Source organism: Hakea prostrata, chromosome 9 (genome assembly GCF_041222555.1).
Source record: "Hakea prostrata isolate BN-2017 chromosome 9, UWA_Hpros_2, whole genome shotgun sequence".
Lineage (NCBI taxonomy): Eukaryota > Viridiplantae > Streptophyta > Magnoliopsida > Proteales > Proteaceae > Hakea > Hakea prostrata.
Window position 1 is genome coordinate 9,841,930 of NC_142608.1, and position 144,179 is coordinate 9,986,108.

General features: G+C 36.5%; 6 protein-coding genes and 1 long non-coding RNA gene across 7 annotated transcripts in view; 2 read left to right on the forward strand and 5 right to left on the reverse strand.

Annotated features, from left to right (window-relative positions):
* Positions 1-5,151: 5,151 nt before the first annotated feature.
* Positions 5,152-7,930, reverse strand: LOC149004570 (uncharacterized). Its single transcript, XR_016175521.1, has 4 exons — positions 6,826-7,930; positions 6,070-6,163; positions 5,832-5,939; positions 5,152-5,421 (listed from the first exon to the last, which is right to left on the reverse strand). It is a non-coding gene; the product is annotated as an uncharacterized LOC149004570 (long non-coding RNA).
* Positions 7,931-23,077: 15,147 nt separating this feature from the next.
* Positions 23,078-29,275, reverse strand: BRD4 (bromodomain 4). Its single transcript, XM_089169477.1, has 5 exons — positions 28,434-29,275; positions 27,345-27,394; positions 27,074-27,151; positions 24,072-24,756; positions 23,078-23,965 (listed from the first exon to the last, which is right to left on the reverse strand). The coding sequence occupies exons 1-5, from the start codon at positions 28,596-28,598 to the stop codon at positions 23,366-23,368; spliced, it is 1,578 nt and encodes a 525-aa protein (XP_089025603.1). The 5' UTR covers positions 28,599-29,275; the 3' UTR covers positions 23,078-23,365.
* Positions 29,276-46,436: 17,161 nt separating this feature from the next.
* LOC149004572 (katanin p80 WD40 repeat-containing subunit B1 homolog KTN80.1-like) lies at positions 46,437-81,546 on the reverse strand. The gene is made up of 18 exons (XM_089169597.1): positions 81,129-81,546; positions 80,670-80,800; positions 79,882-79,999; positions 79,305-79,531; positions 79,092-79,194; positions 61,759-61,829; positions 60,559-60,633; positions 60,328-60,471; positions 60,019-60,193; positions 58,831-59,361; positions 56,827-56,871; positions 56,586-56,719; positions 55,281-55,406; positions 54,830-54,904; positions 54,593-54,705; positions 48,678-48,794; positions 48,525-48,593; positions 46,437-47,394 (listed from the first exon to the last, which is right to left on the reverse strand). The coding sequence occupies exons 1-18, from the start codon at positions 81,151-81,153 to the stop codon at positions 47,334-47,336; spliced, it is 2,340 nt and encodes a 779-aa protein (XP_089025723.1). The 5' UTR covers positions 81,154-81,546; the 3' UTR covers positions 46,437-47,333.
* An 8,849-nt stretch (positions 81,547-90,395) lies between these two features.
* On the reverse strand, positions 90,396-101,467 carry LOC149004573 (protein STRUBBELIG-RECEPTOR FAMILY 3-like). The gene is made up of 19 exons (XM_089168126.1): positions 101,311-101,467; positions 100,912-101,184; positions 100,562-100,744; positions 100,176-100,305; positions 100,002-100,073; positions 99,475-99,540; positions 99,243-99,314; positions 99,047-99,118; positions 98,888-98,959; positions 98,742-98,807; positions 98,521-98,586; positions 96,985-97,382; positions 96,480-96,874; positions 94,889-95,151; positions 94,531-94,669; positions 93,246-93,382; positions 93,004-93,160; positions 91,765-92,038; positions 90,396-91,649 (listed from the first exon to the last, which is right to left on the reverse strand). Exons 3-18 carry the CDS (start codon positions 100,659-100,661, stop codon positions 91,931-91,933), a joined length of 2,313 nt encoding a protein of 770 aa, XP_089024252.1. The 5' UTR covers positions 100,662-100,744; positions 100,912-101,184; positions 101,311-101,467; the 3' UTR covers positions 90,396-91,649; positions 91,765-91,930.
* A 19,059-nt stretch (positions 101,468-120,526) lies between these two features.
* Positions 120,527-122,985, forward strand: LOC149004574 (S-adenosyl-L-methionine-dependent methyltransferases superfamily protein). Its single transcript, XM_089135603.1, has 2 exons — positions 120,527-120,928; positions 121,018-122,985. The coding sequence occupies exon 2, from the start codon at positions 121,045-121,047 to the stop codon at positions 121,924-121,926; it is 882 nt and encodes a 293-aa protein (XP_088991729.1). The 5' UTR covers positions 120,527-120,928; positions 121,018-121,044; the 3' UTR covers positions 121,927-122,985.
* A 12,756-nt stretch (positions 122,986-135,741) lies between these two features.
* Positions 135,742-137,700, forward strand: LOC149004575 (uncharacterized). Its single transcript, XM_089168962.1, has one exon. It carries the CDS (start codon positions 136,027-136,029, stop codon positions 136,900-136,902), a length of 876 nt encoding a protein of 291 aa, XP_089025088.1. The 5' UTR covers positions 135,742-136,026; the 3' UTR covers positions 136,903-137,700.
* A 1,666-nt stretch (positions 137,701-139,366) lies between these two features.
* The window catches only part of LOC149004576 (CTTNBP 2 amino-terminal-like protein), a 4,835-nt gene continuing 22 nt past the window's right edge, over positions 139,367-144,179 (reverse strand). The window contains exons 1-2 of the mRNA XM_089169370.1: positions 143,510-144,179; positions 139,367-140,253 (exon numbers count right to left, since the gene is read on the reverse strand). The exon at positions 143,510-144,179 is cut by the window's right edge and continues 22 nt beyond it. Of these exons, the coding sequence (XP_089025496.1) occupies positions 140,083-140,253; positions 143,510-143,782 (444 nt within the window). The 5' untranslated portion in view covers positions 143,783-144,179 and the 3' untranslated portion in view covers positions 139,367-140,082. The remainder of the gene's footprint in view (positions 140,254-143,509) is intronic.

Below are 144,179 nucleotides of genomic sequence, written 5' to 3' on the forward strand. Positions count from 1 at the left end.
TTTATAATGTAAAAAACAAGTCTTTGGAAAGTTTCCTAAACTGAGTTACAACAAAAAGAAAATTACATAATGCATAGAATCTCCCAAATCTACTAAAAAGGAAACCGGGGAGATTACTTGTCAACCAAGCAATAAGAAATTAGAGAGTAACAAAAATAGAAAGTAACTAAAATGGAAAATGACCAAAATAGAAACCCTGATTTTTCAAAACTTGTGCACCAAGACTGCTTCTCCAAAATAGAAACTTGTGCAACTTGTGTGCCAAGGCTGCTGCAATTATCAACACTACATAATGTTATTTATCCGCAAGTGTAGGTACAAAGTATTGTAAATAATAGATGCTGAATGGGCAGAGGCTTAGGTGTTGATTGAAAACTCCAAAGACCATCGATGAGAATCATGATCAAGGGTGTGAAGCCAAGAGAAGATTCATTAAGGGCCTATTTGGTTACATGAATCTAGAGATTTCAAATCTCTGGATTCATGAATCTGAGAATTATACCTGTTTGGTTGTAAAAATCTCTAGATTCATGAAATCTAGAGATTCACCTTTTTACACTAAAAACGTGAACCTGTAGATTTATGGGTAAGGGGTGAAATCTAGAGATTTCAAAAAAGCTATACATTTACACATTCACAAAAATCACGTCGATCAAATAGTTTTTTAGGATGAATCCACATATTTCATTCCACAACCAAACATTTAATTTTATAAATTATGACTCCACAGATTTGAAATCTCTAGATATTTGAAATCTACAGACTCATGTAACCAAACAGGCTGTAAAGGGATCAAGGGTTGAAGGATAAATCTATATCAAATTAGAAGATACCCAAAATTCAAGGCTTTCAAACATGGTGTGGTCAAGTAATGTGTGGAAAGAGTACAAGCAAAGAAAGAGAAATCCGTTCTCTCTCACCCCTTTCCAATTCCTATCCCATCAATTCTCACTTTCTTATCTTTCCAATCCCTTTCCCACTCCTCCTTTATCTTGCCTTCTCTCTCTCCAACCTCTTTGCCAATCTCACAAAATTTAACACTCTCTCATACTAGGTTTTAGGAAATAAGATGGGGACTAGGGGATCCCCATAGTAGAAAAATTCTCATCAAAGGTGATTTGGGAAATGGCTGGATTGGTTGCTCAGAGACACTCAATGTCATGAAGAATGGAAAAGACATCTCCATCAACAGAATGATCAGCTAAGTTTATTTTTATTTCTAGGTTTTAGATGAAACTTTTATTAAGCTTGTAGTTAATTGATTGGATGCACTCTTGATTGTATGAATGTTAGACTTATTTAAATTACTCATTCATTACTTTAGTGTACTATCTAGAAGGATTGATAGTTTTTGTAATTCTAACATCCCTTTTTAGTAATGATTCTTATTGTATTAAGGGATACTCCAAATGAAGGTCTTTAACCAATTGATCTGAAAATCAACAGGATAAACCATAGCGTAGGATAGTCCCTGAATTTATCTAATCTATGGTGTCACAAAGTTTATAGCTAAAGTGAGCAGTAGGAGTATTGGAATAATTTAATTGCAAGTTTGGAGGAAGGGGACCCAGAATCTATAAAGAAACTTTCTGAGTTTCTGTACAAATTAATTTTCACTTTTTTATCTTGCAGTATTTTTGTTGTCTGATAATCCCTCATCCAAATAGTTGTGGTTGAATTTTATAATTCCTGCCTCCCCGTGGTTCAACTCCTTACTGCCACTATGTTAGGTAGTTTTAGGAATAGATTGGTCAGAGCAAAATGACCAATCATATGATTAGGGTTTTGTTAGGACTTAGGATTTCAATTTCAAACAGGTATGATTGGAATTGGGTTCAATTTTTTTTTTTTTTATTATTATTATCTTTTAATCTGTGAGTGGCAATTATTTGAAAGATTGTTATGATTGGTGATTTGGTGTCAGTTGGGGCGAGGACCTATTGCTTGACTAGTTAGATGGTTAGGGCATCGAGATAGGGTATCTACTTTAGGGTTCAGTTGTTCAGCTGGAGTCGAGATTAGGATTGGAAATATGAGAAGGGGTAACAATGAACTGGTCCAAGTTTGGAACTGCAAGTCAGATTGAAGGCCAGGTTCACGGAGCTGATGAACTGGTCCAAAATTGGACATCTCTGATGGCTGGATTGGGTTGGCAGAATCTACTCTAATGGACCTTGCTTGTGTTTGCTTGAAGATTAGGGGAGAAAGAGTTGCAGAAAATAAAATTTAACTCACTGTAGCTGCAGGTCTTAAATGTTAGCAAGTTGTTTTGAGTCTAAAATTGATGTAGAACCTTGATGGATGAAGTAATCTTTAACCCAGTTGAACAGAAAGCTTTGTAGAACCTCCACGCTGCTCATGTCAAGGACTCGACTTGTCCAACCAATCCACCAGCTTAGATATGACCAAATAACCAGAAAATCCTCACTCAATGGAGAAGATGGTACCAACAACTTGAAGCTTGGAAGACAATAAAAATCAATAATCTAAACATGCTTTCTATTGTCTGTGAGGGGTTTTAATTATTTTTCCTTTTCCTTTTCCTTTTTCTCTTTTTGTTCTTTTTGCTTTGGGTGGTGGAGGGGGAAAGCTTAGGCCAATTACATAATCCTAATTGACATAGGAAAAAGAATTAAAAAGAAGATGCAACAGAGGTCCTCTGAGAGAGTGTGGGAGCTGTGGCAATTCCTACTCACCCAAAAAAATTAATAATTACCATAATTTAAATTGAACCAACAACTGGACCAAAATGAACAATAGCTCAATCGAGTTAACAAAAAAATAAAAAGAGCAAAAATCCTCTAAAAACCTAATATAAAAATACTATTATACTGCCACTAGTACCACTGTTTGTAGTACTTACTTGGGCAGTTTTCTCTTGAACTTCTTGTGGACATAGGTCTTCAGATCTGCATCTGGATTAGGTCTCTATGAATCTAACCTTGTTTCAATTTGGGTGTTTTTTTTTTTTTTTTTTTTTTTTTCAGGATGAATCTCTACTCTCTATAGCAGTAGACTAGCTTCAAGGTAAGCAATAGACTGGAAGAGTTTTAGGCATAGTTGGATTCCTGTTTTGAGTTTTCTAATTAAGCACGTGTTTGGGATACACCATGTGATGGAAACCTGATTTTGGCTCCTAGGATGTTTTCCCTAAACTTGAGGGTTTGCCCAAAATCTTCCAGCAACTAAATTTAAAATTGGATGGTATGTCTTTGGGCTTCTAAGAAAGTTGTCCAAATCTCTTAGGAGTGACATGGGTTGATAGGAAAAACTAAGGTTGTTACCAAATTCCCATGGGATGATAAGAAATTATCCTAAGAATAAGGGGATTGATATGGGAAGGTCTAGAGAAGATTGTGGAGATGATTCCTGGATGAAACAAAAGATTAAAGAATATTCTAGGGTTTTGGGAATAGATCTTGGGCAATTCTTTCTTTTCTTTCTTCTTTAAAGAAAGACTCCTAAGGACTCAAGAACTCAACTCACAAGTCAAAACAAGGCTTCTAAACAAAACAAGACTCTGAACGTTAAAAATCAAATTCTAAAATTTAATTCCAACAGATATTTAGGGCTGAAATTGACCAAAATACCCCTCTTGAAGGGTTCAGCCAGCCCCAGGTGCACCACTTTGGAGTGGCCTTGGGGCCCACTCCAGGGTTTTGGCCAAAAAGGTGACCCTCATTCACATCACCTTGGACACGAATTTGAATGATCAAAGAATGGCTTCTTTTGAATGTGCAATGGTGTAAAAAGATCAATGCTTTTGGTGATTTAATAAGCTCCATTGTGGTGAAACAAGAACCCTTAGTGGTGATTTGAACATTGGGATACTGGTGGTGATCGCAGCCATGCAGATCAGGTGAGAAGTTCTGATTACATCCTTCCCCTTTTTCTTTCTATTCAGTTTCATTTTTAAACCCATCCCATCATATCCCACCCCACCCCCACCCCCACCCCCAAAAAAAAATGAGCCTTCTACTTCCAACTTGAATTTTCTAATTCTCCATATTACATCGAAACTTCGTGATGTCTCAAAATCTAAACTTCCACCATTAATATCAGACATCTTATTGCAACTAGGATTGGTTAAATCTTAGATTTATGAATTTATTTTGGTTTTTTTCTTTCTACTTTTTATTCAGCTGTGGAGCCTGAATTTATCACTGGTCTGAACTCCTATCTATAGACTCTGCAGTTCTTGAACTATCCCTCCACAAATAGACTACTCCAGACCTGAGAATCTAAACCTCATATTCCAGTGACACTTTACCTTCGACCAGAATCTGGACATAATCATACAAGTCTGTTGAGTTATCTAAATATGTTTTGATCTGCAATGTCATTTCTCTATTAATTGTGTCACAAGCTCAACTCCTACTGGCCTTCACTGGTTCAGGTTTACACTGCATCACTATCTCTATCCAACAAAAAGTAAAACTGAAACCTGGCCAGCGATCACTTCTCTCCATGAATTGTTGAGCTTCAGTTGAGTCAAGTCGGACAAAACCCTATTCCAATTTTTGAGGAATCACCTTTATCCCTTCATGTTCGTGACTATCAACCCCACTGGTCCATCTCAATTGAGCTTATATGCAAAAGTACTCTATTCGACACCACACAATGATAATGTTTCTTCTCATTCCCACCACAGAAAGCCTTTTTTTGAATTATTTGACAGCAAGACTACTGAAGCCATAAAAGAGTGTATGAATTACAAATGAAATATAATACTAAGCAGCATTCTACCAAAAAGGACCTAACTTCAACTTAGGATAAGCATCCTCATTCAAATAAAAGCCTAAGGAAATTATATCGAGTCTTGACAAGGCACAAGAATGTGATACTACACATACACGCTAATAAATTTCAATCTCTGTATTCCTTTATTTAGTGGTTTGTGTCCAAAGATCAATATCCAAAAACATTCCAATCTACTATTTCAACAAAATCAAAGCCATGTACTCAGATCCTATGATTCCAGGTCCAGCCACTAAAGAACTTGCAGTTTATTAGGATCAGAGTTTACCTTTAACTTCGGACGACTTTTTGACCACAAAGGCTTCAACTCCAGATCGGTTTCTGGATTAATGATGCCATGAGGTAAAGAGCCCAAATTGACAGAAGCCAGTTCAGAATCCTAGATTACCACAAAATAGACTTAGAAATCATGAAGTTGAAATGCAAATTACAGAGTTATTCAACCATGCAAACTGAAAGTAATTGCTCCGAGTTTTTGAGTAAATGTGAAGATCAAGAATCAGTTGTTAACAGCTAAGAACCACTAAGGTCCCATTAATATTCAGAAGAAATTAAATCAAGCAAAGAGTACCTCAGAGAAAAAATGAAAACAGATTTCAAAATAAAGGTACAAGCTTAAGATTTTACCTTGTCTTTGCCAAAGGGATGAAATCTTCTTTCCATCTGATAGTTTCATAGAACATCAGCATCATGCCACCAACAATGACATCCATGAGTGTAAGTAAAAGAGAGCTCTAAAACACCACCAAAAGAAAGAACCTAGAGAAATTTAAGCTATCTGTGGGGGAAAGATATAATCCTCATGGAGGTCCGACCCATTCAATGACTTCCACATAGGAGATTTGTCATTCTTTTTTCCTTCTTTTTTTTTTTTTTTTTTTTTTTTTTTGGGGGGGGGGGGGGTGTGGTGAGAGAAGATGGGGAGGTGAGATGGTGGAGAATGGCTTGCAACCAAGCTGGTTTGAGAATCACACCTTCATTGGCATGTTTTCCCAAGGATTCGACATAAAAACTTAACATTTTCCTTGCCATAGAAGGATACAATAATCACAGGATTGATAGCATTCACATACCTCAGTATGTTGATACTGGTAATTAGTGGCTCTCCACACAATGACCAGCATAATTGTGCACACAATTACCATAAAAGGCAGCGGCTTCATCTTAAAGCCAGGCGATCCCTGCAACCAGACCCATTATACACAGATAATCTTAGAAACTAAGTCAGACCCATCAAATATGACATAAGTAAAACTCATATGTTCCTCCCAGCAACAAGAATAAGGTGAATATTCAAACGAAGTATTTTACCCCATCAATAGAGACGTTTTTGCTTCTTCGTAGCCACTTCCAAGGTATTATCGCCCTCATAGACAACCTGAGTTTCTACTTTTGCTCAAGCATTCTGTTGTAAAGAATACAAACCAATTACAAAATTAGCACTGCTGCAAAAGTGCCCATAGGCACATCCAGCAACTTTTTGGCTTTAGAAACCAAACACGATAGGAAAGGGGGGGGGGGAATTCTAAGAATCCCTACACCATTTCCACGAAGGAACTATCAGCTGGTACAGAGTTCCAGCTCAAAATATGCCACGGATCACTAAGTTAAATTAGGAAAAAGCAAAAGCTCTTTCAAGGGATTTATTCTTTAAAAGGGAAGGCACTACTCAGATAACAAAGCGAAATGAGAACAAACTGATGGATTAATGAGGGGAAAATCTAGGCGAGGGATGAAAGAAGCCTGCCTGGTCACACGGTAGATTAACACAAGTAAGTAACGCAACATACAGTAAGCTGAAACTTTTCTTTACAAAAGAGGGGGAGGGGGAATCAAATGAAAAACAGTAAATACACAGAAGCACAACGAAAAAGTACCTAGTGGCCGAGGAACTCCAGTGTCAATGTCACACTTTCCTTTTCTCTCGGTAAACAAAAACAGAAAGACTCAAGTACGGATGGATTGAACCGAGATAGTAGGAAATCTTTCCCCAAACCAAAATAGTAAGATGGAGGAGAAACAAATCTGAAATCCGGTAATCGAAAATCAAGAGACTATTGGTTTTACCTTTTATATTTTCAACTCGGGACAGAAAACTTCCAGGTGTACGTTCAGAAATGCCCAACAAAAAGTAAAAGCAACTGTCGGACTCTGTAATCAAAATATTGCCCCTCTTCTTTTCCAGGTGGATCAAACGTACTCTTGAGTAATTCTCCCTAACCAGAAAGCCTTGCAGGAATGAAATTTGTTCTTTGTTTCGGTTGATTAACAGAAGAACGGACACGATATTTTCGACAATAACGAAACAAAGCTTAAGCAACGAACTACGACCATGTATCACCCTTTCCTGATCCGTTAACGGATATCTTCTCTTCAATCGCAAATGGAAGAAATTGGATACAAATAAATAAGCTCCACCAGAAGGTTTTCCGTGTAGCTCACTCGTTACTACAACGCGTTAAGTACTTCCAAACCAAACAACTGGATCTTTGGCTTTTTGTAGAAGACTAAAAACAAGCTCCAGATTGGAAACAGTGTCAGTTACCTCTCCATATCTGTACGAAATGAAATCGATGTACCAACAACAAATAAATCACCAGCTTTATTCCTTCTTTCGTTCGTTCCTTCTTCGCAAGTAAAGAAAGGAACGCAATCACTCGGAGCTATTCTGCAAGATTCTATCCACACCTACGAAGAGGAGAAGAAGTGGTGGGAGGGGAGGCGAGCTGAGGGGACGAGACGAAGAGACACAGAAGAGACAGATGGCAGCGAGATCTTTCTCTTTTCTTCTCCGCTTTTAATTTAAGTGAGAGCGTACTAGTTGACACACGTAAGGTGAGATGCGCCAAGTTTCACAAGGAAGCTGCATGAGCTCTTCTGCGACTCACTAACGCCAACTGAAGAAGTCGCAGACTCGCAACAGTTTGGTGCTGGAGTTCTCTTCGCCCACTCGTTTCCATCGGAAGTAACTTCCCCCTCCAGTGGCTCTCCACGTATGAATAAGATTGACCTTTATGATGATGCACGAGAGTGTCGGGACTCGGGAGCAGATTTAATCTTCCATTTTCCTGAGTTCGTTGTCGTCCGTACACGTGTTAGCCATTGATTGTCTATGTGCCACGCGTTCTTATCGACAGATCACCTAAAACCTTAAAAGAGTTGAACTGCTCCTCGTCTCTTTGTGACCGATTCTACAGTTTTAGGTATGGGAGGGTTGAAACCTCTGCAACTACGAGGATCTGTGTCGGTCGACCGAAACACACGACACACCGGTAAAGCTTGATTTTACTGATTTACCCTTTCTGTCGTTTATGTGTATTAATCGACCAATTGAATTGAATATGAGTTGCGTCTTCAGACCGCTATGATGGAACAACGGTCAATATCTGTCGGCGGTGGGACCACATGATATTCTGACACGCGAAACAAAGTTAATATTATACTCAGATTGCGTGGACGAAGCACGACGATGGTCCGATATGGTTGGATTGCCTGCGATTCGCGGGTGTTTTAACTTTTAATGATGGAAATTAAGGTTGTCCAGAGTCCGGATCATCTATCCGTCGGGAGGACTCTTGTTCCCCCAACAGCATTACAACCAAGGTTTAAAGTATCGGTATCAAGTATCGGTCAGATGATTTTAAGAGACGTATCGTTCTGTATCGAGTCTTTTATCGCTTTAGTTAATATATTTTAGTGTAATTCAATAGAGAGACATATCAAGATGTATCGTATCGGTTGAAACAAATATGGGTACGTATCGGCTAGTATCGTATGGTATCGCAGGATACTTTAAACCTTGATTACAACTACAAAAAATAGGGTCTCATAATCTAATCATGTGGGTTCCTCTGTATTTTGTGATTGTAAAGCCGTCAGGGTTCCATGGTCCTTTAATGGGGAGATGATCCGAACTCATCTTGGCCACGGAGAACTTTCTATAACATTATGTAGATTATTTATTTATTTTTAATTATTATTTTTCAGGTTAATTAATAAGATAAATATATTATGGAGGTTACTAGGGGAAGTTCCTTTTATTTTTTTTTTTTTTTGTTTTCCTTTTTTGGATGAACTGGGAAAGGTTCGTGTGGCGATTCCATTAACGGAAGAAGTTTACTTGATTTTCAGAACGTTGATGAGAAGTAGTTTTTCTTTTTATTGGTAATAATAACATTGGTTGGAGTAGTTTAGTTGATTTAATAAGAACATCTAGAAGACTACCATCAAATAAGTACACAGCCAGCGATAATAACAATGGTTGAAGTAGTTTAGTTCTTTACCAAAAAGAAAGAAAGAAAAAAAGTAGTTTAGTGTTATTTTTTTTGGTAAGGTAGTTTAGTTGATTTAATAAGAACATCTAGAAGACTAGATCAAATAAGTATAAAGCCACCGAACATGGAGCCATTCATTTCTAGAAATCCATTTTAGGCTTCCAAAATCCAAAGTGGGTTGGTTTAATGGAAGTCGTTTGTTCTTGTGGTTATGGTGAACCTAAACCCTTGCTTTTCATTTGAATATTTCAGTAATTGGATTGGATTGTTATTTAAAAGGGGTGGTGTTTGATGACATGGCATACTGAAGACGGAAGACCAGGGTTTTGTTTTGCACGTGGAGGTCGATGGAGCCATGGAGGCCTGGATCTTTTATCTGGGAGTGCGGATCAGCTTCTTGTGCTCCCCTTATGTTAGGGGTGGGCCTAAATAGAATTAACTGAGATTTTTATTTTTAATTTTTTTAATAATAAATGGGCTGAGAAGTGTCTAAGAATACATTGTTCTTCCCTTGATGCGGAGCTAATTCATAATCTTATTTCAAGAATTCTCCCAATGAATGGTATATGAAGGAACGACATGGTATACTCTAATCCTAAGGTATGAACAAATTCAGTGATATCCTCAAATTAGAATATTACATGTGAGTGAATCTTAACACTCTCTAGGCACTCACTAAGTGATCTTCTCTAAGAAAGAGTCAAATACGGCCAATAAGGGTTGTACTTGTATCCTTCTAGTTATGGTTTACTTTCCTCGACAGTTGCATTTTATTTTAAAGTAAAATTGCTTTGACACCTCCAAAAATAAAGGTCTTTCAACATTATTATTCTATTTTATCTTAAAAAAGTAAAGACATCTCAAAGTTGGACATTCATTGAACACATTAGTAATATCGCTAAAACATTGTTAATTTTTTTTTAAATCTCAAAGCTACCCTTTAATTATATGAGAATTGAGATTACCTAGATACCTTTATGAAAAGTGAAAGTAAAGAAAGAGACTGGGATGACAAGGAAATTATGAGGAGTTGTTGGACAAAAAGTCAAATAGAGAAATGTAAATGAGATCTTTCCACCCCCATTGTCAGTATAAGTATAATGGTCTTTACAATTGTACAACTAACAATTTTGTAAAAACAAAAATAAAGCAGGGTGTTAGTATTGGAAAGCTCAAACGCCTGCAACCACCAAAGTAAACTTGAAACTATGATAGATGGGGTGTTCCATGGAGTTTCTAAGGCAGAGCAACACCAACTACCTATCTAGGCGGTGTGGTCCAAATCTAACTACTCGAAGACGCATGATCTACCGCCTTCACCGGAGGCACTCCAATGGCCTTTCTAATTAGCACCGGTTTTGTTTTGAGTTATCACAAAAACTTGGTCATGTATCATTTTGTATCTTATGTTCCTTGGCCTGCTTTGTTTGAGTGTCCTTTAAGTGTTGTATTCTCTAGGAAGTACAAACAGTTTCTTTAGGATGTTTTTTTTTTTTTTTTCGATTCACCAAACAAAAATATACATATATATACACACTACATTGCACTGTTCATTGCATAATTAATGACTGAATATATCCAGAACTAGTATCCCAAAGAAGGAACTATGTTTATTAGAACTTTACTAACAAACCCAAAAAGAGCAGGGAGGAAATCATATGGCTAAGGTTTGACTGGACAAGCTATGGTCTCACATAAAGTAGTACAGCTTGTGGTGATCTTAATTAATGGGAATTTTTCAAAAACACCGAGTCTGTTTGCAATGATAAGAGCATCCATGACCAAAGGAGGGAGTAATCCAATTGACATGGTTGAGTAGAGGACAAAGGGGCAGAAAAGTCTATTGGTAGGGTACAACTAAGAACAGAAGAATGCCTGAATTACGAAAAAAAAGACAGGTCCTAGCTAAATGCGAGATCCAGATTTTTTTGAAGACTTTAGGTTAAAAACGACAGGTCCTAGGGAAATACTTTGATTTGACTTTAGGATCTTGTTTTTATTTTTTTTTGATCAAAGAAAAGGAAAAGATATTACTGATTTAAAAGCAAATAACATAGTTTGTCGGCCTGATTTGGCCTTGGGTTACAACTAGAATTTGAAGGGTTGGTAGTAATACTGCTATTCGCCAATCTGTTTAGATAGTTTAGGAGTCTTGGGGATTTAAAATTCCAGAACCTTGTATTGCCTAATTTCGATTTGATTTCTACCAGATCAGGTATGAGGTGGATGGGGCAAATAACTTTAGGATCTTGTTGTCCTCTAAGAGTTATGTTAATATTGTTTGTGTTCGTAACTCTTATCTTGTGGTAATTACACTGTTTTCTTATCCCATTAAAAATTATAAAACTTACAGCTTTATATTTCTTTGCTCAATCATGTAATATTTAGCCTGAATCATTTTAGTCATGATCCCTGTTCACTTATCTTCATTGCCCCTGCAATGAATTATTTGTTCTAACTCTGATTTTATAGTCATTATTTCATTTCATTAATCTATAACTGGTTCTTACCCCCAAGAAAAGAAAAAAAGTTAATAAAAGAAAAAAATTAATTAAAGTGCAAGTATTCAATGATATTCACTTTTTGACTGTTCCGAATATTCTCAATAACACTGCATAACTAGGATCTGACGAAAAATGAAACCCAACAATTCTCAACAACTTCAAGAAACTGACCGTGCCTTCTTCCTTAGCCCATCATTTCCGTTGGGCTTTTCTTACCTTAAGTTTACTGGGCTCTCTCATTTCTTTCCTCTCTCTTTCTCTTTCTTCCTTCTTCGTAGCTTCCTTTTCCCTGGGTAGTGGCATAAGGGGTTACAGCTAGGGTTGCGTTGGGACTCATGACCGTTTGAATGTGGTGACCTTGGTGCATTTAGATTTGGTTTTTTGGGCTGGCTGGCCTCTTATCTTCTATTCGCTTCACATGTGTAGTTGGCAATTTCATCAGGGGCAAAACCAGGATTTAATATTGTGGCGGTCAAAAAATGAAAGTTGAGATAACCTTCTCCAACCACGGTTGATTGACGATGATCGTACCCCTTGCCCGGGGTACCAATAGAGGTAGTTAGTCCTTGAGGGATCAAAGTGACGAGACCTACCCAGAGGAGGGCTGGTGTTATATCTTAAAGCATGTCTGTCATATTAAAGACTTGTGTAGTTAGCTACTAGATGCATCCATACTTATGCATATTTATAATGTTGATATGTATATGAGATTTGTTGCCTTACTAAGTTCGTCGGAACTCATTCTTTTGTGGAATATTTATATTTTATTCAGATGACTATACTAACGCAGGAGAAATTTCGTATGTCTTAGAGAATCCCATGAAGAGAATTTTGAGACGTTAATGGGAATGGTGATGCACAACACGAAACCTCCTGCGGGTGCAAGGAGTGCGCTTATAATACCTATTGACAGAAGAGGATTCAAGTGGTTCGCCATCTAGATAAATCGATGAGGGAGTGTTTCATGACTCCTTTTATCAAGAAATTAGAAAAGAAAAGTGACAGTCTCAAAAAAGACCAAAACGATAATTAGACTTTGATATTTTCTCTGCTTCTTTTGAAATACCCTTTTGGACATATTTTTTAAATTCTTTCTCCGGGTTATAATTATTACCTTTACCTGAATTTTGGACACTTGTATTCATTCATATTAATTATTGAACTGTTCTTTGCTCTTGTTTGGTATTGTGTGCATTTATTATTACTGATAGTTAAACCGTAGATCTTGTGACTGTAGATCGCACCCACGGGTTGTTTGGCAGAACCAATACCGGCGGGTGGTGTGTGACATGCCGACTTAGTCTGTACCTCTTTATTTGCATCATGGAAGTCTTATCTCAAACTTTAGCCTCTTTTAGAAGTTTCAACTGATTTAAAGGTATTAAGATTGGCAAATTTTCCCAGAGATACTCATCTTTTCTTTACGGATTTCTTGTTTTGTAGAGCTAAAACTAACAACCTAAATTCCATGAAGGAAGCCCTTGATCTTTTTTCAAATTTATTAGACCAAAGAATTAACTTTTCTAAGAGTGGTTTGCTTTTTATTACTAAATTTTTTGCCTCAATGCGTGTTTCCTTGTCTCAGATTATTGGAATCCCTGAAATGGAGATCTCATCAAGATATCTTGAAGCTTACTTGTTCAACACTCGCTCTCACACGAAGGACTTGCAATTTCTTATTGATAAGATGACCAATCGACTTAGTAGCTGGAAGTCTGATATCCTATTTTATGCAAGTAGGCAAATTTTAATTAAATTTGTCATTTTCTTTTCTTGACCAAATAACCACGGGTGCTAATCGGAAGAAGAAGAAGCAGTAGTAGATGAGGTGTCGATGGCATGGAGAGACAGTAGATGGTTCTTCTTGACAAGGCTGATGAGGAGGAGGAGGACGCAACTGGTGTTGACTTTGGACCTAGACAGAATCATAATTCAACCACTACTTTCTTAGAATTGATCCTTGGATTGTGTATCACATACCTGGGTATGCCAGGTAGGGTACCGAATGAGTGGATATAACATTATCAGTTACAATAGCATTAGAATCACTTCTAAGCTTAAAATGAGCACCAAGTGGAGTACCAACAGTTCTAATGTTATCATTTCCAAACTTACTTACTAGTTTATGAACATAACCAACTTGAGACAAAGTCAAAACACCATTAGACATATCCCTATAAATATCAATGCCAAAATCCTTTTATCAGCCCCTAATCTTTCATTTCAAACTCAGATGTTAACATTGACTTAAGTTTACAAATCTTAAATTTATCGTTAGATGCAATAAGCATGTCATCAACATAAAACAAAAGATAAATGAAAGAATTAGGAATAAAATCACAATAATATACATAATTATCATAATAACTTCTCTTATATTTATTCTTGAGTATAAATTCATCAAATCTTTTATACCATTGCCTAGGTGATTGCTTCAAGCTATACAAAGACCTTAACAATAAGCAAACTTTAGTCTCATTCCCTTTAATAGCAAACCTTTCGGGCTAAATCATATAAATTTGCTCATCCAACTTATCATTCAAGAATGCAGTCTTAACATCTAATTGTTCCAGTTCAAGATCAAAGATAGTAGCAAGGACAAGAAGCACTCTAATAGAATTGTGTCTCACAACAGGTGAAAACACTTCATTATAATATATTCTCTCAACCTGAGAATAACCCTTAGCCACTAATCTAGCCTTATATATCTTGGTTGTTCTACACCTGAAATTCCAGCATTATACTTGTAAACCCATTTACATCCAATTAGCTTCTTTCCTTTGGGTCTCTCTACAAGAGTCCAAGTTTGATTTTTAATTAAAAATTCAATTTCATCCTTCATGGGAACAAGCTAATACTTGCTGTCCACACAATCAAGAGACTCTTTATAGGATCTAGGCTTACATCCTTCAAGCTGGTCAGCGACATTAAGAGCATAAAAAATCAGATTTGAACCAGAATTATACACTTCATACATTAGCATATCTAACAGGTCTTTTAATCTCTCTTTTAGACCTATCCCTAGCCAATAAATAATTATCTAAAGAATCCTCATCTACAAGCTCTTCTTTAACTTCTAAAGAACCACTACTAGCCCTTAGATCACCATCTTCTACCATAGGATCAGATGTATTTATATCAGTTTCAGACTTATCTAACTCCACCTCAAATATAGTCTTATCTAGGTCATGAGAGTTAGAGATAACACTAGAGGAATCAATTTTCAAGAACTCAAGTTCATTAAACTTCACATCCCTACTAATTATAATCTTTTTTTTTTCTCTCTAAACACCAAAGCCTATATCCCTTAACACCTAAAGGATATCCTAGGAAAACACACTTCCTACCTCTAGGCTCAAGCTTACCCTTACTTTGGTGAATAAAACACACACAATCAAAGGGTTTTAAAACATTATAATCAGCATTAACTTTACTCCACTTGAAATCAGGTGTTTCAAAGTTAATAGAGGAACATGGAGACTTATTAATAATAAAACACGCTGTCCTTGCAGCTTCAGCCTAGAATTTCTTACTTATGCCAGATTCAATCAACATGCATCTAACTCTATCTAAGATAGTCATATTCATCCTTTCAGCCACTCCATTCTGCTGAGGAGTATAAGTGCATGTCCTATGTCTAGTTATTCCATGTTCCTTGCAAAAAATCAGAAACTTTTCATTCACAAATTCAAGACCATTATCAATCCTAAGTTTCTTAATCTTTCTCTCGGTTTGGTTTTCAACTAAGACTTTCCACTCTAAAAACTTATCAAAGACACCAGATTTATCTCTAAGGAAATATAGTCAAGTCTTTCTAAAGAATCATCTATAATAGACAAAAAAAAAAAATTGAGCACCCGAAAGAGATAAAGACACATTTGGACTTCTCCATAAATCAGAATGTATATATTCAAGGATTTGAGAGGTCTTATATGAAGAATGAGGGAATTTAATCTTATAGAGCTTACCCATAGCACACACATCACAAAAAGTCAGAGGACTGAACTTCTTAAGGCTTATTTGGCCACTTTTGTACAAGTGTCCAAGACCCTTACTACTAATGTGGCCCAATCTTCTATACCAAAGCTCAATCTCACTTATAACACTACTAGAGACTGATGCAGCCCCTAAAACTACACTTCCATTCAAGAAATATAAATCATTCTTCAAATCAGTAGTTAGAATTACACTACTACCCCTCATAACCTTAAGAAAACCATCCCTAGAGGTGTAATGAGAAACCCTAGCATCTAACTGATTTAAAGACAGCAGGTTCCTCCTAAGTCCAGGCACATGTCTTACCTTTTCAATATCTCTAATAGTCTCATCATTTATTCTAAGTCTAATAGATCCAATCCCCACAACATCACAAGCATAATCATTTTCCATCAACACATTACCATCTCTAATGGACTCAAAAGTTATAAACCACTCCCTTCTAGAAGTCATATGGAAGGGATATTAAGATCACTACTAGGGGATACTACAAGTGCATCAATTGTAACGTCAGCTACATGTGTAGCCTCCATTCTCTCATTTCCATTTCCATTTTTTTTTATGTAATCTTTCTCTACAATACTTCCTTATATGTCATTCCTTTTTATAATAATAACAGATTCTCTTATTATTATTAACTTTTCATTATAATTCTGATTATTACTTGCATTACTATCCTTTCCAATAAACTTCTTCTTTTTCTTATTATTATTGAACTTTCTTTTAGTTTCATAAGCACTTCTATTTTCAGAATTAACAAACAAACTCTTACTCACATGGTTTCTCTTCTTCTTAGTTTTAAGTTCTATATTCCTAATTTTCAATGCTTCCATAACATCATCTAGGGTTATAGACTTCCTACCATATTTAATAGCATTCCTAACACCAACATGAGAATCAGGCAAAGAATTCAATAATAGAACAGCAAAAATATTATCAGTTAATTCATCATCTAAATTAGCCAAGTCACATGACAATTTATAGAATTCTTCTACATTATCAGTATGAGACTTAAAAGCATCCATTTTGAAACTAAACAGTTGTTATTTTAACAAAGAAATATTAGGAACAAATGCAATTATATAAAGTTGTTCAAGTTTAAGCCAAACTTGAGCTGCAGTTTTACAATCCCTTACCCTTCTCATAACTGTGTTACTTAAGTGCAAGATGATAGTACTATAACAAAGATCTTGCATATCTTCCATTTCTTCTTCAGTCATAGATGAAAAGACCTCTTTGTCCCCTTTAGAGACTTTAGAGACTTCCTTATCTTTCTTTAAGACTTTATGACATTTGTTTTGAACAAGAATGACATGCATTCTGTTCTTCTAAACTATAAAGTCACCCCTACCATCGAATTTCTCCAATTCATATCGAGTTGGAGCCATGACAGAAGAATAAAGAATACTCAGTCAGAAAATGTCTAACTTATAAACCAGCAACACACAAAGAATTATTTTACTAAACAATTTCAGAATTAAACTAACTTCTGAAATAAACAGTATAATAATTTCAACTTTAAATCAAGAAGACAAGAAACATATTTCTAATGAACAACAGACTACAAGAGATCAATAATAACAAACAAGATAGTTAACAGTAAGCAAGAATCAAGTTACAAGTTACAATCAATATGTAATTTTGTAAACAATAATCAAAACATAATCAATTTCAGATTATAATTATAAATCAAATATCAATTTCATATATCTAACATGTATAAGACAAAATCCCCAAATCAATTTCAAGAAATCCTAACAGTCGGACCACCTATTGACTTAGACTGAGAAATTAGGTCTCAATTTCAAGCAATAAACTGGGGATTTCATTTGCAATATGTATATATATATATATATATATATATATATATATATATATATATACAAAAGCCCTAAGCTAATTTGGTCCCTAAGTTAGGGTTCGGTCAAAATTAGGGTTTATGGTTTAACAGAAACCAAAACACAAGATGTTCATAAACAACAACAAGAACAACATGTATCAACCAAAAATCAATACAACAACCTTCGACTAAAGTAAACAAGAACATACAAGAAAGAATCAGTCAAGGAATGAACCGTATAACAAGTTCTGATGCCAAAACTGTTAAGAAATCTATACCTAACGCAGCGGAACAGCAGTAGAAAATACATAAAAGAACAATACACCAAAGATTTACTTGGTTCGGTCACAAGGACCTACATTCAAGGATGAGTTAGTGAACTCTCATCAAGTCATGCACTAATCAAATAACAGAGATGAGGTTATAGCCCTAATGCTTCACAAGATATGAACTCTATACATGGACCAAGAGAAACAACAAGCATAGAACAACTACACCAGTAACAAAGAATCAAGTAAGTTCCTCTCTTCATGCACAGACCAAGAATACCAACAGCAGTTGTCTGCGCCTTCAACGCATTACCAGCCTAAGCTACTAAACCTCCATGAAAGAACAATCCAAGAAAAAGAAGCAGTCAACAGGCAGAACCAGAATTAGTGCAGTAAAGCACACTCACATCCAGGAGAGAAAACGAGAATGAGAGAGGATGAGAGTGAGAATCATGTGTATGTCCTAACCCTAAACCCCCAAACTTAAAGAATATATACAAAGTAATGAAAGGACTAAAAATAACCCTCCTAACATATCAATAAGATATCCCTTTCCTAATATAATAGAAAAGACACATATGCCCTGTACATATTTACAACAGAGGTCTACACTTTCTTTTCCAAAATAATATTGGGAATCGAGAACTCCTCAAATACTTTATTTCTGATCACCCATTTGGATTCGACTTCGAGTTTTTCTGGCATAAGCTGACAAATTAAGAAAATGGGTTAAGAGCTATGTGATTCTCATTTTTTAATTGGCATTCACAAGCTTTAGGAAAATTTTCAGTCCCACCTCTTGAGTTACCAAATATTAATGTTATCATTTGAGTTACTCAATTTATTAGTTAGACCCCACCTCTTGAGTTACCAAATATTAATGTCATCATTTGAGTTACTCAATTTATTAGTTAGACCCTTATTATAAACACTGTTACCATTAGTCTCAATTTTTATTAATCTTTTTTTAATAGTATCTTTACCTAAGTTTAAAACACTACTCATTAACTAAAGCTCCCAAACTTTGTGAGAATTTATAATTAGAGAGGAAGAAATTGTAGAAAATTAAGAAAGAAGAAAAAATGAGTCAAAGTGTGAGATTTTTCTTTCAAAGTTATTCTTTTTCTTTTTTTTCTTTCAAAAATTTAACTTATACAAAACAAAGAATATTAGCATTTAACTATGAATTTTTAACTTTTATCCAAATTTTTTTTGATTTTCTTACAAAATTGCATTGTTATATTTTCACCTTTTAGTTTTAATTGATAAATTAGATAACTCAAGATGTGTCATTAATTTTAAAGGATAAATACAAAATTGGAAACTCATTGGAGTGAAGGAAAAACATATGGGCGAATTTAAATTCGCTGAGTTTGACAAGGACCAAAACCGAAAACAGGGAGAAATAGATATAGACCAAATCTTCGCAAAAATTGGTGAATTTTTCGGCAAATAGTGAAATAATGGCAAAAATCGTTGAAACTTCGCAGAATCTCACTGGTATCTCTCTCTCTTTCATATATCCTCGTATCAACACTTCAATGCTTCATTACCCTCATCATACCAAGCAGATACCCCAACTTTCAACTCTTGTTCACCCTGCAACATTGAACCAACTCGCAAATCTTAAAGACTCTTAACTCAACCTGGCTTTTGAAGTCTGAACAACTCACAGGGCTCTCCTAGACATCGGACTTGCCAAATTTGAAAGAGAACAAAGAAGAGGTAGTACCCTCATACTCTTGCACATCAACAATCTCCTGATTGTGCTTTGGCAGTTCATTTGTACATGAAAGAAATGTACTTGTCAATGGCTTAGGGGTTCATTTCTTCTCCTTCGACAATTTGATTGGCTATTGCAGGCAGAGAATCGAAATCCGTCGTGATTCCAGAGAAGAAGCTAGGCTTGGAAGGCTGCCCGTCAGCCGTAGTATTGAACCTCTAGAGGTGAAGAATCGATTGTGGTTGCAGCGATCTAAACGGCTAAACCTCTCTAGCTCTCTCTGAATGAAATCATCCCTTAAATATCAACGAAATTCTCGGCAAAATTCATTGGCTCGCAGGGTTTGCTAGCGAACTTCACCGGAATATCGCACTTTGATCGGAGTAAGGTTTGTTTAAGAATAAGACTTCTTTTTAAAATTTTTTACCTTTGTTATTCTTGGCTTCCAAACTCCGCCAATGTTTTGCTGCTGGTCCCAAGCCCGGGTAAAGGAGGAGGGTTGGTGCGTCAGGTCGGCAGCCGGCACCGGAAAAAATCTAGCCAAACCTTTTTTCATGGATTCGACTCTATATGATAAAAGCTATGCTAGGGCGTTCCCCGACAAAAGAAGCGACGCGCTACACTATGGCCCGGGTGTAGTGATAAGTGGGCAAGGGTTAGCTAGGGCGTCCCCTCTATGCGACGCGTCGCATCGGCGCCCGGATGCGGTGATAAGTAGGCAAGGGTTCCCGCGCCGTAGACGAGTGCGGGTAAAGAAGCTAGTCCATAAGCGTAGGATTAGATTGGCATCTTGGAACATAGGATCTTTAACTGGTAAGAGCTTAGAATTGATTGATGTTATGAGGAGAAGAAGGATTAATGTAGCTTGCATCCAAGAGACTAGATGGAGGGGTAAAAAAGCCAAAGAGTTGGATGACTTTAAACTTTGGTATACTGGGGATAAAACAAATAAAAATGGAGTGGGTATAATAGTGGATAAAGATTTAAAAAATGATGTGGTGGATGTTAAAAGAGTGGGTGATAGGATTATTGCTATCAAGCTGGTAATGGAAAAAGAATGCATAAATATAATTTGTGCATATGCACCTCAAGTAGGATTAGATGAAAGTCTAAAGCTAGAATTTTGGGAAAGTATGGATGGATTAATGCAAGGAATTCGTCAAGGAGAAAAGATTATCATAGGAGGTGATTTAAATGGACATATTGGAAAAGATCAAAGAGGATATGAGAGTGTTCATGGAGGATATGGTTTTGGAGAAAGGAATGAGGAGGGGATTTCAATTTTGGATTTTGCTACTGCTTTTGATCTATCTATATTAAATACTTACTTCAAAAAGAGAGATGAACATTTAATTACTTTCAAAAGTGGACAGCATAGAAGCCAAATAGATTTCTTCCTAACTAGAAGGACTGATAGATTGTTGTGCAAGGATTGCAAGGTGATACTGGGGGAAAGCTTAACTGCACAACATAGACTTGTGGTCTTGGATATGTGCTTAGTCCCAAGAACACATAAAAGGTCCAAGGTAAACTATCCCAGAATAAGATGGTGGAATTTGAAAGGAGAGTACTCTAAATCCTTCATTAATGAAGTAGTCAAACAAGGAAAATGAGATTTTAAAGGGGATACCAATGCAATGTGGAATGAGATGGCTATGTGTATTAAGAAGGTGGCTAAAGATGTTCTAGGTGAATCAAAAGGAAAGACTCATTCTTATAGAGAGACGTGGTGGTGGGATAGTGAGGTTCAAGTTGCCATTAGGAATAAAAAAAGCTAGTTTTAAGGCATGGCAAAGAACTAAAGATGTTGAGGATCTTCATAGGTATAGGTTGGATAGAAATGAAGCTAAGAAAATTGCAGGAAAAGCAAGGGAAAGGAAATATGAAGAGTTGTATAAAAAATTGGGCACAAAGGAAGGGGAAAAATCTATTTATAAGATAGCTAAGATGAGGGATAGGAAGAGTAGAGATCTTGACCATGTTAGATGTATTAAAAATGGAGATGGTAAAGTATTAGTTTGTGAGGAGGATATTAAGAAAAGATGGGAAACCTATTTCTCTAGTTTACTAAATGAGCATTCTTCAAGCACTTATGTTCCGGACGATTACACTTTTCACCAAGGCACCAAGGTCCGAACTTATATACGTAGAATTTCGATGTCCGAAGTAAAAGAAGCTTTAAGGAGGATGAAACTCGGCAAGACACAAGGTCCTGATGAAATCCCAATTGAAGTATGGAAGAGCTTAGGAACCCATGGACTAGTTTGGTTGACTAAGTTGTTTAATAAGATTATGAGCACAGGGAAAATGCCAGATGAATGGAGGAGAAGTGTTGTGGTTCCAATTTACAAAAATAAAGGAGATATTCAAAGTTGTAATAACTATAGGGGCATTAAATTGATGAGCCATACGATGAAATTATGGGAGAGAATAATTGAAACCCGTTTGAGACACTTAACTACAGTTACGGAGAACCAATTTGGGTTTATGCCAGGAAGATCTACAACGGAGGCTATTTACTTAATTAGGAGACTTATGGAAAGGTATAGAGAATGTAGGAAAGATCTTCATATGGTATTTATTGACCTAGAAAAAGCTTATGATAGAGTCCCTAAAGCGTTAATTTGGCAAGTACTAGAGAAAAGAAGTGTTGCAAGTAAATATATAGATATAGTCAAGGATATGTATGATGGTTCGGTGACTAGTGTTAGAACAGTGGGGGGACAAAGTAATGAATTCCCGATAACAGTTGGGATACATCAAGGGTCAACTTTGAGCCCATATCTATTTGCACTAGTAATGGATGAATTAACCAAAGACATTCAAGATGAGGTCCCCTGGTGTATGCTTTTTGCGGATGATATTGTGTTGATTGATGAGACCCAAGTGGGGATTAATACCAAATTAGAATCATGGAGATTAGCTTTGGAATCAAAATGCTTTAAACTTAGTAGATCGAAGACAGAATATTTAGTTTGTAACTTTAGTCATGATCGGCCAGATGATGAGGTGGTATTACTTGACGATAAAGAGATTTCTCATAGTGATTGTTTTAGGTACCTAGGTTCAATCATAAGTAAAAGAGGTGATTTGGAAGATGAGGTTTCCCAAAGAATTAAAATAGGGTGGATGAAGGAGAGGTGCGTCCGGGGTCTTATGTGATCGGCGTATTCCATTAAAGCTTAAAGGAAAATTTTATAGGACCGTTGTTCGACCAGCTATGATGTACGGTGCAGAGTGTTGGGCTGTTAAAAAGAATCATATAGATAAACTCAGTGTAGCAGAAATGAGGATGCTAAGATGAATGAGTGGCAAAACTAGGATGGATAAGATAAGAAACGATCATATTAAAGTTGGGCTGGGAGTTGCTTCCATAAGTGATAAGCTTAGAGAAAATCGTTTGAGGTGGCACGGCCACGTTCAACGGAGACCTATAAATGCTCCTGTACGGAGAAGTGATATAATTCATATTGAAGGAACTAGAAGAGCTAGGGGTAGACCTAAGATAACCTTAGGAAAAGTGGTGAGAAAATATATGTATAGCTTAGACCTTGTATCTAGCATGGCCTCGAATAGAACTGATTGGAGGGCAAAAATCCATGTAGCCGACCCCATTTAGTTGGGACAAACCTTATTGTTGTTGTTGTTGTTGTTGTTGTTATTCTTGGCTTCCACTTTCGAGGTTCAATTTAAATTTAGAAAATAAAATAAAACAAAATTCTAAAACATAAAAATAACTCTTGATGATAATACACTTCCGAGGTTCACTTTACATTACAACGAAAACTTTGATGATGAAAATCTTTAACTCATTCCTATTTTCTATTTTCTACATCTAACCAGCCGCTGCTTCTTCTATACAAGTTTGTTTTCCTACCTGATACTATTCCTTTTCTTTTCCTTTCTAAACTTATCATTTTCTTTCTTTTTGTTTACAGATATGATCACAATCAATCTAGTGCTTCACATTTAACACAGCTTCCTAGTTGCTGCTCAGCATTTTAGCTTCTTCGAGCTCTCTTCCTTGCCTTAACCTGAACTTCGGCTCGCTTCCGAGCACCACCGCGTCCAGCCTTTGCCGGTCGACCTACGCCTTTCTTTACAGGTGGTGTGGAAACCGCCGGAGGCGGAGAAGCGGCATCTCGTGCCTTTTTATCCTCTCCCGGCTGAGAACCTGTAATGCCTTTCCCGCCATCAACCACTTTGCGATTGTAGGGGCGCGCACTTCGAGGCTTCACCGTGGGATTTCGTTTAGGAGGTTCGGTGACGACGGGAGGGGGAGGAGGAGCTGCCGCTGCTTCTGCGCTGGCGGTTGTCGTTGCGGTCGCGGTTGCGTCCACCGTAGGTTCGGCATCAGCGGCAAATTCTTGGGTTTTCTCCTTCGGAATTTGCCGGAAAAACTTTCCGGCGAGATCTCTAAGAGAGATAGCTGACTTGTATTGACGTGTGCTCTTGGGGTAGAAGACCACAGCATTGTTCGCCAGCAAAAGCACGTCGCGATATAGCTCCGCCGTTGACGTGATCGAACGGTCCACGATCCTCGATCTTATCGTCTCCATGTCTAGATGCCTTCTCACACTTCTCTTGTACCTGGCTCGTCTCTGTTAATCGTAAATACAAAAAACATCAGGGGTAGTTCAGGCATAAAATTCTGTTATTTGTTGGGCTTGGGCTTTGGTGCAGAACAGAAGAAAGAAAGATTTTTACCTGACTGTCAAGCCGGCGACGGAACGTCGAAGCACAATCGTTTTCCATGAGCGAGTCCAAAATTCTCATCAGCTCTGATTCTTGGTCGAGCTCTGGAAGGTCTTCTTGACCTTCATGATTAATCTGGTTTTCCATTGCGTCGTCTTCTTTCTCTGGGACGGTGATGGCAACGGCAACATTGCCTGAGGTGGATACGTCATTTTCTCCAACACTCCCTTCCTTGACGTCTCTACTAACAGGCGTAGTAGTAGTAGTAGTAGTAGTGGTGGTCGTTGTAGTTGTACAGTCCTTCCGCTTTCTCTTCCCTCTTCTTTTCCTCACACATCCCACTTGCGGTTGTGACTTCTTCTCGTCGACGTGCGCTGTTAACTTCTCTGGTTCTGTATCCAGACATAGTTCTGGTTCTCGTTCTTGTTCTTCTTGTTCTTTCTTCTCGATATTGTTTTCTTGAGGTGACGATGGCACTGCAGGGACCTGGCTCTTGGGAGACCACAAGATGGGATTTTCTTCTGTGAAACTACCAGCAGAAAGACCATCCTTCGATGATGCCTCCTTGCCGGAGGATTCTCCGGCTTCCGACGAGTTTCCAATAGTTAATGGCGATTGCGTCCTACTGGAATCATAATCCACGGCTCGACTTCCTTCTTTTTCGGCCTTGAGATTCTCAAGCTTTGACTCCAGAGAGCTGCAGGATCATCAACAATATAAGCTAACAGAATTTCACCCAATTTAACAGCTCTATAATCGACGGTATAATGAAGCATTTGAATTCATCAAACATGACTCACTCTTACAGAAAGCTCCTTTCAATGGAACGAATGATTGGAACTGGGCCAACAGGTTTGAGCCCATTATAACAAGAATTGGACTCAAATGATACATCCATCAAAACGAGACATTATGACAAAATTTAAATATAATTTTAGGTCTAAGGAACCTCCGCTATAGAAATATTTTCCTGTTTGTTGCTCCTCTCAAAGATCAATTTGCTCCGTATCAAAATGGCAAATATTATAGAAAGCGTGGTAGTCGGAATTGTGATTACTCTAAGGAAGAATGTAATTTCAATAGAAACTCAAAACTTCTAAAGGTTTTAGATGGTAATTTGAAGGTAGAGCTCTCAAGCGTTCAAGATAGGCCATGGTTGTGATACACGGACATATTATTCATAAGTTTCAGAGGCTTGCAGGGCCTGTAAAGCAGAAGAAGCTTCTGTTCGAACTCAGGCAAGAGGTATCTGTGGAAAGACTCTGCAAGTTTAGACATTGCACAAAGGCAAAGGAAGGAAGGAAAAATATGACTTTTGCTTTGGATTCGGCAAGTAGGGGTGATCCCTCTGAGTAAGTTGCAGCAATAAAAGAGGTGGTGATTAAGACCTTTAAAAGTGAAATAAAACATAAAATAAAGACTATTCAAGCTTTAGCAACGCTTACTATTCAAATCTCTGGATTCATGAATACGAAATTTATACCCGTTTGGTTGTGAAAATCCCTGGATTCATGAAATCTAGAGATTTATCTTTTTACACTAAAACATGAATTTGTAGATTGGGTATGGGGTGAAATCCAAAGATCTCACCCTTACTATAAAAGTGCTAAAAATTTGTGCATTCACAAAAATCACATCAACCAAACAGATTTCATTCCTCAAATTCATGTTAATCAAACTGTTAATTTTATGAATTATGACTTCATAGATTTAAAATCTCTAGATATTTGAAATCTCCCTACTCATGTAACCAAATAGGCCCTAAAGCAACGAATTAGACTATGGGCAGCAAACTTTTAAGCCCATAGAAAAGGCCCATTATCATGTAATCCAATCAAATGATGACCCGAAACCTGTACTTGTCAAGCCTAAGTTGATTTCAATGAAAAATAAGCCAATTCAGTGTTGAATCTGCATCATGGTGCAATCACATCACCTTGTATGGTAGCGATGAGCTATACATGACACCCAAGTGGGGGGATGACGTCCCATCTGATTTAGTCAATGGTGGTCAAATTGAAGAATGCTTGAAGTGGGTATGGGCCATACAACAAGGGGTGGTGGGTAAAGCAAAGGCAATCGCAAATTAAACATCAACACCAGTCCCCTTCAAAGTGACTTAGACGGGGAGATTGTTGGATTGGGTATATCCTGTGTTCTACAGGTCCATAGACTCCATACACTATAACAAGCAAAGGGTGGATCCAGCCAATAAGCTCAAAGCTAGACCAACACACACTATCCTTGCATCCCACCATAGTCGAATGTCACCTCGAATCTCTAAGCTCTCCTTCCGCTCCTATCACTAATGACATGACAACATAATAGCTCTCTCTCTTCATGCAACCGTTTTCATCCGCCTCTGCAAAATCCCCTACAACTCGTGACCGTCGTCAACTCTTCACCGTTCTCCAATTTTCTCAAGTCCTATAAACCAACAAGCACAACTCTCTCCTTCTAGTGAATGTAACAGCAGCCTTACTATTGTTGTGTCACCATAATGGTTTATTTAAAACTAGCTTCTCATAATTCATTTTTTTAATGTAGAAAGAAAGAGATAAAAAAGAATCTTTAGACAAAAAGGAATCTTTTCTCTTGATTTATCCTACAATTTGTACCGCTGCTTTTCTACCATTCATCTTTTCCATGGAAGTAAACATAGATTTGACATGTGTTCATAAAGTATATAAAACACTGAGAATCCTCTTAAAGATGTTTCATCCTCTGAAAATACCTACCTAAAGTGTGAAGGTATGTGCACTGGGGCATGGGGCATGCTCTCCTAAATGGAGAATGCATCTTCTTATTTAGAAACTCTGGTGTAAACTTGACAGGGGAACAAAACGATGGACAATGACAATGACAATAACAATTAAAAAAGGGAATAAAATAAAAAGAAGAAAAGAAACTCTAAAAAAAATCCCATATAATTGCTCCTGACAAATGTATGTGATTGAAATATAATAATAATTAAATAAATAACGAAAAGGGAAGCAAAAAGATGGAATACTAACCCTATAGAGTCCTCAGACATCTCCAACTCCCGCTTCAACTCGGCAACGCGTTGCTGGCGAAGCTTCTCGAACCAAGCTCTGATTTGGATAAGGATAAAATCGTCATTTCACGCAGACAGCACAATCATTTTAAATAAAATAACTTAGTCCGTGTAGCAAAGCTTAATTAATAATTAATATTAATATTTTTCAAAAAACCACTAAATTTAAATTCTGAAAAGTAGTAATGTTTGTTCTCTCCAAAGATAAACGCAAAAAGTTTTGTGCTCACGTGCTGCCACGAAAACGCTCTTGCAAGTCATCGTATTTGGCTTTGCACACCTGCATCCCGAAATTTAATTTTGTTAGTTGAAAAATTAACCCCAAAAAAAATATATATATATAAAAGAAAATTAATTTGTAGCTTATTAATTATTTTAATACACAGATACGTGAGGCTCAAGAATGCAACACTTACCCAGAAAAGAAAAAAACGAAAACAAAAAAATGCAACTTGTATTACGCGCGAGTGGAACCACTACGTTGGGCCCACCACTACCCCAGCTTCAACCAGAGGACATCGTACAGTAAGTGGGCCCTACCTTGAGAGAGGTGGAATTTGACTTAGGCGCGTGAGATTGGTGTTGTTGTTTCTCTGAATAAAGGCCTCTGAACCTAATAGCGTGGAAATCACGCCCCGTACCACCACGACACACGCCTCCAACCCTATTCCCTAGAATTGGATCTATTCGTACCCAAAAAAACAAAAAAAAAAGAATTGGATCCATGAGTGTCACGATTCACTCCACTTATGACCAAATATATTGGGAGGGGTACTATTGTCATTGGAATCTCTAGAATTTTCTATAGGTTTTGTAGACGGGACCGCTCAGAAGATATACATACAGGCAGCGCCCGTCTATTTATTTATTTATTTGCCAAGTGCGGTAATATATTTATATTTATTACAATAAAATTAGATAAAAATAGCTTACAGACCATAAATACGAAGAAACAACCCGATTTAAGTATGAAATCTAACTGCCACATCACCAATCTACATGGCATGACAGACCGTTCAGTAAACTTTTTAGCTTTCCATTAGTATGTTTTAATTAAAAATTAATTAATTACGATTTTATTAATCAAAAAATTGAAAAGTCTCCTCGCTCATCGCCTAGGGTTACCGAGAAACCGGCGTTTGTTGTCCTGCTTGAAAAAATCAAACGGAAAATATGAAAAAATTTATTGTCGCTGCGAGCTAAGGAAATTAATTAAAGGAGAAGAGAAAAATTTAATAAAACCAAAACGAGATTCTGTAATTTTGAATAGAAAAAAAAATAAAATGGAGAAATGAGATTAAGAGAGAAGGAAAAGTAACCTCGGCGGTGAAAGAGCAGGGATGTAGGGACCTGGCTTGAAGCTCTGCGGCGATTTCGTCCCAGGCTCCGGCTCCGGTGCCGTACCTAAGTACGGCGCCACCGAGGAGAAGCTCCTCCCACGTTCCCCACGGCATCAACGGCATCTCGTTCTCCATCTCTGTCATATTCAAACTCTCAATCAATCAAGGACGGAGAGGCTCACCACGTTTCAAAACCCACGATCGCCTTTATTTTTCCTACTTCTCGGCTTTTCCTCCTCCACTATCGGTGTCTCACGTTAACCAATAACAGATATTCACTTTTTCCCTCTCCGCCCTAATCAGACGATTTCGTACCATTCAAGAAAAGCCGAAGGAATAAGGAACGCCGGAAAACCACCAAAGAAGAACGCAGGGCGTCGAAGAACAGAACAGAACGACTGAGAGATGGATGATGGAAGAGAAAGAAGAAGAAAGAAAAAAACCGGTGGTTTAGGGGAGGATGTTAGGTATAAAGATGCGTAGAGAGGACACTAAGGTGGTTTTCTGGGAGATGAAGGCGGTTTTCAGACGAGTGGTTTTCTGTTTTTGTTATTTCGAACCACCCTTTCCTTTGGTTTCTACGTACATGAGACGATGGGGGAGATGTTCAACGTGTTTCCGGTGGGGATGAGATCAAAAGATAAATAAAAGTAGAGAATGAGAGAGAAAAAAAAATTTGGTGAAGAGAATGAGAGATGGAAGGTATCGCTGTGCGCAAGACTTGTTTCCCTTCTCGACGGAGGAAAACTTTTCTCGTTTTTCTCGCCTCTCTATATTTGTCACCATGTCTCCTATTTATAGTCCTCATGGTTATCCCTCATCTTTTTCAAAATGACATGCATGTCCTGAAATTCCTTCAAAGATTTGGGTTGTTGACTGTTGGGCACTGTGGGTTGATGTAGTCATCTTCCTCACCTGTGTATTCCTAATAGGAGTAGAATACCTTTTTCCCAAAAAAAAAAAAAAAAAAAAAAAAAAAAAATTTGATAGAGTGCCTATCGGTTTGGATTTGGATATTTGATTCGGTCTTAAACAATAATTGTATAATTTAAATCCCATATAAGAATTGAGTCGATTCTAGAATTAGATCCAATTCTGAACCAGTTCGATTTCGATTTGATAATAATTTCAATTCGATTCCAAACCATTCTTAAATATGGTTCTAATTCGCCTTGTAGAATTTAGTTACTACATATAAATATACGGTGTGATAAATCGATTCCTACTTATTTTTGAATCTCAACATATGATTTTATCAACTAAGGGAAATAAGTTGAGCAATAATCTCATTAAAATATATCTCTGATCCATTTTTAAGTAGGAACATTGTTAAAAATTACATACCATTTAATAAGAAGCATCTTGAAGTAATCTTTTTAAGAATAGAAGACGAAGATATGAATGAAAGTGATGGAACTCGAAAAGAATCTAAAATATTAATTAATTCAGTTAGAAACAAGTGGTTCAGCCGCTAACCAAATTCTAATTCGATACAGTCATATTTCAATTAGTTGATTCAAATATATTATTGTTAAATATGGTTCGATTTGATTCAATAAATTCGGCTTAGATTTGGAGTTGGTATTCAATTTCGATCACAAACTGATACCCTCAGAGTAGGATTCAATTGCGCATCCTTAAAAGGAGGAGAGAATTCTATTACACTCGAAATCTAACTGTCCAGTTGAAATACAGAAGTAGAGTAGTAATAAGAACTAGGGGCGTAATTCCTTTCAAGCTATGGTGAAGAAAGAATCTCTTTATCTGAAAATTCATTGATTGGGCTAGGGAATGTATAAGAAACTTTAGAGGACTTGGTTACCCTTAACAAGGGCGAATGGAGAAGGGCATTGGAGACATTTATGGATAAAAATTAATGATGACATTAGTCAAATAGGTAAAAGGCGTTTCATACATTAGTGGATAAGATCTAAAGAAGGAATTTATCTTCTTGAAGTCAAATCGCAAATTAATTTAATTAAAAAACAATGTTTTAATAAAAATAAAAATAAAAAGAAAGAAAGAGAATTGGGTTAGATTACACAAAATCATAGCCATCCAATGAAAGAATCCCTCAGTAGTAAAAATTGCTCAGCCGTCCGATATCTCTGGATGAATTATTACTCGTATTTTGCTTGGATGAATATGATTCTGATCTGTATCCAACGATGCTCGAGGACAACGATGGGTTTTCAATAACATTTAAGTACTTATCTGTCATTCTATATTTGACGAGAACAGATTATCGATTTGTAATCAAGGATGTCATTGTCTTTTTCTTTTTTTTTTGGTGGGGTAAGCAGTTAAGGATATGATTGTCATTGTATGGAAAGAAGTAGGTTTCGCTATCCCTTCGACTCTAGTCTTCGAGCCTTTGTGTTGTGGGCTGTGGCCCTTGTGGGTCGAGGTTGCTTTCGATTTGTTTGTTGTTGGACAGATATACCCTTGCTTTGATAATTTATTACTATATTAGGATGCCTATGGTGATATTTCCGCGTTCCCTTTTCCAAGATTCCAAACTTCCAAACAGTAGTTTTCCGCAACAGGTTTTCATTAAGGTAGACCCAAAAAAAGTCCAAGTGGAAGGAAATGCTGAGAAAGTGCTCTTTACCTTCGTCGCCCACTTCCTAAATCCTGATCTCTACCACTTCATAAACCCTCAATGAATGTTGGATCTTGGATCGTCTATTGTTACCGGATCAAAAGTTGAACCGTTGATCCCTTTTAACTTAGTGATGAAAAGGAGCAAAATAGATCAGTCATTGGCATCAATGGAAGGCTCTTGCTCGGCAGTTAACATTCTGATAGTAATTTGCGTATTATTTAGGTAGTAATTTTCTCACATTGCGTCGTAACTGTAAAGTCCTTAGATGGTCCGGTCCATTCTCCAGACTAGTCAAGTTAAGGTTTAACCCGGAAATTCTAAGGCTATCTGCTAATTTAGTTTATGTAGTTTTTCGCTTTATTCACATATCTTGTAACTCTGTTAATGACTAAAATAGTCATTCTACCCTGACCGGTCCGACCAACGGGTTCAATACAGTTGTCTCGACCATAGTGTTAATGGACGGTCTAACCATCGTGTCAAGAGTACCCGATCAGGATAAACTTCTATCATCTGCCAACTTCCTAGAAAGGATAAGTCAGGTAAAAGTCTCTTTCTAGAGTTACTTTCTTAAGACAACTCTTCTTAGAGTTATATTCGGAGTCTAACTCTAATATCAAAAACTATATAAGCACCTCAGGCAGGCTTTATGTAGTAAGTATTCATACTCTGTGTGATCAATTACTTGAATTCTCTATTGAGTAGTTGAAATCATATTATTGGTACTGACTTGCTCGTCGAAGACGTACCTCGACCACACAAGATCGAGCACGTATTTTGCAGGTTCGTGACAGGGAAGGACGAATGGGATTTCGTATCAACAAACTCTATTGCTGATTTCTTAGCCTGCAGCTCAATCGTGTTTGATGGCAATTTCCGCTAGCTTGTTTTGTAAATACTAATCTCCTTTCTTCTAGTATTAGTATAGAGAGTTTAATATAAGTTCTTGTTTGTCTCTCGTCCCTAAAAAAAACCATTATCTTAATAGCTCTTTTTTGAAATTCAAACATCTGACTTGTGTCAAATTTGATACTAAAGTTTAGGTTCTTAATTAGTAGTTGAAAAATTATGAAACTGAAACAAAACAAATTCAACCTATTTCTTTAAGATATCCCATATAATTTGGCCTAATCTACAATAGAATAAACCCACTAGGCATGTAAAATTAACCCTCTATCATATTAAATTTACATTTCTCTTATAGGAATTTCTCCACATTATTTGATTTACCCCAAAAAGCAAATGTATCAATTTATTTATAGTGTTAATTCAAGCTAGTCAACTCTTGACAGATAGAATACATTATAGAAGTGTAATGATGCTCATCTATGAAAAGACTAAGGTTTAAGGAAAATCTGATCTCCTTCAAGATTTTTCTTTGGTAAGACTTTCTTCAAGATGATCTTAAGGTGAAAACGACCCAAACCATTCATGACTAATTGACTATTACTGCCAGGTCAATGGAGAGATTTCTGTTTTGAATGAGCTACTTAATTATCACGGAACAGGAAATTACTTGAATAGAGGTGTCAACGGTGCGGTTTGGGGCAGTTTCGGACTGGGCCTAACGGTTTCAGGATGAAAAATACCTAGCCCAAACACGGCCCATTAGCAAAATAATGGTTTCGGGCCGGTTTCGGTTTGGTGCAGTTTGGTGCAGTTTGGTGCGGTTTTGGTTTTGGTAACTAACAGTTTAGATTCAGGTTGACTAACCCACCCATTCTATAGAAATTAAGAACTTAGATATTAAGTAGTAAAATGACTATTTGATCTTTGAATTCATGTTAATTTTTTTAATTGTCTATACTAACTACCTAATGGTAATATAATGATTCAAATACTATTTAATATAAAATTACAAAAGGGGTTGTAAAACGGGTTGCAGTTCGGTTTTGGGTTGGTGCGAGCTCCACAACCCTCAGCCCAATTACGGCCCATTAAAGTTCGGTTTGGACCGATTTGGGCTATAACGGGCCGGTGCGTTTCGATTTTAAAAGTTTGGGCTATAAATTGACACCCCTTTTCTTAAAGCTATTACAAACATTAAATGGTGTTTGAATGTTGATTCCAACGAAGTTCATTTTAGGAAAGGAGGTTAAATGTTCTACTTAAGTTTTTCAATTTTTTTTTTGAAAAACTAATATCAAATTATACTATAATAATTTCATGGAAGTTGCACACACAATGGAACAAGTAAATAACTTATTCGATCTATTATGTTCCTTTTCTCTTTGTTTACTGGTGCAAGTTAAGCCCTGTGTTTTCCTTCAGTTTAGCAAGTGCATTTTGAGATTTTCTTATTAATACTAGTCAAGATATGCTGATTTCTACTCTTAATTACTATTGCAAGTTTGGACATGATGGCCTTGGTCTTCCTTAAGTGCAAACAAAACTAAGTTCAAAATTCTAACCCTAAGATTGAGATAGGATCAAAACATTCTAGCTCTAAGTCAATGTCAAGTTTGGGTCCAAGTTAACTATTTGTCTTGTCCTCACCTTATTCTTTCCTAGTCAATATATTTTTAATTAGAACAAATTTTGAGTTAATTACTTGTACAGGAGAAGAATTGTAATTAAATCAAAATTAGGGTTTTGAGTTTCTTTATAAATAGTCTATGTGGAGTAACCTAGGTATGAACGTAGTGAGATGTGAGAGTAGTGAGGTCTTCAAGGTTTTTTGCTTGGGTCATGCGCATGGACGTCAAACAAGATTTTAGACCGTCAAATCCAAAATCTTGATCAAAATTTAATTTTGACCGTTGAATTTGAACGGCCGAGATTAAAGTTTCAATCTAACTACCCAAAATACTTTGTTTAATTGTCTTGCACATTTAATGCGCATGACTAAAGAAAAGTCCATAGAAATTCTTTGTCTTTGTAAGTATATTTTGTTTGTTTTATTCTTTGTGATTATGCATCCGTTCTCAACATAAGCATATAATTTTGTCAACCATGTAATTTTTTTGTCAAAGTCAAACTCAAGGCCTGACACATCAAGTTTCAGGGCAAGATCAAGGTTTGTAGACCATCAAGTTTAAGATCCGGGTTTGTATTCTTCTAAATATAGTTAGGGTTTTGAAAAACCTTATTGTTATTGCAGTCCTGCCCTTATCTTTAAGGACTTTGTGAGTCAGATTATACTAAACAATTTAGCTCCATTATAAGAGGTCTCAATGAGAAAATCTTTTGTAAAAAAAAATATATATATAGATGATGTTATACATTTAGGTTAATAATATTGAAAAACTGATCTATGATATTAGGATCATCAAATGTTTTCAGTGACCAATTATTATCTAAATATCAAATAGTATATGTATTAGTATTCAATTAAACAAAAACAAAATACAATTGGGATATGAATTTTCAAGTATTGGCTTGCGTCTTTCTTCACCCCAAACGTTGTGATCTTAATCAAGTTTTTATTATGAGCTTCCTTATAGGTTCTTTGAATTGTTGTTGTCGTTTCTTCCTTCTTATCAATAAAACTAGAATTTAATGTCATTTAGTTTTCTTCTTTTATGATATAAAGGTTGTTAGGGAATCCATTTTTCTTGCACTTGAAGAAAGATTCTGTCAAGGAACATGCGTAACTTACCAACTAAGAGTAAGACTGGTCAAGCTTGAACTTTTCTTTTTATTTCTTTCTTTTCAGTAAATTTTTTTTTTTGGGGAGGGGGGAAGTCAGGGGATATGTATTTTATATAAACGGGCCTTTGCTCTTGTATGAACGATATTCGAAGTTGTTAATGACTAAAATGGTCACCTTACACAACCCGGTCTAATTATGAGCCTTGTTCGGTTCTAACACACTTCATAAGATCGGTTTGACTAGATTCAAAGAAGTTTGATCAAAGTAAACTTCTACAGAAAGACAATCACCTAGAAGGAGAATATATTTTTTTTTTTCTCTTTTTTTTTTTTCTTTTCCTATCTTTCCCCTTTTATTTTATATATACTCCCCCCCCCCTAACAAAATTAAATTTTATTTTTTTTATTTTTTCTTTTTTTTTTTTTTTTTTTTATTTTTTTTTTTTTCTTCTCCCGCCCCCTCCCCCCCCCCCCCCCCCCACCCCCCCCCCCCCCCCCCCCGCGCACGAGTTGGGTTGGAGCAGGCCCGGCAGGGGGGGCAGGAACGGTTTCAAACCAAAAAAAAATAAAATAAAAAAAAAAAAAAAAAAAATATAATCTCCCTCATCTTTAATTATTTTTTTTTTGGGGGTACCCCCCCCCTTATCCAAAGTTTTTATTGGGTTTCTTTCCTCCCCTCCCAATGCCCCTATCTATTGCATGTACAATAATTTCACTACAACAAAAAGGGCATATAACCGCGGAATTTTCCGTAGTAAAATGTACCGAAATCCGTAGTAATAGCTTATAGCTACGGATTACATGCGGTTTATTATCCGCCCAATAGCTCCGTCGCAAACGCAGTAGCTACACATAAAATACTGCATGTACAAGGTTGTCCATAGCTATGGTTTTTTAGTTACATGTATTTCTGTAGCTATATATATAGCTACGGATTGTTAGTTACAGATGTTTCCACATCCAACTTCTAGCTACACATATTGAAGCGATGGATATTTTTGTGGTTATATATCATCTAGCTGCGGAAAAAATAACTGCGGATGTTTCCGCGACTACCCTATAGCTACGAAAAAATATAACCACGGATATTTTTGCATCTAACTTCTAGCTACACATATTGTAACGACAGATAATTCCATGGTTATAAATCCTCTATCTGCGGAAAGTATAACTACATATGTTACCACGGCTACCCTATAGCTACGAAAACTATAACTGTGGATATTCTGCAGCTAACTTCTAACTACACATATTGTAGCGCCAGATGTTTCCATGGCTATATATCTTTTAGCTGCGGATGTTTTTGCATCTCACTTTTTGGTATACACATAGTAGCGACTGATATTTCCGTGGCTAATCTATAGCTACGATATATTAACTACGAATGTTTCTGCTATAATGCTTTAGGTGTGGAAAATTATTTGTAGGTATTTCATCCACAATGAAGATGTGGCTACAGATTTTATTCTACAAATGTATTCACAGGTCATCTATTGAATATACATTTCTTCGCAACAAATATATAGAAACAAAATATATATTTACTGAATTCAGTATTATCTGAAATACATACACATCAATTAAAAATAAAAAGAAAGTTACTTGTCATCCAACTGACTAAAACTAGAATAATTGCAAATTAAAACTTAATTTTAGATAACGGTCTGTGCTAAAGTTCCAAGTGTACTTGAAAAAAAAAACACTAGAATCAACTAGTCGATCCAAGCCTCTGTGCTTTATGTTATGTGGAACTCTGCAGTGCTTGAATCAGCTTCTTAATAAATTATCCTGCAATCAATATAAAATTAAATAAATAAATAACAATTAACAATATTATAACAAAATTTCATAAGAAGCCCATAGCTTAGAGTATCACATTACCTTCATGAGAACAAGATGCATCATTGCTCCTAGAAAAGTGATTTCCTTCATGACTATTAAATTGATTAAGCTCCTATCACAGGGATACAGTATTTGCAAAATTAATAACAAGAAGAATCATAAAATTTAGGAATAGAATAAGCTTTAGAGATTGATAAAATTTTAGTAACATTACCTATTCCTCAGTTGAAAAATCTTCTATCTGACAATCTGGATTTGATTGCTTAACAATCGAGAAAATCTTGGTGACTTGAGCTTCTAACATATTAACTTTATTTTTCAGGAAAGCAACTTGTTCAGGATCATCTTCTCTTCTGTTTTCCATAGAGGCAAGCCTAGCTCCCAATCCTAGCCCTTGAATGCGTCTACGTTTATCTTTCTTTAACACCTGAGAAAAGATGTCGGTGTCCCAATTATTACTCTCACCATTACCTTGAGAGGCATCAATTTCTGCTTTCTTTTCCTTAACTTTTTCCCTGCAATTAACATATAAAATATACATATCATACATATTTATTATGCTTAATTTTATTTGGAAACAAAAAAGTAGCTGACTGGTATTTTGATTAAAAAATAAATAAAAAATAAAGGAAAACATACAATTGTTTTTTGTGCAATCTCATCAATTGGACGTCCATCTGCATGTTCATGAGTGATTACAAACCAGCACGGTCTAGTTGTACTCCAGTTTCTTTCAACTGTTTTAACATTATAAATATCATAGTTAAATATTTGATACTATAATATTTATAAATATATAAAATGTAAGAGTTCTATAGTTAGCGTTTTCAAATATTACCTTTTCATGGCGAATTCGTGCAAAACTCTTCTGACCTGCAGTATGTGGTGCAATCAGACACATACAAAAACAAGCACGGTACTACTTACCATGACAAATGAAATAAATGAAAATGAAAAGTGGGTGCAATCAGACACATATACCAATGATTAGAAACAGAAAACATTGAGGATATGTATGGTTGAAACTCCATGAAATGAAACACAAACAAAAAGCAAAACAAAAAAGTGACCATTTTACCTTAAATATCACCGTATTTAAGAAAGTGTGTAAATGCAAATAAATGGTCTTGGAAAGTGAGCAATGTAGTGAATTTTGTCGAGATTCAATGGGATTAAGAACATATTATACATACATCTCCATGTTCTCTTAGAAAAGAATATAATAAAGGCAAAGTAAAGACAGGAAAACAATATTATATTTATACATATTAAAAAAAACCTATTCCTTTTGTGGGTTTTACCCAAACCTCAGATTAAACCCCCTTTTTGGAACAAGCATGAAGATAGGATTTAAGTAGAGATACAGACAGAGACAAAGAGAGAGAGAAGGGACTGGAGAGGCGGTGTGCATTGTGAGACAGGGGGGGTTTTCTCTTTCTCTTCTTCGTCTCACTCTCTCACCTTTGGAAGTCACAATCACACCTCCCCCATTTCCAACCTTTCTTGGTAGCAAGAATAATCAGAAAAAAATCTAGAACACATTGTTTCGTTTTAATACATGTAGAGGGGATCATTTACCGAAAAACAATGCAAAAGGGATCAAAAGCACCTCAGACTGATCTTCTGCTCTGTCCACATCAAACCTATGTTTCCGAACTATTGTTTACTTGTCTCATTCGCCATTCTATTCACAAAGAGGAGAGAGATGCGAATATTAGGAGGGTGGGTTTCTGGAAATTTTTTTTTTGTGGAGGGAAACTTTTTTGGGTGTAAAATGTTGATCTTTTTCAAAAAACGATTTCTCCCCAAAAAATCTTAGAAACTAATCCATATAACTTCTTCATTTTTATTGGGTAGAAGAATCCAAATATACCACTTTAAATCCAAAATATTACATAAAATCCAAGTTTTTCTTCTTTCCTTAATGTTTCAATAATTTTTCCTTATAAATACATTTTGTTTCTTTATTATAATTTCTTTCGTACTAGCAGTTTAAGTTTAATATTTTGGGGTTTTTTTAAATAATTTAAATCATCAATATTTTCATTTTGGGAAAGAAAATTATTGTTTATTTTTTTTTTTAATTCGTTTGATGTTTCATGTTTTCCTCCTTTCATTTGTCATTATAAAAATTTTAATTTAATACAATTCCATAATTCAAAAAATAATTGATGTGAAAGAGAGACTCAATACTTATACACTCTATTTTCAATTTGATTATCATCCATTTTCGAGAAAAAATGTTGTATACTTTACTCTATCCGGATATTATCCAATCCATAAGCATTATTTGAATCCTCCTTCTTCCACACCGTTTTTTCGGATCATCCCTTAACATTGATCTTTGGTGGATTTCGGCTATCCATTTCTCTGGAGAGAATTTCTATATCTCCATGGGTGGCTCTTGGGCAAAAGGACCATCCCCACCTTATTTCTCCTTCTTATTTTTTTTCCTTTTGACCCTCTTTCATGTTGGGTTTGCCCCTCTCCCCTACCCCTTCGCTTTTATGATCTTAGATTGGATCTTATCCATCCTCTCCTTCATCCTACCCTTTGAGCATCTTCATCTACTTATCGTTTCATTACCTCCTAAACCCTTTTTTTATTCTTCTTTTTTATTTTTTTTTACAATTTCGTTATCGATTACCAGTAATCATTATCAACCCTTTTTAGAGAAAATTGCTTACTTTACTCATAGGATAATTTCTTCGATTATCATTACTAATTATTGTTTCACCATTATCATCCATTTTTCGAAAAAATGTTGAATACTTTATTCTATTTCTTATCCGGATATTATCCAATCCATAGCATTATTTGAATCAATCTGTTTTCCGTATTGATATTTTCCTATTTTCAAATACCACCCTTCGTATATTTTCTTTTACTTCCATTTCTCTATTACAAAATACTTCCTTTCTCTTTTCACCTCGTTTCTTTATTTTGTATAAAATTAAAAACTCATATTGCTACATTTTTATTACCACCATATTTCTCTTTGCTATTCCTAATTTTAGTGTTGTTTCTATAGTTATTATTATTTTTTTATTTAATTGTTGTGGTTTAAATACTATAATCTAAAATATCTTAAATTACAACAATACATAACTTTATAATATTTCTAGTTAAATATTTTCTACATTTTTAACCCATTTTTCCTTTTTACTATATTTTTAAATAATACAACTATTATATAAATTGTATTACTACAATTCAACTTCTCTTTTTAGTAGCCAAAGTTACATTGTTCACTTTTATTCTTTTTCCATATTTTACTACACTTTTTATTTTTTCTATAGTTTTTTTATTACTTGGTTTTGAATATTGTAGTTAAAAATATTTTAAATTACTACAATACATAATTGTAGTTGTATTTTAGTAGCCAAAAAAGTTGACATTGTTACACTTTTAATTCCATAGTAATAAGTTTCATATATTACTACACTCTTTAGTTTTAGTTTTGTTTCCGTAGTTACAGTGTCTTTTTATTACTATGGTTTTGAATATCGTAGTTAAAAATATTTTAAATTACTATAGTAGATAACTATAGTTATATTTTTGCAATTAAAGGTAATATATTAATGCGGTTTTGAATACTGTAGTAAAAGGTTGTTCATATTACTACACTTTTTAGTTATAATTTTACAAGCACATCTATAAATATATTTGTTAGTGCAGGTGCTACATGTTGCAGCAATAATTATTTAATATTACTACACATGGAAAAACTGTAGTTAAAAGAGGCTAGTAGCTTCGGTTAAAAAAAGCGTAGTTAATTATCTGTAGCTAGAAGGGGTTTTTGTTGTAGTGTTGAAATAAATTTTTTTTTTTTTTTTTTTTTTTTTTTTTTTTTTTTTCCCCCTTTTTTTTTTTTTTTTTTTTTTTTTTTTTTTTTTTTTTTGTTCTTTTTTTGTTCTATGAGTGAAGTCTCTAACTTCTTACTCAAAAAAAAAAGAACAAATTGCACTAGCTCCCCAAAATGGAGGCTTTAAAGTACCGACACATAGGGGATATTCTGTTAGAATGGTTAGTCATATTATCGCAAAGAATATTTTATACACTTCCAATAAATTTTATTCTCATTGACCAAAAAAAAAAAAGACATTCTTCCACTTACGAAAGTTATGTGATGAAGACATTGTTGTTGAATTTTTTTTTTCTCCTCAGATTTTGGTAAGAGTATTTTTAGAATTAAAAAAAAAGTAAACAGTCGGTTAATTGTTTCACTAACAAAATGAACTAATGTGTTTAACAAATTAGAGTGTCTGTGTTATTCAAACAAAAAGTGGGCTTTCAGTGCTTTGAAGTCTTAAATTTAGAATGCTAGTGCAATTTGGTTAAAAAAAACCCTTATACCATGAACCCTTTGGTTGACTTGAAGCCTTATGACCGAGTCAATGTCATCATATATGTAAATAATTATTCATGAAAATGTAATACAGTAGATAACCTATGTGCATGCTAGTAAGCAAGGTTTAAAGCATCCCACGATACCATGCGATACTAGCCGATACGTATCCATATTTGACCCAACTGATACGATACATCTCGATACAACATCTCTCCATCAAATTACACTAAAATATATTAGCCAGAGCAATACAATATTCGATACAGGACAATACGTCTCTTAAAATCACCTAACCGATACAATACTCGTTACCGATACTTTAAACATTGCTAGTAAGTCATGAATTTTTCTTATTTCATAAAAAGAAAAAACATTTAAAGACGATTTTTGTTTGATAAGCTAGTCATGCCACACGTTGTAAAAAATGATTATGTCCCTTGACATGTAATGGGGATAAAATGACCATCCTAACCTACTATTGGGTACTTGTTGAATTACATATATTATAATCTGTTCCATTTTTACTTCTTTAGAAAATAATTGGTATAGCAGTTAATCAAATAAAAACTATGTGAAACCGGAGAGAAGTGAAAATAATTTTCTCATTTCATAAAAATAATTGCCTTCGTAGCCTCTGGGACGTTTATTTGAGATGAGAAACAGGGGATAAGGTTTTTTTCTGTTTTAGCATTCTATGTATTTTCTTCCTTTTCTATTAATATAATATAGAAATAATTACTATTGCCCCCGTACCTTGATTTTAGTACTGTTGTATACTCTGTACTTTTCAAAATTATTAATCCAACCTTTTAACTTTGTCTACAATTACTAATGCCCCCTACCGTTAAGTTCCGTTAATTTACTGATGATATGACACCTTTATATTTTTTTCAAAAATCCCCCAAAATACCCTTATACTTATCTCTTTATTTATTTACCTTTTTGTCAAGTTACAGTAGTACCCTTAATTAATTGTGGAGAAAAAAATAACCATAATCCGTTTTATTCTCAAAAAAAAAAAAAAGACCACCAAATAAATAAAGAATGATTGAATAAAACTCAAATAGAAACCGAAGAAGAAGGAAAATCAAATTCAACTCATATTGGAAACTAAATATCACTTAAAATATTTTCAAAATAAATGAAGTTTAGTGAAGGTGGAAAATCAAATTGGATTTGGATTTTGCTCATTTCTTTAATTCAATGAAGTTTAGCAAACCGAATTTGGATTTTGCCCATTTCTTTAATTCAAAATAAATGAAGTTTAGTGAAGGCGTGAAACCAAATCGATTTGGATTATGACCATTTATTTGATTCAAAATAAATGAAGTTTATTGAAGGTGGGAAACCAAATCGAATTTGAATTTTACCCATTTTTTAATTCAAAATAAATGAAAATTAAGTTAAAAATTTAATCTGTTTTTTATAAATGAGGTAGCATCGTCTTTTGATTTCTTAATTTTAATGAAGGATAAATTAGACATTACATATTCAAACTTAATGGCTACTTAACACAGTTATAAAGAAGGGGGCTACAGTAGTTTCGTAAAGAATAAGATTTTATTAGTAACAAAATCAAATTACATGAGAGCAACAGTAATTATCCCTATAATATATTATATTCACCTTGGTCCAGAAAAAAAATATAAACGCCACAGAATTTCTATATGTTTTGGCCACAACCGTGTGATTACACAGATAAGCACGATCATGGGGAGATTACCCATTTTTAGAAGGATAAATATGATTTGCGAATTCCTATTCTTGTGCGCAAGAACCACACAAACTGACGATCAAGTATATTTTTATTTGTTCAACAAAATGGATCTATTTTAGTTATGGAATACAAAGTACGCGTTTTGGAATCCGGATCTTCTCCCCATCGAGGGAACACAGAGTGCTTCTCCATGGCTTCCTGACCACAAAAATCAATGGGTCCAACTAGTGAAAAAATTTTTTTCCTCAAAAAGTATTTTTCACCGTGGGCCCCACTAATGTTTGTGGTCAGGAAGTGTCGGGGGAGCACTGTGTGCTCCACGTCGGGATCGCTGATCCGGACTCCGCGTTTCGTACTAGTCTTTCTTGAGAACGACTTTGTTTCCCAGAATTGTTTCTGGCATTTTCATCCAGGAATGGTTACAATTTTAAATTTTTAAAAACAATATTTATAATAAAATATGTCATTAGTACATGTATAAAATAAGCCCAAATTTTGTTTGAAGTCTAAAATACTAAAGCCCAGAAAATAAAAATAAAAATAATTATTGTTGCCCCTTGTGTTGTAGGTTAATTACTAATATAACTCGCCTCTTTATAAAATTATTACTGCCTCATCATTTCTAATTGTATTAAGAAGCTATTAAGGTTGAACGTGTAATGTTTATTTTGCCTTTTATTATTAGAATTAAAATATTAAAAGATAAAATTACACTCATTTAGAAAACCACATGAAATATTGGTTTTGCCCTTATATTCTTCTCATATATATATATCCAAAGCTAAAAACTGCATCATGAACTTGAACACAAAATTCTATTCAAACCAAAGGAATGGAAATAGAAAGTGCATGAAAACACAAGGTCATACATGCAATAGACAAAGTCATCATAGCTAATGAATGGGTCGAGCCCAAGCCCTTAGAATAATGGTTGTAATAACCATAACAACAATTAAGCACAGGGAATACGACATACATATCTTCCATAAAAAACGCCCAAAGAGGCAACATGCTACAAAGGCGGACATAGACACGCCACAAGGGCGGAAATACACGCCACAAAGGCGGAGAGATAACACGCCACAAGGGCGGAGAAATAACACACCACAAGGGCGGAAAGAACAGCCACGACGGAAACACACCGACGGCGACCAGTAACACGAGACTCTTGCAGCAACAAAACTTCCAGATCCACGGGAGATAGTTTCAACTCGGGCATAAAACCTTCAGACTTGCGGAATGCGCTACCAAATCTCGCATCAACCTGAATTTTTTTTCTTCTTTTCTCAAATAACTTGAAGACTTTTCACCAATTGGGAAAAAGAGGAAAAAGAGAATGAGAAACTGAGCTTTTTTTTTTTTTTTTTTTTTTCTCTAAACAGGAACACGGGAGAGAGACAGATGGAGGAAGAGAGTCAGAGAAGACTAGAGAGGCGGGAAACTTGGAGAAGACCAGAGAGGCGGAGAGAGGGGTGGAGGTGGAGACGACACGAGAGGGGAGAGAAGAGGGGTGGAGGTGGAGACAACACAGAGAGGGAGAGAAGAGGGGTGGAGGTGGAGAAGATGCATAGAGAGGCGGAGAGAGGAGGTGAGGGAGCAAAACCTAAAACTAGAGCAAACGAAACAGAGAGGCGGAGAGAGGGAGAGGTAAGGGAGCAGGTCTAAAGGTGTATGGGTGGAGTCTCTCCACCTCAAAGAGTGACGGCAAGGTTCGGTTTCTTCAAAGCAACGGCGTTAGGGTTTTCGTGCCTGTTGATTGGCGTTCACGATATCATTGCAAACTATTCTGGTTTGGGAATTCCTAAGGATTATTTTGAAATTTTTGAAAAATGTAAAGACACCTGGCAAAGTTGTGTTTAAAAAACCTTTTCAAGCATAAAAATTGAACTGAAACGATATAATGACTCAATTTGCCAAATGCATTTTTGTCATTTTTTTTCTGTTTTGAGAGCAATAGAATGCTGAAAACAATTCTCTAGTTGTTACCAACGCACCCTAAATATGTGTTTGGTAGTGGTTTTTCCTGAAAATGCATTTTTTTTGTTAGAATCATTTTCTAGCATTAAAGAACGCTGGTTTAAATATAATTTAAAGTCTTTTTAAAATCTAATACAACAAATCATATTGCATTATTAAAAATACAAGAATCTAGAGTTTGTCAAGTAACATTTAGTCAGTGTAAAGTAACTCGTACATTTTTATATTTTTTTTGTTCAAATCCTTTAACCTTCTTTCTCTTTCTTTAACCGGAAGATAAGAAGTATTGGGAGAGGCTGTAGAGAGAGAAAGAAAAGATTGCAAAAAGGGCGCGGGGAGGGGAGAGAGAGAGAGAGTTGAGCCGTGCTTTGGCAGGAAATGCTATGTTTTTTTTTTTTTTTTTACTTTCTGATTTTAAGACTTTCTTTTTTTGTTTTTTGAGTGATAAAATGTGTCAAAATTATATTGCAAAATGCCTTCTTGAGCAAAAAGCTGTGATCCTGCGCAATAAATGTGCAGGATCATCAAGCCGAAATTTCGACCTTAGGATCCAAAATTTCAGCTAAAATTCTGATCCCAACGCCAAAAGTGTATGGCTTGATGGTCCTGCGCATTTATTGTGCAGGACCCAAGCAAGGTCGTCGAGTACAATAATTAAAAAGACTTGTTTCCCAAGAATGACAAAACAATCTTTTAAAAAAAAAAAAAAGAAGACAAAAAATTTGTTTTAAACACACATTGGTCGTTTTTTTCCTTCCCGTAATGAGAATAGAATCACTTTTGAATAAAACGGATTATAAATTCTGTTGCCATAGTTAATAAGGCTCATTACTAAACGTAAAAGCTCCGTACAAGGGATAGGGTTTTGAAAACAAACAGGGGCAATAAAAACAAAAGTCAAAGTTGGACTAGTAATTCTAAAATTGGGACGTGATAATATCTTCTATTTTTCTAGAAAGTATTTAATCTTTCATTTTCAATAGGAGCTATCGCTAAGAATTTTATAGACATTGAATCTTCTATTTCTAGTATAAGCTATTATAAAAGTATTTTGACATGATCTAATCGTGTATTTCTAGCAAGGGGATGTAAATCAGCATCCTAATCAAAATTTCCATTCCTAGAAGGAGATATTGAAAAGATATTTCAATATTGTGCCTTCTATTTTTCAGCCATCTCAAGTATAGTTACTTCATTGTATCATTCCTCTATTTAAGAATAAGAGTTCTCTCGCTAAAAGAATATGTGAATTGGGAGATTTATCCAAGTACATAGGCTTCCTAAGAAGTTTGAACCACGTAAATGGTTGTCTCTCTTTTGTGTGTTTTTATTTGTTATCATCAATTTCTCCTCTCCTTGCACTCGAGGCTTCGTGAATGATCGTTTCTTCTTGTTGTGCTCTATTTCTTGGCTTGCTGAACAATCCAAATTAAGGCTTCCACAACTTAGGTTTACCAAAAGGATAAAAAGAAGGCTTCAACATCTAAGCATGTTGTAGGTATTTTCTTTTATTTTTCTGTGATGTTTTGTTGTGTGGACAAATTCTATCAAGGAGAACCATTTTTTTTAATCACCTATGCCTAGAAATTTAGATTATATAGATTATCTCGGATTTAGTGCAGGTAACTATCCGTAGAATTTGCAGATCTTGTATCTTTGACCATTCAGGTACAAGATGCTTTTTATATATGTGATAGGGATATTACATCTACCATCAGCGAGGTAGAAATCACAACCTCTTCACCAAAAGGTGTTGCTCTTTTCTCTCTTTTTTTTTTTATTTATTAATGTAACTCTTTGTTATTTTCTAATTTTTCTTTTTTCAAAAAGAACATATAAGAATAGCAAAAATACATAATCATCTTTGACTACAATTTGGATACTGGTATAATGCCAAGAAGGCTAGCGTTTTACATGGCACATTTAATTTTCCCCCATTTTCAAAATTCTTCTGATCCGAATGATTTAAAAGAAATAACTTAATACGTCTAGGCTAACAGTTTTATATACTCGGGTGTATGGTGCACATCCGTAAAGGCGTACGATTATGTGAGAAGACATTTCCCAGTTCCATTTTTGTAATTTACAAGGGAAGAATGGGTATCAATGGAAAAAAAAATGTGGTTTTCTCTGGAATTTATGCTCTCCGCACACACAAGCAAATAATTCATTCTCAGGAGTTGGTAGCTTTAGATTTCGCATCTAGTGTTACTGTTTCATTGTTTCTTCTTTTTCTCTAGTCGCTCCAAACCCATATGTCTAGAAGTTCTTCAACTCCTGTAATACCTTGCAGTGATTATTTGAAAAGAAAGACTGCTGCCACAACCTAAGCCCATAAGAGACAGTTTCAAAGAATTTATAAATTTAATTGATGGCCATGACAACGCTAAAGATACAAAATTTTATACATGGTAGGTACAACTTAGGCCCAAGGTTCATGCAGCTTGATCCAGATCAAAACAAACGGCCACTGCAAGAATCCAAGATGATGGCATTAAGGAACATCTTATAACATTTCATTGCTCGCTCACATGAGTTGCTGCAGCAGTCTGAACAACCCTTTAGCTTTGACTGCCAACATCAGAAGTCAGAAGCCAGTACTGGAAAGGATGGAAGAGTCAAAAACTTGGCCATGAGAGAAAACCACGGTCAGAGTGAAAAACTGATATAGACTTGCAGATTACTACTTCAGTGAGAAGTTTATCTTAATAATTATCCTGTTGAAAGGGTAACATGGAACTGCCATGACCGGAAGCCACAGGTGTAGGAATAAATCAATGGGGATTGCATATCAGGTTATGATTCCTGAAGAAGAATATTCAATTCCTGGGCACACCTGGTGATCAATCCATTCCGCCTGCACCAAAAGCAAAAAATGACCATGTTAGGTAAATCAAAACTTACAAGGTTAACCACCGTTACCATTTTCCTCAGGTAATCAAACGAACCAATTATGTATAAGATGAAATCCATACGATGCCCTTTTTATTATTAAAAGAAAATTACTGAAGGATGCATACAAAAAGGCTGGGAAAAGAATTGGAAGTCCAATTCACATGTAGTCCGAACCATCTTCATGAAATTAAAATTCAAATGCTCAAAATATTTGTTAGACCCGTCCACTTCAATCATATTTAATGGTAGATACTATTTAATGGTTATAATTAAATAATAGTTGTGCCAGTTTCAAACAACTACAAAGAGAGGGGAAAAAAAAAAAACAAATCATTGCCCAATATTCCATGGCTTAAGGGTGAACCCGGTTTTTTTTGAGGGGGGGGGGTGGACAGTTTTCCTACACGGCCTTAACTCAATTTTTTTGTTGAGATGCTGTTGCGATATAGTTAAGCTCCACACATAGACATGAAATTATCCAACTTACTTTGGCCACTTAAATTGGATCTACAATCCACATAGAGTGGCAATGCTACAATGGATCTCAAAAATAATGAATCCAATGTTCATAAGTCATCAAATCTCAATAACCCAATTCTTTATCTTTTACAATTCAGAATAATAATTCGTTTTTCTTTTTGAATGATTCAAAGACATTGAAAATAATTGAATTGACTTATGGGTCACACAAATTAATGTTTTGCAGATGCCAGCATAGATGGATGTTGCTGCTGTAGTATGGTTAAGAACCACAAGTAGCAAGCCCAAAAACTTCATCCACAGATATGGACAACAATAAGAATAAAATTTAGAAAACACGGATCTTGGGAACTTAGGAAACTCAGCAACTCCATATATAAAATATTAAAACCGCTTGCACTATATTTCAGAATGAAAACCATATATTTTGTAATGCAATAGAATACTTCAAGCATGTAAACAGGATGAAGCACATTCCCTGAAATTAGAGAGCAGGAGACCCAGCTAACAAGTTGATTCACTAATTCAGATATTAATGCTTACAAAAGAAGAAACCTAACGTCTATAATATTCTATCAAGTTGACAAAACAATTCAAAGAAAGCTTTCATACCTTGCAAGCGAAGGAAGAACCTGCTTGATCTTTTGCAGCTGATTAAAGCACTGGTTGCAGCAATCACGCCTGTGCTCATTTTACTCATATGTCATTAACCATATGAAATCAAATAGAAAACTAGAAGAAATAAGTCTTAAAAGAACCGGGTACCTATGCTCTGCATGAAGATCAACCCCAACAGATGGAGATGCAGACATGGTTGAACGGATTACAGGCCAAAAGACTGTCACAAGCTTCAGTATCATTTCCAATGACACACTTACATGCCTAAAACATTTACAAAATAAAATGGTTATCTTCAACTGCTCATTTTTTAACCTTGTCAAAACTAGCCATACAAGAACATCCACGTCAGTGTTATAATCTTATTAAATCACTGAGTAAAATATTAAATTTGTGAAAAAAAGATGTATAATGTCAAAATGATTTCTTATTGGCATTCTTAAATGTGCTTTACATTCAGTCTTGAACCTATGATAAAGAGTTCAATTCATGAAATGGAGGCTCTTTTTATTTTATTTTTCTTAAGAGTTTCGGTTGTTTTAGCAAGGACTAGTAGTGAAGTTCAGCTGCCAAAAACAAACAGAGGTATAGGGGTTCCCCTTATGCCAGTACCATTTAGGTATGTGATAGGAGTGGCGAGCATCCCTACACCACAAAAATCATGGGCCTAGTATAAAATTTTAATTAGACAGTTAGTTGTTTTAAGTCAATGTATGAAGTCATAATTCCAATAGGAATTCAAAAGTTACTACTGATGTGGACAGCAACCATGAATGGTAATCCTAGTTCTAATTTGAGTCCTAGCTCCAGTTTAAGTTTTTGTCAGCCACAAGTGGCAATAAATAAATATGTAATTTGAGCCCATCATTTGATGAACACGAGTTTATAGTTTAAGAGTTGCTTAGCCTTCTAAGAGTTATTTTCAGTTTCCCAATCCCCTCTATTAAATTCTTCAATCTCATTAAGCTTCCAAGGTTTGATCACCACCAAGACCCTTCATAGTTGCTGGAATTTCCTGCAAATTCAAGGATCTTCAAGTATTCACGTTGCTCATTTTCTCATATCACCTCCAAAAACCCTCTACAGCCTCATTTCAAAACTAAAAGCCATCCGAATTCAGCTCACTCGCCTCATTTCAACCCCTATTCCCAATCCACCTTGCTGAGGCTGCCCATTCCCTTCATTGAAACCTTATATTTCATCAACCCTAACTTCAAGGAAAACCCAAATTTTCTGTCCAACCGCAGCCAGCAACCCAAAGTCTCTAAAATTTGGATGATATGAAGCCTATAGGCCCCTCACCACTCAACCAAAGCTCCATCCCCAAATTCAATCCACAAATCCTAATTTCACCCAAAGATTCCATTTTTCAAACATGAAACCTCAGCATTGACTAGATGAAAACTTAAAATTCAACATTTGGAACACTTCCATGAAACCCAAGCCTTCACTGACAGTTTCCAAGTCATCCAATTGACTAAATCTAACCATAAAACCACGAACTAGCTCTCAAGTGGAACCCCCGTCCTGTTTTGATCTACTCAAGTTTGGCTGATCCATGGTAGACCCTGAATATCAGCTCCTAGTTGGTCTCCTACCAATCTAGGACTACATCAGTTGTAGTGGTGGGGAACTGATTGCTCTAACGAAGATTCACCTTCTTTGACCTTTAATTTATGAATAGGAGACATCAGATACATCAAAGAAACTTTTTCTGATTATACAAATTCATCATAGAATGGTGTGATACGGAGATACCCATGGTAAAAGGTTTAAGTAGTCCCTTTTATTTATTTATATGTGGATTAATGATCCTAGCTCCTCGCGACTATGCCGATTTCTCTGATCTATCTGCACCCAACCAACCTATGAAAATTCCATCACCCCCAAAAAAGAATAAACCGATCTCACAAAGATTGTCAAGTGTGACACATCACCTTCTAAGAAAAGTTAGTTATTGCATTGATTAGCTAAATATTTTTCACTGACCTTCCAAAACTATCCTTCATAGATTTAATACCAATATATCAAATTCTACTTCATCTCTTGTTCCTTCAATGCAATAAACATGCTAGGGAGCACTCATTTTAGAGAAATGTTGTGGTACCGAAAGTAGTCAACATGGACAAGATAGGTGATAACTGAATTATTCCTTTCTTGATACTCCTCCATGTCAAAGACTTTTGTTGCATTGTTTTTCTTTGTCCTAATATGTACATTCACTATAATATTAGTGCCTGAACCAAGTACACATTATTGTTCAACCATAATAACTGCCACATGGTAGCTTTTGGTGTCCAAATTTAATAAACATGTTGACCCCATCATTATGCATGGCTACATTTTCAAACCAACCTAACATCCCTAAATGCCATTCCATACAAGATATCAAGGCGCTGTTTCGCGGTTCAGGCAATTGTTGCCTAGGTGACAAAACTGGTTGGACCCTTATTTATGCCAAATATCAAAGTAAATGCATTTATACTTTCTATTTAATTTACCATTAAGACATTATTCACAAATAAGAAGATAAACCTATTCCAACCCAATTAAAATAATAAAATTTTAAGGAGACAGAGTCAAAACCCATGACTGCCCGCCTGCTACACCCCAGGGAAAGGGGGAAAAATCATGAACAAAAACTAGCCTTTTGACAATCGATAATATTTTCAACCATCAAATGTTTGAGGTTTTCATGTCTCAACATGGTAAAAACTGCTAAAAATTAGATGAGCAGCAAGACATTCATTTTTTTTTTTAATATTTGAATAATATATTTATTTAGATTTATTTAGAATGATTTTAACAATATTTGCACACACCAAACAAGGTTTGAGTAGAACATAACTCCTTCAATACAAACAGACTAAAGTAATCATGGATTTATTGGAAAGTCAGTTGGTGGTGTACCTAATAGAAAGAATCCCTCACAATTCAATCATCCAAAAAAGTAAATCTCATTTAAAAATAAAATAACTTGACCAATTTGACTTCCTAAAGAACAAGAATATTTCTCTAATTGAGAAAACATTAATTGCTTATACATAACATCGCATATTTTAAGAACAATATGAACCAAATGTAAAACTAACCATGCTAGAACAGTGACCAAATCAAAGAAAGTAAAAATCAAATAAATGTCTTGCTCATTTCAAACTTTCATTAGTTCACTTCTACTGCCATCTAGTTCTAAGTTGATTTTTTCATGAGTTGATGTGGCCTAATAGATAAGATAAATTTATCAGGAACAGTATAAACCAAACGTAAGACTACACATTAGGACAAGAACCAATTCCAAAAACAGTAAAATGAGTTGACCGTTTTAAACAACTAATACCTTGCTTCTTCAGCTCTTCGGTCTCCTAGTTCTATATTGATATTTGATGACTTAAATGTGACCTAATGTTGATTTTTGATGACTTGATTTGGCCTGGCATTGATTCTTAATGATACAAGACAGATTATAGAATACACATAATGTAAGACAATAAGGGCAATAGAAGGCAACACTTGGGTGTCTTATTGCCTGTCGGAGGGCATTTAGGCTCAAGATTTAGTGCCAGATCTGGAGTTTTTTGAGTCCATATTGCACTCTTCTTTCCTTATTTGAGTTCGATTGTAAGTGTTGTATCATTATAAAGATTGAAGTGATTTCGTTGGAGTTCCTCAATCAATTGAGGCTCCTCTCAGTCTCATCTTCTTCTTTCCTCTGGTTTCTGCAACTCTTCTCCTTCGTTGTCTTTATCTCATGCAAAATTTTCTCTCATTCATATATCATAAATGGATCAGCAGGGATGGGGGGGTATCTTGCTCACCCTTTTCATTGCAGTATTTTCAGTTCCACAACCACAGCAATTCGAAATAGAAAATCTATACGAAAGAAAGACCTAATTGTTCCTTCTCTGATGTTATACCATAATTTACATGGTTTCAGAGCAGGTTGCGTCCTAGGATTCCTGCGATCCATCTCTTCTCATCTCCCATCATCTTTGACGTCTTTCCACAACAAATAGAAGCATCGAAGATCTGGTAGAGTCTATACAAGGCTGCGATTCAGAAGGAGCAGCAGCTTACGCTGTATTTTGGTGGTTTATTGATGAATTAAGAAAAGTTTTCTGCAGCTTCTGATTTTTGAGGTAAGTATTTTGGACTTGGCAAAGGAGTCAGTCAGTTTCTTTTGGCCTGCGTTTCACCATTTTTTGAGGAAGTTTTCTGCGATTGGAATATTTTTTTGTTTGGAAGTTTTCTGCAATTGAAATAAATTCTTTGAATCAGAAGCTGCTCTTTTCTTTGGGGGGTCATCTATATTCTTTGAAGATTTTTGAGGATTTTTTGCCCTAGTTTTGGTGGTACCGTATCCGGAAATTAATTCTGCTCTAAAGTTGTGATTATCTCTGTTTGACTGATTGCTTCAATATCATTTTGAAGTTTTTTCTTTGAGAAGAAATTTTGGCATGCTACCTTTTTTTTTCTGAAGAGTTTCTGGTTTGATGAAGTTTGATTGAGCAATTTTGAATGTTGCAGTTGCTACCTGCTTGTTACAATTAAGGTGTCTCCCATCTGGATAGAAGAAAGACTGGATCATGTCTAAACCAAAGAGCTCTATTACTGAAATCATGACATCCACATCCCATTATATTTCTGAACAAAAATTTAAAGGGGCTATCAATTTCTATCCGTGAAAAAAAGATAGTCCAGGTCATGTTGACTGGTCGTGGACAGCAAGATCGGCTTACTAAGTCCATTGGGAATGATACATGGAAGATTGCAGATGCCCAAATCTTAGGACAGATGTTGAAACCCACAGAGAGGTATATTGTTGACTGAGTTACACATTGACACAATGAAGGATTTAAAAGGATTACCTAAAGATCTTGCATTCCAGATAGAATAATCTTTCCCATATCTATGAGGTTTCACCAGAATTCTGTAAGGGTGATAGGAAGGGCAAACCTTTGACCCAATATTTGCAGACCATAAGAAAATGTATGAAAAGTTGAATTCTATCATACCCATTTCATCGGATGTTGTTAGATGCAAAAATCAACGAGAACAAGTTGCAGTTATGGGTTTTTTGGGAGGACTTGGGAAAGAAAATTTACTTGGTTAGAGCACAGATTTTAGGATAAGATAAGGTACCCTTACTGTGTGAAACATTTTCCTATGTACTTTGTGCATCCAAAGAAAACACACGAATCTAGTTCATCCAACAATTCTGCATTGGCATCTTTTACTACAAACCGTGGCTCTAGTGGTGGGTCAAGCTTTGGAGGTACTCGTGCGCATGCTAATGAAGGATCGGGTAGAAACCCCCATACAGGGATCCACTAAAACTACAAGGAATGTCAGGACTTGTCATCATCGTGGATGATCAAGACAAATACATAAATTTTGTAGGAAGCTTCATGGTAAGCCACCTCAGGTTTCTACCATTGCATCATCAGAGTCATCCACTACTGCCACTCCACAATCAAAAGGGAAGACTGTGAAAATGATGGAAGAAGAATATGCTCACTTCAACCAGTTCTAGGCACTTCAATCTCCACCTCCGACTGCCACCTTTGTTCATACAGGTAAAGCTACAGCTTGTGTTTCTACATCCGATCTCCGGATCACTGATTCAAGGGCATCTGATCATATAACTAGTGTCTCAAGTAACTTTTTATCCTTTTGCCCATCCTCTTCCATTGTGACCCTTGCTGATGGCTCCCATGCCAATGTTAAAGGGGTAGGAACTGTCAATCTCACCCCCACCTTATCCATGTCTTCCACTTTGTATCTATTTGAGTTTTCTTTTAACTTATTGTCTGCTCATAAACTAACTACCACCCTCAATCTATTGAGGCTCTTCTCAATCTTCTTCTTCTTGCCTCTGTTTTCTGCAGCTCTTCTCCTTTGTCTTCTTCATCTCAATCTGTCCTCTGATTTTATCCATAATTTACATTGCCTAAAAAAAATAAGCCCTAGAAATTTACACCGCACAGAGATCACAATGAATCTCATGTTAAATAAAATGCCAAAATTCAGCATGATGCACTTCAACACAAATCATCCATTTTTACCTTTCGATTTTGCTATCCAATAAGCCTGTGAGCACAGGCAGCAAGGAAGAGAAGAGATCCAAGGAAAAAATACTAATTCTTTCCATGAGAACACTAATCACATCAGCTTGCACCTACACGAAGAACAGGATACTGATGAATACTTAACAGGAGAACTAACATATCAATAAAGCCTCAGTAACCACATGCCAAAACCAAATATCAGAACCATGTTGCATTTGTAAATAGAGTACGTACAGAATGATCAGGCAACTTCCCCAGAGCATTAATAGCATTCTTAGCATCATTCCTTTCCCAACAATGTCGCACCATCTGAAAATATAGGTTAGAACGAACATTCTCCACAATTTCAACAATGACAATGACAGAGCATGCAAGAAAATAATTACAGAAGCATGAAAACCGGAAAGAAAAATCTAAAACAAAATCACCAGAATGGATCAATTACTTAGCTGGGCATAATGTAGGAATGGGTCTTCTATGTCATTATATAACACAAGGTCATCTAACATTATCATTTAAAACATCATAATAAAAACCCTGTCTTATATGCCCATCCACATCCGCATTAGATAGCTTCTATACTCCTAGTAATCTGAGATAGCAAGTCTAGGACATTAACTCATACTATGCATTCCATTTCTCAATAAAAGCCCATTGCCATGCAAAAAAAGGCACTTAAAATTACCTGTAATCTAGTCAAGCGAGATCGCATTGTACTTAGGAATACATCGTGATTCTGTAAAAGACCCTCAATTAGATCCTCATCATTTGCAGATGTTGATTCTCTTCCAGAAGTTTGAGGTTGTCCACTCTGACATCAAAAAACACATTAACGACACTGAGTGTCTTCAATTGACCAAATATTTAAACTATCACGCATGCTTCTGAAGAAATATCATTGTATGTGGTAGTTATAGCAAGATTCTGATATGGCTCCTGCTTTGGTTTCTGAATCCAACCAGGATAAACCATCAAATAATCGACACTACCATTTAGGAAGAGAATGGACTGAACGTGCTTTGAGAAAAATGGAGCGAAAATCAGAACGTACAAACTTGTAAACAAGTAAGAAAAGCAGAGGGGCAAGGACACCTTACATGTAGAAAAAGATAAACATCTAAAATAGGTCTGCCAAAGCAGACAAGAAAAAACCCCAAGAATATTAAAAAATAATAATAATAATAATAAATTAAAAAAAAAACACCTTTAACTAAAAAATAATTCCATTTGGTAAAAATTTACGCCTCCAATACCTACAAAATCTTTCAGAAGGAGAGGCCCGAAAGAGTACAGCATTGCTAGTCACCCCTGTAATTCTTATCAATTGCAAGAGAGGACGACACCGTACAATAGGCTCAGACTCGTTATTATTTGCAGAGAAGTATGATCCAAATCAATCTGCAAGATAGACCTACTGGACTACGAAAGATGCCACCTGGTATTTGCAATACACTCAAGGCACAAATGTAAAATGAGTGAAGCTATTATATCCACAACACACAACTGGAAGATCTAGAACACAATCTCAATGAGAGAACCTAAGCATTGAACAATGAATCTTCAAATAACTTTACTTCCAACAGTCGATATGAATGGCTTATGGAGACAACACATCAACTGATTGAACATTCAGATCAAGACTAGATGAACTAATGTGCATATAGTGCAGTTCTTTCCCTCCACCTCCAACTTCTTCCTGGATTTTGTCTCTGATTAGGTCATAGGTGACTACGAATACAGCTTAAATGTCACTGTATGACCAGTAAAAGGTACTATAGCACTTAGTAGAACCTCCTTTTAAGAAGCACCAACCGGTCAAAACTATTTCACGAATTGCTTGAAGGAATTAACAATAATGCAATATGCATAGCATCATTTCAATATCAAACAACATACTCATCATAGAATAATGAGATTCACCTTAAAACATCTGGAATTATTATTTCATGAAAAAGGTATTTATAATAGTAGATTTAAAAGATAATATTACCTGTACAGAAGGTGGTGTACAAACTTCAGATACTACAATAGATGGATTAGATAACAAATCTTCACTGCTAGAACATATTTCCCTCCTTTCCCACCTCTCAACTAGAGATCGAGTTCTTCCCGGAACAACTGTCACTGCCAAATCAGGCAAGATAAAATAATCAGTCTCTATCCAAATTGCAGACTTTTGGATCCAGAGCAACTAAAGAGTTAAATTCCTGAATTCCAGGGTATACGTATACCTCCATTAACAATCTTGACCGAGTTGTTATTCAATGGTTCACTGCCTGGAAAAAAAAATTTGGATTTTAGATACAAAGATTTCCCACACTTGGCCTCAAAATAAGTTTAGGAAACAGATATAAAAACAAAAACTTAGCCTAAAAATAAATGTTATATAATATATTCAGTGTGCTAAGATGTCTAAGGAGTCGAGTATTTCTGTTGTGGACTAGTTAAATCTCAGTTTACTCTCGTTTATACTAGTTTCCTTTTTAGTTTGTAATTAGCTGTTGTATTCCCAGTAAGAATAAAATTGTAGCTGGACAGTCTTACGTAAATAAAAGCAAGCCATGATGCAAACTTCTACCTAAATCCATATTGGGATTAAATGACTCTTTCACATTGTACTCATTGTAAAAGGGTGAACCTGGTGCCAAAGGCTTCTTTGCAAGCATGAATCCGGGAGGGCAATTTTCAACAGTCTTACCCCAGCAATTTCCGCTGAGAGGCTGTTTCAATGCCTCGACCTCAGGCTGCAACTGTGGTCCACTGACCATTGCACCAAGGCTCAATATTCACTTTCTCTTCTTCGTTTATGGAATCTGGTTTGGCTTCTACTTAGCTTTTGTTACATCTTATCAGAAAAATGAAGAAGAAAACACAATCAGAAACCTTAGTATGTAGTTATCTTTTGTTATTCAACAAAAATATATATACATTCTAGTACCTGCTATGGTTCATCAACCAATGAACTTTGTTGCCGTTCCTAACTAGAATCAAGGGTTGTATGATTTACTCATTTCTGCTAAATCGAAGAATTTTTTGGTTGGAAATCACTGCTCCTGCTAATATGCCTAATTGATGCCATCTTCAGTTCACCTAGTGCCAAAAAGGACTGTTACTATGGCTGGCTTTATTATCTCTCTTTAATTTCCAATTCTGCCCCTCTGTGGCTAATGCTTTCTTGCAAAATTATTGCCATTGATTAACCTACCTTCTTCCTAGTTTGTCTCCATATGCATATACTAATCCTCTGGCCCATTTTTGTTACCGTTCAAGATTTAGCCCTTTGGTTTGGATTGTGGTCATAACTGGATATCAAAGAAATTACAGTTAAACCCCTTTTAAACATGGAGATCTTTAAAGGTATGATATTCCTTCCATTTTGTTTACTCAAGAGTCTTTCGAGCATTATGGTTAATTAGCAGACTGACAATCCATTGTAATTGCATTCAACCTCTCTCGTACTACTTGTTCTTTTCAAGGGGATTGGCTTAAGAAGTAGTGGCTGGATGCTCCACTTTTGACTCCTATGAAGATTATTAACGTAATTTCAATCTTGCAGTGGCTGCTATGAGGTTGTGAATTGCAGTTAGAGTTTACTACGGCCTTATTTTGCTCATTGCTGATTGGATTTATTCAATATAATTGTTAATCTTCTATCTTCTTGATGATTGATGTGCTTGGGCTGATATTGTTCTGGATCTGTGATGATTGTAAGTCCTCTGATTCTCTCTATGCTCAGAAGCACCTATAACTGTCATTCAAGTTTCAAGATTAGTGTTAAAACTAATTTCTATCCTTGTAGCTCCAAGCTGGAGCTTTCTTTTGATATATGCAGACTCCAACACAGGGGAGTATTATGATGCGTCAGGAGTGAGTATCCCTCTCATTGACTCAGTTGAATTAATTAGGTGTTCACAATTTTTGTTGAAAAGATCCATATAAATGAAAGCCACGTCACAGTAGAAACATAAACACTGAATCCTACTGCAGGTTTAATAGCATTTTCCCACTGTTCTCGTCGTCTTCTTAGTTCTCTTTTTTTCCTATATAGATTCTGGTTTGGTTTCTACTTGGGATTTGTTACAGCACTGGCTTTGGCAGGAATTTATTATCAGACTTTAGAGATAACCGGTAATTAATGAATATTATCTGTTTGCAAGATCATGCTTTTATGGGGCAAACAATCATCTAATGGCATAGAAGAAAAACAGAGTTAAGGAGCTTATGAAACAACATACATTTATCTTGATCCGAGATGGGGGGCGGCTCAGGTGACAGAATCTCTTCAAACTTCTCTGCGACATGCTCTATGGTTGAATTGCTTCTCTCAATGGTTTTTGTTACATCATCTTTTCCAAAAAAGCTGAAATGGAACTTTGGTGACCCCATCACATTATCCGAACCACCTTTTTTCCTTGTTGGAGATTCATCTTGAACTGCTATTGGCAAATGCCCCATGTCACTTTTGCTACTTCCTGACCTCCGATGGGTTGGCTTGATTAACCTATCAGGGCTGGGTTTTCCACTGGGTACAGATTCTCTTCTAGAATTAGATGCATTTTCTCCTGCTGGACTGTTTCTTGGTACAACAATAGGTGCAGTAAAAGGCCTTCTATTTACTTCACTCCTGCTTTTTCTTCGCACCACCATTGCAGCACGTGCCTTTGGAGCCGGAGTATGAATGGTTTCCTCAGAAACTCGAGGTGCAACCATCTTCGGAGACTTAGTTGATCTAGTCCTTTGCAGAGTACTAGGTATACCATTTGTAGCTTTTACATGAAATAACATGACAAATGAAATAAGAAAACAATCAAGTATGGAGAATTCAGAATCAGAGAACTACAGATTACTTCTATCCTAATATTATGTTCTTTCTCTCTACAAGAGCTGAATCCAAAACATGGGTGAAAGTTCGTGAATGAGGGCTATAAATCCCATTGCTTCAATGAGAAACTCTAAAATCAGCACAAATTGAATCATCTATTTTTAGTTTGAAAATATGAAATGAATTGAATTATCTATTTTTAGTTCGAAAATATGACTCTTCTCCTGCATAAGTGGGTTCAGTTCTACACACACAAGGACTAAAAAAAACTATGAACCCATTAACTGCGAAAGATGGAATAAATATCTAGCTAAAGTTTCTTCTGATGCACCATTTATTGGATGAAACCACAACAATCAGTGCTTGAATTATATAAAAGAATACATTCCCCATGTATCAGTTGCAAGCATGAGACTGAAAAGCTCCAAACAGTGTGAATAGTAATACAGGCACACAAGCAATCACACCCCCTTTCCTCGAAGAAGAAGAAAGAAACACACCCGATACACAGACATGTGATGCACCAAGGCAGAGATTAGCAGAAAAAAGGAATTAGACACTATCTCTAACTACCATCACTTGGAAAACAGAAAAAACTTACAATCCACATAAATGTTCTTTATTTCTACTGCATCATCATCCTCTCGAACGGTCAACATGCCAGTATTAGACTTCAAACTACCACCTACTTTCTGCACAACGCTTTCCTGCACATCACATTTCTTCCCTATCTGGCAATTTGATCTGGATGCGTCAGTTCCATATGGTCCGAGGAGCTGAGACAAAGATAGGAAAAATGACAAATATATTCACCAATTGGAATATGGTGTGAACAACAAAATGAAGTTTGTATTCAAACAGAACAATGTAGTTAGAATCAAATGCGACAAAAAGGGCCAAAAGAACATACTGAAATATCAGCAACCCACACTCCGACAGAGTTCCGATGGTAAGAACAACCCAAAAGTTTTCCTTCATGAACACAGAGGTCACCCAATGTAGACCATCCGATATCAACAGCATCATGACAAATTACAGGCTCCCATGAGAAAACCTAGATTTTGATCAAGCATACATAATGTTAAACACCGTTTATGGGCAGTAAAATAACCACAAATCATATTATGGAAGAAGTCTGTGCCTTTAATCTATCATCCAGTCCACAAAACAAGGTCCTTCCATCAGGGTTAAAGGTTATAGAGCGTACACCTGTTTCCTGAGAATGAAGCAAAGAAAGAAGAAAAAATTAAGAGTCAAATAGAAAACATGCCAATCTTTACCTGATTGATCAAATCTGACTCACAGAATAAAGTACAGAAAATAATGACAGATCACCAGTTAAAGTAGAAGCTATAAAAACAGACAAATAATTAGAAAAAGCAAATTAAAAGAGAAGGTCAACATGGATGCAATCTCCACGGGAAATTTCCACTTCTTAACAAGTAACAATTAGAAATACTTCGAGGCCAAAAACAATTGACACTGATGTAGCAGCACCACAGAAGACCTTATATTAGAAAATAACCAAGGTTTGGTAGGTCTATGGGTTGGTTTGCCTTGTAATTGGCCAACTTCAAAGACCTAAAACATGGGTTCATGAGTTGAGTACAAAAACTCCAAACTAAGTTTATTTTATCAGTTTTAAGCCAGACAATTAGACTAAGTACAATGTTGGTTCAATTAGTTCCAAGTATTGGGTCAATCTTTTCTTAAAATTAGTAATACCCTTTTTTTTTTTTTTTGGGGTGTTGGGTTGGGGGGTGGGGATTTTAGTTATTTTACATTTCTTTTGAAAAGGTTAGGTTGGGGGTTATTTAGTAGCTTTAGAAATTCTTGAAATGGTAGGCTGGAAACTGGCAATAGGTAGGAATTTTTTCTTTTTGGTAAGACTCTATGTAGCCCATGCAAGGTCTTCTGTTTCTGTTTTTTCCCAGCCCAATTAGGGGACAATTATATGCTGTTTAGTCGTTTAAACATTGTTGGGAGAATAAGTCAAGTTTGTTTTTGAGAAAATATTGAATGTATGACAATGTCATAAAGGATGAATACAGTTTCCTCATTGGGAGAGTGATCAGTGCTGGAGTTGCACTCCATTATCCAAAGATCTGGGACCTTTGAAACTGTTTGGCAACAACCTCTTGTGTTGACCAAGCAAGTACCACAAAGGGGAGTTCTCTTGCAGGCAACATTCAGGTTAATAAATACATCTAGTCAAAAAAATGAAACATTAACTAGTGCCCCAGAAAAATAGAAAAATAATCTCAATCAATTCTTGTCAGAGAGTTAAGCTATGAATATAAGAACAGATCAAAAAAAGGAATAGAAAAAATGACCGATATACCTCAGGTCCAGCAGATCCAATCAGTTCAAAGGTTTCTAGATCCCAGAACTTCACAGTCCTGTCTGCAGAACCTGGAAAGTAATTATGTGTTACTCCCCACCATTTCAGAAAGAATAAATTTATGCCAGTTGCATACATACACAAGAGGCACGCACTATAAATAAGAGGATATTACAAGGCAGATACCCCAAACTTATATCCAACAAAGAATAGGACCATAAGCTTGCACAGAATGAGAGGCCAAATAAACCAGAAAAAGGGTGCAATCAAAGGATAATTAAATTGACATTATTGGATCATTAAAAATGATAGATGATCACTCCATCTAAATGATGTTTTACCTGAAGTGTTATATATCCCCCAAATTGTGTTCATGAAAAGCCATCCATTGAAATTAAGTGTTAAATTGAGGATGAATGCATGAACACCAGCAAAAAACAAAGATTGATATATAAACATGAGGAATACAACAAGGTTCAGCACACAAGCCTACACCCCACCCAACAGAACCAAAGAATTTTTCACTACTCAGAGAATAGATGATAAATCCATACTAGTCTCCGGCTCTACCACTCTCCGGCTCACTATGTAATCTCATTTGCTTGTATCTAGGGTTTACCTTGCAAAGACTATATATTAACACCCAAGAAACACTAATCCCTTTACAATTACAACTTTAAGCTTTGTACATATAATGGACCCAAACTCGAATCAACCATACAGAAACTCAACAATAACACTGTGGGACACTTCAACATACATTATGTAGAAGCTAACAAATCTCTACCATGGCTTGGATGCTACAACCTATGTTAATGAAGAATGCTGCTGTTGATTCTGCAAACTTCATAACATCTCCACCTGTATGAGACATCCAAATTAACATAGCCTACACCCAAACTCGAGTGTCCTGGACAACTCATTGCAGTACGATGTGATTTGAGTTCACCTCTCCTATGATAACACAATCAGAGATCACTTCCACACACAGATCCAAAGCATCTGTTCACATCTTTACATGTCTCCAGCCTTCAACATCCACATGTATCTTTTGCCTAAGTTTCAACAGTTGTTACACTTGTTTCAATACTCCCTACAAGTCCGTATAAATTTTAATAATTTGTACACAACCAAGTCCATCCTGAAACCCTGAGAAGTCCAACTTCAGATTAGTACATGAAACCTCTCATATCCAGAGTTCCTAATGAAATCAGATTTTTTTCATTATGATGAGCACATTTATGTGTGAAATCTTAGGGCATAAAGCATGCATTTTACACACTTATAGTGGAGCTACCTTGGGTTTTATGTTGTTTTTGCAAATTTTAGGATTTTTCAAGATTTAAGCAAATATTTGGAGTTTTGAGTATGAAACATGCAATTTTACACGTCAAGACGTCCATTCAAATTCTCAAGTGCAAAAATGGGCCTGATCTAGAGCATGATGGGCTAGAGATGTGATTATGGGCCAACTCCAAAATATTTTAGAAAGAAAGAAGCAAATTTTGATCTGCAGCTCAGATTATAAATTATCAATCAAATCTACAGAGGTATTATTGCAAAATTCTGTAAAGAGAGTCCTAATGGAACTAAAAAAATGGCGTACCCAGTGCCAAAGCTCCCACACTGTGGGGTCTGGGAAGGGACTTTCTAGGCAGCCTTACCCCTGCTTTTTGCAGAGAGGCTGATTTGAACCCGCGACCTCCAGCGCACAATGGAGAGACTCCACCATTGCGCCAGGCCCGCCCTTCTTCCTAATGGAACTAAGCTAGATTGAATTCCACTCCAGAAAGGAAAGTCTTGTTCATCAAGTTATAGTGCACTCTAAAAGCTTCCTCAAGTCAAAAACATGGAGAGAAGGAATCCTTGCATGCTTCAATATTTTATTTCCTATTTGGGACTTGATCAAAGAAGGAAAAGGAGGAAAAAGAATCCTATTCAAAGAAGGAAGAGAGAAAAATCCCGTTTTTAAGTGTCTCCGTCCAATTTCAATCAAGCTCTTCATCGAATGGTCATCTATGTCCCATCAAGCTGATTTTTGGAGGAGAGCTTCACGACTTCTTGATCCTCAAATCCAACGGTGGAATTGTGCATTTTATCTCTCTAAGTCTAGTAGTACGCCAAAACCCTCCTTGGTTGAGTCAGATAGGAACTCTGAATTTGATTCAAACTATGTCAAGAATCATATCCCATGTAATGTAGGAAATTACTCTATAAAAGGAGAGCATACTCCAGCAAGGGAGAACATTTTTTGGAGCTTTGGAGGTGCACACTTTCTTTTCTCTTTAGTTTATTTAGGCTTTCTCTAGTTTTCTTTGATTGCTTTGTGGGATTCTAGTTTCTAGATTGAATGTTTTTAGGTTCAATTTTTCTATATAATGCAACTTCAATTTCAAGTTCAAGTTTCAAGTTTGAGGATTCGTTTTTCTCTAGGTCTAGCGATTGTTAATCTAGATCATTATAGATCTGGTTGTTAGGGTTGGTTGAGATTTGAATCGTTCGTTCAAGTTTTTTTTATTATTCGAGATTCAAATATGCAAATAACCTTTGCCAATAATCTTCTTTCCCCCCTCCATTCCCGCTTCTATCTACTCCTCCATATTCTTAACTTAGGATTTATTTTTCAGCATTTATTTATTGTTCTCCTTTCACCCTGGGTCCTTGATCAAATATGCCTACAGTCATGCCTCTCTTTGGTTAAGGTTTTCTCTTTTCCTTTTATTGCTTTGTTATTTACTTTCTGCATTTTTTTATTCCTGCCTTTTATTTATGTGTATTTATTTATTTATTTAGTAGATGATGAATGGTTAGGTTATGTTTGTGTTATTTTTAGTTTCAATTCGATCGCATTAGATGTATGTGTTAGGACCGCTCATTTAGTTAAATTAGTTAGTTAAAATTTTGAATCATTGCACTATCGCGTTATCATTAAGAGGTTAAATTCTAAAGTGGCATATCTCCTTGAGATCGACCCGTCAGCTACACGATACCGTGCGCTTGCGGTTATTTTTATTTTGCAAACACATTACATCTGACACATGTATAACTACAGTCCAATTTCACATGATTCCATCAAAAATGACAATATGTACAGTTCTTTCAGCAGTTTTTGTCATTTTTAATGTATCATTATCCCATGCATCACTAGTACCAAACTATTCCTAAACTGCACACAAATGAAATAAACAATCAGAATATAAAATCAAATCTTAAATTTCTGAACCTTAAGAAGTAAGAATGGCATCTGAATCAATCCAAGAGCCTTCAACAATAGTAGCATTAGATGAATTACCACCATTATCCTTTTTCTCATTCTCCTGTTTACCCCTAATGCTGGACAATTCCTCCGTAAATAACCCTCCTAATTGAGATAACAATAGGTTATTTAGTGACAAATAATAACAGGTTATCTAGTGACCTTTCAATTTAGGGCAACCCTTATTCTTGTCAGACGCTTCATCTCCCTCATATGATTTGCTTCTGCCTTGACCACCAACTGTTATTACCCTCTCTTGACATCCCTTCACCCCCATTTCAATTGAATCTCACTGATGCAGATATGCAACCTTGGACCAACCCAAATCCAGTTAGGTATTTAGATGGCCATGAACTGGGTTCAGATTGAGTGAATATTAGGAATTAATGTTATGTGAGGAAATAATATGTTTTAGTGTAATTAAGAAGTTAGCTGTGCAAGATTTTTAGTTTCCCAATTGTTCCTGGTTTCCCTACCTGAATCGATTCCCAGTCAGAGACTGAGTCTTATTTTTGGGGGTCTTTCGATTTTCTTTAGAGCAAATTGCTCAGGCACCTCAAAACAGAGGCCTTTAAACATTGGCATCCCACTTTAAAAGCACACAGCTCCAAATCCATTAGAATGGTTACCGCTATAGTTGTAAAGACCATCATACCCTCATGTATAATGGGGTAAAAAGACCTCATCTACCCTTCTCCATTAGACTTATTCTCCAACAACTCTTCACAATTTCCCTCTCATCCAAAACACTTTTTTCCCTCTATTTTTCATAAAGGTTTTTAGGTAAACTCATATAATTCAAAGGGTAGTTTTGGGATTTTTAAAAAATGACTATTTAGCAGCATTCAGCAATAGATTGGACTATTGTGTCCAATGAAAGACCAACTTTGGTGTGTCTTTGCTTTTTAAAGATAAAATGGGGTGTCAGTGTTTAAAGGCCCCTGTTTTGGGGCGTAGAACAATTTGCTATTTTCTTTATATACGATATAACGCCCCAACTCATTAGGGACAGATTCGAAATGATGAATAAATAATGGTCCGAGAGCACTATTTCCCACCTCTTTTCTTAAGTGTTCTTCTCCTCATAGCAACTCTGGCTTCTTCCAGATCTCCACCCTCATTAACCAACAAAGCAGTATTAACCTTGGCATGTTAGAGAGTTTCTTACAAACCAACACTATGGACAACGCCCCCCGCCCCCCGCCCTCCCCCCCCCCCCCCCCCCCCCCCCCCCCGCCGCTCCCCCCCCCCCCCGGCCCCCCCCCCCCGCGCCCCGGGGGGGCTCTCGCGAGATATCTCGCCTTTTTAGACGGTCTCCGGATCAGATCTTGCCAGATTCCCATCTCGCGAGATCTCGCCATATCTCGCGATCTCGCTGGTGGATTTTTCTTCTTTTGAGGCTTTTAGGCCTTGTCTCGCTCGAGAGGGCTATCTCGCCTCTCTCGGCCTCTCTCTCTCCTCTTCTCTTGGATCACCAAAATTGGCCGGAAACTTCATTTTTGGCCGGATTTGGCCGAATTTGTTGGGGATTCAACATAGCAACATCATCAACTCATCTACAACAACAAATTGAAGCATATTTGTAGTGATTCAAGCATATTTCAAGGGATCTTCAAGAAATGTAAGATTTTCCCCCAAATTTGATTTTTTCAAATACAAGGTTCTACAATGATTGTATGAGGTGTATAAATATATGTTGATGTTCAAGCTTAGATCTACACTTTCATGGAAAAAATTTTAATTTTCTGTTATTAATTTTTTTTGAATTTTCGTATTTAAAAAATATATTATCTAAAAAATTAAAATTAAAGATTATAAATAAATACTTATGATATGAATGTGATTATTATTTATGTTAAACTACATTTAGAGGGCTACAATCTCATGAATTAATATTTTGATTATCATGCTTGCTGTATTTTTTTTATTTAAATAATTAAATAAAATAATTACGAAAAATAATATTTTATTAAAAAATTATCTGTTTTTTTTTTAAATGATGCTTATATTATGTAGTTTATTTTAAAAATACAAACATGTCTTATTGAGCATTGTATATATGTTATCTTAGAACAAAGTGTGTGTTTTGTTGTTTTATAAATTATTTTTACATAAAATAATTATAAAAAATAATATGTTATTAAAAATTTATCTTTTTTTTTTTTTTAAATGATGCTCATATTATGTAGTTTATTTTAAAAATACTAACATGTTTGTTTGAGCAGTGTATATATGTTATCTTAGAACAAAGTGTGTGTTTTGTTGTTTTATAAATTGTTTTTACATGTTTTTATGTATCTAAAAATTATTCTAATGATTATTTGGGAATATTCATGATTCATGTATGTATTTCAGACTTTCGGTGCTGTACATTTGAATCTTAAATGGCAACTAGTGGGAGTGGCCCTGGTGTGGGACTCGGGACATTGCTTGGCAACATGGGGATCCATTGACTGCTGACAAGAAGAAATCCCGATGCAAGTATTGCCTCAAGACTTTGAATTCTGGTGGTTCAACCAGATTAAAGCAACATTTGGCTGGTGGTTATAAAGATGTTGCCAAGTGTCCCGGGTTCCTTATGAAGTCCAAAAAACAATTGCAGCAACTTTAAGAGGAGGAAACAAAAAAGGAAGAGATGGCACAAAAGCAAAGGGAATTTGAGGATATAGTCTATCTAGACCTACTCTTGATGTTGATGAGGAATCAGCGTGATGAAGAGGAGGGGGTTTGGGTGTTGAGTCACGAGCCGAATGGAGACATGAAGGCTGCAATGGAAGCTAGCGACAGTCCTTACATGCGATAGTGTAGGCAATATGAACAAACAGGGCGTGGTTCTCCATCCATCCACCTGACATAGTTTCGGGCGGCGGGGACCAAGGAGGAGGGAGACTACACTTATGATTCCACATTTGACCAAGACCCCTCCCTCTTCAACCAACAAGACATCTATCAAAGAAGCATTCCCTATATGTTTCTTGGAGGTAGAAACATAGGGAGGAAGCTGTTAACAATCAGCAAATTCATGCTCTATAACAACATTGCACCCAATGTGCCAAAACACCATACTATCGGGGGATGATCATGCGTTGCTAGGCGTGTGGTTAAGCCCAACCTTGGAAGTAATGAATAAATATTTACCCAAGGTAAGCAGGTGGATGAATACATTGAATCATTAAAAGAACAATGGAGTACATTTTTCTTTGTGTGTGGATGGCTGGTCCTACTAGACGTCCATCATTAATTTCTGTGGCTCATGAAAGACATCCTTCCTCAGTCGTGGATGCCTCGATGATCAGATCACTACCTTTACAAGCTTCTTGGGAGGTGGTACTCGGGTGCCAAGATGTGGTCCAAATTGTCCGGATAATGGTCAAACTTCAAAAAGCTGGTGAAATGTTGATGAGGAAGAAGACCGATCCACCTCTTTTGGACACCTGTCTCTCTTCGATTGATCTTATGTTGAAGGACTTGGGGAAAAGAAAGTCAATCGATCTTGTGGTTGGGGGCTAGGGGTAAGTAATTTTATTTATAACCATGGTTATGTCTGAAGATGATGAGGAACCACTGTGGGTGATCTAGTCACTGATTGACTGTTCCCACCAACTTTGCTCGAAGCTTCGTGTTCTTCCCTGTTTCGTGGTGGTTTGGTTCTGGATCTAGCCATCCCGATCGTACTAGCCCAACAAACCATTCTGATGATTCCTTTTGGAGGCCTGAATAGGACCTGGCATTATGAGCCTTTGTGTTTGTTTTAGGATGGTGGATTCGGAGAAGCCCACAATCCCCACATTTGCTGCCCTCCAGCAAATGAAAGAGTTGTTCTCTGCCCCTAGCACCTTCAAATCCTCGAGAGGATCTCGATAATGATGGATGCACTTATGCATCCTTTGCCTTCTTGTCACTTTTAAGTCTTTAAGTTTTTGTTGTATACTTTAATTTAAATTCTTTATTTGTTATAACTTATAACTTATAATTTATAAACAAGTAAGTTAGTAAACAACCAAATCACTAAGTCATTAACCAAATTTTTTATTTCCACAATGAAGCTTACTACCTCAACCCTCCATCAAGAATTCGCTTTTTATCCTCTTACTTTTCTCCCATCTCGACTTTGAGGTGGACTTATTCATTTTTCTTCAACTTCTTCATTATCATTCCATTAACATATACTGATAATAGTATATACATAATTAAGATTTATTTTCTCGGTTCTGCCTCTGGTTTTAGCCTTCTCTTCACCAAAAACTTCCTGTAAATGTTTACTACTCTATAGTCATTAAGTCTATAATCTTGACTATAAGTCTATAACTTTATAAATGATAAGCGATAAGTTATATAAATATAAAGATTTCTTCCTAATGCTTCTTATTTTTGTTTCTTTGGTTTCTTTGATTAGTCCCAAATCTCACTCATTAAAGTACTCTCACACTTCTCATCCTCCTCAAGCTCACCTTCTCCTCATCCATTTCCTTTGCTCACTTTTTTCTTCCTGTTGTGCCTCATAATATAATCCTCTGCCGTTGTTGTTTTTCCCCCCCGGTGGTGTTCTTTCTTTGATCTCCCTCTGTCCCTATCCTCCATTCTCTCTTCCCTCTTCCCTATCTTCTAGGTCCTCCCTCTCCCCTTTTGCCACGTCACTTCCCGGTGACAACTAGTTGGTTCATATATCCTATACCACTCTCCCCCGTCCCATCCTCTTCTCTCTCTTCTTTCTTCCTCCAATCACACTCACCTCCACCAGTCCGAGTCATCCGACACATGTAGCCACTTCCCTATCTCTGACTTTGTGTCCTCCCCCTTTCACTCTTCTTTTCTCCCTGATCGTGTTCCCCGCCTTCTCTCCTTATCCCCTCTTCTTTTCTTCTATAGTCTACTATTCCTCAGACCCTTCCGGTTCTTTGTGGTTTTAATTGGTTTAATCCTCCCAAATACTCAACAACTATATGAACAACAACAACAACATGGCTCTTTCACCCACCCATGATTCGTTATCCCGATCGCTATTCCTCCTTTCACATCAACATATATATCTATAAACCTATTCATCTTTTCATTCTTGTCATATGTGGCCACCGTTCGGAATCAATTGATGCGGAATGTTGGTGATACTCTTAGTCTTGTAAGTTGTAAGTTGTAAGTTGTAAGTTGTAATCTTCTTAATTCTTATGGAGTTATGGTTGTAAAATTTTGAAGACATTTAACTATTTAAGTGTTTAACAATTTATTACTTTGAATCTTTGATAGTTTGAAGTTTGAACTTTGATCACTTGTTGACTTGATTCTTGAATACTTGATGTGTAATGTTAATATGTTATTATATATTTGTATTTGATACTTGATGGTTGATAAATGATAACTCATTAACTTGAAGTCTTGAATTACTTGATATCTTTACATAATTACATTACATGTTGTCTATTCTCTAAGACTATAACTTTGCATTACACGAATTTCGGTTTTACACATAGGGTCAACGTAGGAGACATAGTTAGGGTTATTTTCTCACAAATCTAAGGCCACCAATGTGTTCAAAAGGCCTTAAATAGGCTAAGTACCAAGTTTCAGCCCAACCGAGCCCTAAAACTCACCGAGATGGGCTACCGAGACTATCGCCAATTTTACGGCATATCTCGACCGAGATCTCGCCATCTCGGTCGAGATCTCGGTATTCGGGTGGCGAGATCTCGCCCCCCCCCCCAGAACGAAAAAAAGGGGAAAAAAAAAGAGAGCAGCCGCCCGCCCCCCGGGCCCCCCCCCGCCCCCCCCCCCCCCCCCCCCCCCCCCCCCCCCCCCCCCCCCCCCCCCCCCCCCCCCCCCCCCCCCCCCCCCCCCCCCCCCCCCCCCCCCCCCCCCGCGCCCCCCCCCCCCCCCCCCCCCGCCCCCTTTCCCCCCCCCCCCCCCCCCCCCCCCCCCCCCCCCCCCCCCCCCCCACCCCCCCCCCCCCCCCCCCCCCCCCACTCTTCTGCCAGATGGAATGTCTGCTCTGCAGCTCTTGGCCACAGCAGACTCGTGGTTGCTGTCCAATAGGGAATTGCCACCTGTCTCATCCCCTGCCTTAGATGCAATTGGTGCTATGTTCTCTCTTGTCCCTGCTGTAAGTGATACTGCTTTCCCCTGTTTAACCTTGCATTTGTATCCCTGAATAACAAGGGGCTTATCAATATCTTTTTCCAGTTTGCTACCCTTTTGGGCATATATATATATATATGGTACGATGTAAGTATGCAGGAGCCCTGTAGGCCTTGTGTCCTGCATCTGTTTGTCTCAGATATACTGGTCAAAATACTCTGAGAGTATAGGTCATATTTGCATATAGCTTTGCATAGTTCGACCCAGCGAACTTAAAACTTTCTGGAATACCTCCTACCCCCTTAAAACTTCAGTATTGTCATTCAATCTTTTGTAGTTTATCACCATTCTACTTTTACCTCTTTTCTTTTATGATTCTTTCATTACAATGAAAGCAGCTGACCTATGGGGGCTATTTGAATCTTGTACTAATCTAAGTTCTTTGAGCTCTTTAAGGTGCATATCGAACTCTTCATCATCTTTGGGATTATACTTAGGGTTTCCTGTAATAATCCTCATATCCTGATTTTTTATCTTTAGCTCAATCATTGGCTTATCTATATGCCAGAATTCTAAGGGATTTTTATCCTGTATAATCTTTGATGTTTCTAGTTTTTCTAGAACCTTTTGAATTGTCAGTTCATGACAATAGGGGGTAGGAGGTATTCCAGAAAGTTTTAGGCGGGCCCGCAAGCACCAACCCGGAGCCCCCCCGCCGCCCGGCCGCCCGCCCCCGCCCCGGCCCGGGGTCCGGGCCGGCTCCCGCCCTCTGGCGCGGCGGTTAATTTTCAAGGAGTAACCCAACCAAATTAATGGTACTTGTCTCCTTAGGTCAAGAGAGGCTTCCATAAACAGACTCATCTGGCACCTCTACAACCTCGCCGGCATAACGGGACTTACACTTACTGCCCTTCACGGCTCTGCTGAGGCCTTTACCCAGTCCTTGACTGTTATAGCCTTTACCTCTTGACTTTATCAGATAGGGTCCTTTAACTTTACTCATTCTTTAAGACTTAGACAGACTTTCAGACCGTCAGGCACCTCACCGACTATTTCACGGGGCTATAAACAGTCGTCTGAACTTCTGAATAATTCTTAGGATTATTTAACTTCAGCTTTCGTAACAGTGTTTCACCAATTCTAGGTAGCACTTTGGAGTTGGGTCTCTTTCAACTTTGTACTCAATCAAGCATACATCTAGTTTCGGTTATCACTGAAACTACTCATCTGGGATTATTAATGAGATATGCAACCACATGTATGCAGTGGTGGTCGTCACCAAGAACAGAGGCACTACTGTAGGCATGTTCCACGGTTGTCCACCTCGAAAATGCATGCAGATGACATGAAATACATAATTACTACACTACTACAAGCCCATATCTTAAAGAAATTAAAAAAAGAAACTTACGGAAGAAGACGCGGTCTTTCTTCGCTTTGATCTTCTCAAGACAAGTTCAATATTTGAAAGTAGTACTTCATAAACATCTATTACAAACCTTACAACGATTCTTATTACAAAGCTTCACTCCTCTCTCAAGCTCTCTCCATCTCTATTCTATTTAAAACAAGAAGTCCTATTTATAGACTTTGGACTTCAAAGTTTATACAACATAATTTAATAAAAGATAAAGTGGAATCCAAAAACTATAAAAGGTAGTTTAATAAAAGATAAAAGGACTCTTATTTAGTGGTTACATGACATCGGCATGACGTCAAGCGGCATCTTTGTTGTGAGTGGAATCTTTTAGGCAATTCTTGTTCCTACTTCAAAATCTTCAGTGCGAGGCTAATGATTTCTGCAATAGTCTCGTTGTATCTCTAAGGGCTGATCATCCATCATTTCCATGATTTGGGATCTGCTCCTTCTATTGGCTTTCTTGGTCACCTTTTCATCATGCTTCTTTTCATATCTTTTCAGAAAACAGGTAGCTTTCTTATTTTTCTTGAACCTTCGTCCAAGTATCTGGCCATATCTGTTTACCCATCTTAGAATAGAAATGTCTCCAAGTTGGGCAATGACTATTCTTCTGGATCTTCTATTATACTCATCTCTTCTGGAGGGCCTTCTACGAGCCATCTGATCCTGTAGAACTGGATGAACTGGGTCCACCATCTTCCGCCGATAGTAGCTTCTTGACTTGTACCAAAGCATTTCATCAATTGATTTTACATATTCTGGATAGGAGGTTCTAAAGCTTCTACAATCTTTTTATCTGTAGAGGGTTGATCTTTGGAATCTTCATTTGATCTTTTCTTATGCTTTCTGACAAATGATGTCATAATCTCTGACTCATTCATGCCTAAGAGATCTTTGGCACGAAGTAGATGTCTTGTCAACTCTACTTTCTCGCTTTCAAGCTTACGGTTCGCAAGCCTTAAGTCATGTTTACTTCTTCAACAAGGCGCAGTCTGAGACACCCTGTTTATTTCACATTGCTAAGTGAGATCTTTTATCTCCATCTTTGTGACAGAACACTCATCGCACGCCATAAGTGCTCCTTTGAAATCTTTTTGATCAACTTTTTCAATCTTCGGATCTTTGTAGAAGTTAATACCAAGAGTCTTCCTGGCATCCCTCAATGCTTCAGATAAATCAACATAGCCTTTGTAAAGAGGCTTGTCAAAATTTATGATGCAAACAGAGACATCTGACCATTGTGTATAAATTCCAGGCAGCTTTCCTTTAAACACAACGTAGTATCTATAACTGGATTTTGACTTGGAATAAGCCATGTTCATCTGATAATTTAAGCAATTCATGACTGAGCTAAAATAGTCACGCTTGCTTTTATCTGCTGGATCTTGGATACTCTGGTGATGAAAAATCCAAAGATTATCTAAAATTGTTTTATCTTGTTCTTCAACTTTAAGGAGATAAACAGATTGTAGAAGCTTTAGAACCTCTTATCCAGCAATATGTAAAATCAATTGATGAAATGCTGGTACAAGTCAAGAAGCTACTATCAGCGGAAGATGGTGGACCCAGTTCATCCAGTTCTACAGGATCAGATGGCTCGTAGAAGGCCCTCCAGAAGAGATGAGTATAATAGAAGATCCAGAAGAATAGTCATTGCCCAACTTGGAGACATTTCTATTCTAAGATGGGTAAACAGATATGGCTAGATACTTGGACGAAGGTTCAAGAAAAATAAGAAAGCTACCTGTTTTCTGAAAAGATATGAAAAGAAGTATGATGAAAAGGTGACCAAGAAAGCCAATAGAAGGAGCAGATCCCAAATCATGGAAATGATGGATGATCAGCCCTTAAGATACAACGAGACTATTGCAGAAATCATTAGCCTCGCAGCTGAAGATTTTGAAGTAGGAACAGTAATTGCCTAAAAGATTCCACTCACAACAAAGATGCCGCTAACGTCATGCTGATGTCATGTAACCACTAAATAAGAGTCCTTTTATCTTTTATTAAACTACCTTTTATAGTTTTTGGATTCCACTTTATCTTTTATTAAATTATGTTGTATAAACTTTGAAGTCCAAAGTCTATAAATAGGACTTTTTGTTTTAAATAGAATAGAGATGGAGAGAGCTTGAGAGAGGAGTGAAGCTCTGTAATAGTAACTGTTGTAAGGTTTGTAATAGATGTTTATGAAGTACTACTTTCAAATATTGCACTTGTCTTGAGAAGATCAAAGCGAAGAAAGACTGCGTCTTCTTCCGTAAGTTTCTTTTTTTAATTTCTTTAAGATATGGGCTTGTAGTAGTGTAGTAATTATGTATTTCATGTCATCTGCATGCATTTTCGAGGTGGATAACCGTGGAACATGCCTACAGTAGTGCCTCTGTTCTTGGTGACGACCACCACTGCATACATGTAGTTGCATATCTCATTAATAATCCCAGATGAGTAGTTTCAGTGATAACCGAAACTAGATGTATGCGCAGTTGAGTACAGGTTGAAAGAGACCCAACTCCAGTGCTACCTAGAATTGGTGAAACACTGTTACGAAAGCTGAAGTTAAATAATCCTAAGAATTATTCAGAAGTTCAGACGACTGTTTATAGCCCCGTGAAATAGTCGGTGAGGTGCCTGACGGTCTGAAAGTCTGTCTAAGTCTTAAAGAATGAGTAAAGTTAAAGGACCCTATCTGATAAAGTCAAGAGGTAAAGGCTATAACAGTCAAGGACTGGGTAAAGGCCTCAGCAGAGCCGTGAAGGGCAGTAAGTGTAAGTCCCGTTATGCTGGCGAGGTTGTAGAGGTGCCACATGAGTCTGTTTATGGAAGCCTCTCTTGACCTAAGGAGACAAGTACCATTAATTTGGTTGGGTTACTCCTTGGTTTATGATCTTGATTTCTTTCACCAAATGCTTGTGTGGTGAAAATATCTTTACAAAATCCAAAATCTGTACTTTGAAACTGTCTTTGTATCTGTATAAAAGTACATTCTTCAACTAATTTTGTAATTATATGTGTGATTCGTATACACACATTATCTTTTGCAGGGTCACCTTCTACTGGGATCCAGCTATCTTTAATTTTTGTTCCAAGGGGTCCTGGTAACTTCTTAAATAACTTGTCCATTATCTCCTTAGTAAAAATATTACCACTTATACTAGTATAATAGTAATACAACTTAAGGAATGGATATACCCCCTCCCCCAAAAAAAATGGAGGTCGATAAGAGATATACATTAACCTTCTCAATCTTTAATGACCACCAGAAGCCATGTAGTTTGTTTGTTCAAAAGTAACCAGATTTTGAGTGACTAGGAGTTGCACTTACTTTCTAGCTTTGCCCAAACTCCTCTGGATCTACCATCCCACTTGACTTCAGAAATAGTGTTGTCAGTAAGATACAACAGGATCATGTTGGTCGCTCATCAATCATCACTTGTCAGATTTATTCCCTAGAACTTTGACCAATTACTTCAGTATCCCTCACTCTAGCCACTCATCATTAATCACTTGTCTGGTTTCAACCATGAACCTTGACCAACTCCTTCTGTGTAAGAATAATCATTATTTGTTGTTGAAGTTCCATAGAGAAGCTTGCCAAATATTTTTCCACCCTTTCTTAAATGCTTCTTCGTCTTAGACTTTGTTAAACTTCATTTTCCCTCTTTTTGTTTTCCTTTCCTTCCAAATGCAGCCTCACTTTCCCCTCTTCCAGTTTCCTCTCCTTTAGATGCATAAAGCAACAACCACTCTTTCTTTGCTCTGTGGGCTTCCTTTTTTGCGTCCCCCCCCCCCAAAAGAAAAAAAAAGAAAAAAAAAAAAAAAAAAAACTCCCCACTGATTTCACTATGGACACAGTCTAGGTACAGTGAGTGCATTAAGAGGAGCCAGTACCCTTTTCTTTATACAAGCAAGAAAGTGAACCCCTTTTCTCATGATGAACAGAAGCATGTCAGGACGAACCAGAATCCTATTTTTCCTGAAGTCATGGTCTCAGGATCATTTTATTTCACTTTCCCATTCCCTTGCTTACACCATGCACAACTTTTTACTCTCTAACACAGAAAAAGGAAACAAATCCAAACTCCTATGAAGGAAAAGAAAACAGATTTTTGTACCTCCAACCATTTTTGCTCGCTATTCGTTCCCCAAATACCAATGCCCCAGTAGCAACTATCTACTAACGCATTGATATCACTTCTTGGGACGAATGCTCAAACACAAGGGAAAAATCCAAGAAAACAATAACAAGCAGAACAAGGAGTTTAACGTGGTTCAACATGAATGCCCGCATTCACAAGAGAGAAACCACCAGTTTCCTCCCTTTCTTCTTAAATACTTCTTCATCTTAGACTTTGTTCAAGTTCATTTTCCCTCTTTTGTTTTCCTTTCCTTCCAAATGCAACCTCACTTTCATCTCTTCCAGTTTCCCCTCATTTAGATGCATAAAGCAACAACCCCCTCTCAACTCTGTGGGTTTCCTTTTTTGTGTTCCACCCCCAAACTCCCCACTGATTTCACTATGGACACTCTAGGTACAGTGAGTGCATTAAGAGGAGCCAGTACCCTTTTCTTTATACAAAGAAGAAAGTGAACCCCTTTTGTCATGATGAACAGAAGCGTGTCAGGACGAACCACAATCCTATTTTTCCTTTAGTTATGGTCTCAAGATCATTATATCTCACTATCTTCCCATTCCCTTACTTACACCATGCAAAACTTCTTACTATCTTATACAGAAAAAGGAAACAAAACAAGACTCCTATGAAGGAAAAGAATACAGATTTGTGTCCGTCCAACAATTTTTTCTCAGTATTCGTTCCCCAAATACCAATGCGCCAGTAGCGACTATCTACTAACGCATTGATATCACTTCTTGGGACGAACGCTCAAATTCTAAGGAAAAAAAAGATCCAAGAAAACAATAAGCAGAACAAGGAGTTTAATGTGGTTCAACATGAATGCCTGCATCCACCAGAGAGAAACCACTAGAACCACCCCCCCCCCCCAGGGAAAGAAAAAAAGTTCTACACCACTCTCCACCTCACTATGCAATCCCTTTGCTTTAGTCAAGGGATTACCCACTAAGACATTACGTAGGCACTTTGGATACACGTTCCACCTCACAAAGTAATCTCACTTTTACTTTTACTTGCATTGGAAAAATTCCAGCCCAAAGATAACTGTCTGGGACAGGATAGAATATTAGACAACACACTCAACAAAATTGAGCTGCATTTCTCTTTTAAGTCATCCGAAGTTAAAGAAACATGGGAAATTCATGAGTTCCAAGGAGCCAAGGAATATCTTTGGACACTAGTCAACAGATCACTTGGGAATCCAATGGCAGTCCAAACAATGAGTAAACTAGGCTTCAGATGAGGCTATATAGTTGGTTTATCTGATTTTAATTAGCTCAGTGTGCAACACATGCCATGAAATCAGTTTTTTATCGTAGATAATTTGGACTTTTGCTTAGGTGGCCAACTAATCTAGGAGAGTTAAATAATCAATAAGAATTTGCCTTCAATACGATGTAAACAATCCAAAAGCCTATAATCAATAGTGTGTAGAGAGAAGAGGAAAGAGAGGTTGAGGGAGACGAAGAGCAAGCAATTGGTAGACAGGGCTAGGCAATTGAATGTATGTTCTGCCATACCAGCCAACACATATATTTATAATAACCGAAAGAGAATTACGAAAGGAATATAACTTCAATAAAACATCCTACCTAATTAAGCCTAGAGCCTAATAGGAAATTATAGTAGACTAGGATACTAATAACTAAATGTCCAACTCAATAAGAAAACCAAAATACTCCCCCCCAATCGTGTTACTTCATGTTATCTCTCACTATGTCTTACATGATTGATCATAGATATCTAAGCTAACCACTTTGTGGGGTCTCCTCCTTCAATATTAACCACTTCATTCTCCAGCCCAAAGTTGATAAAGTTACACACCATGTATCTGATCTTGGTTCTACTTAACTTCAGACCTTCCGCTTCCACAGTTGATTTCTATAGTTCTACTTTGGAGTTAATTTCTTCTCTTGTATCATCAACATAAACAATATCATTTGCAAAGATCATAAACAAATGAACCTCCCCTAGTATTCTTCTGATAATATCATCCATGATAAGTGGAAAAGGGCTCATGGCTGATCCTTGAAGTGCATTTAAGATTGTGAATTGACTACCTTGGTCACCCACTCTTGTCACCATATCAGCATACTATCTTTAATTATGTCTGTGTATTTATAGGAAGAAACCCTTCTCTTCTCTAACTATTCCAAATTAGCTCTCTAGGGACAGTGTCGTAGGCAGTAGGCCAGGTCAACCAACAAAGAGAGAAGGTTTTCCCAGTTTCATATTTAGGTGTTTGTATGACCAAAGTCTCTAAATTAAAGGGGGAAAGAAACTGCATAGTATGAGGTGTTCACAGATACTCATCAAGTACCAGTATATCATATAGAGCATTCGAAGAAGTAAACATGATCCATGGAAGAAACAAGTCCACAGCAGTTGAAATTTGTGGAAAATGGAAATATAGTTGAGCAGCGAAATCCCCTAAAAGAATCAAGTCATTTACCTGTAGCCAACAGAAACTCAAGGGGATGAAAATCTATGCAACGAATTTGTCCTTCATGGAATTTAAAATCATGCAAGAGCTTCCCAGCAGTAAGATCCCACACCTGTCGACATCATTTCACAAAGAATTAGTGGCATATTTCTACTGGTTAATGGGAGAAAAAACAGAATTTGTGTTACTGTTCAAACTCCTATAACTGAGTTTCAGTGTCACCTTGACAACATTATCCAATCCTCCGGAAACAACCCATCTACCATCAGGGCTGAATTTAATGGTACTGACTCCTTGACTATGGCCTTTGTAAGTGTGAATGCATCCTTTCTTTTTGATATCCCATATCTTTACATCCGTATCCAGAGATCCAGACACAAAAAACTCGCCAAATGGATGAAATTCAACAGCAGTACAGTTGGATCTGTGTCCAGTAAGTGTGCGTACAACTACACTTCAACAACAATAGCAACCAAATTAGGAGTTCCAATGCAACTCAAAAAATTAATACCTTAGACCCAACAAAGATGTGAATCCCAAATTATGCCATAGGCACTAAGTCTATGTGTGATCCAGATGATCCCCAGACTCAGACACATTAAACCACAATGCATTTCCATGAGCTCTACCTTTTCAGAGAACTCTTTTCAGTATCTTGCTAACTCACCTAACCACTAAACAAAGCTGGAGGCTATGTGGACTAGGGAGGAGGATCACTCAAATTATCCTTTCAAAAGGAAATTTCAACTTTGATTTCTAATTTTGGATTACCAAATAAGAGGAAATAATAAAACTTTACCTTTTGCCTCTTCCAAATCCCAGAGCTTTATTGTGCCAGAAGAAGCTCCGCCAAGCACCAAAACCTCTGCTGAATCAAAAGTTACAGATTCAACTGGACTGGTGTGACCAGACAGGCTCTGCATATTTACACAGAAAATGAAAAAAGACAACTTGTCACAGCAAGTAATATTTCACCTATGCCTCCGTCCTCCTTGATTACATTACAAGAGTTTTTCAGCCATAGAGTGTATTTTGGCAAAGGTTTCAACATGCAAGAAATTAGACAAGGTGGTATAGAATTTGCTGGTGAAGCTCAGTAAAAATATTAAAAATGGCATACGTAGTGCACAATGCTCACTCCATTTTGAGATCTAGGGATGATCACAATGTACATAACCTTAACCCTGCTTTTGTAAAGAGGGTATTTTCACACACAAACCCATAGCCACTTGGTCATAATGGAGCAGCCTCAATGATGCACGAGGCTTTCTCTCAAGTCCATCTAAAATATGCTCCTGGATTTTGATGTTTTTCCTAATAGAGAAAAGTTAATGTCTTGAGTTCATGAAATAAAAAGTCTACATTATTGGGGTAATGCTTAGCTGTTGATGTTACTCATAGCCTTATAGTGGCATAGAACTCACTGCCACAAGCAGCGAATCAGGGGCACTACCAAAGTTAACAGCCTCTACAGTACTACAAATTCCAATAAGTGTCATGAGCAATCAAATAGGAGATTGAAATGTGAACTACAAATTCCAATGAGTGTCATGAGCAATCAAATAGGAGATTGAAATGTGAACTGACCAATAAAGAACCTTGTTTCCCAATCGCCCACAGCTTCACCTTGTGATCTCCTCCACCAGTGATAAGAAGCCTTCCCGACTTTTTCCCAATATTCAGGCAGTTGACGTCGGCCGAGTGTGCCACGAATTCCTCTAAATCCAGTTTAGTCAAGGAAAAAAGTCTCTAAAATCAAGATAAATGCATCCACTAGCTAGACGAACTTCACGGTACAGATAATAAACAATCATACAGACATTCTCAAAATTCAGGACAAGAACAACATTCAGCACAATTCAGACTGTAAATACTTTTAGAGAAGAAAAAAAAGGGGGGGAGGAAGGGGAAGCTTCTCTCCTGAAATTCAGTGTCATCTTTCGTAAACTTAAAAACATTACAGGAGCCACTAAAGAATGCCCTAGATCAAGATTTCTCAAGTTAACACAAGCTAAGCATCTCCGCGAGATCAAATCAACAGGATACGCAATTTATACCCACACTTTTCCATTTTCCAGATGAAAGATAGAAGCTCCTGAGAAATCTTAACCTCTAATCCACCAAAAAGCGAGATCGGAGAGCCAGATTCGATGTACGGCTCGAAACAGATTCTCACTGTATAAGAACTAAGAGAGAAACTCGTAGAAAGGACCACTTGATGAACGGTTTCAGAGCTTCAAAGCCATCGTCCAACGGAAGAAATAGAATCCGATGCAACGACGGCACACAGGTTGAGCTATGGCAGAGATTTGCGAGTTCGTCCTTCATCCACTGACAAAATTCAGAGAAAGAAAGAGGAATTTCTCTTTTCAATATTTTGCTTTCGACCTTTTTCTTTTAGGCGCGCAGAAGGAAATAGAAAATTTAGGGAGAGAAAGGGTAAAAGAGAAAGCTTATTCAGACATTCTACACTTAAGAGCATCAGCATGATTCATGATTCAGACAGTTCTCTAATTCTCTTCTTAAATTCCGATTTTACCAAAGTGCCCCTCATTTGATTTTTTTTGAAATAACAAATCACTTTTACCCTTATACCCTCCATCATTTAAAAGCATAATTCCATATCCAAGCCTCGAACGAGCATCTCTATTTATTTTAACCAAAAATAAACAAGTGGCAGGAACCATGTGATACACGTGCAGATTGATCTGGACCTTTGATTAGTAGATTCTATTTAAAGAGCCATGATCACAACCATATACGTGCCACGTGCCTCCCACAACTTCAGGAACCCAGCAAATGCATTATAGATTTGGTTTTTTATTCGGCAATGCGATACGCCGGGGTATTTGGATTTTGGAGTCCCGATCTCTCTCCGGTTCTTCAGTCTTGACCACGGATTACAGGGTCCGCAGGATTAGGATAATATAAATTTTTTTTAAAAATATTTTATTATTTTTTACGTTTTAGACTCCACATAATTTGTACTTTGTCATTTTCAGATATTTTCATGTGTACATATAAAGCACCACATAGAGCATAGGATCACATATCAATGGAAACAATTTCTTTGGCCATGAAATTTTGTTTTGATACTTACGAGAAGAAAAAAAAAATGATTCCATGAATTTGCAAACGTGTCATAATTTAGGACATGTAATTTTAAATTCAAACAAATGTTGATGTGACGTGTAGGTTATTGCTACTTTTGTGGTGCTGAGTTGTTACCACATCAGATGGCATGCGAATTTAGAGAGATAACACTAAATTTAACGATCATGGTGTATGCGGTCTCAAAGAAGCTCATCCCATTCCATCCAATAAAATCATGGATGACAAAACAAACTTGAAGACTCAAAACATTAGCCATCTGTAATCCTTGATGTGAAGTATGTTATAGTTAGCACTTCTAGCTGCCCCGCCTAAGGTTCAAAATGTCAATTGTATTAGAATTGGTCATGAAATTTAAAGAAATATATTGTCTTGTATCAAGTATTGTTTTGTATTGGATCCATTTTGGTTCAATCCAACACAAATCCGGAGGCATTTTATATGTATTGTATTGACTAGTATGGTGTTACATTGTGGGATACTTTAGTACAACCTATCTGCATAGAAATACAAACACATAAGAGTAATTCATCACTGGTTGTTGCCTTTAGTGTTGCAAGTCTTGCAACAAAAAGAGCATTAATTATGAGGGAAATAATCCTATTTTGGAGAGTGAGTTAAGCTATATTGAAATTTTATAAAATTCTCTTGTTGGACATTCAAACACTCTATCAAGTAAAACACCCATCATATACATGTAGTGCCCAACTCTCCTCCTGCCCGTGCCTTTTTCCATCCTCGGAAGTTGAAGGTCCCATTCAAGCTTAATGTGCCAATGCCTCTGAAATGGTGTCATCCCATGGTGGGATGGTGTGTGCTAAATTGTGGTGGCCTTGTCAGAGCGGAGCTTGGTGGGTATGGAATTCTGGCAAGGGATGCGGATGGAGATTTGCTTTGTGGGATCGCGGGGGCTGTCCAGGAGAAGAACATCTTGTTGATGGAATTGTTTGCCACCAAGAGGTTAGAGGTGGCAATTTGATCTTTTGATAAGGTGCATGTGAGAATAGAGTTGTCTACCTCCTACCATAATTTGGGGAAGGTTTCATGCAGCATGGTTTGCTGCTGAGTTGTTGGCTGACTGTTAGGGGTAATCTGGGTATTTCCTTTATTAAGTTGGTTTGTTATTGAACCAGTTGGTTCATTTGTTGTATATCATATCATTGGCCGATTCACTCTCATTCGTATGCAAAGCAAAACGAATTGGGGTTTTTCGGCTCTGAGGTTTCTGAGCTCTGGCGATTCTGGCTATAGCATCGTTCTACCTTGTTCTTCATCTTTGATCCTTGTTCTTGTATGATCCTTGTATCATCTGAAAGGAAGATGCTCAGTAGAAGGAAAGGAACACTCGATGGCTTTCTTGTGGCATTTCGGTGAAGGCTGGCTATGTTTCTGGCTGTGTGAATCGTCTTCTGTAGTATGTTCTTTGGAGTTATTCTAGAGGGCTTTTGTTCCTCAGATAAGGAGGGATACTCGATGATGACTTGAGTCAATTTGGTTGCCATATACAGTGACGTCTGTACCTTACCTATTTCCCTGTTTTTCTGTAATTTTGATTGATTATAGTGGGTCGGACTCCAGTCTTGAGTCCCGGAGATGTAGGCATCTAATGCCGAACTCCGTCATCAAACCTCTCTCTCTCGTTTGTGAATTTCTTGTTTGATTCGGTTACATATTGGCTAGGACATGGTTATGCGATCACAGATTGGTATCAGAGCCCAGGTTAGGTGATTCGGTGGAACCAGATTAGGTTCCTATGTGGTTCATAGATGCTACTACTGGTTATATATAATCTGATTTTTGTTTGTATAATTTCTGCCATTGTTAGCATGTTAGCCTGTTAGCCTTGTTAGGCTTGATAGAAGGTGCTTCTATGTTTCAAATTAGGTCTTGTATATTATGTACATGCTAATTTGATTGTTAATCTCATTTGGTTGTAGATTATTTCAATTTGATAATCTGATTTCTTGTTACATGCTTTCGCTGCCTCCTGTATATGTTCATCTGATTCGGTTCTCATGTTATGCCCTCATATATTTTCTGTTATCATGTTATGATATGATTATATGCTCATATGAATTTGGTTCCTATGCTATGACCTGATTATATGCACATATACTCTCGGCTCTCTTTGTATAATCTGATTTCAATTGATGGAATAATAATCTATGTATGAGTAGAATAATTCTGAGATGGTTAATGATTGATTAATCACAGTTAGAGTTTGCTATTAATTTATACCAACTGCTATCCTATGTTTTTGCTGTTAACATTTGACACAATACTTGGTCTGTATTGGTCTGTTGTGTTAGCAATTTTGTGAATTAAGGCCTCTGGGATTGTATATAAATTTAGTCTATAAATTTGTGATTAATTAATACCTGATTATTTAATTCTTGATTATTATAATCCTTTTTTTTTTTTTCTTTCAGAATTGTATATTAGTATTGTGATTTAATTCTTGTATATACTGATTGGTGTATGATACCGGCTCCAAAGTGGAGTTAAGCAAGAGATATAGTCTACCAGGGGAGGGTTCACCTTCTAGTGTGGTTACCACAGGCTCAAGCAGAGATGTAGGTCTAGGGGAGAATCCTAGGTACCTAAATTTGGATACTCCTATGGGGGGTTCCAGGGTAGACATTGAGAAGTTTGATGGGACAGGTGACTTTGGGATATGGAAAAGAAAGGTCAGAGCTTTAATGGCACAATAGAAACTTCTTAGATCAATAGATGACCCAGACACTTTCTTGGATAGCATTGATCCTGTGTTAAGGACTGAAGTGATGGAGAATGCAATAGGTTGCATGATCTGGAATGTCACTGATGGTATAATCAGATGTTATTTTCTATAATAAAGTGGGTCATATTAAGAAATATTGTTTTGCATACAAGAGGAAAATGCAAAAAGGTGAGACATCTAACAATAATATGCGTAATTCTGGTGATGGTGAAATAAACATGTGTGAGGTCCTTTGATGACCTAGGTGCTTTCCGTGGTAGCATAGACCTTGTTTGAAGACCTAGTTGTTTGGGTTTCCATTGGGTGCACACTTTGGTTTATCCTATTTTGTTCATTTGTTAAAGGGAGGTGGTCTATTTATCTTTAAGGTGATATGCTTGTGTAAGGAAGCTGTTTATTTAATAAATCTGAGACAACATGTTTTATGTCTGGTTTTCTATTAATATTGATTAAGATAAGCCTTATTGTGTGAGAATTCTTGACCAATTATGATAGTGTTGGCATGTTAAGTATTTGTTGTTGTTTTGTACTCTCATGGATGTTTTTATTTGCATTGGTATACATGTCTGACTGGGTTTTAAAATGCTAGAGTGGTAATAGGTGGTGTTGAGACTGTTTAGTACAGTTGGTTACACACATGAGGATTCCTATTTCACTTGGTATAGCATTAGGTGTATCCCCGATGTTTGGAGAGGTATAGTCTCCATGTTCAGCCCAGTTAGTGCTGGTTTTGGCACAGGTGTTGTCAAGTGTTTGGAGAGGTATAGTCTCCATGTTCAGCATGAGTGCTGGTTTTGACACAGGAGTTGTCAAGTGTTTGGAGAGTTTGGTCTCCGGGGGAGGAGGTTTGTTCTCCAGTTCAGCATTAGTGCTGGTCTTGGCATAGGAGTTGTCAAGAGGGTGTGTCCTCACATGTTGTTGGGGTTCACATGAGATTCAGGGGATATGGTCTGTCAGCTTGTATGGTTTTGAGTGGGAGTAGTTATTGTCAGATTTATGGAGTTGTCTGGTAAGATGACTTGCACCAGTTTTGTTAGTTAGGTTATGTCTTGTTTGCAGTTAGATTTTTTTGTGTTCCTTGAATCTGGTCTTGTATGGTCAGAGTTGTTAAGTCTTATGGAGTTTCTTCTTTTATCTCTGTTTGGTTTCTACTCTAGGTGACCTGGATTTGTCTAGTTGTTGACATGTGCCCGTCCTTGTAGTGAGTGGGTGAAGAGGTTTTGATTTGAGTAGTGGTAGTAAGCCAGTGATAGATTTAGGAGTGTTATTGCCTATTGGGTTTGTCTGGATTATTTTCATCTTGTTGGTTAAATGTAAGACTATAAGAGTGTTTGCGATCCTGAGTTACTCTCTTCATTATTTTAATGAGTAATTGGATACTTGTTGTCTTTCTTTACTTTAATATAGAAGAAAGAATGATTTGCAACTTCTTTAGGCATTTTAACAACTGAATTTGAAAATACGACTTGTTAATGAATTATGTTGTGGTTTCATTTGATTATCTTTGACATTGATATATAAGACTTGATGTTTGAGTTTTTTGCATTGTATTTGCATTTTAGGTTGACAGTTGCCTCTAGTTTCTTATTTCGTTTTCTGAGTCTTATATCTGCCTTTATGTGGTTTACATATTGATTGCATAATTGTATTCCTCGGGGAAGGTTTTAAAATCAGAATTTGAAATGGATGTATTTGGATCTGTTAGGAATTTCCCAAGTTTTGGGATCTACTGGTTGAGGGGGAGAGATTTATGCTTATTTGTCATGTTTTATATATTTGAATTGTTCAAATCTCTCTTCTCTAGTTGTTAAGTTCTCTTATGTATCATGTGATATGTTTTAGACTTGACTTGACTTATATTGTAAGCATTTGTGTAGATTCATGAGCTGTGTTGGCATTGTCAATTATGTCAGGATCCATGTTGTTCATCTGTTGATGTTTGTGAGGTTTTGGGTATCACCATGGATTTCTTGAAGTTTATACTAGTCACTTGTTTAAAGTCTTACTTGTTTAAATTATATATTTATTATGCTTTGGTTGTCATGTGTAAGTCTATGTGGTGGGTTATTGCCGCTTGTGGAGATTGTATACTTTGTTTTTCATTTATTTATGGTGTGGTGATGTCCAAGTATGTCTTGTGTTTGTTTATCAGGTTTGCATATGTTGCAGTTTTAGGGGAGATGCTGCCCAAATTTGTATGACTCTTGTTCTGTTTGTCTCTGTTATGAGATATATGCCTGGTGTGTGCATATGTTGTAGTTTTAGGGGAGATGCTGCCCAAATTTGTATGACTCTTGTTCTGTTTGTCTCTGTTATGAGATATATGCCTAGTGTGTGCATATGTACTCTCCATGTTGATTTAATTGAGTTGTGAACTATGAGTTGTTGTTGTTTATGGGTTTCTCTACCTGTTGCATTTGTTACATGGTGTGCCTGCTATGAGTCCTTTAGTGTTGCATGGTTAGTGCATGTCTAGGTACTTTGCATATTTTGTTTGCTTTGTATTGTGGTCTCTTTTATTTTGTTTGTGCAGGTACACTTGGACGATGACGGTTGAAGCCCGGTCTACTATAGTTTAGAAATTACAGATTAAGGGGGAGATTTGTTAGGGGTAATCTGGGTATTTCCTTTATTAAGTTGGTTTGTTATTGAACCAGTTGGTTCATTTGTGGTATATCATATCATTGGCCGGTTCACTCTCATTCGTATGCAAAGCAAAACGAATTGGAGTTTTCTGGCTCTAGGGTTTCTGAACTCTGGCGATTCTGGCTATGGCATCATTCTACCTTGTTCTTCATCTTTGATCCTTGTTCTTGTATGATCCTTGTATCATCTGAAGGGAAGATGCTCAGTAGAAGGAAAGGAACACTCGATGGCTTTCTTGTGGCATTTCGGTGAAGGCTGGCTATGTTTCTGGCTGTGTGAATCGTCTTCTGTGGTATGTTCAATGGAGTTATTCTAGAGGGCTTTTGTTCCTCAGATAAGGAGGGATACTCAATGATGACTTGAGCCAATTTGGTTGCCATATACGGTGACGTCTGTACCTTACCTATTTCCCTGTTTTTCTGTAATTTTGATTGATTATAGTGGGTCGGACTCCAGTCTTGAGTCCCGGAGATGTAGGCATCTAATGCCGAACTCCGTCATCAAACCTCTCTCTCTCTCTCCGTGTGTGAATTTCTTGTTTGATTCGGTTACATATTGGCTAGGGCATGGTTATGCGATCACACAAACATCAAGGATATGGTGAAATGGTTCTCCCAATGTGTGTTTCACCACAATGTTGGCTGATTTATTGGCTATGTTTTTGTGTGATGTAGGAGAAACTCTTTTTGATCATTGTGTTCTTATTATGTTGGATCTCCACTAGATTTTTGTTTATACCTGTCTAATACAAGTGACTTTTTCCACGCAAAACAGCGGAGGAAAAAAAAAACCTATCTGGTTGTGCTGTCCAAAAGTAGATGTATTTAAGAACCCTAGAAACTTAAATTTTGGAGTGTCATCTTGTTGAGTTTGCCAAACAATATAGGGAAGCAATAATTATGGCATTAACAACCCAAGTAAGAATAGAAAGATCCCATTTATTAAAAGCACAAATCTGAATACATGTTTCAGTCAAGGGATTAGTTAAGAAACAGCCCATGTGTAAATGCAAATTAGTCACTGCCACCTGCAAATGGTTTATCAATTAACACTCATAGAAAAGATGATGAACAATTTCCTCATGCTGCAAAAGTTGCAATGAAGGCCATCATTTTTTTTAGAGAAGGCCATCATTCAGGAGCCTTGAGAAAGAATCTGTGTACTTAAAGTAAGGCTTTTATTTTTCATAAAACACTGTACCTCACCATTTGCAGGTGAATGTTGGCTCCTCTAAGTGAGACGAAATAGAAAGAAAGGCCATTTTTTTGAAAAAGTCTGTTCCTTAAAGGTTGAAAACACTGAAAATCAACCATCATTTGTAAAAACATATTAAAAAACACTTGAGCAAATGAGTTGGAAAAACTTGAAGATGGGCATTTTTATCACATTGTTTATTTACAATCAAATCTGAAACTAGAAGGGAACAGTTACATGTAACAAGTTTAAAGGTAAATTATTTTGTACCTGAAATTTCCATAACCCAAGGCTCCATCTACAAAAAAGACTCTTGTAGTTCCAATTTGTCTCCACACTTTCACTTTCAGAAGATTAGAAATAGAAATGATACTATTCCATATAAGAGATCTCCTATTCTTTTGAACTATAGGGTCAAGAAAAAAAGAATTTCAAGAAAATTTTACTTATGCTAACTAGAACCCAAACAGATATAACAACATTATTATCTAAAGGGCATATTACATATAGACCTTGAATTTGTAAAATCAATTATATCTACTTAAAAATACTCATGTACTTGTCTTGGCATCTTTGTAATTGATTTCTTTCAAAGAATAATAGATATAATTGATTGTAAATCCAGAGAATCTCTATGTAATTTGCCCTTATCTAAAACGTTATTTAAAAAAGATAATAAAATTTATTATTATTAAAAAAACTATAAGTAGAATTTTTTTTTGGAGGGGGATTAAACTATGTTTTTCATTTTTATTTTTCTTCTTTTACAATTTTTTTTTCAGGTATAGTTCTTATAAATTAGTTGATATATCAACCAGGTGTCATATAATTAATAATCCCACTGGTCATTTTATTATTCATATAAAAACGTAGTTCCTGTCACTTTGTTTTGAGAAAAAATCTGGGTTATCTCTAAAATTTCTTAGTTGGTGGTTTATTTGAATTGAACATAAATAAAATCCAATCAAATGAGAATACACTATTTATTCTAAATGAAAATTGTAGTGGGCGTCAACTAGGAATTTTAGTATTACCTCTTTTCCTCTTTTTATTATTAATGGGAACAAATTAAGACAGAGTCAAGGGCTCAAGGAGGAAATGAACCCAGTGCAAGCTGATGATCCGCCTAAGGAATCTCCTACAAATCAGGGGAACATTTTCATGAACACAACTGAGAATGGTGTGGCTCGACAGGAGGCCCTCAACCTCTGCTGACTCAGTTCACAACATCGAAGGGTGTGTACTTCATTTTTTTTCAGATGGTTCGTTTGATTCAAGTACGAAAGATGGTTTGGGTTATTACCCTAACAGGGTCAAGTAAGGTCTGGGTTTGGCCCTCAAGCTAACAACTCAAGCAATTAAGTTAGTTAGCAAAGATCAATACTTCTTCAACGAGATTTAAAGAGTTCAAAGTCTTCTTATCAAGGTAAATCAATGCGAATCAGGCTTAAAAGAACCTTCGTAGAACAATGTTTGGGCTTAGAACTTCTAAACCCATGGCAGAGTTGGCTAAGATTTTGGGTTTAGATAGGACTAAGACTTAGCTGACCTGACCCAACCCGACCCATTCACAACCCCCTAATAAAATCCGTATGAAATAGATCTAGCTTCATATCATGTCTTCTGTTGCTAAGCATAGCTCAGAGGAATGAAACATTTGATGAACTTGATTCGTTGTTACTAGTGAAGCTTTGACATGTTGATGGGTCCATACAGGTTATGTCGGTCGATCCAATCCAATGATAAGCAGGTAACCTCAAATTTGGACGCAAAAGTTGAATCAACTCAAACCCCAAGGTATACAATAAACACAAAATCAAGATCTGCACACAACCCCACCATGATGTTGGATCGATAAAAGGAACTCTGTTCTTGGAGAACATGTGACCTTTCCTTTCCTGCGTTTTTGTTTATCATCCCATGTGAAAGATTTAGATGATTTTTGTCCAGATACGCATCTCCCGTGGTTCTTCTGTGTCTTCTTCCAGCCCTAATTTTCAATTTTTTATGTATCTCTTGTATCTCCTCTGCAGATACTCTGTTGTGCGGTTTGTTTTATCTACTGAGCTTTCTTTGTTTTATTGAATCATCCATAATTTTGCATGTCAGCTTCATAAATAAAAAAGGAACACCGACTAACCTCCTTGAAATGACCGTGACCGACCACCGCTGGAGACTGGAGAGACTTTCTTTGAGGGACAGATCTTCCAAAGAAAAGCAAGAACGAAGCTTTGAATGCTCTTGCTTTTAGCTGTTACCCACTTTCTCCTCATCTGGCCCATTCCAATATACAGAGCTTCCCAACTGTTTGAATGCAAGTTGCAATCTACATATCTCACTTTAAGGGTATACCATTCACACTTCACCATGTACCAGAAAGCAGTATATGTGGATTAATGTGATGATGATTCCAATTTATGGATAGTAATTCCATAATGAATCTTTCAGCTATTTTTCATATCTCTAAAATGATTATAGTTTAGTATTTTTAATAACTTAGAATCAGAATTTGAGTTCTTACTTGAGGTGGAAAGCTTGACCATATCTTTGTTATATGGATTAACTCATATTGCTTCTCTGTATTCCATTCATGGGCTCAGAAATTAGAGTTTGTGGTTAAACACAGAGTCATATCATCAATTGAGTGCAAGAAATATACATTCTCTCTGAAAAGACAAAAGTAATACAAAAATAGACCCTCTGTAATAAAGCAAAAACAAAATAAACAACGGAAGCATAAGCCTATTATTTCATTTTCTCCACAATGAAATTGAAGCATATCACTGCTATATCACAAAAACTGACATTGAAAAAGAATTAATCACACTTAAAAAATAAAAATAAAAACTCTGGCTCAGCTTTGACAGAGACCCGTCCTGCATAATTTAACAAAAACCATAATGATCACAAACTAATCAAGGCAGTGAGATCAAAAGAAAGCAAAAGAAAAAGACGATCTAAAGGACCCACACACTTATTGTAACTGATTACCTCTTAAGGCTATATATGAAGTTTCGTGAACTTGTGAGGTTAACAGAGCAACAGGCTTGCTGCAGTTAACAGTAGAAAGCCTGTCCTCAGATGAATTGTTTCCTGCATTATATCTCTACAAGCTGGCCATTCATAAGGTGACCGCAGTTCTGATCAAACTCCTAACCTAAATATCCTCACTTGATGTCCTACTGGGGGACGGTGATTCCCTTCGTGTCATGTGTAAGAGGTTCTGCACAATTTCAGACATTGGTGGCCGGAATTCTGGTTCTTGCTGCAAAATCAAAGTCAACAAGTTAATTAAATTAATTAGCACACAACAGCTTATATTACTGTCATACTCCATTTCCATGAAAAATGAACCAATTCATCATAAAACTGAAGACACGAACAGTATAGAAGTCCACAACCAGCAACAACACCCGATCACAATAAAATAATTATGTAACAGTAACTAAATCAAACAGGGATAAATACTGGACTTGGTAAATTTCCTAATCCATATCCAAGCTGATAAAAATAGGTATGTGACAGTGACTACTTTACTAGCTCAAACATTGATAAAAACTGAAGTTGGTAGATTTCCAAATCCACATCTAAGGAGATAAAAATAATTATGTAGCAGCGACTAGATCAAGTAGTGACAAAAATTGGCTTCGGTAGATTTCCCAAGCCATATCAAAGGAGATAGTACACTGTGTACAGCCATGGAATTTGCAACTGGTCTAAAGTGTCTGAGATGGTAATGCCAGATAAAAACATACCCCAGAGAAGCACATCCAGTTTTGGGATCCCCAAAAAACTGTTATAGGTCAAATATCTTATGAGACATACGAAAAACATCAATATTTGCAATCCATGCAAGTCCTGTAAACACAACTGCCCCCCCCCCCCCCCCCCAAAAAAAAAAAAAAAAAAAAAAAAAAAAAAAAAGAAGAAAGACTCATCACCATACACACAACAGAAACCACAAAAAATGAAGATGAAATAAAGGGGCACATTGGGTTAGGACAATGGAACTCCCCAGTACACGCATCAGATGTAACCACCTTTAGAATAGACTCCTTAAGGCAAGGTCTGGATCACGATAACCTCAAGAGCTACAATGCAATAAAAATAATCTAACAGCTTAAAACAAAGTTGGATTTACCAATATAATTGTGCTTAACCTAATATGTAGAAGTCTCCACATCAATGTTCATCTAGAAGATCTTAACAAGAGATATCAAAGAAACTCACCTGGACGCACAGATAGATAATGTCAGCTAAACGCGATAAAGATTTAGCAGGGTATGCTCCATTAAGAGAAGGATCAACCATCCTTGACAATGCGTCTATATCATGAAGCTGAGGGATTGCCCACCTCACCAAAAATTGCTCTCCCCGAGGCCTTGACCTAAAGATTTTTTTTGAAGGGAATAAGAAACTGAGAAATAAATCATGGAACCTTTAGATACCCAAAATGCTAAAATAACACATACCTGTCATAGGACTTCCGTCCTGTAAGCAGTTCTAACATTACAACACCAAAGCTATAAACATCAGTTTGCCAAGTGTAAATTCCTGATTCGAATTCTGGAGCAGCATAACCATAAGCAGCTAGCAGGTGTCCTGATAACTGATTATAAATGCATCCACATCAGTAATGACGTATTTTGAATAAACTGAAATTGATATACTACATTAAAAAAAAAAAAATTTAAAATTTTGAATATGCCAACAGCCTATACTTTCCTAATCTTGGTTCAATAAACCCTTGGGTTAAGAAGATTGGAGGGGACAGTTCAATAGAATAAAAAAGACCAACAAAGAAGTTAGCTGCAGTGCTTGTAAGCACATGTTAAAAATATGGAATTTATAAAGGATTAGTAGTGAGAAAGAGTATTGGGCAACCAAGAAAAAGCACCGATAAAATTACTCTGCTGTATGTGTTGGGTGAACATCTTAATTGTCCAAGCATAAGTCCTTGATTCCTAATAAATTAGATGACTAAAATGTAGCAACAATGGGCTGGGTTGTTTCCTAGGTGGTACCCATTATGTAGTGGGTAACACTCCTAAATAGCGTTCTAGCCAAAATAGTGAACCTTGAATGTGCCTTGAGCACTTATTTAATTATTAACTCAATTCCTTTTCCTAAAAGTTATTGCCCTTGGTTCTCAAGTCACTGGCATCTTAAATCATCACTTACAGCACTAATAGTTGATTGCTGAAATAAAACACTCATTTTTATGTGTTACTGCACTCAGACTACTACTCATGAATCTAGGTCAAACTTAGAAATCAAGAAATCAATTACCAATCAATCTGATCCAATCAATGGATGCTATACCAAGGTTGCTCCATTGCAGCCTAGTGGTTGAATTTCAAGTTGGGAAACACTCTCTGTAAGACAGGGGAAAAGTTGGGTACATTATAACCCTCCCTGACCCCATGGGCAGGAGCCTCAAGCACAGGATACAACCTCCATTGATGCACTATATTCCTAGTTTCTCGTGAAAATATAGTGTCTTAAGACTCTTCTGCATTTACGTTAGGTCCTATTTGGCAAGTTTGACTCTACAACAGCAGAAGTGTGACTTTTCTCAAGATTTGGAGTAGGATGCAAATTCAATTCTCAAACATTAAGAGATTTTAAGTTCTAAGTCTCATCATCGGGGGATCACTTGCTCCCTTAGCGATCCACATGTAACTCTTTCTCTTTCCATTGGTTCAATCCTATTGAAGTACAGAAGCCACTTCTTCTAGCAAAGAAACGAAAGGTTACCTGACTAACAGATCTGGAAGATATCAAAGGAGCCAAACCACAATCAGAAAGACATGCTCCAAGTTCATCATCAAGGAGAATATTTGTTGACTTGAAATTTCGGTGAACAATAGGTGGTTGACAGACCTCATGCAGGTACCTTAGCAGACAAGAACAATGAGAAGATAATCAGATCCCTAAGTTGTAATACAGATCAAGTAGAATATGCATACAAGCAGAAGAAGTCGACGAGCCCTCAATGTTGACATTAAAAGGGACTGGAAGCTTTGCATCTAAAGCATCCAGCCTAGCTGATCAATAAAACTCATGAACAATAATAATGAATACGACAAAAAGTCAAACCAGGTCCTCTACTTACTCTAAAGCTCTTGCAGCTCCAAGAGCCACCCGGATTCGGGCATTCCATGAAAGTTTTCTAGTGAGTTCATCATCAGAGTGTAGTGCATCATGGACCGTCCCATTACTGCAATATTCGTAGATGAGTAGCCGTTGCCCATGCTCAGCGCAGTAACCCACAAGCTCAACAACATTAGCATGCCTAAGTTTAGCAATACTGGATACCAGTTCAAGGAACTCTTCATCTGTCTGCTTAACATTATCCAGTTTCTTTACTGCCAGTAACTGATGAAACATCCAGGAGTAAATACCTTGATATCACAAATAAAAAAACAAATCCATAGACAAAGAAATATGCGTAAAACATAAACATCAACGGAGAAAGAAAGACCAACACATTTTGCTGGTTAAACATATTTCACACAGGTTTCAAGAATTTGTCAGCATTGTAACTTGAGCATTTTGATTATTTGTCACAAAACCAAATTTTCTTTTTTGAGATTAAAAAAAAATTTATTTTAAGTGGGAGTGGAAAATAGATGCACAGAGTAGTGCACAACATGAACAACAAGAAGGATATACAGAAACTGTTAATCAAAGGGTTACAAAAAGCATCGAAATTATAGTCACTTGAGGTGAAACAAAGCATGGAAATTATAGTCAGTTGAGGTGAAAATAGGCATGGAAATTATAGTCAGTTGAGAACTTAGGAGGATAAAATTACTCAATTGCCATTGCCTTAATTCAACAGGGTCCTACAAAGGGAGTGACTCTGAGAAGCTCAGCCACATTATGAACAACATAAAGAGACATACTCATTAACAATAACAAAAAAAATCTCGCAAGCTCTCTGAGACTACGTTGGTGGATATATAGCTAGTTCTTGGTTAAAAGTAATACTTAAATGATACAATATGTAATAGAAAAAATTCAACGAAAAGAAGCTATATAATTTAGTACAAACTTCCACAGCATAGAAAACTGTAATCACATTGTTTTCTACATTTACAGAGAGTATGTTGGTGGATATATAGCTAGTTCTTGTTTAGCAATAAAACTTAAAATGATACAATATATAATAGAAAAAATTCAACAAAAAGAAGCTATATAATTTAGTACAAACTTCCACAGCATAGAAAACTGTAATCACATTGTTTTCTACATTTACAGAGAAGTAAAACTTCATGCTATGGAATGTAGCTTTATGATTCAATAGCAAGATATTTCCCAAAATCAACTCCTAACTGTAAAATTTTTCCTTCTAGTGTCTCATTTTTCTTTCTCTTCAATTTTAATTGACATGGGAAACATGATCCAACTATGAAATGGAGGTGGTGTCCTCCAGAAACTCCTCTAGAATATTTCAATGAAACAAATGGAGTCTTGGGGATTTGATTGACCAATAAGGTGGTCAGAACTTTACAAATCAAAATTTTACATAAAAAAACAACATGAATGATAGCAATAGAGAGATATTTATAAACATCAGCAAGGAAGCTATAGGAAAGAAGCATAAAATGTAACAAAAATAACAAGTCAATATGTTCTTTCAGTCAAATTGACAAATAATAATCCCACTTAATCAGTTCAATAATAAACCAGAAGAACCCTACCTTCCCATCAGGAAGTTCTGCCCGATAAACACTTCCAAGCATGCCACCTCCAATAAAATTTTCTTGAGAAAAGCTGTTAGTATATTGCTGAAGTGATGCAATAGTGAAAGACCTCACAGAAGTGGGCAGATTCATATTTTTAGTGGGACTGCTCCCTTTGATAATATTAGGGGGAGACATAGGCTTCACAATGACTTTCTCAACAAGTGGAAAAGCAGGAGGAGGAGGAGGTGGTGGTGGAAACATATCCATATTATGGTCCTCCTTTTGCTTCGGAACCTCATCCCTTCTTTTAAGAACTGTCTCCTCGGCGTCATTTCTTTTCGGAACAACAGTCATTCTTCCAATGTCTATTTCATGTTCATCCTTTGGCCTCACAAGTGTTGCATCTGAAACTGGTTATAAAACTTGATAATCAAGGGAATGTGAAACATAACTAATGGATAAAGGGAACAGACAAGACTTAACAAGCTGAAGAGAAGATTGTAGATATGTAAAGGTTTACCTTTATCTATTTGATTGTTTGGCTGAGTCATGGATCCATTGTCTCTGGGCCTTTCCTTGTGGCCTCTATAAGCACCAACTTCACTCCTCTTACCAAATATGTCAGCCTCTTCCCTTTCTCTAGAGCAACTTCCCATGAAAAAGACACATCCTAATACAAGCACAATAAATACCAACACTGCTGCAATTACAATCCAGACAAGCTTTTTAGTTGTCAAAGACTTATTTTTTCTTGGTTGGCTTGAAGTTGGGCTTGAGTCATCATGTGAAGATGTTCTATTTCCCTGCTTCCCTGGTGGAACTCCAGCAGATGGTGCCCCAGAAGGAAGAGGTGCTTGAGATGGAGGCAAAGGTGCAGATGACGGAGCAGTGCTAGTGTTAAATGGATTGCCATCCTTCCTGCAAGGTTTGGTTCAACAATCACTTGAAAGTCATAAGCAAAAGATGTAAATCCACAAACTGAACCTGCAGGAAGTTCGTGTATTTGAAAATATCAAAGAAGAAAACTGCAGATGGTAACTGAAAACCAAATATTAGGCCAATTTGAGCGATTTGAGCGCTCATGACTACCTTTATCTGTACCTGAAATTCTACTTTGGCAAAGATAGACATAAAAGTAGGATCTAATCGTATAGCACATTTTTCTTCTTCTTTCATGAGTACATATGATTCAATATTATAAACATACTACTTGTCAGTGCATCAAATTTCCACTGTAGCAGCTCATACTAACGTTTTTGTCCACCTTTGAGGGTGACACATGTGTTAATCATATGTTTGGAGACGCTACTAGAGAAGATAACTAACTCGTTGTAATGATAATAGAAAATCTCTCTCCAAATCATGCTTGCAATTTTCATTGAACAATGGCCTTCCCATAATCTTCTTCCATCCGGAAAAATCTATGTGGGTTCCTATCTATGTCACAGGATCTAATTGTATAGCACATTTTTCTTCTTCTTTTATAAGTACATATGATTCAATATTATAAACATACTACTCGTCAGTGCATCAAATTTCCACTGTAGCAGCTCATAATAACGTTTTGTCCACCTTTGAGGGTGACACGTGTGTTATTCACATGTTTGGAGACGCTACTGGAGAAGATAACTAACTCGTTGAAATGATAATAGAAGATCTCTCTCCAAATCATGCTTGCAATTTTCATTGAACAATGGCCTTCCCATAATCTTCTTCCGTCCAGAAAAATCTATGTGGTTTCCAATCTATGTCACATGCGAGCTTATGATTGATTAGGCATACCTAAGCAACTTTTAGGTCCTGCAAATGTTAATCTACTACTTAAAAATCACATCCATCAACCAACCAGTTTACATGTTAGTATAGCCTTTCACTACTACTCATATAATGTGAAAATGCAGCTCTCATGTGAAAGTATGAAACTAACTGTTCCTTGGGGTTACCGTATCTGAGACAAAACAACTCAAAATGGTACAACAACAAATGTTTCCAGGCATCAATATATCGATAAGCCACATCCAATTAAAAAATGTTTGCCACGTGTGATGTGCCTTACATGAAATTCGGAATACTCAGCATCTTTTCCGGTATAGGTCCAGAGAACAGATTATTCTCTATATTCCTGTCAGGCAAACAAAGTGACTTTCAAATCAGAGACAATTGAATATCACATATTAAGTACCACATTCTCAAATTCTAAGTGGTGCCTCCAATAATATAGCTAACAGAAGACAGTCTAGTTCAAAAATAAAATCACCAAGCTGTTGAAAATATTACAAATCTTGAAGGGAGAGATCTTGGAGAACATCAAGGGTCCCAGAAAGCTGATTGTTCTGCAAGTGACTGACAACCAAAGTTTCAAAATTGATTAAACAGAGGAAGCATAGGAATAACGAACAGACTTACAAAATCAGATTACTCACAAAGTGGTTAGAGAAGACAAGCTTCCCATAGAGGGTGGCAATTGGCCACTTATATTGTTACCAGAAATATCCCTGCAAAAAGTAAATGATCACTAGTCAACAGTCAAAGAGGCAAATTTGTAGACGCAAAGCATGCCAAAATAAAGGAGGAAGCCTTACAGATTAATCAATCCAGTAAGACTTTGAAAAGCATCTGGTAATTCTCCAGTCAGATGATTACCGTTAAGTGACCTACGGCAAAAACCAAAAATATTACTTTCAAAGCTAAGTGAATATACTCAAACAAACACCACTCCACTCTTCTCTGCCCATCAGACCAAAAAAAAGGGAAGGCAAAGAGGAACCTCAAACTTACATGTCTGACAATAGAGTAAGTGAGCCTATAGAAGCTGGGATACTTCCAGTGAAATTGTTAGCGGAAAGAAAACTGCCATAAGTGAAGAACATATTGAATAAAACTTCATGTTTCGAGCACCATATAAGGAATAAATATTACAGGCGCAAGCTAAAAGTAGGCATCAAAATGATTTCATTAATTGTGTTTAGTATATAAGGAAATACAAGAGAATGTTCAAGATTCAACATACAAGTTCAGCATTGTAGTGGGTAAATTGGATGGAATACTCCCTCCAATTTGGTTGTTGCTCAAATCTCTGCCTCAAAAAACAAAAGTAACATAAGACATGAATGATCAAATCCATAAAAATCTTCAGCAATAAGGTTTTTTAATTTTATATATTATTTTCATTTTTTACTTTTAAAAATGGAAACAATACAGGGTTATTTTAATGATAGGCAGTGCTGAGGCCTCCTCAATTTCCCTAGATAGGGATTTGCAGAGGAGAACCATCCACTGAGTAGGCCATTTCTTGAGTTACCAACAGGTCTCAACCCAACGGCTGTAATGAATATTTTGTTCATTCAATGGGGCAAGTTTCCTGGTGATAGGGAATCTCAAAGGTCGGTTCAACAAAACAGCAGTACGTGAATTAAGAAGTTGGGAAAGACAACTGGATATATTATGCTTTGGCACAATATTATCAAATGCTGTGTAGAGTTTGAGAGTAGCATGTAAGGATGCCAAAAGGCAAGTATTTGCATTTATAACACTCACATTGCTATGATAGAAGCAAAAGACCCCAAGTTATCACCCAAGACCCCTCCCAGATTTGCCCCATTCACGATTCTGCAAAACAAAGATCCGTTAAGAATATCAAATCTAATAAAAATGTGAATCAGCACATAAATTACCATACGTAGACTCGATTAGGATCACCAAAAGCCATACATTTTGGTTATGTTTGAATTCACGCACTGTACACCTTGCCATGCCTCCAAACATGGGTCCCCTCCATTTGGAATCCATCCAGGAAGAACAGGGTATCCCAAAGAGGCATATAAGCTATTGATCGCAAAAACTGCCATGTTAAACAAAAGAAAGCTTACTTCATTTCTAGCAACTCGTAACTTCGCAAATTATATTAGGAAGAAATTGTTAAAACAAAAACTAAAAAATAAAATTCGTTCGCAACCATAAAGAGCACAAAATTACAGATACCATAAAAGCCAATCAGAAAAAAGCCAATCAGAAAATAACTGAACCGTAATCTTCTTTATAGAATCTGTAGATCTACTCGAACGAAAACTAGCTAGAGCTCAGAAATTCGTCCTTACCATCTCGAGGGTCAGTGTATCCGCTAATAAATGGGGAATTCAGAATCAGCACAAAACCAAAGAAGGTGCGGGCACAGATCTGCCAATTCAAGTAACCCATGACCAATCTCTACAAACTCACACTTCGAGAACTCAGCTTTTCCAGTCAAAATTCCTTCTGCATCAAAAGTAAAGCTCTTTAACCTGAAAAATAAACCAATGCCAGTTGTGTTAATTATGCTACAAACAAATCAAATCAAGCTGCGAAGAAGTAAACCAGAAGCAGGAAAAAAGAAACAAGAAGAGATAAATTTTTGGAGTTTAAAGCACACCGGAGCACATTAAACCAATTAACGGTGAGTAGCACAAACCTAAAGAACTCGAACTCTGCTTTTGCTCGTCAGTAAAATTGATCTTCAGACTTCAAACAAGACCATTATCCGAAAAGAGCTTTACAAACTTTACAAATCCAAGATTCTTCCAATTTAGCAAAGGCAACGCCATGCTTAGCGGCTAAGATTCCACAGTTCCATTAACCAGAGACCGTATTCAAATTTCAGGTAACTTTTTTTTCTTTCTTTTTCTTCTTCAGTGAAAACAGCACCCAATCCAGAAGCTTCTGCAAACCCTAACCTTAGAAAGAGCTGGAAAAGATAAAATAAAAGTTGGCTTCTGAAATCTTATTCTTAGTATTAATACATCAAAGTTTAACACACGAAAAAAGAAAAGAAAGAGAAGTTGAGAGTTGCAGAAAATGTCGGATTTACAACCTTTCTCTTCCACTTTTCTACTCAACACAAAACAACAAGCAACACAGCCATCAATAATAAAGTTTTATATGTATAATTCTGAAGTGTGAACTGTCTGAGAGATTCAGTGATAGAATTTTAAGGTTTTATAAAATCTAATTTTGATTTACTACAATTCTACAATACAGTTACTCTCATAGACGCCAACACAGAAAGCAGTCAAAAATGACGGACGTGGTCTCAAACTGCGCGAAATGCACGCCTTGTCGCCGTCAGACAGTCTCACAACGTTACCGTTTATTCATGGGCCATTTATAAGAAACCCACATTTAAGCCCATACAGTTTCAATGAATAGTGGGCCTGTTCGCATTTGTTTTGGCTTTTTCAAGTGCTCAAATTGAACCTAATTAATCCTTTAATTTTCTCATAATTTCATGGCTCCTTTTTCTTGTGGCTTAATGTTAGGGTCTGTTTGGTTACATGAATCCAGAGATTTGAGATGATTCATAAATGGGAGATTTTTACCCATTTGGTTGTGTGAATCCCTAGATTCATGAAATCTAGAGATTCACCTTTTTACACTAAAAACGTGAATCTGTAGATTTATGGATACAAGGTGAAATCTCTATAAAACCGTTGAGTATTTAAACCATGACTCCATAGATATTTTTTCAGGATGAATCTATAGATTCCATTCCAAAGATTTAGGCTAACCAAACAATTAATTTTATGAACCATGACTTTAGGGCCTGTTTGGTTACATGAGCCTGGAGATTTCAAATATCTAGAGATTTCAAATCTATAGACTTCAAATCTATGGAATCATATTTATTAAATGTTGGTGTGATCTTGGATCCCACTGGCGGTTTGGTGCTCTTGAACTGTTCCCCCCTACCCCCTTTCGGGCCTTTCCCCGTTGTCGCGGATCGCGCCCGCATAAATTTGAGATCTATAGATTTGAAATCTCTAAAATTTTCAAATCTTTAGACTCGAGTAACCAAACAGGCCCTTAAGGATTTATTAGATTCAGTTATTAATTGAATTTTAATTCTGACTCTTGGATAATTAACTGCCTACGTGTCACAATACTTAATAATTACAGTAAGTTATATATGATGAGAATTTTTATGTGCAAATTTTTTTAAATATTTGGAGGTATATTTGGTCATACCAACCGAGCAACCCTATCATGGTTAAATTTTTGTTTGTTACTACACCATATCTTTTTTAGCAAGTATTAAATTATGACAACTAACATTTTTGAGATCCAACAATTGTGATATCCCTCCCTTATATAGCCATCAGATCTATAAAATGTCATATGGTACAATTTGAAAACCAGACAAGAGATATTGACATGTCAAGATATTCAAATGCAAACTTGGAGGGGTTGCCCAATTGGCAAAAAAACGTCGTCTCATAGTATAAGATTAATAATTCAAATGCTCTCATGGCTGACGGTGCAATATCTTACCTTATATTTAAATTATATTAAGACATCGTAAGGGTCTTGTCAAGGTCCCTATAAGCTAATTTCCGTGAACCTCAATTTTAAAAAAAAATAATTCACGTGCAAGTTTTTTAATGAACCTTTCTCCAGGAAAACCAACAAAATTATCAAAAAATGAGGTGAAGTTAAACCTATAATATCTTATTAATGATTGATTACATTAACAAGCAATCCACTTGGATTTATACATGATAAGGGTTCAAGTATTTTGACCTTTTGGATCCATAAGCCCATGGGATCACAAGATTCACAACCCATTTATAAACGTTTTATCATCTCTAACGCAAATTATAATATAATATATAGAGAGAGAGAGTTACAGGTGGTCAGAAATGAATATTCAAAACGCTTTCCTTGCTTTTCTTTCTTTATCATAAAAAGTTATTTTGGAAAGAATGTCTTCGCAACGTTAACAATCCTTGTCACCTTTCTTCTCTCAATGAAACGATCTTTATCTTGTTTACCCACAAACCCACCAAAAAAAAAACAAAAAAAAAAGAACGATCTTTATCTCTGTTCCTAGTCAGCGAATCATGTCCTATAGTATTATTTTTCAAAATCCAAGATAGAGAGTGACGAAGAAACAAGAAACTGGAAAGTTCTCTCACATGAATTACATATATACCCTCACAAAGTTACAATATCCACTGTTAGCAAATGGCAAGTGGGTTAATATGTATGTTATTTACTGAAATCGAAATCGTAATCCACTTATGTTATATTAAATCGTACTAATATAGTATTAATATAATATAATATAATTGTACCATTTAATAAATGTGCTATATTAGTATGTACAAAATAATATAAATAAATCATACTGCAGACATTATCATACCAAATATCTAACCATTTTGTATCAGATAAATATGATACAATAATGGCGTGACATACTTGTATCATTTAGTCTAGTACGGCATTGCAATGCAATAAATTTAATCTAATACCATAATGATATCATACCACATATCACTTTCCAATTGAGTTGTCACCCTTAGTTTCCACAAATGAAGTTTCAATGACTTTAAAAGGATATATTGATAAATGGCTTAGAATATAATAAACATAAGATCCAAATAACAAATAAATAACTCAGGAAAGAAAGTTAACCCTTTGCTTCTCTTTAAATTTCATAAATATGTTTAGTATTTCATTAGGACCAACCTACCCCAGCCTAGCCCTTCCTTATTGCAATTTATATATAGTAAAAATGCAATAATAATATGAAACTATACATAGTCTTATTGTTACATGATACGTGTCTAAGGTCAAGATTTGGGTTAAGTGTCTAACTTGGCCCAAGCTGAACAAAACCTAAAGATACGAGTCAAGGTTAGGGTCAAAATTTATGAATATGTATTGACTAATGTCGCCATGTATCATGGGACATTTTAAACCATGGTTAAAGGTTAATTATGGTTTTTTTTTCTTCTTTCTTTTACTAGTTTCATTTTTTTATTTATTTATTAAATACCTTCGTCATCACTTAAATGGCCCACCTTATACATGTGGGCCCTTGCTACCCTTGCAACGTTCAGTTGCGATCCCATAAAGGGCCTTTCATGGTTTTGGATAGAAGAGCCCATAAAAATTAAAAGCCCGAAAAAGACAGAAACAATGACCCCCACTCGGCCTGATTTTGCCGCCGAAAGTCCAACGGAGCATTCTGATTCAGTGCAGCACTACGTGTGAGTGTCAGTGTCAGTGTCATCAACCGTCACTGATACATAATTGATCGAATCTCCACCGTTGAATTCTTAATCTAAATCATCCATCGCTTGACACCTGTCCGATTAGATAGCGTTCATTTGACGGCAACTTTACTTAATTCTAAATGTTTTTTTTTTTTTTTTTTTCTTTTTACCCATTAAAAAAACCACGAGAGCTTAACTAGAGTAGACAGTATCCGTAAGAGGACCAAATGAAAATGGCTTATGTTGAGTCAAACTCTAAATGTTTCCGATTATCAAAAGTTGACATTCCCTACCAAAATTATACCCAAAAAATAATTAAAAAAAAAAAAAATTGATCATTAATGGCTACCTAATACCATTTAACAACATAAATTAAAGGCAGAGGTTGATCTTCAAATTAATGTTTGCTAAGGAAAGTGATTGATCCTTGTAATCTTGATTCTCCAATTGTTTGCTAGGGATAGGAAAGGTGATTGTGATAAAGAAAGTGATTGATATTTCAAATCTTAATTCTCCTATCATGGTCACTAGTCTTTCCACTTGTCCTCTTATGAGAGAAGCATCAAGCCAACCAACTGCTAATTGGACCCCTAAGTTAAAGGTTCCAATCATCCGAGTCAGATCGTTTTTTATTGGTCAATCAAAAACCAATCCGTTAAGGAAGTTGTCTGTTTTGATCTTTTGTTGTTTATTAGGTTTTCATTTGTCAAATTTATTATGTCATCAACATAATTAAAGAGATAAATGAAACAATATTGCATCCAACATTACAAGGTTGTCAATTTGAGTTTAGCAACTTTTCTTGCTATGAATTGTAAAGTTGGATAACCATATGGGTTTGGGTTTTCGTGATATGCATAAAAGATAATTAGATAAAAGAATCTTACATATTGTTATTGAATTTGGTTTGATATGAATTTACAATTTTTAGTTGGTTTGAATGTTATGAAGTCATATCAAACCTTGAAATATTGACCTATAAAAATAAGACAGCAATTTCATTTCTTTTGTTCATTGACTACTCAAGTCCTTGTCGTCTGACAATAATCTCCACTCCAAAATATTGGTATTGAAAATCGACACTCAAAGAATTTGACGCAAAGGATCTGAACCTTCAAAAAATATATTATTTTATGGTATTACTCCAAAATATATTATGATGGAATATCTTATATGTGGACTGAGGAGACAGAAAAAAAATTATACATCAAACCAATACGAAACGTAGAAGACAACGATTTCTAGTGATGGTTCACATAATCAAAATAAAAAAGCAACTCAATAATAAAGAATTATGAGCTTTGAAAATATTATCTGACCATGTAAAATCATTTCTCTAGTTTAATTTGTACCTAACCAGGGACCTAGTTTTCAACTTAATAAATCCTTTATTTCCTTTCCGATTCCCACCAAGAAAAAGACTTTCTCATGAATTATAAACAAAGACCTGAGAAAGTAAATTGAAGTTTTCATAAATTATAAAGAAAGAACTTAGAAAGAGAAGAAAAGAGAAGACAGAAAGTGTTAAGTCATTATGATTACGTAGTACTTCATGGAAGAAGAAAAATGATAACTTGTTCATATTGGAATTAATTTTGGTTCTACTGTAATTTAATGGAAGCTTTGAAAGTTCAATCAAGACTAGTTAGTTTTCTGCAAATTACAGTCATTGTTGACTGTGATCGAGGTAGAATTAATGAAACAAAAAGCCAACCTTGGATTCCATATCGGTATTAACAAGAGAGCTTGAGTCGGGTTACGTGGAGTGCTTATCGGTTCAAGTAAATGTCTTTGTTTAAAATTAAAAAAACAAGTGTTATCCTTAAAGAATATTAATTTTTGGGAGTGAAAGATGTATCTCAGTGAAAAACTGAAAGAAAGTCAAGAATTGAAATTATGTCACAGAGTCTAAAGCTCTATTGAGAAAGCAATTCAAAACAGGGCATCCAGAATGTCATTAACAACCATAATTGAAGCCATCATTGATTGAAGCCATCATGGATGACTAAAACCTCTGGAAAGATATACTGATTCAAAGTTGATGAAAGTAATCACTTGTAACAAAATCATTTGAATACCAACTCTGATGGCTTAGAGAAGACTCTAACTCTGAAAAGATATAATGATTCAAAGCTTATGAAAGTAATTAGTTTTAACAAAATCCCATGAGTACCAACTCTAATGGCTTTAAAAAGACTCAACATAAATGATTTTTTGCAGGCATTAAGTAGGTCTATAATTTTTGTACAGCATTCACTTTGCACTTTTTGTAAAATTACAAATGATCACTTTTATTTGATAGTCTTGTTTGGACAAATTTTGGTCTTTTGACAGATTCACAGATAAAAACCAACTAGTAGTTTGGTTACGTAGTTTGAATGGTCTCAACCAATCCATCCTCATTTTGATGTCCATGTCTATGTCTAATGTTTATTTATAGAGACAATCTTCTTTTATTGCCTCTAAGAACGGTTTCTATTGCTCTCTTTATTATAGTGGAATTTTCTTTGTCAAAGATGGTTTCTTTAAGCTTTAAGCACTTTCTATAAGACAACTATGACTAGAACTCATCCCAATCAAATGGGGTTGGATTAATATATCATTTTAAAGTACTTTTTGTCATACATATTATTTGGAAGCAACCACAACCATTAAAGAATAAGCTTTAATTTGTTTAGAAAAACAAAGAAGAAAAAAAAAAAATTAGATAGACCCTTCAAACATAGACTTAAAGTCATTCTACAAGAAATCACTTGCAAAAAAATATATTAAATCATATTGGTTCCCGAAATCTGAGACACCTTAGTCAAACCCTATCGTTGTCACCATTTATTTTGTTTTCATAATAGGTTAGAGGTCAAGGTATTGAAATAGTCTCTATATAGAAGTTGTTGAGGAATGGTTGGAGTCCGGATCAGCTATCCGCCGGGGGAGCACTCGACGGCTTTACCACCATAAATACAAGGGAACCCAAGGGTTGGGTGATGGGAGGGTTTTTTTTTTTTTATTTTTTTACCTGTGGGTCCCACAGGATTTGTGGTAGTAAAGTCGTAGGAGTGCTCCCCGACGGGGTGATGATCCGGATTAGTATGGTTGTGCAAGAAAATTGTCTTCTCCCCTCCCTTGACTCTGTTGCTTGTACGGAAACCTATGGCACTGAATTAGGAATTCGGATCATCACCCCTACGGGGAGCGACAGCTTTTCCAACACAAATATGGTGGGGCCCACCTGTAAAAAATTAAAAAATAAACAAATAAAAAAACCCTCCCATCACCCCACCCCTGGGCCCCCCTGTTTTTATGGTGGTAAAGCCGTCGGGGAGCTGATCCGGACTCCTGAATTAGTCCCTTTTCTTCATTAAATTGAAAATAGGACAGGTTTATGGGTATCAGAACCCAGATCCACTAGACCACCTATCCATCTTATGATGGGCCTTGCACGTTGAAGACCACAAGAACTTGTGATATTCTGGCTGGGGAATATCACAAGTGGGCTGTTTATGGGTGGGCTCGTGGATCGGCCCACCCGATGTTAATAGGGCTTCATCATAGCTATTGTTATATGGGTTTTTATGGATTTGTGAAGAGAGTGTAGCTCTTATAGATATTTTGGTTTCTCACTCTGCCGATGTTTGCAGCAAGGAATCAACAATCGTTGGATGCGAATAAACCTTCCTCCTTTCTTTGTTAGCCAGTCTTCGTAGATAATTTAGGGTCTAAATTTTTCTTAATGGTTTCAAGTTCAAATAAATTCATATTTCAATCAATTTGACTTGTGCCCTAGCCATCTTTCTCGGATCTGGTTCGACTTGTTCAACAAGATGCTAGTGGGACGCTACCACGCTTGTAATTTTTTTTCTTTTCTTTCCTAGTTTAATATAAAGCACCTTTTCACCAAAAAAAAAAAATTCATATGTCAATCAATTAAAAAAATTTTACTTTAACTTTTTAATATCAAAAAATGTATTTTAAACCTTTACAATTTTAGTTAAAATAAATTTCGGTGTAAAGGAAATAAGGACTCCTTTTGTCACACTCTTGATTTTGCCAAATTGGAATTAAACACAGAAAACACTTAACGGTCTGCTCCCAACTAAACTAGGATTAAGTTGTTGTATGCTTCCACTCGTTACAACAATTACAACAAACCAATAGGGGTTAAACCAACATTAATAACAAATATTTTAGGCGGAAAATGGAGACTAGAGTTATTTTATTTCTATCACTTATATCCATACATACACCACCTCAAAAGTTGGGTAGCATCACAAAAGATATGCTCGTTGTCGACCCTACACAAGTGTCATACACGCAAGAGAAATGACACAACTCTCATGGCATGATCCCTCATTACTTACTGACAAATCGTAACTTATAACTCATTTTGATATCCATTTTACTAAAGACTACTACATCTCCAAATACCCCATGCAACCTATGTGGGTTTACTGTAGGCACAAATGTTGCATACACAATCATTTCCATGATCGACACTTTTAGGCCAACTATGAACACACTTATAAGCTCCAAGGGAGGAGAATATCTAGTGCGCAACTACAACATATAATGATGACATATTCCGTTAAAGGTGTAGAGAGTTTTATATGATGTTTTGAGTTTGAGTGAAGACTTTCAGGTTTGTCTCTTTTCTATTATTCCAACGGAATCCAATTTGTTAGCAGGTACCTTGGCCATGAAGGTATTGTCCATACTGAGTAGGACAGTTTGGCCACTTTCGAATCCTTGTCTTGGAATTTTCACTGGGTAGGTGTGTATCTTGGTTGGTCTTAACAAAGTAATTATTCTTTACCCAAAAATTAAAAAAATATTTTGATTTTAAGAAATTTGGAATAAGTAAACTAAATCGTATCATAGTTTAGGGTTTTTTTAGTATCAATTTATGATATTTTTCATTTTTTGAATGTATTTGGTATCTACTCTAAATCTAGATTAGAACTATCAAATCTCGGAATTAGCAAAGAATATGGTAGTGAAAGTGACATGGAGGTTGTATCAACTGTATGCTAGTTATTTGTTTTTACTTACAGAGATAACCAAGTAAAAACTTTAAAATAGTATCTGACCATGCAAAATTCTTTTTATAGTTTTGTACCTAACTTTGACATGAAATATTCAACTTAATAAATCCTTCATTTCCTTTCCTATGCCCAAAAAGAAAATGACTTTCTAATGACTTATAACAAAGACCTGAGAAAGTAAATTGAAGTTTTCATATGTAAATTATAAAGAAAGAAGTAAGAAAGAGAAGACAGAAAGTGTTAAATCATCACGATATTAGAATTAATTTTGATTCTACTGCAATTTAAAGGAAACTTTCAAAGTTCAATCAAGAATAGTTTTCTACTGTTGACTGTGATCGACGTACATTAATGAAAGAAAAATAAGATAATTTATAGATATAATTTTCTTTTATTTTTCAAAAAACGGTCCCTATTGCTCTCTATTATGGTGATTTTTATTTTTTTGGTCAAAGATGGTTTCTTTATACTCAGAGGGGTGGTTCAGGTGGCAAAAGACCAATGCTTCCATTAATGAAAGAATGCCAAATCTAATGATAATTTATAGATATAATTTTCTTTTATTTTCACAAAAAACGGTCCCTATTGCTCTCTATTATGGTGATTTGTTTTTATTTTTGTTTTTTGTCAAAGATGGTTTCTTTATAAACTCGCCCAAATGAATTTTAAATTTATTTTTTTCCCCCAAATGAGCCTTTTTTTTTTGCTTCGGGTTCATTCACTCTCGACCTTGACGACATCCTCATGGGATGCTCGAAACTTATTTCAACCATTAGAAATATGGGGCTTGCCACTCTACCAACTATACCGTTTTAAAGTACTTTTTTGTGATACATATTATTTGGAAGCAACCAAAACCATTAAATATATATATATATAAAACGGGTTAAAAAACTCAAATCAATTTAAAGAGAACGATCCTCCTGAAGGAACTCCTCTATATACACTTTTTTTAAATAATGAAAATTAGATGCACCCTTTAGACATAGACTTAAAAGTCTTTCTATAAGAAATGACAGAAAAATATATCAAATCAAATATTTTTATTTTTTTTTTTATCATAAGAAAATATAAATTACTAAAAGTAGTTTGAACTGATACAACTTGTTATCCGAATAGACCCATCTGCCGGAGTTTTAGGAAATAAATTGACCTATTACTATGTATGTTTGTAGTTAAAGTTTGTAGAAGGGTGGGGGATTTAAAGTTATAGACCGAGATACTGTTTATTTCAAAAATGATTTTAACCAAAATTGTGGTGTGAATGAGGGGCCATATGGACTGATCTTGTTTGGATAGTAATTGTACTACTATCGGTTGATTGCACCATATTTATTTGATGTAGAATTGATATTTTTTTGCTTGCTTCAGACCCTCCCAATTTGTCATGAGAGCTGCCTCTATCTCATCCTCATTATTTTTCCTTCCATTGCCTAGCTTTATCAGGTCCGCTTCATCTGCTTCCGCAATAGCCCCCAAGCTCCAGGTTGATTCTCCTAGAAATTTGTGATGTACCCCTGCACACAATATATCAAATTAAATTGGTTCATGAAATCTGAGACACCTTAGTCAAACCTTATCATTGTCATCTATTACTCTATTTTCATAAAATATTAGAGGTCAAGGTATTGAAACAGTCTCTCCGTACAAGTTGATGAGGTAAGGTTGCGTAGGAAAATTGTCCTCATCCCTCCCTCGACTCTGCTTTTACCGAAACTTACAGCAGTGAGGTTGCCTTTTATTCATTAAATTGAAAATATGGCAGGTGTCTCGGGATATTTATCCAATCCAGTCTTGTCAGAAATGGACCATCCATTTCGTTGTAGATGTAAGACGTATGTCCCAACATCACATCAAATGGTTTAAATTTATAAATTTACAAGTCACATCAAAGATTTGTGATTAAATTAAAACAAATATGATGTGACTTGTAAATGGACCTTAACCTTTTCATGTAATGAATGGTCCATTTCTTTTTGGATATTGGTTTAGGTTTTGTGTTATTAGATGGACTAATATCCTATCTATTTATTTTTTCTGTCCATTTCTTTGTAGATGTGTGACATATGTCCCAACATTACATCAAAAGGTTGAGGTCAATTTACAAGTTACATCATTTTTTTTTTTTAATTTAATCACAACTCTTTGATATGATTTATAAATTTCAACAATTTGATATGATGTTGGGACACGTCACACATCTATAAACAAATGGGCTTTGCACGTTGAAGACCGTGTAGCTATTTAACGGGTCCATAAGAACTTGTGATATTCTGGCTGGGGAACACTAAGCGGTTTCTAATGCTCTTTTTGGGTGGGCTCATTGATCGGCCCAACCCAATGTCAATAGAGCTTCATCATAGCTAGTGTTATGTGGCTTTTTATGGGTTTGTGTAGAGCGTGTAGCTTTTATAGATATTTTGGTTTCTCAATAATTTAGAGTGTAAATTTCCTAATGGTTCCAAGTTGAAATACATTCATATTTCAATCAGGAAAAGAAAAAAACCTTAACCTTCTTATATAAAAATTTATATCTTTTAAGGCTTTACAATATCAGTTTTTTTGTTTAAAGAAAATAAGGACCCCATTGATCATCCAACAAGTGTTTCTGTTACCAAAAATATTAAAAGTAGTTTTGAGTTTTTCTCAAAGCAATAAGAGTTTTATAGGCATTGGATAAAACTTGCTCCAGGGAGCAAAACCAATATCAGTAAACATTGAGCGCAATAACTATAGATAGAGAAAATAAAAATCATGGAACCTTTTCTCAAACACAAGGACTAGATTTCATTAGAGATGGAAAAAATTAAGAGGCACTTTGTCACTTGAGATAAAGAAGATAAAAAACAGAATGATCACTATTGTTAGGATTGAAGAAACGGAATGAAAGAATCCTATTGCCCAACATGAGAGGTTTTTTTTTTTTTTTTTTTTTTTTTTTTTAAATATAACTATTATAATTGTTATTATTTTAATTATGTTTAAGACGTCAAATTTCATGAGACCTCTCTCAAAAAGTGTTTCAGGGGTTTGCCAACTCCGGTTTTATAAACCGGTTGTTCGACCCGTGTCACACACCTGGCTGTGGTGGGTGAGTCTCCCAGCAAGGATTTTTTGCATCCACAAGAATTCGATACTTGAACCTTGCTTAAGCGAACCAAGCTGCTTACCACTTGGACCAACCCCCGATGGTTGTGTGTTCAGCTTTTACTTCAAAAAACAAATGCAATAACAATTTAAAAAAAAAATTTGACAAAGAATATAAATTTTCACAAGTTTTAATTTATATTATAAAAATCACTAAAAATAAAACGAATTTATCAAAAAGATTTTTTTGCCAATTATCTTTGTTTCTCGAGACAAGAAGCGCCGGAGACTTTCTTTTAGTATATTATCAAATAAGTCGTCAATTATTTTAGAAACTTAAAATAAATAAACTAAATCATAATTTAAAAAAAGAATAACTATAATTTTAGCATTTAAGCTACCTACCCCTTTTTAGGTTTGATATATTCTTTAATATAAATATTATTGTAATATTAAGCAAGAGATAAAGTACTTGTGCTATGTTTCCTTTTCATGCATAGACTTTATACATTCACCTTTAATAATAAATTAAAAAGAAAAAAAATAGACACTCTACCAAAAATAAATAAATAAAAAAAAAAGACAAAGAGAGTCGTTGCATGTCTTACATCAAAGCGTTAAGAATTAAGATCCAACAAAAAAACGAAAGAAAGTAGTGTGTAGAATATCATTATTTTTGGTTACAAATTTTTAATTGATAACTTTTGGCAATTGCTTTTTTTTTTTTTTTTTTTTTGCGTGTAAAAACATTTGTTTTCATCTAGGTATAACAATAGGGTTTGACTTTTTTTTTTTTTTTTTTGCAATGATCAGTGGATCATATGGAGGTTAAGGTATTAAATACAGTCTTTATGTAAAATCTACTAGGATAAGCTATGTTGACACTTCGCTCGTGCGAAAAATCAAAGTTCTTCGACCTCAAATTCTCCCCTTAATTCTTTTGCAAGAATCGTGTTAAGTTCCTAACCATGAGCATATAATGGGTGGTCTAAGTTTGCTTTCCTCTTATGCTATCCCTCTACTCTGTCTTCTAAGAATGATGATTGGCCACTCAAAACACTATTTACAATCAATCAAACCAAATACTAGGCATTAACCAATTTACACCCTAACAAGAAAATGAGATATATCTATAAAAGCTAAGGATTAACCACAAATTTGGAGTTGGGTGGGCTGAGATTTGCGAGAAAATGCCGTAAGCCCACACTCTGGCAACTGTATTCGAATACAATTATTCTCCTTTTTGCTAAAGAAAACCTATCATTGAGCATCTTTTGTTAAAGTGTTAGACTAATTTGGTTGCAAAAGATTTTCAAAAATCACTTCTTTCTTACTTCCACATTAAGCAATTGTACCAAACCATCAGAATTTTCTTCTCCTTTTATCCCCCCACCTTTGTGTTAATTAGGGTTTCAATTTGATAATTGTTAATGGAGTTGGTAGCTTAATGGAAAGAAGTACTTGTTTTATATTTGAGTCAATAGATTATGGATTTATAAACCGGATTATCACTCGTTGATCTTGTAAAAGTATTAATTGCTTATCGTATGAAGAAGATAGTCCTGCTCGGTCCAGCTTCAAAGTTTTTACGGATGCATCGTGGGACCGACTCTCTCAAATGGCGGGGAGAAGTTGCATTATATGGAGCCCTACAGGCCAGTTTATTTGGGCAAAAGCATATTTTTGTTTTGGTTTTTCAGCAACTGTAATGGAGCTTGAAGCTATTAGAGATGCTGTTTTTGCAACTCTTGATTTGCAGATATCGCAGGTTATCTTTCACTCTGATTGCCTTCCAGCCATTAAGACCTTAAATGGCCAAACTCAGTCTTTAGACTGGGTTAGTTGTGGCCTGGTTCAAGAAATTAAAAGGCTATCAGGTTGTTTTGATTTTGTCCGTTTTGTTTTTGTGAATAGATCTAGAAATCATCATGCTGATTTTATTGTCAAAGGGGCTAGGGCTCTTCAGTTAAGTAGAGTTTGGAATGATTTGCCTCCTTTGTGTATTGTAATTCCTTTTGTTATCTCCTCTAAATTTAATCTAGAGGCATTTCAATGAATTTCTATTTTCTCTAAAAAAAAAAAATTGCTTATCGTATAAGAGCTTTCATCTCGGTAAATAGCTCAACTTGTGTGCTAAGTTGACAACCATGCCTATTGCCTATCTGTGTTTGTTTGCAAAGGTGGGGTGGGGAAAAAAAAATGTAGGTCCCATGGGTAGTGGGGTGAGGGAGAATAAAAGGAAAGGAAAGGGTTTTGTAGAAAAGTGAAAGGGGTGGGTCCTACTTTTTACTTTTCCCAACTTTCTCACAAAGCCCCACCAAATATGTGGGGTTTTAAAATGGCATGGGGTGGGAAAGTTGGGCTGCCACATAAGCAGACAAGGTTCCTTGAATCAAGGAAACTTGTCTCCCACTTTCCCACCCCAAGCAACCAAACAAAGTAGCATTTTGGGATTTAAGGAAAAAGTAAAAAATCTACACATTTTTCAAGAATTTTTCCACCCCTTTTTTCCCACCCCTCCTTTATTCCAACAAACAAACGCAGCCTAAGACATTAGACAACCAAATTGTTACTATCTATATATAATAAAAAAATCAATGATAAAATTTTAATAAAAGTAGTTTTTTTTTTAATTATTATTATATTAAAAACGAAATCGATTTACTTAAGATGACATCAAGAAGATAAAGAAATAAAATAAAATAAAATGCTCAAGCCCATTGGAACCGAAATTAAACTAGCCCCACAGTTTGAAATTTGAATTTTGATCTCTTCAGTCAAATCAATTAAATTCTCTTTATGACTTATTGCACTTCGCAACATTACCAAGAAATTATATTCAAGGGGTTTTTGTTTTTTCCACTTGTAAGTGGACCTACACCCACTGTTTTTAGTTTAAGTATTTGGTATGGATGCTACTTCCAATTTGATGTCCATGAAAGATTTTCACGGTTTCTTTACCAAAAAAAGATAATATATATATATTCCTAGCGTCCTCTTCATTACATATTTAAAATGTTTACTCATCTTTACCATTGACAAATGAATTTCTTTCTTATTATAGTAGATCACCAAGAGTTTTAAGTCATCACTATATTAAGAAAGAACTATGTGCTTTCCTAATGCTTTCCAGTTCTACAATAAAATGGAATTGATCGAGTTTCCATATCTTTGATTATAGTTTTAATATTTACAAGTAGACATCACTTTTATTCTGCAAGAAATGACTGTAAAGGGTCGAGAAGCTGCTGTTACGGATCGGTTCATATTTGAATGGGTTTCGCTTGGGCTCACATAGCGCAGCTTAGGTCGAGATCAAAATTTGTAGTTGAGACGAAATTTCAACCACTCGTTTCACAGATAAATTTTACAAAAAAAATGTATATTTATACGAAATAAGTAGTTGAAATTTCGTCTCCACCACAAGTTTTTATCTCAACTAAGTGATGCAGTTCGCTCCAAATTTGAATTTGGGGGAAGGGGGGATAAGGGAGGGGGGAGAAGTTTGAAGGACTTTGCTTCAGTCTTGTACATTTACTTAATGTGCAGGACTGTCAAGCAAAACAAATATAACTATACGATCAAAAGTTCGATCTAAATTTCGGATCCTACGGTCTAAAATTCCGAATGACAGTCTTATGCATTAATTCAAACTATTTCAAAGTTTGAGATTCTCTTGTCAATTGCCGCGTCTTTCAACCCCGTGGGACCTACATCATTTAATAAGACAGCAGTTGGACCCGCCGTAATTTATGGTATAATGTACTACTATGCGAACGATCTTCAAAGATAAATATTTTTCCCTGATGACAACATTACCCTTGTGTCGGCAGCTTCTCAGTAATACACGAGGTGGACAATTGGGTCTTTGTACAACTTAAATCTTCCATTTAATCAGCGGAATTATCGGAGTGGAAGGTCACATTATCATCTAACCTTTTGTGGAAAGTATATTAACTCTATGATTTTGGGGTTGGATAAAATTATATATATATATATATATATTTTTAAAAGGCAACATTTTGTCCCTATATATATTTTTAAAAGGCAACATTTTGTCCCTAAACCCAAAAATATTTGAATTTTGGTTTTCCATTTGAAGACTTAAGATTATGTATAAGTTGATGTTAATATCAGCTTGTTGAGACGATGTTGATATATACTCTTATCTAAACAATTACTCTCATTAAAAAATAATAAAATAATAAAAAATTTTAATTTTCAACTTGCTTTCATATCCAATCAAGATAACATTGTAATAAAAACAATCACTACAAGATTTTCTTTTTGGTGAAGCAGAAATTTGCTAGAGTCCATCCATGATCCGTTTATACATTATTCAAATCTAGTGCAATATATCTTGTTGCACTCAAATTTGACTTATCAAGTGAATTGTGATCAAGTGTTGATAGATCCAACTAAAATTTGTTCACAAAGACAAACAGTGAATGCAGGTCAATTTGGGTGGTCAGTTGGCTGTTTTCGACGAAAAAGTGAGACTATAAACAAAACTACCTCAAGGTGGGTTATAAAAACTCGAAGTTCAATTGCTAAGAGCTAGAGGAAAGTAAATGAGCTTTCCCCCACAAATGAGGTGGGCGAAAGGTATATCGTGTAAGTTGACCATTTAGTGTTATAGATGGTCCAGTGGGGGGAAGATTTCCTCTTGGCTTGACATGTCGGTCCCTTTTGGCATAGGTTTTTGGTTTGAGCATTATGTTTGCATTTGGTCAAGATAGTATAGGGATCATGGGTTTAGCACCCTAGTCTATCTTGAGCATAACACGACAGTTGGGAATTAACTTGGTTCAACCACTAATTGGACCGGGTTTTGATACTTGGTGTGAAATAACCCTACATAATTATGGGTTGGATAACGATTCCATCGACATCCCTAAAATCAATAGGTTGAGACTTGTTTTTTCATATTCGAGAGTAGGAGGGTTGGTTCAAAATTTCAAAGACAACAGACTGAATCCACTGGATACCACCCAAGGAAGATTTGTCTCAAAATAAATGTTCATGGTTCTTTTTTGAATGTCACATTTAAGACTCAAGCTGGCTATGGCATAATCACGATAGATCATTTGGGCTAAATGTTATTTTGTTTCTTGAAGGGTTGTGGAGAACAATCGGCAGCTTTGGCAGAAACATCGGGGGTAAGATAAGCCCTAATTTTTTATTTTTTTTGGTAAGTAATAAATTTATTGAGGAGTATAACTCGTGAAGTCCAAGTTACAAAGATCCTGAACCCACGGAGTGGAAATAGGCAAAGTCACACTCCCAAAAGACAAAGCCCTCCTAGCTAGGTTATCGGCTATAGCCATCTTAAAAACATACTTCATTTGGCTGGTCCAAAACTGATTCATTAATCATTTGACTCCCAAAAGATAAGCCCTAATTCGGGCACAAGATTTGAGGCTCTCCAATATTATTGTTGAAGATGACAACTAGGATGTCATAGCTAGATCTGCTCTTACATCCTCAAAGAGAACCATTCTAGAAACTTAAGCCCATTATACACGATAGCCGAATTAGCACATGGGTTTGACTCAATCCAATTTACTCATACTCTTCAAGAAGACAATAGCAACACATATCGACTTGCAAAGAAAGGAGCAAAGTCCCAACAAAAATTTTAGTCTGATTGCTATGCCCCTTGTTTTTTACTTGGTATTTATTATTTGATGCTTCAGGGGGTAAATAAACTCATGGTTTTAATCTAAAAATGAATAGGGAGGGTAGTTAGGTCATTTTTCCTGGTGTTAACACGATTTCATGAGAGGCCATACACGTAGCCTCACAAAGATCTTTTCGAAATCACACCAAAGCAAGAAGCCAAGAACTGGTTCTGGCTTGGATTAGTCATTAGACGAGACCTCAACTGGCACTGGCATGCTTTTGCCTGGGTAAAAGTGGCAATTCGAGAGAAATGAGCTGTGAATCTGTGATCATTAAATGCTTGGTCGGACGAATTCTTAGGGATTGCTCAAGGGTCAACAGTCAACTCGATCAGAATATCTCAACCGTTCATTACTAATCTATGCTCCTTCCAAGGAGATCCATGATTAATGAGGGGTCGGATTCACATTAGATTAGATAATAATGCTTTTTGTTTGACTCCCATAGGATCCGTACCCACTCTATTTGTCTTTGCTTCGCAGCAAACTCCAAATCACAATTATCGAATAAACAAATTCTTAATCACATTTACGAATTAAATACCTCCAAGATTTGTGGGTTTCCAGTCACCCTATCCTAGCTAACCTTCCACGATGCTGACCCGTTTTTTCTTCTACAAGCACGTATTTGATACTCATAATGGCGATGTATTTGACCTTTGGCGGCAGATGTTGGGCATTAAATGCACAGCATTCAGGTTATACTCGATGTAAAGGAATTTACAAAAACATAAATCAGTGATGTGAAGGGATTCATGTATGAGTCTAAACCAGATGGGCTCAGTCGAATATAAATCAGTGATGTGAAATGCATACTTAATGCATGCTTAAGATCTATATTAAGTATAATTTCTTGTTATGTATTATATGTATCCCTTTATGTTGTAATTCATCAAATGAGAAGATTTAGTATTACATAAACTTCTCTATATAACAATGACCCATAAGAAAAAACCAAACAGGGGAAGTGCAATAATCTATTGGGTGAGAATGTGAGATTCCTCTCCCCAAACGAGTAAATGGATACAAAGAAATATATAGATAAGGTATAGAGAAATAATATTATACACAAGAGAATGTGACAAAATCTTTTATATAGGAAGAGAGGAAAAGAGAGACACATTGTCAAGGTGCAAAGGTTTAAGGACTTCTTTGCAAACCTAAAAAATATTGTGATTTATGAGCGTTTTTCTTTGTGTTCAAATCTTTAAATTGTTTGGACAATAAAAAAGAAAAAAATTTAGATTGTGCTCTCCTTTACATATTCGACAACACATTAGGAAGAACTTTACTTATGATCCTTATAAGGTAGATCGAAGATAGACCTCCCTCTTAAATATATGGTAAAAACTAAAGAGAGCACATTCTTCTAACTAAATCTCAGCTCATTTTCTTCTATCACCTTTGTGCTGAGTAATGAATTACCTAAAAATATGTAGGCCAAAAATAATGATACCATGCCGAGTGATCTATAAGCCTTTAACACGAGCATGAAAAATTAGTACGTTATCGAAATTGTTGTTATTGTTTTCCTATATTGAGATTGTGGTTCAAATTCAGTTAACATTTATGTTCAAGCTAAGGAATGACTCCGACCATTGATGACCTTAATTGCACTTTTATAGTCTAAGAGAATATCGTTTCTAATTCTACTGCAGTGATTGCAGTTACCGACATGCTAACGCCAAAAGCACAGTTGTAAAATGACTCTCAAATCAAGAAAATGCAGAAATTTCGTTGACAATTATTTCACATGGGCCCTTCGCCTAAAGGTTAAAAAATAAGAACAGCATTGAAATTCAATTAAATTTATAAAAAAGTATGGCATGTATCTCATGATGATGTAGGCATGTTTGCTCGGGGCCCACAAACAAAGCTTTGACCCCAAACAGTACTGGACCATTAAAATAAAAAAATATCCTAGGGACGGTATTAACCGAACCAAAAGGAAATGGAAAATCAGGGGGAGTGAAACTTAGACTTTCCATAGTTAATTAATTAACAAAAATTAGTATTACTTCTCCCTAATCACCGTCTCGCACCGACAATTACCCGTATATAAAAACTTGATTATTTATCTTTTTTTTCTGTTGGAATTATTTATTAAGTTAACCATTGACCTCTTTGGCAGGTTACTAGGTAATACCCACTAACCAGTGATGTGCTCACTGAACTGATTTTACAACCGTACACACTATTTATAGTCTCAGATGATACGTGAGATGAAAAGAGAGAGAGAGAGAGAGAGAGATTTGAAAAAGAAAAGGGGAAAACAACCGAAGCTAGGCCAATGGAATCTCGCTCTCGGTCTCTTTCTTGAAGCTTATCTCCAATTATTTAATGGAGATTTTTGATTAACGCAGGAGGACTTGAAGAACTTTTGTAGATGGGATTTGAGTTTGAAAAAGGGACTATTGGAAATGACTGGCGAAAGCGCGTTAATGTCTGAGCGGGAGATCGTCCGAATCTGCTGACGTTTCCTTCATTTTCTATTTTGTATTTCGTCTTCGGTTTCTTTCAATCACTTCCCAGTTTCTCCACTTTAAGTTCTGATTCGGAACTCTCGCATGGACATCTCAAGTGATCTGCTTCTGCTTTTCTGATCCCCATTAGTTTTATCACTCTACGTAAGTTCATTCGATCTTATATTTGGATCTGTTAATTGTTTGAATTGTTTTGATTAGGAATTCAGCATTTGAGTTCTTTCAAATCTCAGGTGTTTTCTCGAATTTTCCCTCCAAAGATGGGGAAAACCGGGAGAGATTGGGCCCAGATCTACGCGATCTACGGTTTGGAAGAATGGCAGACTGTGATTTTCCTGTTAATTCATGCGCTGGTGTTTACGTTCCTTGCCCTTGTTTTTCTCCTTTACTTCAATCCCCTGTGTTTAGTTGTGGAATCTCTCTTCCCTGGTCTTCATGCCGGAGCACCTCGCTTCATCGCCGGCTTCACCGGTTCCGTCACCGCAATCTTGGCCGTCTGTCTCTACTACGCCGCGGGTAACATCTTTTACTCCTCCGTCTCGCTTCACTGGGAGATGGCACAGCGTATGATCAACGTCGTCAGTGACTGGTCAACCGTAAAAACCGCCCTGGACGTTGGATGCGGCCGAGGAATCCTCCTCAATGCAGTGGCGCTACAGCTAAAAAAAGAAGGTAGCTCCGGCCGCGTCGTCGGTCTCGACTGCCGGAAAACCGCTGTGGCGACGCTGCGTACGGCGAAGATGGAAGGCGTTCAGGAGTACGTGACTTGCCGAGAAGGTGACGCCCGACGGTTGCCGTTCGCCGATAATTACTTCGATGTGGTTGCATCGGCTGTGTCGTTGCACACGGTGGGGAAGGAATTTGGGCATCGATCTGCGGCGGCTGCAGCAGAGAGGATGAAAGGGTTGTTAGAAGTGGTTAGGGTTTTGAAGGCCGGTGGTGTTGGGGTGTTATGGGATCTTGTTCATGTGCCGGAATATGTACAGAGGTTACGGGAGCTGCGTATGGAAGACATACGAGTTTCAGAGCGCGTCACGGCTTTCATGGTCACTAGCCATATCGTATCGTTTCGGAAGCCGAGTCAACCTGTACCTGGATATGGCGAATTTAGGGTTGACTGGAGATGCAGCAACATCTGCTAATCAACTTCACTTTACACCCCAAAACCCAGATATTAAATAGGGTAAAGCTTTTAAGTAGAGGTAGAAGGTAGAAGTAGCAGATGATCGAGTATAAGTTCTTATTAGTATTTCAAGAAACCCAAAGAAAAGAAATGTAATCTTATAGTTTCTTATATATGTATATCTATCTGGGGAGACGAAGCCGAACCAGATACTTTTCCCTTCTTTTCTCTTCTCTGACTATTGTTTATTTGGAAGAGGAAGAAGAGATGAATACAGGGTATGATCATGGTTGCAACTTGTAAAGTGGCCATGTACTGTTCGAGGAAATGCCGGAGTGAGACCTGAGAGTGTTCTTTTTCTGGTTTTGAATTTCAGCATAAATTGTCATTACTCAAGTTTTCTATAATCTCATCTGGATTTTGACAAAGAGTGGTGCTTTGGTGGCTCGATTTTAGTGGTTGTTAGTAAAACGATAAAAGTAGGTAAAGGGCCACCAGAAGAGAGCACTAGCGGTGTTCTTGGTGTGTGTGTGTGTGGGTTGATGTCTGCTTCCTCAAAAGATGGATTCATTCATGGTTCTTTGATGGTGAATTTGGGCCTTTCTGTTGCAGTCATGAAGGAAGAGATTGAATTCAAAACTCAAAAGTGGTCGTTGGAGTTCCACATTTCATTGTGGTTCCCACATTCGTACACTGTTAGGTGTTGAGTCGAGACTTTACTTGTTATTTGAATGTCCAAATCATATATTTTGTTCGGCGTGATTGATGTCCTTTTATGAGTGGTCCACTTAAAACATATTTATAGTGAAAGGGTTGCCATTAAAAGAGAAATTTACATATCTTGGTTGCTTCAATCTGCATGGGATTTGTGAATTTGATGGAAATAGTTGTTTTGCTTGACACCCCCACCATGTGATGTGATATACTAATAAAAGCGTGTAGCACTTATAGAAGATGATATGGATTACTGGTTTCATGAAACTAAAAATTGGGTCCACTTGAAGGAAATTAGTCACATTGGTTTTCTTCCTTGAAATGGAAGAAAGAAAGAAAATGTATCCAATTTAGGGTTTGAATATTTTTGAAACTAGAAAGGAGAGTGCCTATATGGCTATATATAAAATAGTGATTATCTGATATAAAATTATAAAATCCAAAATAAAGTAAATATATGATTTCAAATTTGAAGTGAAATAAACTATAATGGACTAGTAAAGTAAATACATGTCCGTTTCACCCACCCACATTAGATAGGAAAGAAACCAAATAACTTCTCTTTATTTGTTGAGATTGACAAATATCATAATGATCCTCAATTCCATGAAATGAATGGATTTGTAAGTTTTTTTACATATATAGACTTGGAAAGGGGTAAAATTGAAGTGATATAATTACTAGTCAACCGTGGAGGTTGATGAGCATTAACTTTAGTGAAGAGCTAAGTGATATAACTGTTGAGTGCATGTTGATCACTTAACTACTTAAGCGCTTGAATGAAGATTAGTTGAGCATTACAACGATGAGGAGGAATTTAGAGTACGTAGACGAGTGTCTATGTTACTTTTCGACAACCAATATATATTTATGGCACTGATGGTAGAGTTCACAGTGGAATTAGAGGTGTAGGCTTTATTTATTTATTTTTGTCAAACCTAAAATCAGCTTAGGCTTTATAATTATTTAAATATACAGTTGGGTTTCACCCTTGAGGTTATGGTCGTAGTTTTTAATTTGAAACTAAATGAAAGTCTACTATGCATTTAAAAATCTAGACCACCATCATCGTCTATCCCCACATTCGAGACCTTCAACTTTCCTCGAGAGTTCTTAACTCCAAAGGGACAAAACCACTTGATAACATTATATTAGGTAACTACGACATACATTGCCCTCCAATTAACCCCCTCCAATAAACTCGTATATATTTTTTTAATTCATCATCGCCTTTGCCTACAGATCTAATCAATGGTCATGATGATTGATATATGAATAGAGAAAACAAATCACTACCCCCTAACCCCTCTTTCCCTTTTTTTTTTTTTAATTTTTTTTTTTATATATATAGCAGTAGGTCACTCGCCCTTGGTAGGTTATTCCCTAGCAACACCCCACCTCCTGTGTCGAGTGATGCATCAGACCTGCACAAAACAATATTGTGAGTTGCATTGGCACGACTGCTTGAAGTATGGAAAAAGATCATCACTATTTTCTACGGTTAAGTTTATTGAGGTTGGAACTTCTAGGTATCCAGGTGCTTGTAGGTGTAAGTCATGACACCATAAATTTATGTAAATCAAAACCTATACAGGATTAGGCTGATTTTTCCTAAACACTATACCATTATGAGTATGCCAAACACTGTAACAAGTGATGATTATTATAGAGACAAAGCTACCTTAACATAGGTTTATCAAACAGTGAGTTATAGAACAAGTCCAAACAGAATTCAAAAAGACTAGAAAATGGCAACATTTCTGTTCTTTATCCTATAGGTCCCGCTACCCAGATTTGTTACGTCCATTCACAAGTGAAGAAAAGATGCCAACTCGATATGAATTTGAATTCTTTTTGGCGAGAATTGCATTAACTGGGATTCCTGCATGGAGAAGACGCCAAAAGAAATTTATAAATTTGGGGTGAATATTAAGCTTCCATAAAAACAACCACCATCTTTTATATAAGTTAGGATAGGGAGAGGTAAGAGAGTGATGCATCATTTCATGATAAGCTAACTTAGTAGTCAGTCGAGGTGTAGAGGAAAAACTTAACCACCAAGAATCTAGTTCAAAGTTTAGCATAACATTATTAATAACAGAAGAAGTCAGGGAGCAGAAAGTAAGGAAAATTTCAGAAACAAACTGACTTCTTGTTCTCACTAGTCACTACCTTTGCCAGTCTCACCCCACGAGGAGCGAAATGCATTTATAAAAATCCCCTACCACATGACCAATTTATTTGTCACCCATGGATTAAACCAAAAGAAAGTGTCTTCCCCATTGCCCAGAGTTCTAACAATCAACTTCCTTAAACAAGGAAGGACAGATCGTAGGCTATTCCAAACAATGGAGCCGGATTTTTTTTGCACATTGGGATAAAAAATAGAAGTTTGGGGAAAATATTTGGCTTTAAAACATTGTGCCCAAATGGAGCAGTTCTCAGTTAAGAGCCTCCACCCTTGTTTGAGGAGAAGAGTTTTATTCATAAACTCCATTTTTTTAAGCCCAAGCCCCCAAGAGACTTAGGTAACAACATTTATCCCAAGATATGAGAGTGAGATTCTTACCATTACCAGGTTTACCTTACTAGAAACATTGACAAATCAAATCCATGGCCTTGCAGACCTTTTTGGGGAACAAGATGTACAACATATGATAGAGAGGCACCGCTTGCATGACAGATTGAAGCAGAATAACTCTCCCCGCAAAAGAGAGGGAATGTGCTTTCTAATCAACTAGTTTATACTTCATTTTGTTCATAACTGGACATAAACTATTAGATATAGCTTGCCCAAAGAACAACGGCTACTCAGATAGATAGTAGATTTACTTACTTCCTTTACGCCTAGACAATTCAGAATTTTTTCCTTTGTTGAGGGGGTGATATTTTTGCTGAATAAAGCTTCTCTCTTATCCATATTGATCATCTGTTCAATAATATTTCCAAAAATATCAAGCACAATTTTGATCGCATAGACATTATCTAACGAAGCACGACAAAAAATGAAGATATCATCAGCAAAGAAAAGGTGGGTGATTTTCGGGGCCAATCTGGCAATTTTAATGCCTTGAAAGGCACCTTCAGCGCTAAATGCCCCTAAGAGTCGAGACAAGATCTCCATAATAAGTAAAAACAAATAGGGGTTTAAAGGATGCCCTTGTCTCAATCCACTATTTTCAGAAAACCAAGCATAATGGGAACCATTACATTTAACTAAGAAAAAAGACGAGGAAAATCAAACATTCAACAAGAGCACAAAATTCGAAGTCAAACCTAAGCATTTAAAAAATTTTAAGAGCACACACCATTCCATTTTGTCATATGCTTTTGACATATCTAATTTGAAAGCAACAAAACCTTCTTGGCCCTAGATTTCATGGGCTAGCATAATATTATCAATGATTTGTCTCCCAAGCACAAAACACCTTGGAAAGGGGAAATAACATTATGCCGATAAGGTTTAATTATGAAAGCCAAGAGTTTCATAAGAATTTTGTAGGACACATTACAAAGACTAATGAGTCTATAATTAGAAACCACAACAACTTTTTCAATTTTAGGAATAAAACATAGAAGAGTATAATTGATTCAAGGGGAGGAGAACAACATTATTAAAGAAGTTAATGGATAACTTGACAATGTCCATTTTGAAAAGACCCTAGAAATATTGAAAAAAACATGCTTGGTATCCATCAAACCCATGGGCCTTCGAGGCCCCAATAGAGATCAGAACTTGATGAATCTCCTCCAAACTAGGGCAGGAAGAGAAAGAAGGGTTAGCTACTATAGATGTATCTAGAGGAAACAACATATCAACAAGGGGGGGGGGTCCTTTGGATTATTGGAGATATAAAGATCCTGCATAAATGAGCAAAACAGTTAGCAATACCTACAGGGTCAGTAATGTACTCATTGCCCTCTTTAATAAATTCAATTTTCCTATGTTTTAGATGAATTTTGGCAACTTTATGATAAAACCTTGTATCCTATCTCCATCCGAGATTTATCTGAGTCTGGATTCTTGAAACCATAAAGCTTCTTGAGCATAATAAATCCAATGTAACCAATTCAACTTTTGATGGTAAAGATTCAAATCAGGGGAGAGGCAACTTTCAATGGCAGACAGCTCTAATTCAATTCTCTCACACAAGGAGTTCAAATTACCAAATTTGGCAGCATTCCAACCACGGAGAAAATTAGAGAGAGAGAGGCTAACGCATAAGTGAACCCCACAACTCCCAACTCAAACCAGCCTTTACCAACATCAACAGAGAAATCAGGGTGCCCTTGCCTTGCAAGTTGATAATGAAACAATTTCCTTCTCGAAGCAAAAGAGTAGCAGGCATTAAGAAGAAGAGGAGAGTGATCCAACTCAATCGCAGGCAAATTTGATAATTTTAAGTTTGGAAACAAGGCAAGAAAGTCTGGCATGGCAAAAGCTCTATCTAGAGCTTTTAAGGTAAGATGAGGGGGTTCCTTGTGATTTGGACCAAGTGTGTTTGGGACCCTCCCTGGCAAGTTCAGATAGATGAAAATTAGAGATGATACTGGGTCAAGTGAGTGAGAGCCGACGTTGGTTTAAACATGCCCCCACATTTATCATGTGGAGAGATCAGTTCATTAATATCACCACCTAGGATAAAAGGACCAGTAATTGATGAAAGCTGACAAGCAAGTTCAATCTTAACAAGTTTGCGAAGGGAATATTGAGGAGGGGCGTAAATAAAGATAATAACTCAACTGAAGTTAGATTTGCAAACTTGAAAGGCAACAAAGTGATCAGTGGAGAAAATGATGGAGGGGGGTTGCTTTTGATTGGAAAGGACCCAAAGACCTCATTGGTATCCCCTTGAATCTTTACTGAGAATAGCATGCAACAAATCGTTGGATTTCAGAGCCCCATGGAACCGGTTATGAATTGTATTGAAGTTTTTGCATTTGGGCTCACAAATAAAGAGAATATCGGGATGGTACTTCCTACATAATTTCTCCAGTCTCATAAGGGTGAAATTACCATTCTTTCCATGAACATTCCAACTTAACATAATAATTATTAACTTCTCTCTCCACTTCCCACAATAAGAACCCAGTGCCACAGAAGAGCAATACACCACAAAATAGCAAGGAGAGATATCAAATAGCAAAAAGGACGCTACAAAAGTTACTAGACTACGGGTAGAACACATGAAATCTACCGTTGAAGACCTGAAGGAATACACACATTCAACAACCAAAAATGTTAGAAAAATAAGAAACAAGCAAAATTAGGAGAGGTATTTGCAGTTTTACAGATAAACTGAAACAAATGAGAGCAGTAGGCCAAATTATCAAGCAATCATAAGAAATGTGAAACAGGGGTCACTTGGTTGTCCATCAGGATTTGATCTTGGGCTGGTTCTTGATAAAATGTATTTGAGAAGGGATGGAGCATATTCTAGTTGGCCCTATCAAAAATCCTCATCATATGTCCTATTTCATGGAGTTCAAAAGAGAATTAGGGTTGATGAAGTTTGAGAGAAGAGAAGTGAAAAGTCGGGAAAGAATCCATAGGGTCAAAAGGTTGGATGTTGTTGTTTGACTGTCTCTTCTGCTTGTGGGTGGGATGTCCATCTTCAACCCTCCAATTTTCACTAGTTTCAGAAAACTCCTCCTCATGCTTACACTTCACGCGATTGCCTCGACAGCCCCCCTGACATTCTCTCGCTACAATATACATGGTATATGTTTACTGTCTGGGCCCCCTCCACCAGGTTCTTTTCCACAAAGGCACCACATTTCTGTGGTTCACACGTTTGGGTAGCCTTGTCCTCACAAACAGCTTTACCCTTAGAGTTATATTTTCTCCCTCCTTAGACTCTTCATAAAAATAGACTGTAAATTATATCCCTCAGAATACACCTCCACATCTTTAATTTAATCATTAAGTTTTTCGTCCCTCACCTCATCAAACTCCATAGCCATAGGGATTACCTCATCCAAAACAAAAGAAGACATAGCAGTTTTACGATTACCTTCTTTCAGGTTGTACAGTTTTATTGTTTTAAATTCCAGAAATTTGTCCAACGATTTGGTAAGAGTAAATTTTGGATGAACCCAATAGGATAGGTCGACTCTTAGCCTTCACAAATGACCCAGCCAGTGGAGTATCAATGTTAGGTAATTCAGCATGTAATTACCGTTGCAGGCAGGAATGATCTCCATGACTCCATGAGATGACTCCATGAGACACACAGCCACACTGAATACATAGCATCTTCACTTCGAAGAGAGACTTTGCTTGAAAAACTTGGTCTTCAGTGTTGCAAATAGACAACTGCAATTCCACGGGCAGGTTGAGGTCGTACATGACTTTGACTAGAGCAGCATCAGGAGGGAGGCCAAGAGCTTTTAGGTTGAGTTGAACATCAACCACTTTGCGAAAAACCGAAGCCACATCTGACAACATTTGTTCCTTGGAGCAATATTCATGTATGTTGTGGATATGGATCCATAGCGCCAGGGGGGGGGGGGGGGTGTCAAATCGCCAATGGAGTACTTATTGAGAGATGGAGTGAAAGTGAGGTGTAGCAGGCAGTGAAAGAGGTAACAGAAGTTAGAGGTAATATCTATATTTTGGAAAATCCAAAACAAACGTGGAAAGGTATGGACCTTTTGACCCTTAAAAGAGATAGGAGAGAGATAAACATAGAGGTGGCCATTTCCGATTGGTCAAACAATTAATGAAAGTTACAAAAATGGTATATGGATTTGATAGAGTTTGCCATGAAACGACGGATTTTTATTTGCCGCAGTCGTTGCTGCCAGCAGCTAGCGGCTGAGATTGTGCCACATCCACAAGTATAAATCTAATGGTTGTGAATAAAAGTCGGGGATGTAGGTCTAAATATGAACTTTTTATTTTACAAAACGTCAACTGATCTTTTGAAATTTACATTTTCAATTCCCTGTGTTCATCGACTGAGATAAACTCCCAACTCCATTTAGGGCTTTTCGATTCCCCTGCTTTCTTCTTCCTATCTTCCTTTCCTCTTGTTCCACTTGGTTTTTCAGAGAAAAATATCGAAAAACTGAAGAATCTTAGACGTTTTTTTCTCACCAGAATAATTGTTATTAAAAACCCTAAATCTCCGATCCATTAAGCGTCACAATTGTACCGTCTGCAAGGTCTAGGTTCAAAACTTGTTCTTCTTAGGAAACATTGATTGACAAGAGACTAACCAAGAAGCATTCGTTCATTAATTAATAAGAGCCAAATAAAATTTAAAGAAACAATAAGGTAAATGTGCGCATAGTGCAAATTTCATCCTCTATGGAATTGTGCTTTTTTAGATCTCATGGAGCAACTAAAACGAGTTGATTGCTCGGAGATTTACAAAAGAAGGTCATCCTCTTCGCCACCTTCTCTGCTGAACCAACCGCTATAGCCGAAAGAGGTGCTGATCCGAACCCTAGGTTTGCATTTCTTCTTTTTCTTCCTCTTCTTATTTTTCGAATTGGCACCAAGAGGAGATTGTGAGACATCGTCTTCCATTTATACTCAGGGCAGTCGGAGGTGTCGGTGAAGGAGACATGCTGCTGGCTGGATTTTGCTCGGAAACCACAACTCACGGATGATATTGCGGAAGAGACATGACTTTTCAGGGATGAATGGTAAGGCTTTGGTGGGGGTGGGTCAGGGATAGCTAAGGCTGCTGAAGTCGCCGGAAAATCGATTTTCTGATGTATATGACTGTAAAGCCTTTAAAACTGGATTTGCTGATCTCAAGCAAAGCTTGAGTGACCGTAACCGATCTCTTCATCTCAGTCGGTGAACACAGGGAGTTGTAAATGTAAATTTCAAAAGATCAGTTGACGTTTTGTAAAACTAAAAGTTCATATTTACACCTATATCCCCAGACTTTTATTCACAACCGTTGGATTTATACTTGTGGATGTGGCGCAATCGCAGCCGCTAGCTGCTGGCAGCAGTGGCTGCCGCAAATAAAAATCCTGAAACGACTAGCATCCCACTTCACAATTTTAAACCGCATTGACAAAACGATCTTCCCTAGTGTCCAACCAGGCAACACCTTAAAGAAAAGATTGAGAGATTAAAGAGGAAGAAACAAGTGGTAAGTTTGAAATAGACATAGCAAGAGACACAAGAAAACAGTCAGCCATCTGGGTTTCTACTGGTCTTTGAGGATTCAAAACTTGGGTTTTTAACTTGGGTTTAAAGTTTGAATTATTTAAAAATCAATGTGAATTTTTATAGAATTTGAAAAATACTGTCAAAATGGTTGCTTAATTGGTAATCACCAATACCTTCTAGTGAAGATATCATGGATTCGACTCTCTCTAATAGTATATGTAGTAGTCCCCATTTACTAATGCAAACTAGTAGCTCCAAGAAAAAGAAAAGAAAAACCCTTTTTTCTTAACACTAATTGTTTTTTCTACTCTTGGTATGGCAACAAAGTTTTTGTCCTTTTAGTAGAAGCATGAAATTATGTATTATCCTCTCATAAAGGGTAAATATTTATGGCTAAAGGAACTTTCATGTGCAAGAAGATGTACGAAGGTGATTGCGAGCATCTAGTCCTTGGCTACTTTGAATGGACCAATGAGATTCAAACATGTCTTTAGAGAAACTGTTAAGAAATCTCATACATACGCAGCGGATTATCATCAAGAAAGAAAGAGAAGAAAGAAATAAGAGACAAGACATCACAGTTTTACTTGGTTCGGTCGAGACCTACTCACCTATATCCAAGGATGAGTTGAACACTCACCAAGCTCATGCAATCTTCAAATAACAGAGAAGGATTACAGCCCTAAGATCTTGAGGTAAGAACTCTATACATGAACAAGGGAGAAAACAATCAAGACTAAGGAATGACTACGCCTGATTTTGTAGACAACCGAAGCTTCAACTCCCTTCCTGCGTGAAGCCAAGAACACCACAACACCAGTGGCTTTCCATGCATCAATAGCAAATGCTGTTACGGACTACCATGAAAATCAAGATACATCACCAAGATCAACACCAGAGCCAACCAAACCCTTCTCTTGCAGAGAGAAGAAGAACCAGAGAATAAATTGAGAATCAGAGAGATAGAGAGGAGAGAGAGATTTGATCCAATGAGATTGAAATCCCTAAACCCCCAATTACATACAATGAAATAAAACAAATGAAATTACCCACTTGCCCCTCTAACTAATACATAAGACATAGTTTATCCTAAAACATGTAGAAAGACCAAAACACCCCTGTTACATATTACAGAAACAAACCATGCTATTGATTGGATGGCTAAGGAACCATATATTCCCATGGAAACCTTGCTATTCTTTCACAACCTCCCCCCTCCCTTCCCAACCCAAAAACAAGAAAAGAAAGATCTAGTGGAGTTCCAACAGGCAGATGCATTGAATGCTACAGTTTAAGTTTTTTTTTTTTTTCTTCTCTTTTTTATTTATTTACTTATTTTTTCATGGATCGTTGTTAAGTTATATTTAAGAGAAATCTATGTACACCTCCCTTGGAGAATGATGTAAAGATGCTCCTTGGTAGTGATTAGGGCTGCAACAGGATTAGGTTATGCCAAACCCTTTTTTTATATTGTCGTTTCATGTTTAACAAAATGATAAATTACATATAAATCCCTTGGGTTTAATTCAATTATATTAACTATCCAAAAAAAAAAAAATCTATAAATACTTTTTACTGTTAAGTAGTAATTAAATGATGACACTAATAGTAAGGGGTATTTGGGTGGACATGTATCGAAATGGTCTACTGATAGGCGGAAAATTTTGGATGTATTATATATTTTTTATGATGTTTAGGGTTTAATAATAAGAGCAAATTGCATGGCACCCCAAAATGGAGAAGGAAGAGGAAGGATCGAAAAGATGTTCATGGGGTTGGAGGAATAAAGATGTTCATGATGAAGCTTATATCATACCTGAAAATGAGTATGCTATCATACAAGATTATTATGTGATGGTTAAGAACGCTTGGGAGTCAAGTAGAACAGTTGCTCTCCACCCTTTGCTGGAAAAGAGGAGATGGGGTTGGATGTGTTCTCGTAGAGGATGGTTCAAGTGCAATACTGATGCGTCGGTGAGTACTCGAGATAATATTACCCAGTTAGGGGCTATTATTCGTATCAAGATGGCAAATTTCGAGCTGGTTTTGCAAAGAAAGAGAGGATGTGTGAGGTTCTTGAAGCATAATTGCTAGCGATTAAAGAAGGAATAAGATTTGCTCTTGACATGGGAGCATTGCCGGTTCAAATGGAGACAGATTCTCAAAAGGCAGTTACTATGCTTGAATCTCAAGCAATGGATCTAGAGAAATATCAATCCTTAGTAATTTCTATTTGGCAACTAGTGGCTTCAAGGGGTCACGTTAGATTTTCTTATGTAGGAAGAGTAGATAATGGAGCAACATATTGGGCCTAAAAAATGAGGCTTGCAACAGGCGTTACTTTGGTTAATTTCCAAGACCCGCCCCAAGACTTGGAGGTAATTTTAAAGTCAGATGTTCTGACTGAGTCGTCGTAATGTTTTGTTTGTTTTTTTAGGTCCCTGTGATCCGATTTTCGTACAAAAAAAATAGTAAGGGATATTTATAATTATTATTTTTTAGAGATAGTATATATAATTTATTATAAATTCAAGAGGTTTAGAGATAATTTATCATTATCAAAAATATACAAGTAAAGGGCTGAGTTATGCCTAGTCAACTATTCAAATGTGGTCCAACTATAACCTATCTTTTGCACTAGTAGTTGAGTCCAAATCTCCTTGGGGCTAAAAGTAGGCCCAGTGGGCTCAAACAAAGTCTCCAAACTGAAAGGAAGTTTAAACTTGGACACCAGGTGAGCAAACTCACGTAGGAATGCGAGGTGTGGTGGTTTTCGATAATGGTGAATAATTTTTGACAAGATGTCCAAGAAAGATGACCTAAGATTAGATTTGGTATGAGAAACAAAGATTTTTTTTTGATGAAAGAAACTTGGAGAAAACAAAGATACTTTGGTAATTTTATTCTTTTAGTTTCACATGAGGATCTTTTGATTATTTTACAATGGGAGTTAGCTGGAGTTTCACTGTCAACCATTAATTTGTGATGCAAGTATAATTTTGGGTATAAGTGACTCAACTCGATTTCAAACTCATTTTAATTGACCCAAACGTAAAAGGTACACTTAATTTTGTCTTTCACAGATAAAAATGACACCAAGGGTTTGGGTTTAGCAGTAAAGGTGGTGATACTGAAGATTCTGTCCATACTCCACAAGGTAAGTGGAGTTTGAATAGAACTATAGAAGACTAGAAGACAGACTGACAGAACCTTGTTTGCTTTCCTTTCTTTTCGGTTTTTCTTTCTTTGCTTGGCGTGATGATGGAGTTAAACAGACTCTATGGTTTTGGTAGATCTTTCAACTTTCTACAGAGCAAGCTTTTGGTGATTTTCCCTGTCTTCTGCTGGCGTGTGAGTCTTGACCTGAACATGGACGTGGTACCCACCACATGTTTGTCTTAATGCCTCACTCCCTTCAATGGGTTCATTCAACACTATTTCTGGGCACAACTTGGTAACCCTTCTAGACAATGCTTTCTTGATTTTCTTTGCTGTTCTTCCTCAGACACGGTTTTCCACAGTTCTTCTTTTTCAGGGGAAAATCTAAGGGACAGACTCAGAAGTTTGAAACCCGAACCGTAATTCCTAACTAAATCTGGCTAAGGAGTTAAGAGACTGGTCAGCAGAGGATCAAATCTCTCTGTGTCCCTCCACAGTACACGGCAAACATAATCCATTGCTTTTGCAGGCTTTTCTGGGCATCAAAACCTTACAGTTGATGTACATTGAATGGGTAAGTGGTTGTTGTTTTTTGTTCTTGTTGATCTGGGAACTTCTGGGTTGTTACCAGTACCATCCATGTACATCATATATGAATGACTAAGACCCACTCACCAACCTTAGATCTCTTGATATCTATTCTACCAATAGACAAAAAACAGAAAAGAATATCTCTTGACATTTCAACTGTTGCACTTTAGTCTTTAAAGTCAATCACATGGTCTTCAATGTAATCCCCTTCTCTTCTCTTGGTTTTTCTCTTTAATGGGTCTTGACCCTCAAGGCTGTCTACAGATCCAATTGAATTCCTTGTTTGGAAATCCCTCTTTAGGTCATGGTTGGAAGCCAAGGAAAGAAAAAGAATAACTAAGTGTTCATAACTGATCACATGTCAAGGCTTGAGAAATCAATTCAATTATAGACTTTCACATGTATAAGTGGTATATAAAAATGTAAAAGGTTTTCCCATAACGTAGATGAAAGAAAAATAATGTATTTATATAATTTTTAGTCCCGTCCCTGTATCAAGCCGATAATTAATATGAAAGCGTTCCCCCTTTTTCATATGATATTGTTACCTTTTGCAATTTTTCTATGCACTTTAACTTTAGTAGTTTTTCAAAACTTCAAAGGATTACTTGTATAGCAAAGTAAATGACCTTGTTGTTCTCATATGTAAAGGTACGAATCAAATTAAACAACCTTTGATACTTCGAGCTCTAAATCAACAAATTCCATATTTAACATTTAACCCATAATTATATGAAATTTAAGCATAGGCATTATTACCACACACAAAAAAAAAAACCCTAGGCAATGTACGTCAGGTTTCCCTTTCTAGTTTTAGGTGACCTAGAGATTCCTTTCTAAAGTGCTGGTGTAGAGATTCTGTTTCTTTAGAATTTAAAGAATGCTACCATTTAAAAAAAGGAAGCAGAAAAGAAAAGTAAATAATAGAATGCGACCAACTCTTTGGTTGGGTGCAATACTGTGTAGCCTACGGTGTAGATCGAAACTTGTGATCATGATGAAATTTTCACCACTTGTTTTCTAGTTAAACTTTATCCTAAAAGTTCATTTATACGAGGTGAGACAAAATTTAATCTCGATCACAAATTTCGATCTGAACCATGGGCAGAACTGCAGTACAATCCAATTCACTACAAATTTCGATCTGGATAGTAAATTGCAGCCAAATGGGTCCCATTATTGACCATCTTTTCAACTTTACCCTTTCCTTTTCCAATTAATTGCCCTCTACCTTTGAATATTCATATTTGTTTTCGCTTTCTTTGTCTTTCCACTCAGCGTACTCTTGTCACTTATTTTCCATCAGAGGGAGATATCCAACCCTGAAATCATACTCAGAACCCAGCTCGAAAGATGAAATCTTTTCCATTGGAAGCATAATCTGCCCCAATTCCTGCAAGTAGAACCAGCAGTTAGAACAGAAATTTCCAAGCAAGAAAGCCTCAGCAATGATAATGTAAAGGAAGCTTTCAGTCTCTTCTCTGTAGTCTCTAAGAAACAAAACTTAGCGAAACCAAAAGAATGGGTTGCTGTTTAAGCACAAAAAAGACACCTCCGAAGAGCAAAGCTGAAGCTGAGGGAATTAGCAAAGCTTCTCTTCCTCCGCCATTTGAAGAGGAGACAGTGAAGGAAGTGCTTTCAGAGGTTTCAACCCCAAAGCCCTCTTCTCGCAATGTGGAAACCCAGGAGATTCCTCTGCCTTCTTTCCTCAAAGTCGAAACAGATAAGCTTTCTTCTCCACCTCCTCCTTCCCCTCCTCCCACTTTTCCCATTAAGCTTGAAGAGGATAACAAAATGGGGAAGAAAAGAAATTTGACTGCTGAGCCAACAGTAGAAGAGATCTCTGAAGTTTCAGACATGTGTAGCTTTAGCGAGAGCTTATCCACTACTACGAATGGAGAAGGACGTGTTGACGACGGTGAGGTCCGGCAAAGGGTGAACAGATCCCCTGCTAAGCTGCCCAAGAAACGCCCCGTCGGCGGGGAGTTCACAGCGAGGACAGAAAGAAGGGAGAAGATGTCTCCGGCGAGAAGATTCGACCAATCGCCCAGCAGGAGAAATGACAACACCGCCATGAAAACATCCCAGCTTCATCATCATCATCATCAGAACACTAGGGACATGCGTGGTTCCGGTAGTGCTTCTACTAACAGACGACGCTTTCCGGAGCCGGTGGAGGGTTTGGGGAGGAGGTCGAGGTCTCCGGCGACGCGCCAGTGTTTAGGGCCAAGTCCATCGTCGAAGATCGTGAGATCACCCGGTCGGATTCCTGCTTTGAGTCCGGAAAATGTAAGGAAACCAGGGGAATCGAAGGTGGATGAAGGGAATTGCAATTGGCCCACGAACGAGTCTCTGGAGAACCCACTCGTCTCCTTGGAATGCTTTATCTTTCTGTAGAGAAATACCAAAAAAGGAAAATGGGATTGCCCAGATTGACAATTAATGATGTTAGGTTGTTTCCTTCTTTACTTTGTTTATAAAAACACTTTCATCTATTCGTGGATCTTGATACCAATGGGATTCAAATTAGAAGAAATAGTTGCAGGTATGGTTAATTTGCGGGCGAGGTTGCTGTCTGAAACCTGTTTGAGTTGGGGAGAAGATTAAAAATTGCCAATTTCTTACTGTATACGTCTTACTGTATATGTCTTCGTATTCGAGTTGAGTGTTACTGTTTCTCGTCTCTGTTTAGGTCCTCTGTTTTTTTCTTTCTGTCTCTATATTGTATTAGATAATCTTGTCTGGTTCTGTATCACAACTTCTGATATACCCAGAAAGAGGAGAAAAAGAAATTAAAGGAACCCAACTTACTACTGGAGTTCTGGTATAAATTTGATTAATATCAATGATTACCAAAACAAGGTTTCATAAATGGCATGGGGAGTAAATACAGCAAATGGCAGCATCACCAATCACGAGAACTGAGTTGCAGAACCGATGGTTCTCCTCTGGCAATTGCAGAGATGCAATAAAGCATGACGACCCATGCCATGCTCACATGTAAAGCAGAATGGAACCTCAGGTCACATTTCAATTGCGGTGTCCGTTTCACTGAGATCAATGTTTGAAAATACATTTTGGAATTCTTTAGGCGGGCGAACCCTTTTCTATCCGTTGGGTTTGGATTGTGGTCCTCAAGCTTTAAGTGTTCATGTATTCTAATCTGAATGCGTTTGGTGTTTCTTCTGTTACCATATTAGAACACTAATATGGGCCTGCAAATCATTTCCTGAAGTTCCTTCGTAATTGCAAATGTGGAATCTGAATTTGAATTGAATTTTGCCGTCTTCATTGTCTGCGGTGGTTTTCAGGATCTTTGATTGCTCTGATAAGCTCACAGATTTTCCACAATTTCCCTGGGAAAACCACTTTGTTTTTCTTCGAGTTCAACCCTTAGTTACCAATAAAGCTATAAAAACATCTGCAAAAACGAAGTGCTTACAGTTTAGATTGCTTCTGGAAGTAAACAACACTTTAGGGTGAAAAAAGTTGTTTCTGGAGGTTATAAAAATCATCAATCGGGTTTTAGTATTGATTTTATGTTTAGAATTTCAAAATGTTTAAATACCCATTTAGAAAATCTTTCACTTTAACCCTGTTAGTCCTTACTCTCCCAAGATTAAAACTACAATAGGCGAAGCTGTTCTACTTAATATCTGGACTGGTTTGCAAACGACTAACTAATAACAACCACATTAACTAAAGCATTAACTAATCATGGTTTAACATGCTCAAATCACGTTTAATGCCAATTAATACTATTGGACCACTTCAACACACATGTAGTGATGTTGGTGGCTCCCACCACCACCTCCTTGCCATGCAGCAAAGCTGGATTTCCATTGCCACACCCATCCTCTTGCACATGCCACATGTGACATGGTGGCTGCACCATCATCCAAAAATGGTCCAGTTTGCGCATCCCTCCACCACATGGATTCCAATAAATTTTGTTTTTTTAAGGGTTGTCGATTCCGGTTTCCAAGGCTTTGCCCTGACTAATCCAGTGTTCGACCCGGGTCGCACACCTGGATGTGGTGGGTGAGTCTCCCAATGGAGATTTTTTGCATCCACAAGGTTTCGATACCGAAACTTTGCTTAAGCGGACCAAGCTGCTTACCACTTGGACCAATAAATTTGTTAACCTCAAATTAATTCAATTAAATTTTTTTTTAACTCTTAAACTAATCATTTTTAATGTTGATTTAGTACTACCCCTGTCACCTTATCCCAAGTTATGGTGGATGATTCTTGGAGCAACTATTGGGCCGTAGATCTTAATCTGTGGGCTGGACTATACTACATGTGTTTATGGATTGCAAAGTATGATCCACTGGGCCTAAGTGATTAACTTGAGGCAATCAATGAATTGCCCACCCTTGACCCTGAATCGATTCATTCGTTCTAGTATAAAGAGGGGATGAAATCCTTGGTTGGTTCCTTTCTATCAGTTCAATTTCTGTTTACCAGAAGATCGAATAATCTCTTTGCTGATTTTTTGGTGTTACCGGCTTAGGATGTCCAAGACTTGCTAGATTGACCCACCTTTTATTCTTGATCTTGCTTCTGTTTTGGGTAGGAGGTTTTTATAAATTTTTCGCAATTGCTACAGATTAAGGAAATTTTATTTTTCTGTTCTATATGTAGTTGCATCAGATTTCATAAATGGACAACAACAAAAAGCCGGGAAATTTGCTCTTTCCCCAAAGAAATTCAAACTCTTTAACTTCCCATGTAGAGACATTGATCTTCTAAGCGCTTTAGAGTTGACATGCCAAGACCTTAGCAAAACGGAAACCAATAATTTTGAACACATATTTCAAAATCTATCCAATCAACTACAGTTCTTTACTCAAGTTAGGTCTTAACTTGTGGGTACAGTTACTTTTTGTACCTCAAAGAACCCTGTATTTGTGGTTCAGGTTCTTCTTTTCAAGGAAGGCTTTTTATCCACAGTACCAGGATTTAAGGTACTAAATGCTAGATTAAAGCGACTACATTAAACTCCAAGAATCTAAAAAATTGCATAGTTTGCCATTTCTGTAGAAGGAAAAAAGACCAATTCTAACATACCTTTACTTGGTATTTTAATGAGCATTTTCACCATTCATCTGGTTGGACAAATAACCAAAAAAGCAGATTAAGCAGACGGAAGAGTTCATACATACACAGACAACTAACAGTAGTATCAGAATCTCACTATTTCTTTTTTCTTCTTAATATACAGAATTAGATGGTTCATGGTGGCTGGTGAAGCAACCCCATACACTGAATACGGGTGGACGAAAGAAAATTTAAAAAAGAGGAAAATCAACAGGAAAGCCTGAATAAATCAAGTTGAATTTCAAATTTGATTCTTTGAAGCTAGGCTGGAATAGCTTAAAATCCAGCCCCATTCAATCAGAAGATGCAATATGATCACTGGAATACATGGAAAAGACAGGTGATTCAGAGCTCAGTTGAGCACTGGTACTCGTATCTTTTGATGGAGAAGCTTTCTCCCGGATTTGCAATGACTTGGTCCCTGTTCAAAATTAGCATTTGGTGTACATCATAAATATTTTCATTTTGTCTGCTTCAGTTTGAATTCAGGCTCATGTTTAACGCAGAATTGCTGAATGCTCTATTTTGATGGGGAGGCCATAAGACACGCTCTGCCTGGCATGGTGCAGGTGCGGGGTGCGCTATGAATGTAGGAATTTCTTCTCCAGGCATTAGTACTGAAACCCCATTGGCATACACTGTCATCTGTACAAGTCAAGAAGTAAACACAAATAAACAAGAGACCACATCATAAATACATATAATTTTATTCCTAAAATTATTTTAATTGTCAGCATGCAGGGCACTAGTAGTTAAGGATTAGCAGGGAAGAACAAAATTTAGCATGATCAGGATGAAGACTATCTTTTTCATTTATTGTACGCATTCAGAAGATTAGCATTCTGGTACGGGGGGTTGCTTAATGGACATGTACAATGGACAACATTGCATCGTTGCCTGCATCAGTAAGGAGAGGTGATATTGAGCATATCAGAGGAACTAAAAGAACCAGTTTTGGATTGAAGGAAACATACGAACTCATTAAGTTTAACAACAAATATGAACTTGAGCATGGTTGAATGGTTAAACAGTATTCAGGTAGCAGAACCCATTTAATTGGGAATGACCTAGTTGAATATAGAGAGTCACAAATGGAGGCGCTAAGGATAGTCACTAATGACCAATGCAGCAACAAAGAGACTTGCAACAGAATTGTTCCATAACAGCAAGTCCCTGCCATTGCGAGAACTACCCTACAAAGAATACAATAACAGGAAAGCATGGGTAGAGTAATGGGCGTACATGGTTACATTTACCCTCCCATAAGCACACCCTACCTAAAATTGGTATTAGCCCAACCTGTGACCATTCTGTTGAAACCATAATAGCAATATATCCATGATCTGAAACATAGACTGCAAGTCCCTATCAGAAAATCTAATAACTTAAAGGACAAGGTAACTGGAAAACCAGGTTCTGTATTCAGTATTAGATTAACACAGTAACCACCCTATCAGCTACCCAAGTGAAAAATGAACAGTGAATAGACTTCAAAGAACTACTACAATCACCATAACATAGCTTCAGCAATTCCAGACCCAAATAAGAAATGATATACAAAAATGAGATCACAATTCAACATAAAGCAAAATCATTGCACATTCACATTCCTTACGAACAAATTTTCTTTCCCTCTTGCTTTTAGCAATCCAAATGATGATGTAAATTGGACAGCATGGATCAACAAGGCCCACGGGTTCCATTTTAAGATTTAAACCCATTTTGTGGTCCATCTCTGTTTGACAGTATGAATTGTTTGAATCAGAGAGATGACCACCCCAATATGTTCTTCCATGTTTAACCTCTTACATAAAGATAAAGTGATAGATTTCAATTAAAAATAAATAATAAATAGAAAGATAGGTTGAGTAACAACAAAGACATACAAAGAAGAAACGCTTGGTATTCTCATGATGCTTTTTTCTTTCCCATCTTCCTTAGAGAAACTCTTATGATTAGCAAAACTACTAATAAGCATTTGACTTTTCTTCACCATAATGAATGGGACAGAAGAACGTGGATATTGAGGTAGTAATCATATTTTATGAGTATAGCCACACGAGAAGATAATAAATAGCTTTTTCTTGTGGGTTTTACACTAATCCTTTCCTTAAAACAAGGGGATTCGGCCTACTGCGTAACTCAACATAGTGAGCTAAATACATGGGTGAGAGGCATGAGAACAGATTCTCAGGCACCACAAAAAGTATTATGCCAAGGCTGTTCCAGTAAGTCTAAGATAATGACTTACTGATAAACCACTTGAAAGAACCAAAATGTGCAAAGTAGTAACACCCTTGGCAGCAAATGTCCCTAAGACATGCCAAACTGAAAATTTCGACAAGCCGATCTGACCAGTAGGTTGTCTAACCAGCTGGTCAACCAATTAGAATGTCTTGTTTGTGGTATACACCCCATCCAAGAGTTTAACCAACGAAAGATTAGTCAGTTAGAGAGAATGGTGGGCCACACCATTGTTGAACAGTATAGTGCCATCCAGTATAAAGGATGTTGGAGAATTAGATCTATGGCTTACTTAAGCAAAGCACTGATAATCCCCAGGAAAAGTCAACATCTGGGGATCGGTAAATTAAATACTCCAAGAGGAAACACATGAAAATAATGTAGTGTCAATTGCAAGTCACTACATTCATTGTATATTAAAGAATAAATGCCTTGTTTGACATGTCATGGCATGAATATCTGTACTCATGTTTTTTAATTGGGGATAAAAACAAAACGGTTAAGAAATATAATCTATGTATTATGTATACAATTCATACAATAGAGCGCAGAGAGATACTTCCAGACAAAATGAAATTAAACACCTAAGTCTGTTTGTTTGTTTCTTTGGAACTTCATTATTTGAGGGTTCTCTCTTATTTATCGGTATAAATAAATACTTTGTTGGTTTTGGAGGATTAGTTGGGATTTGGCAGGGCTCAAAGCAGGATTTGCAAGCCAGTTGAAACTTCAATAATAAGTAATGGATTTGGATTGGAACTCCAGGGACTTGGTGGATTTAAAGGGAACCCAGAAGAAGAAAAGGGAAAGAACAACCTTGTGCCTATGAATTACAGCAGGAAATCAAGGATCATGTCGGAGAGGAAGAAGAAAGGCGGAATGGAATTATGGAACAATTGTCAGAATAAAGTAACACAGAAACGCATTTTAACAAAAAGACCTCCACCACCTCCACTTAAATGGAGGGAATGAGAATATAACCCACAGAGGCCCAAAAAGAGAAAAGAAGGAAACAATGAATGACTGCAAAGAGGAAAACCCCCGAATTTCTACTTAGGCCTCGTCATTTGCAGAAGGAGAATTACTGGGACACTTTCTCAAACAATAATAATCCAGTCACACAACTCATTATGGCATCTACTACCCCTTCTTTTATTTTTGGGTAGAATGTCATCTATTACCTTAATACATAAAAACAAGGAGAAAGGGCTTTTCGTCAAGGAGCTAACTGTTACCAATTCACACCTCTCACCACTTAATTACGATCTTACTTAATCCATTAAAACAAGGGGGAAAAAAACACCTTTTCGTCCAAGAGGTAACAATTATCATTTCTCATCTCTCATGATGGCTGAGGGAGATTCATTACCCAGTCAAAGAAAGAAAGAAAGAAAGAAAGAAAGAAAAAAGTAGCCCATAAAAAAAAAGTAACCTTCCAGGGCATAGCTTCCTTAGGTCTCTAGTCTCTAGTCTCTACCCCATTTGCAGATAACTGAAAAGATAATTAGAAAAAGCAGAGAGACAAAGATAGAGACAGTAGACAGAGAGAGAGAGAGAGAGAGAACATCCCAATTCCCTTCATCTGCAGAAAGCCCACAACAAGAAATTGGAATATGTAAAAACCCATGAGAGAGAGAGAGAGAGAGAGAGAGCTTACTTTCGGTGATGGGTAATCAAGCTTTCCATTGAAGGCGAGCTGTGACTCGAGATCTCCACGATTCCGACCACCAGAACCCGGTAAAGAAGATGATCGTGGCCTAAGAAACCTTTCAAAGATGGCCATAACGAGAAACATGGATATAAGAATCGCAGTGGCTACGAACCCAAAAGAAACAGCATTTACAGAGTTATCAAAATGCCTCCAGTGCTCCTCTCTCTGAACATTCAACGGAGTTTCCGAAGGTGGCAAACCCCAGTTATCTTCCCCCATTCTTCCTTGAAATTTATCAGATTCTCTCTGTCATCAAGAACAAAACAAACCCCACAAGAACAAACTCCAAAAAACACAGAGAGCACAAGAAGGAAGATAAGAGAGAAACAAAGAGAGAGAGACTAAGTTCTCCTTTCCTTCATGGTACTACAGCTCTGTTATGGTTCAGAACGATTCTAACTCCTTCCCTGACCAATCCACAACTGTACACGAAAATAAGTAGAAGCTTAATAAGTTAGAGAGCTGATGGGTTATCTCTTCTCAAGGCTTTACACCATTACCAAAGCTTAAACGGCGATAGAGAGAGAGAGGGGACTCTTCTGTCTCCACAAAAAAGAGAAGAAAAGGTGTTTTGTTGTGAGTGAGGGTGAGTGAGAGTCTGAGAGAGAGCATGTGA

Excerpts from the sequence above, each read along its gene's own strand:
- LOC149004574 (XM_089135603.1), top strand. The coding sequence starts at position 121,045 with ATGGGGAAAACCGGGAGAGATTGGGCCCAGATCTACGCGATCTACGGT.
- LOC149004573 (XM_089168126.1), bottom strand. The coding sequence starts at position 100,661 with ATGGGTTACTTGAATTGGCAGATCTGTGCCCGCACCTTCTTTGGTTTT. Across the intron at positions 99,119-99,242 it reads CTTACTCTATTGTCAGACAT|GTCACTTAACGGTAATCATC; the intron begins GTAAGTTTGAGG and ends TTTTTGCCGTAG. Across the intron at positions 93,383-94,530 it reads CTTCCAGATCTGTTAGTCAG|TTATCAGGACACCTGCTAGC; the intron begins GTAACCTTTCGT and ends ATTTATAATCAG.
- BRD4 (XM_089169477.1), bottom strand. The coding sequence starts at position 28,598 with ATGACAGAGATGGAGAACGAGATGCCGTTGATGCCGTGGGGAACGTGG. Across the intron at positions 27,152-27,344 it reads GAGCGTTTTCGTGGCAGCAC|AGCTTGGTTCGAGAAGCTTC; the intron begins GTGAGCACAAAA and ends TATCCAAATCAG. Across the intron at positions 23,966-24,071 it reads GTCGCCGGCTTGACAGTCAG|AGACGAGCCAGGTACAAGAG; the intron begins GTAAAAATCTTT and ends TACGATTAACAG.
- LOC149004572 (XM_089169597.1), bottom strand. The coding sequence starts at position 81,153 with ATGGAAAAGTGTGGGTATAAATTGC. Across the intron at positions 80,000-80,669 it reads GGAAACAAGGTTCTTTATTG|AGCCTGTCTGGTCACACCAG; the intron begins GTCAGTTCACAT and ends GTAAATATGCAG. Across the intron at positions 48,795-54,592 it reads TTGGATAGCAAAATCGAAAG|GCATGTAAGTGTGTCATTGG; the intron begins GTAAAAATGGAT and ends TAAATGTTTTAG.
- LOC149004575 (XM_089168962.1), top strand. The coding sequence starts at position 136,027 with ATGGGTTGCTGTTTAAGCACAAAAAAGACACCTCCGAAGAGCAAAGCT.